General features: G+C 40.4%; 1 protein-coding gene and 1 long non-coding RNA gene across 2 annotated transcripts; both read right to left on the reverse strand.

The window, feature by feature from the left end:
• Nucleotides 1–39,911: 39,911 nt before the first annotated feature.
• Nucleotides 39,912–41,385, reverse strand: LOC116880868. The gene is made up of 3 exons (XR_004385292.1): nucleotides 41,326–41,385; nucleotides 40,318–40,606; nucleotides 39,912–40,219 (listed from the first exon to the last, which is right to left on the reverse strand). It is a non-coding gene; the product is annotated as an uncharacterized LOC116880868 (long non-coding RNA).
• Nucleotides 41,386–61,967: 20,582 nt separating this feature from the next.
• Nucleotides 61,968–120,204, reverse strand: SP3 (Sp3 transcription factor). Its single transcript, XM_032880481.1, has 7 exons — nucleotides 120,090–120,204; nucleotides 119,306–119,457; nucleotides 118,647–118,769; nucleotides 110,199–111,558; nucleotides 72,789–72,981; nucleotides 67,136–67,332; nucleotides 61,968–63,728 (listed from the first exon to the last, which is right to left on the reverse strand). Exons 1-7 carry the CDS (start codon nucleotides 120,094–120,096, stop codon nucleotides 63,412–63,414), a joined length of 2,349 nt encoding a protein of 782 aa, XP_032736372.1. The 5' UTR covers nucleotides 120,097–120,204; the 3' UTR covers nucleotides 61,968–63,411.
• Between the last annotated feature and the right edge of the window lie 23,975 nt (nucleotides 120,205–144,179).

Raw genomic sequence — 144,179 nt, forward strand, 5'->3', positions numbered from 1 at the left:
TAAGTCTAAGGCACTGAAGGAGGCTGGACAGAACAGTCACCATAGGCAAAACCCAGGGGCATCGTCACAATACCTCCTAGAAGGGGTTGGAGAAGGGAGGGCTGGGAAAAGCCCAGGCCAGGGTCAAACTCAGAACAGTGTTCAACTGCTATTTCTTGTGTCTGCATTCCTACCCCAATATTTGTTACTTGTGTCATCTCCATGGAGATACTAACTGTAAAAAAGCTCTTTAAAGTGAAAAATGTTGTGCACTTATTTCAGTGAGAGCAAAGAAGTAGGGTTGATGGAAAAGAAGCAGCCGGCTTGGAAGACGGCTCCAAGATAGAATTTGGAAATGAGATACAAGTGGGCCAAATCCCAAGGGTTTAGAAGATGAAGAAAAGAAATATGTGGAAGTCTGTTAAAGGCTGCAAGATGGACCTCAGGGTAGCTAGAAGGAGGGCTGTGTTCTCAGACTCTTTACGTAACCCAGCAGTGACCCCCACAAGGCCTGGAAGGGCCCATAGCTAAAGCTTAGCCCCACAAAAGGGACAGCAGCCAAGAGCTACCCGCCAACCACAAGCAGGCTGGAGCCCAGGGCAGGGTCTGAAACCACTCTTTGATTTTCCCACCAAGTCACTGTGTAGTGTCTACACTGTCACACTCTTATGCATCTCCATCCTTTCTGTCTCTATCCTTCTGAGGGAGGCATGAAGGAAAGGGGAAACATCTCTGGATCTCTTCAAGACTAAGAGAGGTTGGAAAGCTGCCCACAAAGGGAGTCCCCAGAAGACGGGTCACCCAGACCACCCTGCAGACAAGGCAAGAACCACCATTCCCCCTCCACCCCTCACCAGGGCCCAAGCCCAGACCAGTTAGTTCTCCTTCAGCATCCAGTGGGCATGAACTTGGTCAGTATGCAACTCCATCCTTCATCCGGAGAGACTCAGAGCCCAAGTCTTCATGCAAACCCATCAGCCATCTCTCCATGGACAACCTCCTTCAATGCACCCAAGGATACCTGTAGGTTAAAGAAGAGGTGGAGTGACAAGATATCCCCACTGGGGATAGATGGAACAAACCAGCGGAAGACCTTTGAGGTGAGAGTGAGAGGCCCCCCAGCGATGCTGTCCTTGCTCAGTACAAGCAGGCCTAAGACGGTCCGGATCTTCCGAGTGGAACAAGACAGACTTCCTCTCGGCTCACATCAATCTCTTCTCACAGCTTGGCTGCTGTGAGATTATGAAAAGACTCTGCTCCCACCAGATGAGAAGGATCCCAAACAATAGAGAGAGAAAAAGAAAAGAAAAATGTGACATGCTACATCTAGACCACGTGTGGAAGTCAGCCTCTATGCCTTCCGTTTACCTAGCAAAGGTCAAGAGCAACGTTTTAGAAAGGATGATAACAATACCGAAGTTATATATTTCAATTTCTGGAATGAGATATAAAGAAAAAGACCAAATGAAACAAAACATAAGGTATGTTTTGTCTTGTTTAATGTCTAAAATGATCATTTCTGTGTAAAATGGTCACTTAAAACTGTTTTATAGGTGGCCTTCTTTCAGTGCCCCAAGCATGCAGATCTCATTCCTGCCTCTGAGCCCTCACACATGCTGTTCCCTCTACAAGAACTCCATGCTTTGCGTGACTTCTCTCCTTCATCCTTCAGGCCTCAGCCCAAATATACTCTCTTCAGTAAGGTCTTGGGGAACAGTCCCATTGAAATTAGGACCTCTCCCCTCATTGCCCATCCTAGCTCGCTGTTTCCTTCAAGGGCTTATCAGACTTGTAAACCTCTTTCAGTGTACTTTGATTTCTCCTACTGGAACGTACAGATTGCAGGCCCGGCAGTGACCACAATGCAGGGCACCTCAGAGCACTCAGCGAAAATGCACCTAAATGAATGGAAGGAAGAACAAAAGGTGGGATTTGGGTTGGCAAAAATGTACAAGGACATTCTAGAAAGGGTGGGCCTACAGGCGTGTGCGTGTGTGGGTGAGGGCTGGGGGGAGGTCAGGAGTCTGGTCTCACCTCTGAGTCTCTCCTTAACACCCCCTCTCCCAGCCCAGCCCTGTCTCCGCCAATTCAGCATCAAACTCCTTCACTGCCCTCCTCCACACACGGCCCACACCCTCACCTGCGAGAGTCTCAAGCATGAAGAAGGTACAAGGCTTAGTTTCCTGGATGCACTGGCTTCCCAGGGGATAGCCCCCTCCACCAAACCTTTCCAGAGACCCCAAGGTCACCCAGACCGCCATCAGTATGAGTGAGAGTTATGAGCGAATCACAGACGGCAACACTCTCTGTCCACATGAGACATTTTTAACTCTTGCTCAAAATATCTTGCTAATAGAGTTGAACCTGTTTTTTTACACAGACTTTATCTTTTAGAACAGTGTCCGATTAACAGAAAATTGACACGAGTCCATATACCCCCTAGGTAGGAAAAATAGATGGTTCTCCCCAATTAATAGTACACATTGATACATGCCTTTGTTATGATGAATGAATCAGGGTGGACACGTGATTTTTAATGAAGTCCACATTTTCCTGGATTTCCTTAGTTTTAACCTAATGTCCTTTTTCTGTCCTGGGATGCCATCGAGGCCACCACATGACATTTCATCATTCTATCTCCTTAGGCTCCTCTTGGTTCAGACAGATTTTCAGACTTTCTTTGTTCTTGATGACTTGCATGGTTTTGAGTGGTTTGAGCAGTCTTTTTGTAGAAGGCCCTTCACCTGGGGTTATGGGTTTTGGGGTGAAGACCATAGAGATGAAGCGCCATTTCCATCACATGAGATCGACAGTGCACGCTACCAACGGACGGGACTTACCACTGTTGATGTTGGCCTTGATTATCCGGCTGGAGGCAGCACCTGTCAGAGTCTCCGCTATAAAGTTACTCTTTGCCTCCATCCACATTGTACTCTTGGGAAGCAAGTCACTGCCCACACTGAAGAGATGGGGAGTTAGGCACACCATCTTGAGAGGGAGGTGTCCACATAAGTTATTTGGAATTCTTCTGCATAGGACATCTGCGTCTTCTCCTTCATTTCTTTCCTCAATCATTTAAATCAGTATGGACTCTTGGATATTTATTCTTAAATCTGGGTTATAATCCAATACGACTTCATTTTGTCACTCAAATTGTTCCAACCGTGACCTTTAGGAGTTCTTTCAGTTGGCTCCACTTTCCCTTTGACATACCTCCAATCAAGGGGAGTTTGGTTTTATTTGTATGTTTGTTTGTTTGTTTGAAGCCCTTTCCTACTTTTCAGAACTACAGGGTGAAACCTTTATATTCAACCATGCCTACAGTGGACCCCGGTTTAAGGCAGCCCTAGAAGAAGGTAATTAAAAGGTTTTATCCATGGAAGAGGATATTTCTACACTGCATGGTTCCCTAGTGCTCACTTTCATGGATCTTTTGTTTTGCCTCTCAACCAGAGGTCATTCAGCAAGTGCCAAGGGGCACAGAAAGCCACAGGACAGGGGAAGCGCTCAACCACAGTAGGAGGGCACCAATAGCAGAGCCCAAAAGACTGGACTAGCTGTGGCCTCCACACTAGCTGAGTTACCATAGAGCAAGTCCCTCCTCATCTCTGAGCCCTAGTTTCCTCGTATGTTCCTTGCAGGACGTCGTGAAGATGAAAGCTAATGCATGTGAACACCTAGCACAATGCTAGGCCCAAAACTGTTGCTTAAAGAATGGTGAGACTCAGAGAAGAAAGAATGAGCGAGCTGGTCCTTTCTGTAGGGATCTCAGGGTCGCAAGGAAGAACATCCCGCCAGCTCCGGCCTCTCCAGCCAGCCGGGGCTCCGTCAGTTCAAAACCAAACAAATGACTCATGAATTCTAATCCATTCTTCCAGTCTCAGCTTCCCTCCTTCATGCTGGGAAGCCAAATTACAGTATTTTATTATTTTGCCTCTTTACTGTGTATTTTATTTATCTCTGTTGTGCTGCCTAGTTTTTGGCGTTTTTTTCAAAAGCTCCACTTCTTCCTACCTGCTATTTGTGTTCTTGGTAAAACCACCAATCGCTATAATGTGCCTCTCCCAACGGTCAGGAAGGTTTCCGTGCCGTGTTCTTGCCACACTGCCAGCTTCATTAATCTGGAACTGAATCTGGGAATTTCATGTACCATTTTGATTTATATGTTCTCTCGGTATGTTTGTCATTTTCCCAAATTAGACATTCTGCTGCTGGGTAAGTGGCTGCTCATGGTGGGCCCCACCAACCAACCATCCACAGAGTGATAGTACTGGTGTTGCTGTAGTAGTGGGGTGTCCCAGACTTCTAAACTGATCTGAAATCCAGAAAGTCAACAGCACTACCGTCAGGTGTCCTCTGAGTACAGAGCTCGCAGTCACAGTGTGAGCTGCTGTCTGGCTTTCCTTCACTGAGCACCAAGAGGCCAGGGCCACCTCTGTCTTGTTTACCGCTGTGTCCCCACACTTCAGTACGATGCCTGACACATAGCGGGTGTTCAGTGAATGTTTCCTCAATGAATGAATGAATGGGTTTTCCTGAAAAGTGCCCCCTCTGGCTTTTCTTTCATTTCCAGGTAGATGCGGAAGTGGTCTTCTCCATGGTCCAAAGGTTCGCTCCATCTGATGTGGCCTGCCATGTTGATTGTCTCCTAAATTGGAATCTGAGTTAGAAATTGGGAGGCCCCTGGAAGGGAAAGGAGAGAACCAAGATGAATTAGAATAAGAATGTTGCTTTCTGGGATGCCTGGGTGGCTCAGTGATTTCAGTGTCTACCTTCAGCTCATTCCATGATCCCAGGGTCCTGGGCTTGAGCCCCGCATCTCCCTCCGCCGCTACCCCTGCTTAGGCACACTCTTGCTTTCTCTGACAAATAAATAAATAAAATCCCTTTTAAAAAAATGTTGCTTCAAACTAAAAGTTTGTATCGTTTCAAAATTCATGTTGAAACCTGATCCCCAGTGTGAGGATATTTGGAGGTGGAAACTTTGAGCGGTAATTAAGTCATAAGCCTGGGGCTCCCGTGAATGGGAAGAGAGGCCTTAGAAAGACACCTGAGATCTCTCTGGCCCCTTCCATCCTGGGGGGACACAGCGAGGAGACAGCAGGCTAATCAAGGAAGCATATTCTCACTGGGCACCGAATCTGCTGGCAAATGCACCTGGGACTGCCCAGCTTCCACAACTCGAGAACTATGTTTCAGTGGATTATAAACCACCCATCTCCGGTATTTTGTTACAGCAGCCCAAGCGGACTAAGACAAATGCCATCTCACGTCCTTCTCCCTGGAGCCTGCCCAGCCAGCCGCACCACCCTTCCCTTCCCCGCCGGGGCGCGCAGAGTACCCAGGCGGCTCCCGCCGACAGGGCCTTCCCAAGCCCTCTGCCTCACATAGGGACCTATGAGGCTCACTCACACGGCAGATGCCATCTGGCCATCTTCTCTCTTCCGCTGATCCCCTCTCATGACTTCACTTTTCACAAGTTCCTATCTTACCTTCCCAACTACACTATACATCCCTTGAGAGCACAGACTGCCTCATTTTTTTTTTTTAATAATGAAAAATCTAGTGTAAGGCCACAGAAGCTCTTCCCAGAGGAAGATCAATATATTTCATCAGAGTCCTCAAGGGGTCATGCTGCCAAAAAGCTACAGATCACTCCTCTGTGTCCAAGACCTTGATGTCCCAGACCAGAGAGCTCTGACCCCGAAAGGTCAGCGAACACACCCGAGGACGTGGAACGCGGGCTGGTAAAGGGGCCTGCACCCCGACCCAATTCTCCTGGGTTCTAGCGGCCACTTCTCCAGCATTTACCGTCCTCCCTTTTTTGTTATAAAGAAATTTCCTTTGTGACACCCTTTGCTCTAACAGGATTTGACCTGCGCTATTGCAGATGCTTTGCTCTGTTACATTTTAAGCACCTTCCTTTTGCCTGCTTTCCTTTACCCTAACGATGCCCGCAGAGATGTAATTTCCTCACTTCTCTGTTTCTATTATCACCTTAGCTGGCCTTTGCCCACTCTCCTTTCTGCTACCCGCGACATGTCTCCGGGTGCCCTTTTGTCCTCCCATCCTGATTTTATGGGAAGTATTTATTTCCATGTTTTCTGTATTTGCCTGGATGTATTCTTACGGAGCTGACAGTAAGACTCTTCTGTCACAGCAGGAAACGATTGCTCATGGCAATTACGCCCGCTGTCTTCCTTTTCATTTTCCTCCAGCTCTTGATGAAATTGCGTTTCCAGAAACCCTATGAATTCTTTCTCAGACTCTTACATAAGTCAGCATATTCAACCATTTCTTTTCATCCGTATTTTTGTTTGTTCGGCAGGTGGGGTATTTGGGCTCATTTTCTCCCCAAATAATTTGGTGGCTTTTTACCTTTGGCTTCTCTCACACCGGAGCCCATCTCCGGCATCCGAATGGGCAGTCCAGATTCGGGCTCGTTTGGACGACGTTTGTATCATGAACTGTAGAATGAGCCTGTGACCCTGCCCGTTCCTGTGCTGACTGAGTCTGTTGGACTGATTCCTGTTGGGGATGGAGGGGAAGTTTGTTGGTTTGTTGGTTGGTTTGTTTACTCTTTTGTGGGAAAGGGATATTCATTGGGGTTCCAGTCTCAGGGCTGTAGTTTAGAATGTGTTCTTTTGTTCCAAGTTTATATCCTTTGTATCTTTAGAGTTTGCCACTTAGGTAACACTCAGTGTGTGTGTGTGTGTGTGTGTGTGTGTGTGTGTCTCTTCTGGGAATGATTCTAGCGAGTATTTTCACTGGAGTTGAGATAAGGGTTCCAACATCTTCTCCGTAAATAGATTGACTCTTGGAAATAATTTCTCACTTCCACTGCCCCCGCCAACCCTGCCCAGCCCCAGTCCCTTGCTCTGCCCCACTTTCAAGGTGAGGGTCCTAGTTCTGGGAAGAACACCAGCAAAATTAAGGCAAGAATCCCTTACAGGCTCTTATACACCACTCGGGTTCAGAAAAAGCCAGTAGCATCATGGAAAGTGGCTGGGGATGAGGCAGGAGATAATGCAATAGAAGAGAATCCCAAAACAACTCAGATACCTGGGGGTCTTTTCTTTTGGCCCTTTATTTATTCCTTGAGGCCCAAGTAAGACTGACTGATTGTATCTATTGAAACAAGGGAAGAAAAGATTCATCCCAAACCCCACCAAACTAGCAAGGCAGTGGAGGAGGGCTAACACTGAACCTGGGCTGCGTTCCCTGGATGGGTCAGGAGATAGAACAGGACAGATTCTTAGAGCAGTTGTGTGAAGATCCCCTGGGAAGGATTTGGGGGAAGCAGAGGCAGAGAGGAAGGGCGTAACATCCTCAGGGCTTTTCTTATGGCAAATTCCTGCATCTGTCTCATTCCCCTCTGTGCATGGGACCCTGGTGAACTTCGAACCCTGCCGGGGATGCCATCAAAGTTTGATCGATTTGTAAACTGTATTTTTGCTGTAATGAGAATACATACTGGCAAAGTCCGCCAGATAGAATCTTGAGCTGAATGGGTCACAGTGTGCAGCCTGGGGTCTGGTACAAGTTCCTGCCAATGGAAAGCAACAGAGCATAATGTCAAGCCAGACTGGAAAAGGGACCCCACATTCAGTGCTGCTCACCAGACCTTTCCCGTTACGAATGTATAGGAGTGTAGCCCAGCCAGTTAGCAAGTTCAGCACTTGGTGCTGAAAGAGTCAGCAAATAAATAATGTGAAGACTATTGAAAACTTTTCTCAATGTTCTCCTTTTTTTCCTTTGAAGAGTTGTTGACCTTGCGATGTGCTGCCAAAACCTCCAAGTGTTCAGAAGGTTGCCACGGATTCAGAAAGAATCGGCGGAAAGGATGAGATGATTTTAGAAACGTATAAATTAAAGAAATAAAAATAAGTCATATGCACTCTCTTGCTCCCTCTGAAGATATCCAAAATTTCACCACTAGAAATTTGAGAGACAGTATAAAGGAGCAAACTTTGGCATCAGAAAAGGAAGGCTTTGAAACCAAGTCTGCCTTTCACATGGCCCATAGCCCTGGGCAAGTCATTGAACTTCTCTGGTTCTCAGCTACTTTTTCCATACAGTGAAAAGGTTGAACCTCATCCTTAGTCAGTGTCAATTCAAGAAAAACAAACATGTCAATAAGCCAAATGTGTCCCTTTGTTCACTCAAAAATCTTTTCTATTCTTTTATTCAATTTTATTCAAAATAAAAATTATTGATCCCCAGGGCAAAAAAAGTTTTATCAATTACTCTATGAATAAAAGAATATGAATGATAWTATAGTCATGCCTTATTGAAAAGGTGGATATCTGGACATTTTTAAAGAAGAGACAATAAAGACACATTTGCTAATCTTTTAATCCTTGCATCTAAATTGCATCCCAACATTCGCACAATACATTCACAGGCATTATCTCATCTCTCCCTCTAAGACACTATGAGAGGAAAGCATAATTATAACCCCCATTTTACACATGGTAAAACTGAGGCTAGAAATAACTTCCCGAGGACAGTATTGGGAGCAGAGTTGAAGCTAGAGTTAGTTCATTATATAAAATGCAGGACAGATGTGATTTTTTTTATACTATATAACAAAATGTGTCAACATTTAGAAGATCTACATAGCTCAGTGAACCATTATGTTCCGAATGAACACTGAATAACATAAAATCATGCATGGGTAAGTGATCCACTCAAATACAAAACAGATCAATGGGTTATAACATAACAGATTATGAGAAGTTCATTGATCTGTTTTCAAATTTCATATTATAATTAACCATCTAGGAACCACACTTGTTGAGTTTGAGCGTAGTATCAACGATGAATTTCCATAACTCTCTGAAAAAGCTGTTATAGGGCTGATTCCTTTTCCAACTACCTATCTGTGTGAAGCTGGACTATCATTTTTCTTTTTGGTATACTTGAACTTTAACCAAAACAACACATCTCAACAGAGTAGATGCAGAATCAGATATGAAAATCCAGTTGTCTTCTAATAAATCAGACATTAAGGAAGTTTACCAAAATATAAAGCAATGCCACTCTTCTATTTTTTTGTTTCAGCAAATAAGACTTTAAAAGATTTTTAGAGTGTTATTCATATTAACATGTAATGAGCCTATAACTATTATTTTTCCACAAATTATTAAATAAACATTTCAATCTTTTAACAGTTTTAATTTCTAACATGGTGAATTTATTTATTTATTTTTTATTTTTTATTTTTTTTAACATGGTGAATTTAAATAGATAGAACCCATACAAGCAAAATCTCTCTGGGGTTCTCAATATTTTTTAGGAAAATAAAAGGCTCCTGAGACCAAAAACTATTAAGGAGACCACTCTATGATGATAAAAGATTCACTTCACCAGGAAGATACAACAATCTTAAACTTGCATGCACTTAAAAAAAATAGCCTCAAGTTATATAAAGCATAGAAATTGGCAAATCCACTATCATAAAGGAAGATCTAATCCCATCTCTCTCAATTATTGTTGGGTCAAGTAGGGAAAAATGAGTTCAGAGTTTATATCAGTTGGGTCCCAGTGGCAAGATGATGCCACACCAACAGGAAGTGAAGAGACTTTAGTGAAATATTCACAAGGTACCGGTCAGGTTAAGTTACCCAACCGAATATGGATGAAGCAGCAGGTGCAGGGCTAGTGACGCGACAATGGGAGCTAAATGGCCCAGAAGAGGACTTGGTCACCGACACCAGTGAGAGCTATATTTAAAGGCGAAGGCTGACAAGTTCTGCCACCTCTGACAGAGGGGCGCCATCTTTGCCAAGATGGCCCCACAGGAGGGAGCTTCGAGAGCTAATGCTCTGATCGCTCTCTCCACCTCTTTCCACCCACCTCCTCAAAACTCCACCAGTGGAGCCCAGAGACACAGGGCTAGGAAGTTCTTGACAGAGTTCACACAGGTCAGTCTCCTGCAGCACATAGCAGGGTGAAGAAACCAAGAACGTAAACCTGAAGGGGCCAAAGGAGAAGATTCAACACAGACATTGCTGATCTGAACATCATTTACAGGCAAATAGGCCAAGGGAGGTAGAACCCTGGCTGTGACCACTGGAGAACATGCATTCTTCCGAAGCACACCACGTGGCGCACTGACAGAAATGGGCCACAGTTCCAGGCCAACAAGCAGGTCTCAGGAAATTTCAAAAAATCCATGTCAACTGGAACCTTGTCCTGTAACCATAAAACAATTCACTTGTGAGGGATGAGAAGTCGTTAACAAAAAGATGAAGGGGGAAACCACATATTTGGACATTGTAAGAAGAAACTTCTAATCAGGCAAGAAAAAAATCATGGGCATTAAATATACTCAGAAATTCATGATAGTCAAAATACTACACATGAAACCTTACAGATGCAGCAAAGATAGTTCATAGAGAGAACTGTAAATCCTTAAATGCATAAGTTAGACAATTTAAAGACCAAGAATTAACGAGCTAAGCAACCGAGGACATTTTTTAAAAAAAGATAAAAATATAAATGCAGTTATGAGTGAAATAGAAAACAAAAAAATACAGAGATGCACAAAGCCCAGTGTTGATTCTAGGATAAGATTAAAAAAAAAAAAAGCCTCTGTGAAAGAAAGGTTTGTAAAAATAGGGGAAACTGAGAAGACACAAAATCGCATCTCAGCTTCCTCCTTCCCGGCCTCGGGCCCACCCCGCTAACCTACAGCCCTTCTGTCTGGTACTCTTCCAGTGCTGGAAGGATGTATTTGAAATCCGAGCCTCTAGGAGCGGAGAACACAGGTGGGTGGGCAGCCTTGGAGAGCCCGTGGAGGTCACACCCATTCTGCAGACTGGCGCGGGCTAGGCAGCTGCAGCCCTGGGTCCTGGGGCTCCTGGTCCCAAGAGGCCCCCTCGCCCGCTACAGGCGGATAAAAAGAGCAAAGGGGCTGCTGGCCCCTGAAGCGGGGAAAGAGGGGAAGTGAAGCTCCTGGGAGGAAAAGAAAGAAAGAGGAAGGCAGGCAGGCAGGCAGGCCTGTGCAGACCTGGGAGGTCCAGCAAGCAAAAGACAAGCCAGCTCTGCACTTGCTACTCGTGGGGTGCAGGCATGTGAACCCCACCATGCAGCGGGACGTGGGGTGCTGGAGGGCTCTCACTGGCTACCAGAAATCTTTTGTCATGCCGGTCCGGGGACTTGCCTCTCAATGTTTTTTTGTTTGTTTGTTTTCCCACTTGTCTTCTGCCATCTTCTCGTGCCTTTTCTGCAGACTCCTCGCAGACCTCGGTCGTCTGTATAACAGAGGCCTCTGTATGTGAGCCATCTGGACACGTGAAGGCTGGAAATAAAACACTCCCCCAAATAGTCCAAACCCCAAAGTTTTATAGGCGCAGAAGGCCGTGAACGGTAAAAAGAGTTGTGAGTCAGGTACACAGTCATCTATCTCCAGCTTCCATGATCAGTGAGGAGAAGCGGCATTTCTAAACCGTAGGTGTGAAATGCAGGGGGGCTAGGACAGGTGCAGTTACCGGGGGTAAATCACTGCCAGCCATTCCATCCACGGTAAATGAGGAGCAACACTCTGCCTTTGCAATCTACTTGTTGTTATTGGGTCTCAAACCACAGCCAAATAAACTGGCAAAATGGTAATACGGCAGTTCATGTTCTCACATCACAAGCCAGCGCCAGTCCTTTTGACTCTTCAAATGATCAGTCATTAATCTGCAAAAATACTCCATGTGGTCCCAACGAAGGCCCCGAAGTCCAATTTCTGGGAAATCTAATTCAGAGTCCAATTAAAAATATCAATATTCTTCATCCAGAGAGACATCTCCCAAATAACTCTTTCATTTCCAATTTTAATTAAAAGAACAGCCTAAGACATTGCATGTTCCGTCGCTTTACACACCCATTAAAACACAGAAATAGACTGCAAGCGATTGACGACTATCCTTGTGTCGAGGACTTTAAAACGCTTATCCTGATTACTTGTAATCACCTGAAGGAAGTGAAATCTGCATCCTTATTTATCTAAACTCTAAGGGAAGAGACCTTGTTGGTTACCCAGTCATTTCTTCAACATAACAGAACTCGGACTTGAAAAAGAATTTTCTTCTGTTTCAATACCTGGGTATGATGAGTTGCCCGTGGGCCATGATAGTCTTTTCTGTATTTGTTAACCTCTAATCTGGATTATTTCTGTATATGCACAAATTCACATTTTATGTCTTTTAATTCTATGACATAGAAATCAGAAACGATCTTGATAATCTGTCAAAGTGTCTGGTGAACAACTACTCCAGGATTTGCATTATTACAGGCAGTTTGTATTCCTACTATAAAACCTAAAACGCAGATAAAGTGTAAACCTCTAGCTAAAGCATATTACACAAGATTGTAATTCTTGGGGCGCTTGGGTGGCTCAGTCATTAAGCGTCTGTCTTCAGTTCAGGTCATGATCTCAGAGTCCTGGGATCAAGCCCCACATCCGGCTCCCTGCTCAGCGGGAAGCCTGCTTCTCCCTCTCCCACTCCCCCAGCTTGTGTTCCCTCTCTTGCTGTCCCTCTCTCTGTCAAATAAATAAATCTTAAAAAAAAAAAAAAAAAGACTGTAATTCTTCTGAATTCTTCTCAAGAATTTCCATGCGCAGGGCGCCTGGGTGGCTCAGTCAGTTAAATGTCTGCCTTCAGCTCAGGTCATGATCCTGGGGTCCTGGGATAGAGACCCAAATCAGCTCTGCTCAGTGGGGAGCCTGCTTCTCCCTCTCCTTCTGCTGCTCCCCCTGTCTGTACTCTCCTGCTGTGTCAAATAAATGAATAAAATCTTTAATAAAAAGTTACCATACACAAAATATGAATGTTTTCTTGTTGCAGCCTATTTTTCCTCCTTTCCTCCTCCTGAGCTTTGTTTTCATCAAAAATTGTCATGTAATCCATGATATGTCTTACTGCAAATAGTTTAGAAATACACGTGCAGGCCTGCTCTTAGGGTACCAGGGACTCATCTTATTTAAATGAAAACATGGCGCTCCTACAAGAGCAATACTGAATTTTCACCCAAAATTGCACCAGCCTAGCATATAAATGATGTGTAAATGAAGTACTCTCTGAATGGGCATTAAATGAGCATTAAAAGGGAAGACCATAACAGTCCATCATTTCAATGGTCCCAGCCCAAAGGTGGTCGAGTGGCTTTGACACAACAGTGTGACAGCTTCATAGGCATTGTTTCAGGCTGCTGAATCCAAACTTGGTGGAAAAGAGGGATTAAAATAGGTCCAACGAGTCACTGATGGCCGGACCCTGGCCCTCTGCCCCAGCCAACACAGTCCATCAGTTTTCCAGATTGGGCTCTCCAACTTGGTCCACAGGAAGGAGGATTTTATGTGGTTTTGCTTTAAGTAAATAACGAGCAGTTGATGTGGAAATAAACCAGTCAGTTAACTTTTTGTTTGAATCCAAACTGGGCAGTGTTTGTGAGGTGCTCTCCAAAAGATTAAGAAGTGTTGCCTGGAACAGCTCAGGGGGAGTAGTCCCTCGGGAGGGGAGTTGCTGCCCCAAGCTTTGCCACAGAGGCTGAAGGTGTGCAGGGTGAATGCCTAGTGATCATCTTTTGCTGTGAGTGTTCAGAATGAAAACGTGCTGCCTTTTGATGACCAAGGATTAATATCTATACTGTATATTTTTCCCCATTAAAAGATGGGGAAATCCCCATACAACAGTCCAACTCTGGTAATAACTCATCATTCCTATAGGAAAATGATGCTTTCATGGGATCACCACACATCCCAGTACCTACTGCCAAGCCTTGAACATGGTAGGTACTCAACATTCCGTTACTCAAGTCAACCTTGGGTTATTTCTTAATTATCAAGGATGAATATTTAGTCTTTACCCAAAATTTTAACCCAATCCCATAGGCCTGCTTTTGTATCCTGTCTAGGTAGCAGTGGGAGTGAAATCTATGTCGTAGAACACAATATCATCACTCAGTTTGTGAGAAAATTACCCACAGCTGGCCTCATGGATACCATTCTCACTCCTATCAACAACCCACTGAATAGTCTATTTCTCACTCATATTGTTGAAGGAATATGTTTTAGGTCTAATAAGGAAATTAAATATCTAAGTGTTGCATCAAAGAATATAGTTCCAGAAAATAAATAAATATACATATGCATACACATACACAACATTCACATACATATATATGTATCTTTTTTCTACACACAGCATAGTCATCTGACCTCATATATTATTTTCCAAATAATCTTTTCTTTTCAAGAGCAAGTTGTAATTTTTGTCATTTTTATGACATTCCTTTTTAATGTGTGGCTACAATAATATAATTTAACCTTTTCTTAATATTTAGGGTTGACTTTAGAAATGCAAGTTAATGTACTCTCCTGTAACACAGCGAGGCTCTCGGGGCCTATTAGTGTACTCAGAACACCCTTTTTTTGTTACACTGAAAGGCTTTGATGTGGGGGGAGGAGTGTCTGTTTGGGGTTACTTCTTTGCCTGCTGCAGGGTCTCTGTCTCCCCAACCCAGAGAATGAGAGTTTCATCACTTCTCCCTGATGTCAGGTGTCTGCCTCTAACCCCCAACCCCAGGTGTCTTTCCTCCTCACCCTCAACCCTTCCACTTTCTGCTCCTGAAATGCTTGCTAGAGTGGTTCATTCACTCATTTTTCCATTCTACAAGTATTTAATGAGGCTCTACTCTGTGCCGCGAACTGTCCTAGACTCAGCATAGAGCCTGATTCTTGTAACACCCACAGCCGGAGAGTGTGCAAAGACATCAGTTAAAGGATCACAGAAATAAATGCAACATCTTCTCTTAAGAATGAGGGGGTTATGGTATAAGACACCGTGGAAATATCCAGGAGCCCAGAGAAACCTCCCTTGAGTAATTGATGCTTGAGCTGCCTTAAAGGGTTAACCCATGAGAAAGGGCAAGGGAAGAATTCCCAGCAGAGGACAACGCAAGCAAAAGCCCTGTGGTCGAAAAGGATGAAGGGAAACCATGACACGGGACCCCCATGGCAGAGACCCAGACCTTTTGGTATCCATTCTCAGAGCAATGGAGGTGTAAGTGGATGGGGGACTGGTGACATTCAATTCTGCATCTTGAAAACACTACCTGCGCTGCCGAGGGGAAGGCGATTTGGATGTGGGCAAGTGTGTGACTTACAGCCAATAGGAGAGTGCGGCACCATCCCGCGATGGTGGCTTGGACTGACGTAGGGGTTCTCAGTGTGGGCTCTGCAGACATCTGTGAACTTGTGAACAAGCTCTTCTTTATTTCCACCAACTCCGGAATGAAACTTAGTATTTCCTTACGTGATGAGCATCGACCACACAGCACAGCAGTATCAACAGCACCTGGGACCGCAACCAAGAGGAATCTCAGGCGTTTGCTGGTCTCATCACAGTTGCCGCGGACATATCAAGATATCCGTTAAGCTCGTCACTCCTGGAAAATACTGCAGGTGTTAGGCCGGCCATGGTACTGTGTTACACAAGGTATTAATAAAGGAACACATATGCTACTATAACTCAATTTTTTAAATATTCTGATAACTGTATTTTCAGCAAAATCTGTTTCCTTTGCAATCATATGTATTTTATTTAATGAATTTAAGGCTTTTAAAAATATTTATTTATTTTTTTTTGGCTGAATGAGAGAGACAGCGAGAAAGGGAACAGAAGCAGGGTGGGTAGGAGAGGAAGAAAGACTCCCCGCCGAGCAGAGAGACCGATGTGGGGCTCGATCCCAGGACCCTGAGATCATGGCCTGAGCCCAAGACAGACACTTAATGACTGAGCCACCCAGGCACCCTGAATTTAAGTCTTATTCTAAAAAAGAGCTCGTAGGTTTTGTCAGACTGCTAAAAGTTTCTACTGCACAAAATAAGTGGAGGACTCCCATGGATGAGGTGGGATAGAGAGTTTACGAGCTATTTAGGAGGTCAGTGTGGAATGACCTGGAACAGATGAGCTGGGATGATGGAAGGTGCCTGATTGTTCCTAGGGGTCTGGTTCATGCAAAAGGGTGGACAGGGAAGCTCTAGTGTTTTACTCAAGACAGAAAATACTAGACGATCACAAGAACATCTATGGATAAATGGCGAGGGATTTTGTTAATGGACTTGGGGGCATGGCATTTGGCCACTTTTTTCTCACTTTTTGGGTCTCCGGAAAGTTGCAGCTAACTGAGAAATATTGGTAAATTAAGTGTCACCATAAACAGACATACACAAAAAATGGGGTGCCTGGGTGGCTCAGTGGGTTAAAGTCACTGCCTTCGGCTCAGGTTATGATCCCAGGGTCTTGGGATCAATCCCCGCATCGGGCTCTCTGCTCAGTGGAGAGCCTGTTTCCCTTCCTCTCTCTCTGCCTGCCTCTCTGCCTACTTGTGATCTCTGTCTGTCAAATAAATAAATAAATAAAAATCTCTTAAAAAAAAAAAAAACAGACACACACAAAAATATAAATAGGAATACTTACCAAGAAAATTACAGCTTCCGGGGCACCTGGGTGGCTCAGTAGGTTGGTGGCTGCCTTCAGCTCAGGTCATGACTCCAGGTCCTGGGATTGAGTCCTACATCCAGCTTCCTGCTCCACAAGAGAATCTGTTTCTCCTTCTCCCTCTGCCCCTCTCCCCTCTTGTGCTATCTCTCTCTCTCAAATAAATCAATAAAATCTTTTTTAAAATTACAATTTTCTATTCACAAAACAATTTCCAGCTACAAAGTATTTTTAATAGTCACAGACAAAACAGTTATTAAAAAATCTGCCATTTCCTCTATATTTTAAGACTGTTTTTCAGAGGATCGAGTTTCTATTCCTGGAGAACAGCTTTCATTAAAACCTGTAGTTAGACAATGGATGTCATCACCCAGCGTCTTCTTTCTCTGGGTCCATATCTCTATTCTATTAAGACCAAAAATTCTATTGCAGCTCCTTCAAAAAACAGAAACAGCATCAAACCAAATACCCTCATTATTTCTATTGCTACACAAGAGCAACATATTGACTTTGCCAAAACAATTAAACAAACTTAAATCATGAGTCACTAGCCAGACAGTTCCCTGATGACTTCATCCAAGCCTCCTGCCAGCTATCCCATCGGACATCTGTTGAATTCTGGGCAAGGGGAGGGCATTCAGAATGAAGTTTTAAATAGGAAAGTCAGGGGATCTAAGCATGGTTTGCCCTCGGCTCTGCAGAACTTGATAGAAATGTCCTCATTTTCTACTGTTTTCCCTTCCACCTGTGGAAAGAACATGTCAGACAAGAATCAATTCCAAATTCAGTAGACAGTGTTGGAGAACCGTGTTTTCCTTGTGCCTGTCCTTCTCAGGTGAGCATGCACATTGTGCCAGCATTAGACTCCTGCAATGATGTTTTTCTTTTCCTTTTCTTTTACCCATGCACCAGGCTACAGCCCTTTCCTGCAGAAAAAAATCTCAAAGGAAATCAAAACCTTCCCTATCAAGCAAACTACAATTTACACTATGCTGCGTGAAATCCATCTGTTGTCCTGCCTTCAAATTGCCAGAACTTAATACAAAAGGTAAATATTTTATCTGATTAAGGCACCTGTTCACTGTTCTATTATTACATCTGATCAGGGTCTCAAGACCAAACAAAAAAAAATGTTTTCAAAGGCATTACCTGCTATTTTAGGCTGCTTCCTGAGAGAGCCAGTTCTCCATAGGAGCAAGCATTTTGACAAAAACTGGTTAGCTTTCAAAGAAAATTCCAAATTAAAGTCTGCTTGGAAGACCGGGCTTCCCGGCAGTAGGATGTGCTTAGCCAGGTGGCTAGCCACCTTTCTCAAACTTTCTTTTTCTAATATCCTATTTGCACTAAATCATATAAGTAAACGTTGCAGTAAGGGAGAAGTTAGAAATAAATAATGTGGCGTGCTTGTAAATATCTGTCTCACACAGAGAATGTGATATACATTCTAGGGCAGAGAAGGCATATTTGCTTAGCTTGTTTATCTAAGAAAGCAAAACAAAATTTGCATGTGTTAGAACTCTTTGAACAGTTCACTGCAAAGCCTCAAAACACAAACCAGCAAAAAAAGAAAAGGTGTATCTCACTGATACCAGAACCCCAAAAGAGGAGTGTCTCTCAAACAATTGGACCAGGCCCCCCAACGCTATCAAAGATCTCTTTCTCCTCCCCCTCTCTGCTTCTCTTCACTGGCTGACTTCATTCTCACAAGTCACCCTTACCTACCTGGCTAGATCCAGAGCGACCTACCCTTCGTATATTTGCAAATTCCCAGCATCAAGGCAAGAGAGTAAAGAATCTCTTCTTCCCTCTGACCGGCTTCTGTTTTCATAAATGCCACTGAATGACACTTGCCCCCTCCTCAGACCAGCCATTGTTCCCAGGGGATACAGTCTTGTGATTGGCCCAGCTCCCGCCAGCTTCCTGTCTGGTGACAAGCGCAATGCCAGGGTTGGGAGGCCAAATTTTTAAAAAGCAACTCCCTTTTAAATCACGTATTAGGCCAGGAACTTCCTGAAATACAGTCTCAGAAGGCAAGGAAAGTGCTGTGTAAACAGAGTAACAGTCCATTTATGCAGCCCTCATGACCCTCCGTCTCTACCAGGGAAGGTTTCACCCTGGTATGACCCCCAAGATGCCAGGGATCAACAGAAGTTATTGTATATCAAAGGCCTTATTTCTGCAAAATGAAATTATAGTTGTGTGAATCGTCAGTAACGATGCACTGTGGAAAAGAATAATTCTCTGCTGGTCAGAGAGTACAAATTTTCTTTATGCCATTCCAGTTTTGAGTAAGTACTGGAAAGCTTATCTACAGCCTAGTGACTAGTTTATAATACTGTACTGTGTGCTTGAAATGTACTAAGAGGGTAGATCTTAAATGTTCTCACCGCACACACAAGGGAACTATGTGAGGTGATGGATATGTTAATTAGCTTTATTATGATGCTCATTTTACAACATATGCCTATATCAAAACACCATGTTGTATACCCTAAATATATTCCGTTTTTATTTATCAATCTTACTTCAAGAAATCTAGAAAAAAAATAAATTAATAGAGCTCATTCTTAGGTTTTTACACACACACAGGAATAATTTTATAGTGACATTAGGTGAATATTTTTTTTAATTTCTAGCATTCTCTGATATTCAAGTAGGTCTTTTGAAAGGTAAAACAAAACATGTAAGGGTTCTTTTTCTCATCATTTATAATAGGCTACATTAATAAATTTAGAGTGCCATTAACAATCTTTCCACATAAAAATAAATGTTTCCAAATTGTTCTAATTCAGCTAATGTCAGCAGTGCCCAGGACACTAAATGAGAGTACCATAAACATGTGTTCTTGCTATAAGAGGCTATTTCCTTCGTCACCCAGACATAACAGGACAGTAGTGGGAGCCAGTGTGAGGGCGATTTTTCCGCTCAGTATTGGGCACCACGACCAACCAACATACAGGACTGTGACCCAGAGGAGCGGGAGACCAGACTTTATCCAGACCAGCGACTCCACCCCTCTGGGCCGTCCTCTCCCAGGCCATCAGATGGATAGGATGGGGGGAGAAACACTTTAAGAGGCTAAAAGCTCTAAGATATTATAATTCTAACAAAAGAAGTTAGCATAAATGGGATGTGAAAGAGCCATTTGTTGAATCACTTGGAGTAAAGCCAGTGGTCAGCCTCTCCTTTCTGAAATGCTTCCCCACCCCTTGCCACCCTCTGGGCTGGGCATCCAAGGAGTACATTGTGGTCCTTGTCCTCAAGGAGGACGCAGACTTGGGATGTAGAGGGGAGCCTGATGTGGAAACAGATCATGAGAACGCAGTGTCGCAAGGGCTCAGGGAGGGGAGCGGCGAGGAGCAGGGGAAGAAGTGACTAACCACCCTGGGAGATGCTTCACAGAGGAGGTGCTGTTCTCGATGAGCTTGGAAAGGTGAGTTCAACAGATCATCTGTGCAGATGTCCATGTCTGAGGGAAGAAAAATCTGGGCAGGGGAGAGAGCAAGTGCCAGAGGAGCCCAGAATGTTCTGAGAGAGGAAGTCTGGGGAGTGGACAGGTATGGGGACTTCCCTTGGAGGAGAGAGCCTCTGAAGGGCTTCACACAAGAGTTAGGCACGCTCAGACCTGCCTTACAGAAGCTTCCTGGGAACAGTGTGGAGTGTGGGTTAAGGAAAAGGAGCCTGAGGACACTGAGCCATTGGGAAGATCCTAACATTAATAGTCGAGCCAGCTGAGAGGGTCTGGGCTAAGGCGAGGACAGGGGAGAGACAGGGCAGGTGCTACTGACAGAACAAGGTTTTCCCAGGGCCCATGAACTACATCGCTTTTACCATGTTGGGGACCCTCTTCGTTTTAGGATCTAGGGACCCCTGAATTGAACTAACAAAGGACAGATTAACAGGAGAAAAGGTACACAACTTCTGTTAATATTTACCTGCATAGGAGAAAAGAACTGAACCTCAAAAGAGCAGTTAGACCCAGAGGCTCATGTACCATTTTAATGAAGGCAAAGGGCTTGGAGCTTCCCAGGGTTTAAACCATGGGGAAGTAACCAGAAAAGATATAGGGAGACTCATGGAAGACAAGATTTTCCTAAGGTCTGTCTGTGAGAGCCCAACCCAATGTCAGCTCCCCACCCTGCTCTTCCCTTCTCATTTCCTCACCTCCAAAATGAGGATAAAACTTGGCAGATTTGCAGCTCATAAATAAAATGACACAGTCCCTCTAAGCCACTCCAGACAATATTAAGTGTTCAGCACACATAAAGCCCCATCAGTTTTGTCATCACACACTGATCTCTAGCTCTCCCTGAGGGCACAGGGCAGGGCTGACTGGTCTACTCAGCCTTGCCGTGAGGTCAAGGCAGGCTGGGGCTCAGTGGATAAGGGAACCCAGAGGGATCAAAGGTAGAACAAGCCAGACAATGAGGGAATAAGTAACCTCTGGGTACCAAGGGTCAAAGTTACAAAAGCCAAAATCTGTCATCTAGGTTGAGGCACTAGTGGGGAGGCAGAATTGAGAATCAAACTCAAGGAAGGCAAGAAGATATGGAGACTGAGTAGGAAGCAAGATTTCAAGAAAGGAGAGAAGGTCCAAAACTACTGCTTCTGTGAGCAGGGCTGAGGAGCCCAAAGGTGTGGGGAAACCCAACCAAGTCAACTTGGTTTAAAAGACAGGATGGATGGGAGTAGACACCCTTGACCCCCTCCCACTAGTGACCTTGAGGACACCTCCCAACAAAAGACTGAAGAACCTTCTCGGGAAGAATTCTCTCCACTCTGAAGAAAAAGAAGTTTGAGCCTTCTCCCCAAGCCTTCCAGGTAAAGGGACAATATTCAGTCCTCGTTGTTCTTTCCATCCAACCCTAAAGCTATGAGGGAAGAGATCATTGAGCAAAATGAGAACTGGGAACTTTTAGCTGGTTCCTTATTCTAAATGTTTTTCCAGTATTAATCCTTTCACTCCACAACTCCATGAGGTAAACCCTGTTGTCACCCCCATTTTACAGATGAGCAAGATGAGGCTTACCGTTGGTGAGTAACCTGGGTGAGGTCATCTAGCCTGAAAGATCCTGGCTACGTGATGTAGGAGCGCCCCCAGCCCCGAACCACCCGCTCTACGCAGCCGCTGGAGCAAGACACCTGGTGAGGCAGAGGTGCGGGCGGAGGGGGTTGGTAAAAATAGAGGAAGCGAAGCCTAGGTCTCTTCCTCTGAGACTGGAGGGAATGTGAGCAAGTTTAAAGAACTTGCGGGGAGGGGAGAGCAGGGGCACTCAAGAAATTAACAGTCCATATTTTCTCTGAAAAGCCACCCTGGTTTGTGTGAAAATATCAGCAGCTAGGTGATGGTGAGGAAGCATGAGGCCTCCCGGAAGGAGCCCAGGGCCCCAAAACCCTGGGAGAAGGGGTAGCAGTGGGCACTGCCTTAATAAAGACTGGGCCGTCCCAGAACGGGGGCTGCTTATAAAGTCAGGAAGCCCCAGAGCCCTTTCTTTAACAAGACCCAGCCCCCGTGCTCGGGTCTCTTTCGATGCTGATTTGGGGCCCCAATGCAGTATCATGGGGCCCCGTTGAAATGTTTGCCTGTGGAGAAGACGTGTACTAGAACCTGCTATTTATCACGTGGCCCCGGTTCAGCAGCAGCAGCATCTGGGAGCGGACTGGTGCCCAGATGAACTGAGTCCGAATCTGCAGCTGAAGAGAACTCCCAGGGGATTCGTGTGCACCCTGGAGTGTGAGCGGCACTGCTCCAGAAGGCAAACCAGTCAGCCCCAGAGCTGCAGTTAGAGCTCAAAGTCAAGGGTCTACTGTCTCATTACCATGATTCTCATCAAGACAGAGATCTCTCGAGAAAGAGAGGTGTTGGGGCCTGGGTCAGCAATTCTGGGCATGGTCTGGGTATCAAAGTACAGAGAGAGATGTAATGGGACACTTCCCCTGTGTTCCCTGAAAGGAGCAAAAGGCAGAGCCGAACGCATCGCCTTTGGGCAGGAGAGTGCTATGGTCACATATTCTGTGGCCTGGGGGCCATGTTCGCCATCCACCCCCACCCACCACCACCACCACCACCACCCAGTCATTACTGAGCAGCTCCTGTGTCCAGGTACTTCCTCGCTGCTGGGAAAGCCGCAGCAAACAAAACAGGCAAAAATCACTGCTTCCAAGAAGCTGTCATTCTAATGAGGAAAGAGAATAAATGAATGAAACGAAAATACACTAGATGCTAGATGGTATGAGAACTATGGAGGAAGGTAAAGCAGAAAGAGATATAGGTGATATCAGTGGTAGTTTAGGCTGTTAGATCGGGGGGCCAGGAAGGCCTTCCTGAGAACGTGACATTAAATCAAGACCCAAAGAAAGTGAGTGTGCAAGCTAGACAGTTATCTAGGGGGAGAGCGTTGCAGACAGAATAAACAGCCAGTGCAAGGGCCCTTGGGCAGGAGTGTGCTTGGCTGGCTTGAGAGACAAGGAGCCACCTACCACCCAAGAGGGGTAAACAAGAGGAGTAGGACAGTTGGTCAGAGCCTCAGCACAGCAGCGGATCCTGCAAAGACTAACAGAACACGGAATTTTTGCTTTTACCATGAGCAAAGGTGTGGGTGTGGTCTGCCTTGTGTTGTCACAGGCTCGCTCTGGCTGCCATGCCAAGTGTAGGCAGGAGGAGGGAGAGTAGATAGGAGGTGTCCACGAGAGTCCAGCCGAGAGATGATGGGAACATCTGGGGGTCAACGGTGGCAATGATGAGGAGAGGCTGGATTCTGGATACCCAGTGAAGATAAAGCCAAGAGGATTTCCTGTGGGAGGACTCCAAGGGGTTTGGCCTGAGTAACTGGAAAGCTGGAGCTGCCATCATCTGCGATGGGGAAGACCGCAGGCCGAGCTGGCCAAACAAAAGAATCCGGAGCAACAGCGCAGGGTGCAAAGTGCTCAAGGAAAAACATGTGTCATGTTTTCATTTCATGTGTTCTGGGATGAGTGGTTTTTAGTTTTAGCTGGAAAAAGCAGTTAGGTGTTCCCTCCACCCCCACTTAAAAGGATAAACGAAAATATCAGATTACCCAGCCCTTGCCAGATGTCAACAGTGAGCTGGCCCCAAATGCCTCTGGGCGCGAACACTGCCCTGAGCACAAACAGTGACGATCCCACTCAACGCGGTAGAAACCGAGGGCTGGGCTTAACCCCGAGCTCTGGTTAGCGCTACCAGTCACGCTTCCCGGCACTCCCCCGGCTCCCATCTTGATTCTCTCAGAAGCAAACTTCAGTTCATGCCACTTGGTGCTTGGCTTCTTCAGTCACCCCTGAGAAGCGCCTTTCTCTGCCTCCAGGGGCACTGATGGGGCCGGGAGAGAAGACCTGTCATGGGCACAATGTGGCCAGGCTTGACCGGCAGTTGGAGACCTCTCTTTTTCTTCTGGCTTCATTGAGAGCCAACTGACCTACAACATTGTATAAGCTTCAGGTGTACACTGGGATAATTTGATAGACATATCCACTGTGAGATGTTTACCACAATAAGCTTAGTCAAGGCGTCCTTCACCTCACGTGGTTACCATTTTGTTGTGGTTGTTTTTACTGTAAGAAAGCTCTACTCTCATAGCAACTTTCAAGTAGACAATATGGTATTGTCACCATGTTCTACATTATATGTCCCTGGAACTTAGTCATCTTGTAACTGAAAGTTTGTTCCCTTTGATGAACATCTTCCCATTCCCCCTGGGCCCTGGCCACCACCATTCCACCCTTCCTGTAGTTCGATGTTTTTAGATTACACGTGTACATGAGGTCAAATGGCATTTGTCTTTCTTTTCTCTGTCCGATTTACATCACTTAGCCTCAAGATCCACCAACGTGGTCACAAATGGCAGAATTTCCTTCTTTTCTATGGCTGAATAATATTCCTTGGTATACATACGCCACACTTTCTTTATCGATTGGCCATCAGTGGACGTTTGGGTTGTTTCATGTCTTTGCTACTGTGAGTAACACTCAACGAGCAGGGGGTACAGAGATCACCTCAGGATAGCCATTTCATTTCCTTTAGATATACACCAGAAGTGGATTTGCTGGATCACAGGTGAAAACATACTGTTTTCCACAGCAACTGAACCAGTTTGCCTTCCCACCCACAGTGCAAAAGTGTTCCCAGTCCTCCACATCCTCGCCAGCATTTGTCAGCTCCTGGTTTTTTTGTTTTGTTTTGTTTTGTTTTGTTGTGTTGTGGTAATGGCCTTTCTAGCAGGTGTGAGGTGACGTCTCATTATGATTTCAACTTGCATCGCCCCAAGAATGAGTGATGTTGAGCACCTCTTCATGGGTCTGTTGGCCACCTGGATGTCTTCTTTTGGAGAAATGTCTATTCAAGTCCTTTGCTCATTTTTAATTAACTGAGTTCTGTTTTGTTTTGGTTTTTGGTTTTTGGGGGGGTGTTTCTTGCTATTGCACTATGTAAGTTCTTTATATATTTTGGTTATTGATTCCTTATCAGATACAAAATTTGCAAGTATTTGATCCCATTCCATTGGTTGCCTTTTCATCATTTTGATTATTTCTTTTGCTGCACAGAAGCTTTTCAGTTTGATGGAGTCCCACTTGTTGATATTTGCTTTAGTACTTGTGCTTCTGGTTTTTGCTTTCGTGCTCCAAAAATAATCATTGCCAAGACTGATGTCAACAATCTTTTTCCTTATGTTCCTTCTAGGAGTTTTACAGCTTCCTTTCTTTTGGCTAAGTCTATGATTTGTTCTGAGTTAATTTTTGTGAGTGGCACCAAGAAGGGTCCAAATTTCATTCTTTTGCATGTAGATATCCAGTTTTTCCACTGCTAGGAAAACCAAGAGACTCTCTCTTCCCCATTGAGGATTCTTGGCAGTTGGAGATCTCTTTTTTAAACCTTTATGAAAATCAGCAAGGAACATGCCAAGACCACCTGACATGTCCAATCTGGTTGTCCTCTTGGAAAAAAAAAATTCAGTGACTTTATACACAGCCTTCTGAAGAACATTTGGCTGTCATGCCATTTCAGCACTGGGTATCCTTAAAAATCATCAACCAAATGACTTTAGAGAAGATAAAGAAGAGTCAAAAGATCAGCTGGAGTTACACTGCTCGTTAGGGGCAGAGCTGAAACAAAGACTCCCCCGCTTCTGGCACCCAGGGCCTTGTGGTACAGCTGATGGCATGGCGGGGAGCAAGCTCCAGGTAGGCCTAGGGATGGCAGGGGTCCACTAGATCTTGCAGAAAAAGAACTTTTGTACTTGTTTCTTATACATAGAATTGAAATTATATTTGACAGGCACTATGTATCTTTCTCTGGGAACATCCCAAATTCCTGATTATTATTTCGGCCTGTGAGATTTTAGCAAAGCTTCGCCCTCTGGAGCACAATCTAAAGTAGCCATACCATGCAGCATCTTCTCCAGCTGCGCTGCTCAACATTCTGTGGGCTTTGTCAGTGCCACGAAGTGAGAAGGGTCGAGAAGTTTCCCATTATATTTTATATCTTGTTTTTATAGCAACCTTAAAATATATCCGTGTTGGTGACCTCTACTTTCCAGCCCACCAGCTCTTTGACGATCTTTCAGTTTTCTTAGAAAGAAGAGAGTTTGACTGAGGGTCATCTTAGAGCCAGCCTGCACGCCGATGGCCAAGGAGAGATGCTCAGTGAGGCACGCTGCAGGAAGAAAGAGAACATCCCCTCATGGGCATCAGCCTCACAGTGATGTGGGAACAGGAACACTCAGGCTTCGTAAGGAAAGCAGCGACTTGACACCCTTTCGACCATAATGGAGTCCCTCATGGAGAATGTTTAAAGTTGCTCTGAAACACTTGTATTGTTTCTCTAAGTCTTTCCTTGCTTCATGTCCACTTTTTAAAGGCTCCTATATCTTATTTTTTTTTAAATCTTAAGAATAAGGTGTCTGTAAGGCTGGCATGAAGGATGTATTCAATAAATATGTGAGGAAAGAATTAATGTAGCTAAAGTTTATGAAGTTGTTTGGGGCTCCCTTAGTTAAGCGTCTGCCTTCAGCTCAGGGCCTGATTCCAGAGTCCTGTGTCGGGCTCCTTGCTCAGGGATCCCACTTCTTCCTCTGTCTCTGCCTCTCCCCCTGCTTGTGCTCTTTCTCTCTGCCAAATAAATAAATAAATCTTAAAAAAAAAAAAAAAGGTGGGCACCTGATTGCCTCAGATGGTTAAGCGTCTGCCTTCGGCTCAGGTCATGATCCCAGGGTCCTAGGATGGAGCCCCGCATCGGGCTCTCTGCTCAGCTGGGAGCCTGCTTCCCCCTTCTCTCTGCCTGCCTCTCTGCCTACTTGTGATCTCTGTCTGTCAAATAAATAAATAAAATCTTAAAAAAAAAAAAGTAGACTCACTGACACTAAATTCACCAGGTACCCGCAATGCATTACCATCAAAATAGTATGATGAGATATAGAGAATATTTGCTTAATAATCCACCAACCAAAACAACCAAATGGTAGAATGTCTCAATCACTGCTTTCTTTTTTTTATCCAAGGATAATGCAAAGTACATTGAAATTACTAGAGCATTTGGAAAATCGGCAAAGACTAGCTAGGAACATGCAACGGTAAATTAGATGAACTTCACCCTTCGTACTACTATGCTCTCTCTCGGGATCTCGATTGTACACTGAGTACCTGATTTCTTTGAAGAGTTATTTAGTTCTAGATTTAATCTCTGCTCTTATATTCAAGTGTCTCCTCTACTTCTTATTTTGATGGGGAGCAAAAACGTGAGTGCCAGAGAGTGCCCAGTCATGTGAATACACACTCATTATTAACCCAAAATAACTTAAATAGTGTGTTCTTCATAAAAATAGGCCCCTGTTACTCTCCATACTCCAAACAAGCATTCACACACACAAACACAAAAAACAAACTTGAACGCCTTACAAATTACCTATGTGAGTTTCCAGGAGTATCCATTGAAACAATACCATAGGAATTATTCTAGCCTGGATTCCTGCCCTTTTAACTCACAAACACACAACCAATGTATGCCACCTGCCAAACAGCCAGTTTGATGCCTGTCAGTGACCCTCTCAAATATTCTATCTTTATAAATGCACATTCCTACCACTTACCCATCCCTGCCATCTCTTCCATATCATCGGAGATGATGCTAAACTGTCACGCCTCCAGCACTGCCCAGCGACCAAAGCTGGGCATGACTTGTGAAGCCTCAGTGCTCTTTGACTGCAGTGCCCAGAACAGCTCTCAAGTCTCAGCCCCCTTGATGCTGGGCATGGCCACGTGATGGTCCTGATGAAGGGGCTATGAGAAGAAGGGAGTGTCATTTCTGGGATCTTCCAGGGCAAGGAGAAAGCAGCATATTCCAGATGGTAGCATCTACATGGGGGGTGGGGGGGTTCCATTATCATGGTTTTGTGTGCCTGGAGCAGACCCCCCCCTACCAACTTGAGGGAGACATGTAACAAGAGCCAGAAATGAAGGTTGTTGTGTTAAACCACTGACTTTGGCATTGCTTGTTTCGACAGCATCCTGATGGATCTAATGACTTGAGCTGGCATGGCTTCTGAGCCGTCTGCACCAGCTATAAACATTCGGCGCATTCTCCAGCAAGCCCTACTTTCTGACCCTGGGGAAAGACACGTAGATTTAGCAGCACAAACCCAGGACTCCTCCAGGAGGCGACTTCAACCTCCTGCAACACCCCTTCTTCTGGCCCAGCTCCGCACACCCCCCACCATGGTCTTCCCACTCACATTCCTGGGCATTCCAGGAAGATAACTAATGGTGACCCCCTATGGTAGCCAAGAGCCTCCTCCCAGGAAGCTCACATCCACTCACCAGCCAGCTCCCTCAGGCTACTCTCCTGGTTTAGCTGCCCTCCTGGCTCCTTTCCAGTCCACTCAGTGAATTCAATGCGCAGCTCATTTTTTTCTCAAAAGCAGACCAAGAACCGCCTCAGGACTTGGAGATGCTACTTTGCTGTCTCCTCATAAGAGAACACCCGATTTCTGCATGCTCTCTCTCCTCCACCATAGAAGGAAGCAGCCACTTTTGACTGAGAGCCTGAAGCTGAAATCCGAATGCAGCCCCGCGGTCACGGGGATGAGCGCATGCGCTGCACCATCCATCCCAACTCAGGCCGTTCCCATGCGATGTTCTGGCTTCAACTCTGCGCCGCTCCCCTTCTCATTTCCAGGGTTTCCCTGCCTGTCAGTTAAGCCTGCCCCCTCCTGTTATTTTTAGATGTGATTTTACTCCTTACAAAGGGCTAGGGGTGGGGAGGAGAGCAATTTTTTTTTCTTTTTAATTAAAAGCAGATGAGAAAGACAACTCAGTCATGGAAAATAATAGGAGTCACACTGTCTCTCTGGCTCCCATTCGTGCATTTCTGCCATCAGCCTCGACACAGCAGAGCTGCGGCAATGCTCATCGAGTCTCCCCTGCCTCTTCTGGCAGATATACGCATTATCTAAGCAGATGTCCACTGGGATTCCATTCAAGAGCTACTTGGGCTTTTCTGCCTTTCCACCGCTGCTCATAGAACAATTGCATTTTGAAGCTGGAAGCCAGCTTCTATGACTACCTCCGTGTTCCCCGAGAGGAGCCCAGGGCCAAGAGAGGTTAAGGGGGAGTTGACGGAGGCCAGCCTCGCCAGGTCTCTCCATCCCCAGCTTCTGAACCCTGAGCCGGCCTGCTCAATCCATGTTTCTCAGCCTCCCTCATTGTCCAAACGTGGACTGAGAGCTCCTGCAAGTGGGACCACCTTACGTACTCTGTTCCTGCTTCTCAGGGAGCTGCACAGACAGACAGATGCACGTTCAGGGAGAGGCACTGGGTTTTCCCATGTCCTCCCAGGCGCTCTCGTTGTTTAGCTCCTTTCCAATGACTGTTTTTTTCCTGTTTCTCAACCAAAGGTAACCTTGTGCGTATTCTATGAACTTGGACATTTGTTTGCTTATCTGTTTGTTAACTCAAAGACAGTTTAATTCCAGATTTTCTTGTAAGGTATCATTTAGATTCAGTCTCAAAGTCACATTATTCAATGTGTTTACAGGTAAAATGTTCTATTACCATATATAATAGTTCAGAAGTCCTGGTCTCTGGGTTCAGGTAACTTACATAGGAACAGAAACTTGTTCAGATCATAGCAGAGAATTTAGTTTTGCCTTATCAAACTCTTAAATTTCTTCCTTGTTTCCCAGAGAAGAAGGCCATGGAGTGGGAGTGACCAGTTGAAATCACTTACAGGTTATCCACCAGACAAAACCTTGGAAGACCTGATAAGGACAATTTCTGACCATGTCATATAGCAGACAAGAGGCCTGCGTCCTGGAATCTCTGTCTAGCTCACTAGGAAAATTACATTGTAAATGACAGAAACCCAAGCTAACTTAAGCAAAAAGGCCAACTTATTTGAAGGCTCACATCCCCATCTGGGGAAGAGCGGGAATGCCACTGGACCTCAGAGACAGCTGGGACCAGGGACTCGCAAGCCCCCAGCAAGCTCTCTTCCCTCTCCATCTCCCTCTGAGGCAGCATGATTTCTCCCATGCTGGTGTTGTCCCTGTTGGGAAACCCTGAACTCTTCCTCAACTTCAGCATAACCATCAGGGAGAGATTAGCTCCCTCTCCCCAGTTCCAGTTGCAAAAAGCCCAAGGAATGATTCGGTTGCTCTGACAAGAGCAAGGGCCTTACCCCCATCCCTGGATATTGGGGGTTTTTCTCAGAAAAGAGGACATCAATAGAGGGCTCTTGGGTCACCCAAATTCACATTTACCACGATGCGGGGCAATGGCAAGTTTCTTAACTTCTCTGAGCCTTGGTTTCTTTGTCATAGAATGAAAAGTTCAGGGACGGGGTAAAAATAACACCTTGTTCAAAGAGCTGTTGATTTTACATAGATAAGTGATGTTAATGGCTGATGCAACGCCTAGTCCATACGAAGCATCAATAAATGTTCATTTTTCTTTCAAGGTGAGTCTTAAAGTCAAGGAAGAAGTGAGCACATTAAAATGGAGTGGAAATTTTTTTGGAGCACAGGGAACCAGATGAGAAATGCTATACAATTCAAAGTAAAAGGCATTATAGGATTTGTTAAAAGGAGGGTAATTGAGCCTTAAATCATTCCCACCCATAAATCACCCACAAGATCCATGTTCTGGAAAAGGGGAGGCAGTATTAGCTTTTGGGAGCCTGGAATGTCAAGTTGACCAATTAATCTATAGCTTGTGAGACAGTCTTTGCTATCGAGGGGAAGATTATTTCAGTCAAATAACATTTTAGGGCCAACATAAAAAGAATTGTAAAAGATTTGGATTTTGATGAACTCCGAGGAGTAAAAGCTGCATTTGCTCCTATTCCCTTTATAACTTTTTGGAGTCGGGCCAATGAACATACCCAGCTGTGCAGTAGGATAACTTGAATTTACTATTCGTTCTACAAAAATGTTCCCTATGTTGTCTTCCCTCATACGCTTCATCCTTAAGTTTTATGAGGAAAAATAGACTTCAAATTCCACATTTCTTCGGTAAGACTTCCACACCAATGCAACGCTGAAATCAATAGATTGTAAAATTTCCAGTTTTCCTGAGGCTTTCCCAAAAGACTTTCATACATCTAAGATTTGGCGTTTCCAGCATTTGAATCAATTTGACTCACACCAACATCTGTTCTTGATAAAATAAGATGAAGCTTAATGTTTTCATGGGAGAACAGAATCAAACTCTACCCCCTCTCCTTGTCCTCATCTCTTTCTTCCATAGCCCCACGTCATCTGCACCCCCAGCTTGTAAATGACCGTGATGTCTTGATGACTGCCTGGAGTTCACCTGCCCCCAGTTTCTATTTCCCCAGACACACATGGGTGATTGAAGGCAGTGGCCATACCCCCCATCACCTGTGGTTTGTGGAGTCTTGTACCGCTGAATTTTCACACCAGCCAGGTTCATCCCACCCCCTGGAGCTCTGACTCAGCCCAGATCCCGGCTCTAAGACCCACTCCCTCCATGAAGGCTTCTCCGCTCTTTCAGCACATGTGCGTGCTCTCCTCTAAGCTCTGACTTAGAGTCTCAGTACTTGGCTCAGCACTTTAAGCAAAGGTAGCCTCGTGCTGCAATTTAATGTGTACACGCCTAGGTCTGGGACTTTGCTCTGTACTTTTTCCCTGGGACCAAGCACAGTGCTGACACATAGAAGAGGCTCTGTAGATTTGTGTCTGAATTAATAAATGAGTGAATGGGTTGATGGAATGCTTTTCTACATGGCTTGGCATCTTTAGTCTTCAGGAATCAAGGTCTATGTCAGACTTAAGTCTAAAGACAACAGGTTTGGGCTCAACCCCGTCAGGTGTTCTTATCCTAAGTTATATCTGGGAGACCCTAGGATCAGCATTCAGAGACAGAATGCAACAGGGTGCTGTTAGGGATGGCATGGAGCTGTGGGCAAGCACAGAGGTGGGCACTTATCCTAAGTCCTGGGTCAGGAACTGAGTAAACTGCACTCCATCCCAGCCAATCACTGAAAAGCTGGTTCTGTGATATTGGGCAAGTCATTAAATCCTCCTGAGCCCAAGAACGTTCATAGACATCTACCAGTGCGTACACAGAGTGCCCCTTCGTTAGCGGAACACATTATTGCAGGGTTCAAGAAACATGCATTTGAAGGAGAGCGGGCCCAGCAAAGGGCTTTCTTTATTTGTCTACTACTTCAGAAGATGTGTTCAGGACCATGGGTGTTTAGGAGACTATCCTTTATGGGATAAAATGACTAGAGGCTGCTTCCCAGAAGTCACTGGATGATTGGAAGCACACTCTCATCGTCTCAAATGTTGCTGAAGACACAGCAAGAAGTAGATAGGTCAGAACAGAAAGGATAAAGGCCCCTTGACCCTTTCTGAACATAGTTGAGCACTACTAGCATTTTAATGAACATTGACCCCCTAGCCACTTGGTAAATAGCAGGCCTGGGTCCCTGGGCACTGAATGATGGTGACAATGACGGGAAGGAAAGGAAGAAGGGGAGGAGGAGGAGGAGGAGAGCTAACCTCTTTGAGAGGTCCCCATAGGCCAAGCTCAGGGCCCCAGTCATTCCTTTCCCTAACCTCGCACAGTGTCTCTCTGTTGCTGTGGGCCACCTGAGGTCAAGGACAGGCTACGAATTTGCCCATGGTCACATCGCTGTGTGTTAGAGGCATTCGCCAGTTAAAACGCACAGGCTAAGAGGAATCAGAGGTGTCAGGGGACAGAAAAGAGACTCTGAGAGGGCAGATGGAAGATGCCCGAGGCTTGCCAGGGCCACACCTCCAGCATGTAAGACTCTTCAAACGTCAAGTTCACCATTTGGTCTAATCCAGGTGTGACATTCTGCGTCCCTGGGAAGCATGGGGAGTGAGGAGTGTGTTCCCGTGGGGCCCAGAGCAGCCATGGAAGGGTGAGAGTGCCACACAGGAGCGTGGGGCAGGGGCAGTCTACCAACGGGCACAGAAGGATGTCTACATTCAAACAACCAGTGCGCACATCAGTGTGTACCAGCAAAGGATGAGTCCTAGTTTAACCCCATGCCGATACAGAGCATAAGGTTTTTTTCAGTGTAGGAGATTAAAAAAGATTTTAAAGCCCTTTGGCATCCTTTTTAACCCATCTTTAATGAGGTCCCAGATGTCTCAACTGGGCCACCAGTACAAGCGATCTAACTGCATCTGGGAGGACATGGAGGCTTCCCCTCCACCGAGGGGAAGGCCATCCTGGGAGCTCCCTTGGGAAGCTGAGGCAAGTAATTGTTGCGCTTGAGCACAGTGGGTAGAGTGGTAGGGAGAGAGGAGGAGAGATTCCTAAAACGTTGCCTGAATGTATCTCAACTTTCACATTTGTGCTGGGAAAAACACACCCAAAACATAACCAAGGGGAGTAGCTCATTCTTTCAGTGTTCCAAGTTTTCCTTCGGCCAGGGGAGAGCCTCACAGTTTGGGCAACTTCGGAGAAAATGTCTTCCTCCAGGGAGCGAGGGAGAGGGGAGGGAGGTGAGGAGGGAGAAGGGGGAAGAGAGGAGAGAGGAGGGAGGAGGAGGGAGGAGGAAGTCCACAGGAAGCTCTGAGGATTGCAACGGAGCTGGGAGTCTCAGGAGAATACGGTGAAAACAAATCACAATTTTGCTGCTTCGGAGACAACCGAATTATGGGATATAAATTTGTCAAGGAGAACACGGACTGATATGTACATGTCATTTATGCCGTACCCTGGCACAGATGTGAAGAAATTGGAGCCCAACAAGAGGGGGCTCCATCACCCGTACAGACGCCAAGCAAAAGTGTAAGGGACCCCGGTTTGAATTTTAAGCCACAACATCAAACCCTTAGTCAGTAGTGACAGGGTAACAGTGAGAACTGGGCTATTTGGATGCAAAATTCACCTAAAAGTTAAATATTTGCACTGCAAAGATCCCACCTGTGGGCTCAGCATTCACAGTGGTGACACTCAAGGAGTGCCTACCGTGGGCAGGCACCTGTCCTCCTGCTGGTGGCTGTGCCCCATACAGCAACCCCAAGTGCAGGGGGCCACAAAGGGGGAGCAGAGGGGGAGCTAAGTTACACCAGTATGTGCAGGAGTCCAGGCTTGACTCCAGGCAGCCTGACTCCAGGACCCATCATTTCTTTGTATTTATGTCCACTTTGCTCATCATAGTGAGCACTAATGTTTACTGGGCCCTTGGTATGTCCAAGGCACTGTCCTAAGTGGTTTACATGTATTCACTCAATTATTGTGATGAGATGGTCTTCTCATCCTTTGTTTGCTGGTTGGTTTGTTTTTGAAATGAAAAACCTGAGGCACATAGAACTGATCTAAATTGCCCCAGATCTCAGAGTATGGGGTAAAGCCAGGAGTTCAGAATTCTGTAGCCTGGTCCTGGAACTCCTGCTTCTGGCCTGCTGATAACTGTTTAAGAAAACACCCAGGTCAGAGTGGAGGGAAAGCATTCACTGAGATCTTAAAAGCGTTAAAGAGGGGGCGCCTGGGTGGCTCAGTGGGTTAAAGCCTCTGCCTTCGGCTCAGGTCATGATCCCAGAGTCCTGGGATCGAGCCCCGCATCGGGCTCTCTGCTCGGCGGGGAGCCTGCTTCCTCCTCTCTCTCTCTCTGCCTGCCTCTCTGTCTACTTGTGATCTCTGTCAAATAAATGAATAAAAATTAAAAAAAAAAAAAAAGCGTTAAAGAGTCCTGCTGCCTGAAATCTGATCAAGGTCATGGGTGGGGAAATTTTCCATCTGGCTGCCCACACAGGGGACTCAAGAATCATGGGAACAGATGAAAAACATACCCGTGGGTGTTAATGCCGTGCGAGCTAGGGCCCAGTTTAACAAACATGGCTTTGCCCTTGGTACCACCCTCTTGGCACAGGTAGGCTGGTTCTCCAGCAAGTCAGGCACCCCGTGAACTCTGTTTTCTCAAAAAGATAGCCCGATCTACCTAATTTCCCAAGTGTGCTTATCCTCCCCAACTAGTCCCACGCGTAACTGGCACTCCAGCCTTCATCAGTGAACCCAAGGTCAGCCTGACTGCCAGCCTGCTCCAACCCAAACTCCCGCGGGATGGAGTCACATTTGTGGAAAGATAGACTTACCCTAGGTTCCATTCTTGCATTTAGACGGACCACTAGAAAGCCAAATACCCGTGCTATGTCATTCTCCTCCCTCGCAGAATTCCTTCCATTAAGTTGCATTTAGATATTTTGCTGCCGACATTTAGCAAAAATCTTTTGTGAAACAGTTAAATGAAACTCTTACAGCCTCTGCTGTAGGAAAAAAAATCGGATGATATTGTCCACTGGATCACCTAGCCCCCATAGGAAAAACCCCATAAAAAACTTCCTTTTTTTTTTTAAGCTCAAATAAATTTTACTTATCTTGAGGAAATAGTATGTTTTGTCATTTCTGAGCATAAAATTTTTGTCCTATCTTTCCGTTTTCCTATCTCCCTCTCACTTTTTTAAGATTTTATTTATTTATTTGACAGAGAGAGAGATCACAAGTAGGCAGAGAGGCAGGCAGAGAGAGAGAGAGGGAAACAGACTCCCTGCTGAGCAGAGAGCCCGATGTGGGCCTCGATCCCAGGACCCTGAGATCATGACCTGAGCCGAAGGCAGAGGCTTTAACCAACTGAGCCACCCAGGCACCCTCCCTCTCACTTTTTAAAGCTTCTAGGAAGCTCAGAGTCAAACTTGAAATTGAAGGTATGGGCCTTTTTATTCTACACAAGGGGCTGCAAAACTTTTGTCATCTCACAATCACCTTATGGAAAATTTTAAGGACAATCCCTTGGTAGATGTATATTTATTTCCTTATTTATAAATTATATGCATGTATCTGATTATATAGTATTACCTGATTTTTTTTAAAAATGTTTTATATGACCTGATATTTTAAAGCACAATACACACAGGGGCCAAAGTACATTGTTAATGCCTAAGGATATAAATCCATATTTCAAAGTGTCTTCTAATGATTTTGAAATTGCCTTATCCTCTTCTGGAAGAGGAGGCTAACTTGAGCCCTGACGAGACTGGACTGTCATTATATTGACAGTTAACGAGGTCGACAAAGAGCTTGGCCAGCCACTAGGAGAAGCATCAGCTGGGCTATTTTCTTCTTGGCTTGAAGGTGATACTAGCAGGACAGGCCAACCCAGCAGTTTCTTTGCAGGAATATTTTTAAGTTACTCTCCTCTTTCAGTGACTTAACTTAAACACGGGTAATTTAAACCAGAATCCATATGCACGGCACGATGCCACAGTCTTTCAGAAGCAACCCGGCCAGTGAGGGGGCTCTGCGGCCTCTGGGGGTGGGACGTGTGCCCATAACGTGCCTCAGGACACTTTCCAGAAGCGCCATGGGTCGGCCGAGGGACCCACATGATGTGCGCATGTTAGCTATTACTAAACCTTAAAGCTTCTCATTTTAAGATGAAAAATGTCTCTAACCGAACATTCTAATGTGTGTTCTTTCAGTTGCACAATTGATCTGATGCACCCTGATAGACCCCTCTGGAATCGGGTCTATCTCTCCCCTCCATCCCATTTTCTCTTATCCTGGTCCTGACCTCCTACTCATGTGTTTTCCTCTCAATCACTCTATTTTTATTTCTACTAACCATTATTTCTGGTCCCTTAAATTCTTTATGGAACTAGAGTGTGCCTTCCTACATGTCATGAACAAGATGGCTACAAGGAATGGTGCGAGAACATTTCTCAATGTCCATTCTGTTACTTTAGCTAATCATGCATTGGGGAATCTACAGATTTGGAAATAACCTTTGGATTCTTCCATATACCTATGTCTCCAGACATTTCAAGGTCATGGTCTGCTGGCATTCACTATTAATTAAAATGGAAATACTTAGATTTTGACAAGACATTAAGTATTTACCAATCAGAATTAGTTTTGGTGACAGAAATCCTCAGAAAACAGTGACTTTATATTTTAAAAAAAAGATTTTATTTATTTATTTGAGAGAGAGAGAGAATGCTTCCACAAGCAGGAGGAGGGATAGAGGAAGAAAGAGAAGCAGACTCCTCTCTGAGTAGGGAGCCTGATTCGGGGCTCGATCCTAGTACCCTGGGATCATGACCTAAGCCAAAGGCAGCCAACTGAGCCACCCAGGAGCCCCCAAAAACAGTAACTTTAAACACTAGGTTTTTGTGTGCCTGGGTGGTTCAGTTGGTTGAATGATTGCCTTCTGCTCAGGTCATGATCCCAGAGTCCTGGGATTGAGCCCTGCATTCGGGGAGGGGGTCCCAGCTCTGCTGGGAGTCCACTCTCTCTTTGATCGCTCCCTCTCATGCACTCTCTCACACTCTCTCTCTCTCAAATAAATAAATAAAATCTTAAAAAAAAAAAAAAAGACTAATCTTTTAAAACAAACAAACACCACGTTTGATTCTTTCCTCTAAAAGAAGTCTAGAGGGAGGTTCTAGAGTCTGGAAGTCCAGAGGCAGCTCCACGAAATTCTCTGGGACTCGGCCACCTTCAGTCACTCCCAGGAGAGGTCTTCGTCTCTGTGATCTGCAGCACCATGTCCATTCTCCAGGCTGATGGTACAGGACACTGTGGAGGGGTGGCCTCCCTTAGGCACACACAGCAAAGGTCTCCATGTCATTCCCCCCCCCACCACCTTTCCTGGGGGCATTAAATGTCTGGGAATATGGAGCTTGGGAGTACAACAAGCAGCCTTTGCCACAATCCGCTTTAAAATTTGCAAATTTCATTAGCAAAGCAGGATTCAGAATTAGCACTGCATTCAGGAGAATTGTCATTCTAGACCATCAACTTGTAACTAATTCTGGTCTTTTTTTTTTTTTCCCCATTCAAAGACCCATTATCAATTACCACTCAGAGGTAAGAATCATCCCAGGAATACATTGTCCTTTGTAGAAGCCCTGGAAAATATCTCTGTGAATGTGTAGTTAATACAGTCCTCCCAAAAGGCAAACATTTTCTGCCTAATAGAAACCACAATAGGGGTCGTCCTAAGACACGGTTGTACATCGGGTTTTACAAACCTGATCCTCCTTCAAACGCATTAGGAGAGTTAAGTACTTAATGAAACTTGCAGTGAATTTGGATGGGAGAGATTTCCACCTTATGTGAATAATCTGCCTCCAGATTTGAAAGACTCACTTATCAGACTTTCCTGAGTTTAACGCAAGCTCGCTGGTGATGGTGGCAGATTACGACAGGCCTCTGAAACAAACCCCAAATGCTAACATCCTCATGGGCCTCAGCTCCTTCCGGAAGTTTCAGCCACCTCCCTGTGACTCAGAGAGAGATGCTGGGAGAGGTGGTCCCCACGATTTTGCTGCTTTCCCATGGAATTGACTTCAACAGCCAGAGCTGGGGGCAGACGCTGAGCACCGGTCTTCTGTTGCTGACCACAAGGCAGGGACAGAATTCATTGTGCAACAGCGCACATTTCTCATCTTTCAGATGCCAAATGCTCAAAGTATAAAAATACCTCCACGGGTCACTCACCAGAATAACACAGGCAGTGTTCCATTCATGAGCTCACACTGCGTCAGTGACATCACCCTCTAACCAGGAGGGCTCGGGCGCTTTGTAACGAATCCACCAGAAACCCGAAAACAGGTAGGTTCTCCTTCCCTGGGCCTCACCGCCCCCACCGAACCAGGGGTGCTTGTTTGCTCGAGTTGACAGAAAAAGTCCAGGAATCTGCATAGCTCCGTCGAGCCGGAGTAAAACATGGTGGGGACGGCGGCTGAATTTAACTGTAGCTTATGAGTAATGAAATTGCCACAGCAAAAGGTGTGGTTTCCAGAAAGCTGGACACCCCATGAGAGCCTTCACTCACACACCAACATTACCTCCAAGTGCGTGGGGTGGGGGAGGGGAAGAAACCTCTTCCTCTGTTTTATGTTTTTGCTCCTCTCTGAATTTTAAGTGAAAAGGGAGAAACATAAAATCAGGAGCCTGCCTATCCCCTGAGACATTTAAATTGAAGCCGCGCCAAGCCCTACCCAGGCAACAATTTCACCCTGGCAGGAAAGTGGACTAAGTGACTTAATGGGTATTTTCCATCTCTAATTTCCATGATTAAAAGAAAGAGGTTGAGAGGGGTACATGTGGAGCCTATTGCGAGTTTGCCAATGAATCCTAATTTAGATCAAAGAGAGTCTATGTGACATTGAACCATAAACACCCTAGTGTGCGTTACTTCAAGGAAGTTGTTAGTGTGTCCCTGGTGGCTATTATGTGATATAGTTGCACTCTAGAACATGCACCCTTTAATTACTAATAGGGAAGAAAATCCCATATGAGCAGGAGGAATGTAAATGAGACCTCTGCTCTTTTGAACATTTTATGCATTTGCCAAATTAAAATTTGCTGTGGACTTGGGTTTTCCTGGATCACTGTTGGTAGTGATCATTTGGCTCATGGGATTAATCCGAATTTCCAAAAAACAATTTCTGATCAGTCCGCAGATTTCAGATCTTCCTGCATGCTTTGCACTGAGACGGGGATCATCAGAACCAGACTGGGAACAATTTCTTTGAGGTTTTCAAAGGTAGGGAAGAAATCCTCTTTTGTTCTCATCTTTCCCCAAGCCGAGCGTTGCTTAGTGCAGGTGGAGGGGTATATGAGAGAGAGGCTTGGGGAGGCCAGAGTCTCAGGATCATCCCACATTGGTGCACTGCCCCTAACATGGGCCTGTAGGTCTTGCGTAGAGAGGATCGTGCTTTAGGGACATGGGTCTGATCACTGCGCATGACCACCTTTGTCGACGCAGGGTTTGCTCACACCAAGATTTCAAGATCAGTACAACCACAAACGTGAACTTGAATAGCACGATTTTAATGGTATTGCCTTCTCTCAGCTTCTTCTCCCCTTAGCCTCTGTGTGCAAAAGAAGGATTGATAACAACTTTGCACTTAAATTAAAAGGGAAATGTAGGACCACTCCTTGTACAAAAGCAAAGACATTCATTAGGCAGAATGATGACCCAAGATACGAACCATTCGGGAGATTTGCTATGCCCAACACTGTATCTTGTTCAGAAAAGCAAACTCCTTCTTTGCCATCTGTCTCATGCTACAAAGAGATAATAATAATAAAATCATTGCTTAATGAGTAAACTAAGTAGAGGATAATTCTCTGGTAGATCATACCGGTGTTCTTCTCCAAAGGATGCCATATTCTCAATGAGGCAGAGAACACAGGGGAGAGTGCGTGATCGCGCACAAACGGGATGCCTAAAATCAAAAACCAATGCAGCATATGTCAGTATTTAATGCCCCATCAAAGAAACATTCAACTTTTCAGCTGTAACCCAAATACAAATTTTCCTTACCCTGTCAATTAGCAGATTACAAAACTTCTGTAGCAGGAAGACCATTCTGCCAGCAAAGCCACAGTGTTTGGAATGGGTCCAGGTCAGACAGATGGCGTGGAAAAGGGGTGCGATGAGACGTCCCCGATCGGCACAGTCGACTGCTCTTCCAGGCGGCAAACGTAACCTTTGTAGGGCGGAGCCATAAGGTGAAGTGTGTCTCCCGCACAGCCGGAGAAGCATACTAGCGGCAGGAATCACCCAAGTAGTCAGTGACAAGCACAACAACCAGCTGGGGCAGAGGAAGCATCTAGAGAAGAAAAATACACAAACTATTAAATAAATGGAAACCTTGTTCTTTGGCACCTAGAAAGTGCCCTCCCCTTCCCCCCCCCCCCATCGTAAGCCAATGGGCAGAAAAAGCAGAGCTCTGTCTTCTCCAAGATGTGATTGTTAAATTAGGGTGATGAAGAGTTCTTGCTGTCTTTGGAATGCTAAATATACTACAAACAATCAAATGATGTAACCAGGAGGGAAAGACAAAGGATATTTGCTATAACGTTACTCAATGCCATCTGTACCCTGCACAGCCGATTTGCAGAATTGGCTCCCTTAAAACAGCACCTATCCAGCTGTGCAGAAAGGCTTAGTTCAGAAGTCGATGACTAATAAAGTGATTATGCATAGTAGTAACAGTAAGAGCCCACTGAATTTCAGAAGTGGGTGCTACAATGCAAACACTCATTGATGATTCTTTTTAGAAATTTAAGAATTTAAATTCCCTTCCATTAAGATCAAAGTAGCAAAGCTACTTCGTTAATTTAAATTATTTTTAGGTCAGTAAAAGCGTCTCTGTCACCGTCTCTTTAATGGCAACCGGCCGTTATAAGCACCATCAGTGCCCCTAAGCGAGGAAACAACCCTGCAAAGTGGAAGGATTCTCAGCGAGTCAGTGGTAAGAAGTTAGCGACCCAAAAAAGGAACCTGGTTATCCCCTGGCAGGAGCTGAAAGTTCTGCTATTCCAATACCTGGGGTCTGGCTTGGAAGCCGGGGTCTCTGCTCTTCTATGGTGCTCCCACGGAGGGACTTACTTGTTGCAAGTTCCAGTCAAACTTTGGTCTGCAAATAGAGACGCACCAGGTGATGAAGTGCAGATCAATCGGCCCAATGCAAAAGAGCCGTTGGATGGATGTTCCTAATTTCGATTTCAGCTAGTTCCAGGGCTTTGCTAGAAAACGCTTCCCCATGAAGCGATTTGCGCCCAAACACAAGCTGGAGTTTTACTTTTAGGCAGTCCTTCCTGACGGTGTTTCTGCGTGACCAGGAACCTGCCAAGAGACAGAAGCCACCCATGGAAGGTGGTTGTGGCACTTTTGATGCACACAGTGTCCTGCCTCCACCACATCCTGATTCTTTTCCTTCTGCTATTTTTGCCCACTCGCTTATAGAGGCTCAGGTCTCTAGGTGGCAATAGCGTAGATAGGAAAACACGGAGGTCATTATCCTGAGGATGCTCGGCTAAATTCTTATCAGCTGCATTAGCAAGAGCAGACTCTGTCTTCATACAGAGGCCGGGTTTTCTTGGGCGTGAACTTGTTGGAACAAAATGGGAGAAAACTCACATGTCATGCCCTGTCTACAGTCGCCCCTGATTAGAGGGAATATACTGGCAACACAGTGGATGCCATAGAGATTTCAGAACCAAAGCAAGGTAGGCCTGCCAAGCTTGGCATAAAATTTTATGACTAGCACCACTGTTTTACTTCAGAACAACTGTAAGAAAGATGATCCAGGGGTGCCTGGGTGGCTCAGAGGGTTGAGCCTCTGCCTTCAGCTCAGGTCATGATCCCAGTGTCCTGGGATCGAGCCCCACATGGGCTCTCTGCTCAGCAGGGAGCCTGCTTCCCCCCTCTCTCTCTGCCTGCCTCTCTGCCTACTTGTGATCTCTCTCTCTCTCTCTGTCATATAAATAAATAAAATCTTTAAAAAAAAATGAAAGATGATCCAATGATTCAAACAAACAAACAAAAAAAAGCAACTTGGACATCAGTTTAAAGTTTTCTTTTTTCCTTTTTTTTTTTTTTTTGAAGATTTTATTCATTTATTTGACAGAGACATAGCAAGAGCAGGAACACAAGCAGGGGGAGTAAGAGAGGGAGAAGCAGGCTCCCCACCAAGCAGGGAGCCCTATGTGGGTCTCAATCCCAGCACCCTGGGATCATGACCTGAGCCGAAGGCAGACACTTAATGACTGAGCCTACCAGGCACCCCGTTTGAAGTTTTCAACCCAGGTCCCTGCCCTATATCCACCCCCTGTGAAGAGAAGGGGGGAGAAAACACAAAAGCCCCATAGAAGTAACAATTGCCTATTTTAATGTTGGCAGCATACAAATGACAATTACGCTGTTAATTGATAGTTATTTCAATGAGTTGTCATCCATGTAGATTGTTCAGATTAGCAATGTTGTTTTTGCACTGTGACTAAGCCACGGGGTAGCTGCATAAAAACTTGTATTCTAGGGTAGGGACAGTCTAACAACTCAGAAGAGAAAAAGGGCCAAGCTCCTTTAAAGAGACAGTTGACTTTTAGAGAGAGGCTGGGAGATAGGCTTGTTAAAATGTGATTTTTAACAGCATGTTCCATTAATGAAGTGCAATGTTTCATTAAAGAAGTTTCTATGCAAATGAAGTATAAATAAGACAAAAGGCAGTAAAAGAGGGAGAACCTGGCTACCAAGCTCACCGAGGAAAATGTCAGCGCAGCCTAGAACGAGGCTAACAGCCCCACATTTGTCCCTGGAACGCTGGCTCTCTCTCTCTCAAACTCAGGACAACCGCTGGTTTCTTTTCAGAGCTGGATACCAGAGCAAGTAACACCCGAAGAGGCCCGGCCTGAAGGAAAGACTTAGAACAAATTCACAGCCCAAGATTAAAGGGCAGTCATTAACCCTGTACCTTTAAAACAAAACAAAAGGAAACAAAACAAACAAAAGAACTCTCCATCTTACTTATAAGTTTCCTGTGGCTTTCCGATTTTGCAAAAACAGATTGAATTTTGAAGTTTTTCTACTGTCTAGAAGCTTTAAGTTATAGCTGTTGAAAAGGAACATAAAAGAGTGATCTCGAAATCTGCAGGCAGCAGGTCCAGAGGGCTCGACTGGCCCCTCCTATCTCATGGGGCGTCCTTGTGGCAGCCTCTCAGGTCCTGGGTAGAGCAGCCTGTTGGAAGCAAGCAGAATCTCGAGGCCATGTCATGGAATTTCTGCATGAAATTGGACAAAAAGCATCACGTTAATCAAGTTTCTCTCGCTTCTTCTTAAATTAGGTCAAACCAACAAGCCTGGTGATAATTCTTACTAAACTAGAGCAATATTCCTGTTCATATCAACTGTACATAATTAAAAACAAAAACAAAAAGCCCTCAGCTTTTGACAGGCATTTGCATGTCTGCAGGGTGCCTACACTCCACCCCCCACCCCTGATACCCTGCAGCATTGACATCACTGCACTACTGTCCCACTTGAGGAAGCAGCAGACATTGGTGGTTTTAATCAATGTGGATAACAGATAACTTCTGATAACGGGACTCTAATTTTCTGGGAACCACCCCTCACCCACACTCACACTCACGGTTTAGATGGACAGTCACCCCCGCCCACGCTCAGGAGTGGCCACGTAGCTCAGGCCAGACTCGTCAGGTCATTCCATTCCTTGTAAATGGGTCAAGGCTGAGCATAGAACCGGCCTAGTAAGAACCCGTCCTAGAACTTCTGGAAACTCCTAGGAAAGAGAAAGAAGCAGTTCGGTGACAACTTCCTATTTTTATGCCAGGCTTGAGGAAATAGGCAAATATATTGTAGATAAATGAGAGCCAGTTTTCTCGCTGTCAGAGAAAAATGTTAAAAGTATCAGGAGAGAAGGGAGTCTAAATGAACCCCAAGATTTTGGGTTGAAATTGGAGGTACTGGTAGAAATTCGTGGTTTTTAAATATGTACCCAAAGGGGTGGATGGATTTCTGATATAGTAGGAGATAAATATATGAGTGTGTATGCATGCATTGGCCTATTTCCTAGCTTGGTCTTCTGAGACAACATCCCCGGGGTGATACGTACACCTAAGCACCCAGATCTTGGGTTGCAAATACCATTCTCCAATAAAAGGAACCAGGGCTTCCGGGAGACATGATCGATTCCAGGACTACGATAGAGAAAACAAAATATGAGTCTGTAACATCTCAAGGTGCCAGAAAGTAGGGAAGTGCTCCAAAATAATGAGGGAGGCCTATCAAAGGACTTGAAAAGGCTTCCAATATCCAAAGAGGAACAATTTGAATGACAAAATAAATAATGAGAGTATTGGATTGTAATGAGTATCCGTGAGTCCAAAATGATACCAATACATAATTGAATAAGTCGATGGAGAAGGACAGCTCTTTTTACAGAAAAATTTCAATGAATAAATATAGATGGAATGAAGCAACTAGGAAATTACTATTAGAATAATATAATCATACTCATTGCAGGCAAGATCAACTGATGATTTCTAAAATTAGTGGGCAAAGGTTTGAGGAAAAATAAGGTATTCATATAGCCTCAAAGTATCTCCCCCAAGATTTTTATTAAATACGAAGGGAGATATTGTGAATTTTTCACTGAAGAAACGTAAATGACACCATGTTAGATTAACATCGCCAGGATTATGACACCATGACCTCGTGTACCCACAATGCAACGGACTGAGAAGAGCCTATCATTTCTGAAATATTCTTAACACAAATGCATCATCTCATTCTAATCAGAGGAAAACATCACACAGACTCAAGCGGAGTGATGTTTTACAAAATAACCAGTCAGTACTCTTTAAAAGTATCAAGGTCATGAGACACAAAAATGGTTGAGGAGATGTCCCAGAATGGAGGAGCCTAAGGAGATGGGACATGGAAATAAGATGTGAGATCCCCAGTTGGATGCTGAAGCAGATTTTCCAGGAAAAACTAGCAAAACTCAAAGTCTTTATGCCGGATCAGTGTTCAGTTCTTAGTTTCGATCCCTGTACTTCTGTCACATAAGAAGTTAGCATTAGTGGAAGCTGGATAAAGGGTATTTGAGAACTTTCTGAATGGTTTTTGAAACTCCTCCACAAGTTTAAGATCATTTCAAAAGAGTTTTTGTGCTATTTTGTACAGCATGGGGACTATAGTTAACGACACTGTATTGCCTACTTGAATGTTGCTAAGAGAGTAGATCTTGAAAGATCTCATCACGAGAAAAAACATTTGTAACTATAAATAGTGACAAAAGTTAACTACACTTAAGGTGATGGTCATTGTGCAAATATACAAATATCAAATCATTACATTGTACACCTGACATGAATATGTTATATGCCAATTATATATCAGTTAAATTTTTCAAAAATTAAAATAAATTTTTAAAAGTTTTAAAATTTTTTTTTAATTAACAAGTTTTTGTTGTTGTTGTTGTTTAAATACAATGAGTCAAGAGTCGTTGAAGATTACAGGGCAATGGGGCAGGAGGCAAGAGCAGCCAGGTCCTGGAGATAGGAGCTCCTGGACAAAACTATGACTGAAGCTAATTTACTCTGGGACTTTTTTGGTTGTTCCTGGACAAAGATGCAAATAAATTGACTCTACCAAACAATACATTTAAATAAGTGCAGCAAATGTCCAGGCCATTGAGAAGAAAGAAGAAAAACCCAGAGCAAGGAAAGAAGATAACAGTTGCATTCTACCAAATGTTAAAATAGTATCATTAGTATTAAAAAAAAAAAAATGTTTGCAAGTATGCTTCTCCAGTTTGCCCCCACAGTTGCCCTGAACACCACGTCAGGATATCAGCTGAATTCATGTTTTATCTAGCGATACTACCTAGTAGTGTGCCTGAGGAAGTCAAGAAAACTCAACTCTAAAGCATCTTCCCATCAGCCATGCCTTAGTTCATGAAATTCACAGCATCCATCTCCTTTGGGGTTAAGGCCCTGAAGATCTCTTCTAAAATGTAAATCCTGTGGCACATCTATAAAGACTCATCCAGGTTCTATCTGGAAGAATAATACATTATCAATGATTAACAATTTAGCCACAATTTATGAACCAGATTAAGTTCCGCCCCCTCAGCCGATCTCAGAGGAATGAGGCAGAGGATCTGTAATTTGTAATGAAGGAACCAAGCCGGGGGAAGAATCGGAAGTATAAGAGGGGACACTTGGATCACGTGCTGAGACATTGGGGGTCCAGCCTGAAGGTCCCAGGTGGAGAGAAGTGAGAGGAGCACAGAGAAAAGGAATGGGAAAGAAGAATGGCGCAGTGCCAAGAACAAATGTGCCCGGGGTTCCTGTCTGCAGCCACATTCACAGTACGAACAGAAGCATTGTTTAAGGGGTACATTAGATCATGGCCGCCATGTACAGTTGTGCTGGTTGCTCCCAGACAGGGGCACAAGTAGGGACTAAAATCCAGCCCAAGTGGCTCTTCCCAAGCCATGAGTCCAGGAGGGGGCTGCATCTGTCAAGGGGGACGCCTTGCTACAATTGATCCAAATATTTTGCAGTGGCAGTCTTGCATCAAAATAATTTTCAAGACTTTTTTCTGGAGGGACAAGAGTGTGTTGAGACTCTCTAGTGGCACCATCTCCTTCCACTTTGGGGAGCGGGACAAGAGACCCTCTTGGCTTCCACATCAACCAGGCTTCCAGGCCACTGTCACCCAGTTACCCTCTTAATGCTCAGGCTTGTTTGGGAGCTGACAGAGGACAGAACAGGAGCTCTAGTTCTGGAAAGAAAGCAGCAGTTATCAAATTATTTTCAGTGACACAACTACCAGAGCAAAGACTGTGCTGGAAACATTTTATATGCAATTTATCCTTCCGGGCGGTCACCGGAGAGGGACAATGGAGGAAAGCTTCCCTTCTACTAGTATCCTCAACACAAGTCAAGAATGAAACATCTTTATCCCCTTTGTTTTTTTCCCTGCCACATTATTGACTGCAAAAAAAGCAAAACAAAAACCAAAACAAAAAACAACAACAACAAAGAAAAAAACACTCGCCCAAGTTAGGGGAACCACATTGTCCTGGGAATTCTTTCTCCCTCTTGCTTTCAGGACAGTGTTAATCTGCAGGGCTGCTTCTAATATACTTTGACAGGGAGAAAGTGGCAAATTAGCCCATTATCCCTTTAGAGCAGAGCAGAGAGGCTCAGAGAAAACCCCACTTGGGCTTAGACTATCTTTCTTTCTTTCTTTCTTTCTCTTTCTTTCTTTCTTTAAGACTTTTATTTATATGAGAGAGCGAGATGGGGGTGGAGGAGGAAAGACGGGTGGAAAGAGAGAGAGAGATTCTCTCCAAGTAGACTCCGCACGGAGCACAGAGCCAGACGTAGTACCCAATCTCACGACCCTGAGATCATGACCCGAGTTGGAACCAAGAGTCAGATGCTTCAGCGACTGAGACCCCCAGATATCCCCGACCTTAGAGTACCTTAGCTCATGAGGACTATCCGCAAATGCTCATTTTCGTTTTGCCCAAACTCTCTCAGCCGCTTTTTCTCAGGCCGGTAGTTGCAACCAAGGCTCATCCGCTCTCCCGCCAGGACTGGGCCACTTCTGTGGAGCACCACTCCCCTTTGGAGACCCCCAATGAGAGCCCACTTCTTCGGTTTTTCCTTTCCATATTCCTCATTGGTGACATTATGCAGATGCTGAAGGGAGAGGAGGCAGCCCCCTAAGAACTTTCCATCGGAGGCACCGTCTGCCTGGGAGCTCTTCCTCCCAGGAGTCCGCCGCTGCCCCGAATGTTTGCATCGGGCTAAGTTCTCCCTACATGCAAGCCTGACAGCACCTTAAAATCCCTTTGCTCAATCACAGATCAATTTTTTGTTGACTACCTTTTATACTTAATCAGGTCTTCTGCTAAGCCCTGAGGAAACAGTGATGACCAAGACAGACCCAGGCAGAGTCCTGTCCTCTTCGACCTTCTTACCCCTCCAGCCCCTTTCCACCTCCAGCTTTTGTCACTCCGCTGGGAAGCCTTCCATAAGCCCCAATCCCAGTCTCAATGACCCTCTCCTAGTCTTCCATAACATTCTGTCACACCCCTACAGCACTTAACACTCAAAGGGAACTCCCAGTTCCCAGGATTTCAAATAGGGCCAAAGGTCAGTTTACATCTCAACATCTCCTTTCATTTTCATTTCAGTTGTAAAGGACCACATAAAATAACTCCTAAAATGTCATCCCTAAGTGCTCCTCAAAGGAGGGAAAAATTGATATTCATGGCACAAAATCTGGAAAAAATAAAGTCTATATTGCTCCTAATGGCAAATGTGGTTGTGGATCATGAATCTGGTCTAAATCACTAAAATCCATAAAAATAGTTACAACTTGTTCATAAAACACCTCTTGCGAGACTTTCCAGAAGAAACTTTAGAAGGTAATAAAACATCAGGCAATGGGGAATGCTGATTAACCCTGGCAAAGGCCTGAGAGGCTCTGCTTTGTTATCTTCATTAGGTGCTCCATGAACACCTGCTCCCGCGGACAAGTGCCTTTGTCATCCAAGTTTCCAAGAATCGCCAGGCAAAGGGCCAGAGCTCTTCCTGCCAGGAGACTTCTGGCCTAGATTTTATTTTTTAGTTGAACAGGGTACTTTCTCAGGTCTTCCTCCCCATTCCTGGGACATCAGAATGATTTTGGTAAATAGATCCTATAATTGAGAATTAAAACTGTTAAGATCCTAGGTTCAAAATTTGAAATTGAAACAAGACCTATAATTCATAGCAAAAGATGGAGAACCAAAGGAAAACTAAAGAAGAGGAGGAAAAAATCTCAAACAGGCTAAGAAAACCTTTTATGCCTAGCTTCTCTCATAAAATAGGGAGTCTTGGGGAAATTCACAGAATTTTGGATTCAGGAAGTCTTTTTACTCTTTCTCCTCTTTGCATTTTTTTCCCTTAAATCCATGATAGTCTTGGCCCATTTCTTCAGGTTTTCCAGACCCATTAGCCATTCTGTATCGTGGTGTTTATTATAATCTTGAGCTCTTGACAAAAGTAGAGGCAATTTTCCATCACAGTGAAACATTTGCTGAGTACTGACAAATACAATTTGCACATCTCCAAATGGAGCTAATTTTGACATGATAAAATAAAATAAGATTACTGAGTATCTAGGTTTCATAATGACCCATTTGACTTCACAAAATAATTCAAAGGGAAGTAGAGAGAATCCACCAATTACTAACTGTCAAAAACATATTAAGAAGCATCATGGCAAGTGTAAAGTTATAAGGCTAATCTATGGAAACTTCTGTTCTCTCCCCAACCAATCTTCTGTTCAATATTGACTCTCTTGACAGGATCCTTTAATGCCTAAGAACTGCTTTAATAATCTTGAAACAGGCAAAAATAATTAGCATATATTTGTAACAAAAGGTGTATAGACATTGATACTGTGATTATATATCATAACAGAGGATATAATTCAATGTCCTAAAAGACAGCTTGCCTGAAAACATGTAGGAGATGATTTGGGGATGTGTGCAGGCACGGAGCGATTTGGTAGTTGGAAAATAATTTAGGCAGCAAGCAATGTGGTCTGCTTACCCAAACCACAGAGCAGATGTAATTAAAAGGGGGAATGGAAAATATTGTGGGTTTGCCTAAGAAAATTGGGTAGGGACTTTTTCTGACTATAATCTTCTCTTGCTACAAATGTCAGCATAAGGAAGTATTGATGAAGCAATGGCAGATCTGTCCCGGCTCTTCCTCTTAACCACCTGGTATGCAGACAAACAGCGAGAAAGACAAAGAGAGTCTAGGTGGGAAGGCTGATAGATTTAGATACTTCATCTGCTTTGATTAAAACCCTGTACTAGTCCCCTTTAGTCTTTAGCTGAATTAGCATGCAAGAGAAAAGAAGCAAAGAGGAGGAAAATAAAGAAACTTGAGGTTAATATAAAAAGAGTAAACCAGGGGCGCCTGGGTGGCTCAGTGGTTAAAGCCTCTGCCTTAGGCTCAGGTCATGGTCCCGGGGTCCTGGGATCGAGCCTCACGTCGTGCTCTCTGCTCAGCAGGGAGCCTACCTCCTCCACTCTCTCTCTGCCTGCCTCTCTGCCTGCTTGTGATCTCTGTCAAATAAATAAAAAAAAGAGAGAGAGAGAGAAAACCACGCTCAAACAAAACATGTCTGTCCTCCCCTGCTACCACCACCAGGTTCCTGCAAAAGTAGCCTGGGGATCTATGATAGAGTGCGAGGGAGCTCACCGCGCTCCCTATTAGACTTTATTTATTTACACTTTATTCTTCTTGGAATTTCTTTCTTCAGAAAGTTCACATTTTACTAGAGACTTTCCAATAGCCCAATGTCTTTTTTTTTTTTTAAGATTTTTATTGATTTATTTGACAGAGAGAGACAGCAAGAGAGGGAACACAAGCAAGGGGAGAGGGTGGGGAGATGCAGGGAGCCCAATGCAGGGCTCGATCCCAGGACCCTGGAATCATGACCTGAGTCGAAGACAGACTCTTAACCAACTGAGCCACCCAGGCGCGCCCAGTAGCCCAGTGTCCTGAAAAGAATAATTAGGTCAGAATAAATTTGTTGTATGTTACTATCTATAGTGACACCACCAGAGCCATAGCCAAGACTGGAGGCATCAGTTAGTTTTCTTCTGTTCAAGTCAGGCTCCCCAAGGGGAAGCTGGTAGCTGGGGTGAGAGCGTGAGAAGCAAGAGGACCCTGGTGCTAGGAGCCAGGGAGATGGGACAGGCTCCAGCTGAGGGAGGCAGAGAGGGAGTTGATTACACAGATGTGCAGAGCAGCTCTTCACTCTGAGTGCAGAATGACAATCACCATCAATTTCTTTCTCCCTGGGATGGAAATTGAGAATAATCCACTCACCATCTTACTCAGTGGGCCCCGTCTCCTTTGCAAGGCACACTAGTTCTTCCCAGTGGACATTTTGTACCCTCCCATGGTGCAGCAAAGACGCAAGAGAAGCATCTCCGATGGAAGGAACAGAAGGCAAGGTCCACTTAGTCTTATCAGGCACAAGACCCCCAGCGCAGCGCCTAGGCTCACAATGCATTTAGGGGTCCATGCAAATGTTTTTAATTCATTTTCAAATCAGGTGAATAAGGAACCCAGCGATTATGCTCTTGAGTGTCTACCCCCAAAACTGAAATAGGCATTCGAATCAGTACTTACACATGACCCTTCAGAGCCGAACTATTCACAAGAGCAAAACGGTGAAACCACCCAGTGCTCACCAGTGGACGAATGGATAAACAAGAAGCGTTACATCCATACAATGTAATATTATTCGGTCGTGAGAAGGAATGAAGTCCTGATAATATTCCCCGGTGAACCTCCAAGACGTTGTTTTAAGGGAAAGAAGCCAGACCCAAGAGGCCACCTACTGCTTGATTCCTCTTACCCGAAGTATCCAGAAGAGAGAGATCCATGGGGACAGAAAGCAGATGGGTGGTTCTCGAAGGACTGGGTGAAGGGGGTTATGGAGAGTACGTGCTCACTAGGTACAGGGTTACTTTTTTAGACAGTGTTTTGGAACCAGATAGAGGTGGTGACTGCACAACTTTGGGACCATATTAAATGTCACTGAATTGCACATTTTTAAATGGTGAATTTATGTGAATTTTATCTTGAGAGAAAAAAAAGAAACAAATCCAACCTGGATTATATTTATCTGTGTACCAGTATTATTATGAGATATAATTCTTCAGAAAATTTATGAAGGGGTCCCTGAGGCAAAAGCCCCTAGAGCGGCCCAGAGGTGTCATGCAGCCTTGACGGACTCCGCAAAGCCAGAGCTGGGCCAGAAGGAGCCTGAGATATCTGGGGAAGGTAGAGAAGGCACAGTGGCCGAAGGTGGCAGATGAGGGACAGACGGGCTGAGGAGGCCAGTGAAGTCGGCAGCAGCCATGGCAAAGACTCAGGATGCCAACTGAAGTGCCAGTATAGAGAGTCTTAAGGAGATGGCATTTTTTGAAAAGTCACTCTGGGCTGACTGTTTTGGAGAGTGGACTAGTGAGGGGTCAAGAAGAGTGGCTATGGGGAACCCAAATCAGAGGGTTTGCTCTAATGTAGAATAAAGCAGAAAATGATTGCTGCTGGCTGGGATGTGGGCAGAGGCCGTGTGGAGGGATGCGTGGTTCCGAAACACGCAGGAGGTCTACAGGCTGGGTATGGGGTGAGAAGGATGGGGCGGTCAAGGCTAGCTTTCCCTTTTCTGGAATGAGCATCTGGGCACATAGGAGGACGCTCTTCATTAAGACAGACACTGACGGTCCATGATTAGGGACAGACATTCAGAAAAGGAGCTTTGAACATAAACATTTTGAGGTACCTGTGAAACTTCCAACAGAGGCGGCAAATGGGGAGTTCAATATCTTGGCTGCAATTGAAGTGAGGAGCAGAGCAGGGATAGAAAACTTGGTTGCTGTCCATGCCTGGAGCAGAAGGAGATCACCAGCGTGAACAAGATCATTCAGTAAGAGTGCAAAATGGGGAGAGAATTCAGCTCGATCGGGCCTTGAGAAAACCCAATATTTGAGTGTCAGGTAGAAGAAGAAAAGCTAGCAAAGGGGAAGAGAAGTAGAAAGAGGTAGAAGGAAACTCAGGAGGGCCATGGATTTCAAGGAAAAAGATGCTCAACACTCTGGAGGTCAAGTGGGATGTGAATGTTTCAGTGTTGCATGGTTATGACGTGGAGGTCAATATCAACCTTTTCCAAAGCTTGTCAGAGGAGTGATGGGGCAGAAAGCAGATGAGAGTAAACGGAGAAGAGGAGGTGGAGAAAATGTGGACAGCTCTTTCAAGAAGCTGACAGTGAAGGTGTGCAGCCGGTGATCGGTGATCATGAGATAAGCCACGCCCGACATCACTCACCCTCGCTGCCCATCTGGCAAAAACAAGGAAATTAGCAACATGGTGCCGCTAATGTTTAGGGATCAGGGACTAGCAGGCTGAGGTCCTTCTGCAGCGGGAGGTCTGACTGTCCAGCAGCTTGACAAGAGCTACAGCACAACCCTGCTAATTTTATGACTGTTTGCAAAGGGACAATGTTCTCCACCCTTGCAGAGCAAAACCGAGGAGAAACTTAAGTTTGCAGCTTTCTTCCCAGCAGCTTTCAAGTTGTGGGGGAAAGCCTCAAGGACACAGAAGGTCTGATCACAATGGATCAGAATCCAGAATGCCATCTTCGAATAAGATTAAGACTCTAGAGAAACAGCAAGCCAATGGCTTCTGTGAGCAATGGCAGAGGACACCCAGCGTCAACACTGAAGGCTGAGCCCCACCCCATAATTTTCCTGCACACTCCTCTTCACTATTCACCTCCTTCCTCCAAGCCTCTCCTCCCTGTGTCCTCAGTTCAAATTCTGCGACTCAAGAAATACCAACAACTGTCCCTTTATCCTTTGCCAAACGAAGAAGGAATAGTCCAGCAGAAAGGAGCCCAGATAATACGAGCCCCCTGGTTCTGGGTGGTGTTTATACCTACTGCTCCTTCCAGTGTATATCATTGGCCATACAATGATTTTAGGGGCAGAATATTAGTTTTTCCTTTCTCCAGAACTGTGACTAGAAAGTTGTTTGCATGTGTATGTTGCTGCCTCGTGGTTTCTAGTTTTTCTGTTTCAGGGTTGACTCATTGTCTCCAGGATTAGGGTCGACTTGAGGAGACTTGAGCCAGAAAGACGGACCCTCAAAAACAAACTTCTGTTTTTTTTCCTCCATCCCGAATTTGGCATATCAAGCAAGTCTTGAGCTTAACGCTAGAGCCTGAGCACGTAAGCCCCTATATTCTTTCTTTGAATGTCATAAAAGGTTTATTAGGTGCCCTCGTGCACATAACTCTGTGCCAAGCAGGCAGAGGGCCTACACTCAGGCTCTTACATACTTGGGGTACGATGTTCCAGATGTCACATCTGTGGACACTTAGCAGGGTTATGCTGGAGCTCTTGGAGGATAAAGTTTAAGGAGAAAAATAAAAGTCTTCCCCTAACTTTGAAATAAAGGGAATATGTTGTTATAATGGGAAAAGTACAGAAAATAAGATTAATGACAGAATTTTTTTAAAAGTCAGAAAGGCCATTGCAGTCAGAATGTCATCAACCTCTCTATTATCCTTTAGGACAGAAACTCTGAATCAATTCATCTTTTTATCCCAAGTGCCAAGCACATAGCACAAGGATCAAACAAGATGACACGTGGAAAAGAAAAGTAAATGATAGTCTGAAACAGGGCAGAGATGTCTAGTTAACACTAAGCTGCCAATGCAATGCAATATTTTTAAAAAGTGGAGGTGTCAGAATTGGAAATGAAGAAACAAAACTTTTCTTATTTGAGGTCAATATGACTATCACCATAAAAAAATCTTACAGAATCCATAGGCCAACTATTAGAACTAGCCAGAGAATTATGTAGGATTGTTCAAATCAGTTTACAAAATTCAATAGCATGCATATGGACCAGTATTAACCAATTCACATATTGAACTTAAAAAGAAAAAACCTGTCCCCACAGCAACAACTAAAAACAAAACAACAACAACAAACAAAAACGAAGCTGCTGAGAAAAAAAAAAATGTAGAAAGATGTTTAAGACCTTTCAAAGAGAAAAATTCATAAAAAGAGCATGAAAGTGAAGATACAGACTCTCCGTGGAGAGGAACATAACATTCTTCCTCCAAATTAATATGTACATTAAACATGATTCCAATGAAAATCCTAACGTGATTTTTCAACAGGACTTGACAATTTAATCCTAAACTCACACGAAAAGCCAGGGCTCATGAATAGTCAAGACTATCTGAAGGGACAGCTTAGGGGTGAGCAGAGACTTGCCCTACCAGATATGGAGATGTGAAAGGCACGGTATGGATAGTACGATCCCAGCACAGGGAAGAAAGGACTGAAGGAGTAGAACAACACACAAATGGAAACCTGATAAATGACAGAAGTAGCATTACAATTAGTGGGGGAAAGGTTGGACTATTCACTAATGTGCCAAGACATTCGTAGGAAAATATTAGACGTCACACCATAATGAGAAATACCTTTAAATTGGATTAATAAGCTAAACTGAAAAACAAAATCCTAAATTTTTTAGTAAATAAAACTCTTACAAAGCAACAACTTACACACAAAACACCATAAAGCTAAAAGACAATCCCCATATTGGGAAAAGATCTTATTAGCCCCTGTATCTCTAAAATAATACATACCAGGAATTCACTAAAAATGTTTAAAAATCAATGCAAAAATGTAAATAACCAGAAAGGCAAAAGGTTAAAGGACTCAAATAGGTAATTCCCTTCAGAGGGAACATGGATTGTAAACTTAGTGAAAATAGGCTCAACCTCATCAGAATACAGGGAAATGAGAATCAAAATCATGAGTTACTTCACACCAATCATGTGGAATATATGGCAATACTGGGGGTCTGCAAGAAAGGGTTTCCCCAATTTGAAGTTGGCTTATGCAGCTGACAGGCCAATCAACTAAGGGCACTCTATCAGGAGTGGGGGTAGGGATGCAGGGGAAGAACTGGAGAGAACAGGGCAGTCAGGAGGCTCCAGGGCAGTAACAGTTTATACTCCCAGCCCCAGATGACGGGAACACCACGGAAGACAGCTGGGCTAGAGCTTTCTTCACAATATTCGATCCAAGAGGGTGGTCTACTGTGTAAAGACCTCTGCAGTAAGAGGCTGTGGGGAGTAGCATACAGGACAGGAGCTGAATGAGAGTTTAAAAGGTGGAACCCATAAGAAAACCTCACATTGTTTCTGCTACACTTGACAAATGTCTGCTTATGCCTACTGGTATCAATTTCTTTATATATATCTGGCTTCAGTTTTCCTGTTCCTTTTTAACTTCTTACACTTAATTTTCTCCCAAAAATCATGTTGCCAAAGTTCAAAATAAAATTGTGTGGTTCTTCATCGGACAAATACCTGCCTAGGCCAGTGGTTAGAGAGGGTACGGGAAAACGTGAACTCCTACACACTGCTGGTGGGGCTCAATTTGGTAGGTACACTGTACGGATCATTTGGCAATACTGATCACTTGAAGAATATTCTATTGACCAGTGATTGAAGTTCATGATACATACCTCAAACACTCACACAAGTGCATAAGGAAACATATCGAGTATTTCATTGCAGCATTGTTTATAGGGAAAAATCTTAAATAACTGAAACGTGCATCAACACAAAAAAGGAGAAACTGTGATACACTTATTCAATGAACTATAACATTTTCAATGAATAGAGAAACAGGTGTTCACATGGGTACATCTCAACATGAGTGAAAAAACAGGTCTCATAATAATCTACAGTATAATACCATTTATATAAAGCTTCAAAAACATGAAGATAATCTTAGATATGCATATATACAAGCATATAAAACCATTCATGGTATCATTCTGATAAACAGAAAAACTGAGAGCAGCGATTACCTTTGTGGGTAAAGGGAAAGACATGGAATGAGATAAGGCTCTTTAGATTTCACTGTAGCTATAACTTTTTTAAAAGAAACAAGCAAAAGTGTGTAAAATACTAAGACTATAAAAGCAGGATGGTGGCTACACGGGTATTCATTTATATTGTTTTCCATATTTCTGTATGTTTGAAATGCTTCATAATAAAAAGGCACAATACGAATAATGACAGACAACTCACAGGCAACAAACTAGATCAAAGTGGATAAACACATTAATACGAGACGCCGATAATTATTTCCAAGTGTAGGAAGAGTAGATTCCTCCAGGGCTTACATTTACTTAATACTTAGCTATGTATCAGGCACTGTGAAAAGTGGTTTACATGAGCTCATTTGTTTCATCTCCTCCATCACCCTTATGAAGATAATGTTACGATCATTTTACGGATTGGAAAGCCGAGGCTGCGAGTGGAATGCTAGAGTCCGAGATCACACAGCTAGTAAGCAGCAGAGCCAGGACATAAACCCGGGAATGTCTAAGTCCAAAATTTGTGCAGTGTTACAATGTGAAAAGTTTCACTTTTATTAAATGATTCAAGACGAGAAAGCCACAGGAATTTACCAAGAGTAAAAATGGGACAGATGCAACTAACTGAAGATTTTTAAGGGATCAAGGTGTAAGGAAGACTCGGTAGGTGGGGACACACAATTAAAAGTGAGGCCCAGACTGAATCTGAACCTGCATAATGCAAATATACAGGGAAGAACATACAGTGTGGGACATTAACAACAAAGCTGGCATTGGCAAGAAAACCAGTATCCCTTAGCCCCCAATACACAGCCCTTTCATAGGAAGAGTTCTCAGACTGCAGGTGGACTTTCAGGCCTTTTCATCAGTCCCCTTGGGTCCATTTTACTGGCCCTTCAAGGCTCACCCTTTCTGACTCACTCAGGCTCTGAACTAAGTTCTCCCTCATCGACACCTGACTCATCTGGCACTATGGTGATTTTTTGTGGTATTTTTACAGGACCAAGTCATCAACTATTTCAGACCACTGTATTTTATGCAAGAAGTAATTGTATCGCAGATGTTTTAGTTGGCATTTTGTAGCAAGTAACTGTTTCCCAAACTTAAGGACTAAAGGTGGAAGTGGGGGAGTCTCCCTGTAAGGTTTTAAGGGTAACTTATGGAACCCAGGAGCAGGCCATGCAGACGGACACAAAACATTGGAATAAAAACGTAAGTGATCCGCAATCAAGGAAGCTATTCTCATCATCTTTTCCTTCTAGTTGTATGGTCTCTCATCTTTGCTTTATCCATGTTCCAAATGCAGCTTCCCAGGACATGTTTTCCAATTTCAAATTCTCAGAAAAAAATCACTTATTTGGTTCACATTTGACCAGATGTCCAACCCTTGTCCAATCCTCTGAATAGCTCCTTCCTGAAGGTGGCGGAAGTAATCCTCAGAAAATGGCACAAAAGTTGGGCAGATATCCCAAAGGTTATCTGCTGTAACATTTCCTTTATTTCTGTTGTCTACTGGAGGCTTACACTTTTCTTGGAGAAATAAGTGGCATTTCTTAAGGTTGGAACCACTGAATGATAAATTCTATCAAAATGAACCGAAGATTCTTTGGCAAAGAAATGTTAAAATAGGGATAGAATTCTACATCAGGGTGTAGTTTAAGAGGACACTTTTCTGTGCTTCATTCTTTGCTTATTTCCACCCTTTCTGTTGCCGCATCACATCACGCATTGTCCACCAACAATTTAGATTCTGTAGTTTTCTTTTCACATTTTTTTTCACTTAAACCCCCCCCTTCTGAAGGAGGAAATCAATGCATAAGCTATAGTCAAACAATGGAAACCCCCAAACACTGGCCCCCTTACTACAAAAAAAAGTCTTTAGTAACAGATGTGGAGGAGGAAAAAAAAAATGAGTTGCTGCTATAAGCCAGAGACACTATGTTAAATGCTTACATTTTAATCCTTACAACAATCCTATGAGGGATACCACTGTTAGTTATCCCCTTTTTATGGAGGATGAAAAGAAGGTAAGAAACCCATCTGTTTTCACATGCAGCTTAGTATGGATTTAGAAGAGAAGCAAGGGATTTAAAAGCTGGGGAGTGGGGAAAGGCTGAAGGAAACAGACCTCCCACTCAGCATTTTTAACACCAAAAAACTGCCTTTGAATATAGTGGTAAAATGGTAAGAATATATGACAGCATATATAGCTGTTCAAAAATTCCAACTCCAGCTTCGAGGTCACTTAAACTTTTACTCTTATTTTAATATTTATATAAAAATGTACTTTTATAATGAGAAACTTGAACAGTTTTCTTTCCTGACTCAGCATCTGCCCCCTTCTGGTCTTTACCACCAAATGTTAACAGAATATGCTATACTTCTTATCCCCAAAGCGTCTTCTCCTGTGCCCTCAACCAGTCTTTTACCCAAATACTCTCATCAACTGCTTACAAAGATCAGCGGGCAACTCCATATTGCCAAAACCAATAGCCTTTTCTTGCTTTTCATCTGACTTAACCTCTCCATTGCACCTAATGTTCATCACCGCCGTGACACCTTCTATGGTTTTTCACAGACTCCTTGAGGACTCCTCTTTCTCCCCCAGTTCCTTAAGGACAACCGTTTTCCAAGGTTCAGACTTTAGATCAAACATCCCCATGCAGTGTTTGAACAACCTGGATTTGAATGAGAGCTAATGTGCATTTTTCTAAGACCTAGGATTCTGAAGAGTTTTAGGAATCACTGGTAAAGATTAAATTCTGAACTCCTTTGCAATTTGACCACCCTCCTCCAATTCTCACAAATTCCACCATCCATAACAAACCACACTCTACCTTTGCAGATGCCATTTCTCTGCCCGACTTTCCCAGATTTCTCCATGCAGAATTTCCCTCCTCTATATTTCTAGAGCACTTTGCATCTGCTGCTAGTATGTATTTACCACAATGTATTTGATTATGTACAAATCTGTCCAAACAAAGGACCAAATCAGTATCTTTGTGTCTCCAACACTAGGGGAGGTGATTTCACTAAAATACCAAATCTTGTTCCCAAGATATCAACCAACTTGTTTTGTGCTCATTATCAGACAACAAAAAGACTTACTACTCATTTATGACAAAAAGTTTTAAACATACTATTTAGTGAAACAAATAGTTCTTTTACACTGAAAACAATTCTTAACAACTTAAAAACCACATTGTCTGATAGGGTAGCACAACCAACACATCAACTTACATATTTTAAAACCTAATGTTATTAGTAATAATAATCACAAATTTTGAAAAAAATATTGAATACAAGATTTTTAATAAAACAAAAACTTTGGGATCATGAGAGTAGTATTAGGATTTGAACTATTAAAATACCAAGATGCTTGCTCTTTTTAAGTGATTCTAATTCAGGAGTGTTTATCAGAGCCACTTAACGAGTGATTACAAAACACATATATATTCTCCATCCCCAGAAATGTAGAGTTTAGTAGGTCAAGAACGCAGGGAGACCTGTGGATGGTTTTTCAATGCTCCCAGCATTTTCTCATGAACAATATTGGCTAAGCATTATTTTCTATGAATTATGTTTGACATGCCTTCAGTTTATGCATACACATATTTTTACTATTTAAGCATTTTCACTACTTTGAAATATCTTAAGCATTTTTTCCACTGTTTTGCCCAGTCACTTACAGGGTACCTGACTTTTTGCAATAGGTGTGTGTATTCCTTTAAAGTTTTATGTGCTTTTTGGTTAACTGAATTACTTCTCAAGATACAGAAATCTTAAGTGATATTTTCTTTAAGGTATTCAGAGTATAGACATCTAGTTTACTAGATGAGTATGTTCTGATAAACAGGAATTTTATGTGAGTACACTGCATATGCACTCTAGCCTTCATGAAAGCAAAGCAACTGATGAAGCACCTATTAAAGTGTATCCTTGCATTAATATACTCAATACTAGGATTCTGTAACTAGAAAAAATCAATGTATCAATATATTCACATCTTTATTTACAAAAATAGAAATATTTGAAATCACCTAGGCTGAGGCTGAATACTGATTTTTTGCTTAGGCAAAGATTCAAAGCTCACTGACATATTCCTAGTGGGCACTCTAAAATCCAAAAACTTACTTAAATAATTTTAAGAACTACTTACTTTCTTCATTGTATTCATGCTCTAAGAACTGATAAAATATGCATGGAAGCTCATGGATCAAAAACACTCTATAAATATACTGTAAAATTTCAGTATTATTTTAAAACACCTCTTCTATCACACTCTAAAAAGATTTTTAATCTCCTGACTTAATGGATATTTTGCTCAAGTGAGCAACCCTTTCACATAATCTTCTTCACACATCCTCAATAATGAAAAAGTTCTAAATATTATCTGGAGTTTAAAGATTCAAATTCTAATCCTTGTAACTTCAAAATAATTGTACATTCCATTAATTTCTATAATTCAAGTAAAACTTCCTATTGCACATCACAAGCTAAAGTCTCATATTTAGGAAAACTTCGCCTGTGTTTTTATGTGTATCTACAGTTGTCCCATGCATTCAAAGATATTACTGACAGCGTCAGATTGGGCCTGGAAAACATACAATGGAAATCTTAATCTCTACCCTTACTGTACACATGTGCAAAGTAACTGGACTTTTAATTTTAAAATATCTAAGATATAGTTATTGTTAACGTCTCCCTTCCTCTTACTCTGCTTTATCATTAGACATACACAAACCCAAAACATAACCTTCAAATAGCTCTTGCCATGGTTTACCAAAACATGTTACCATTTTCAAGAATCGTCATGTAAATTCAAGTTTTTAATAAATCAAAATATTCTGCACGGCTTTAAAAGGGGAAACAAAAATCAAGGTTTGCAAAATGACACTATTACAATTAACATGAATCAATGTGAACTTAAGAGTTAAAAGATGCTTTTTGAAAGTTTTATTTAATAATTAAATCATTCTCAGGTGAAAAATTAGTGATTTGCTAGTGTCTCTACTCTTACCTTTCCAAGTAAATATGCCTGCTCACAATAATTTTAGTGTTTGAAATCAAGAATCTGTGAACAAAAGGCTAAGATGAAGAAAATAAACAGATTTTTCTTACCCCATACCACTGCAAATATTTTAAATGCATAGGAATACAACAAACTCAAAAGAAAAAAAATAGTGTTTTATTAACTACCACACTGTTATAATACACTTTAAACGTACAATAAGGTAGCCTTTAAATTTGAGGTGGTCTTAAGAATAACAAATGAACAGAATTCCAAATTTTTGAAATAGGTGAACTGCTGCAGTTATAGGTATACATTTAGGAAAATTGTATAGCTCTTACAAGACCAGCAATGAAACTTTATTTTGTACATTTTTTTAATAATTGAAAATATAAACAATAATTAAAAAATAAAAAGAAAATACAGCATAATAAAAAACATACATTTCTCAATTAAATGTACTGGATACATATAAATTTAAAGGGAAGAAGCAAAAAAGGAAAATGGTTGATATTTAAGTGCAGACTGACTACCTAGACAAAAAAAAAAAAAAAAGAGAGAGAGAGAGAGACTTAAAAAAATATCATAAACCTCTAGTTTTCTATGACTAATATCCATATGGTTGGAGTATCGTCACTATGGAAGTGATTTTGTTATGTTTGCATATGTTATACTTTACTGGTAATTTACATGATGGCTTTTAAGGCCCTGGCAGACATATGGTTTTTGGAAACAAGATTGGATAAAAAAATCACTGCTAAGACGCAATACACCTTATTTTTTTGGTCCTCCAATATTCAAGAAAAGGGATAATTCACTGTAACATTTTCTTACCACCCAAATGCCTCAACCTATACATTTTAAACTTTTTTTTTTTTAAACATTGGTTATATTGCCCAACTTCGTTATTGAAAGAATATTAACAAGACATTATTTTGGCAAATTAAATCTTAAACATGGCTTTTCAACAGGATTTAAAAGGTGACTATCCCTAGAGTTCCATGTTAAAATGTAGTTTTCAAAATCTTACAAGAGTAATGCTTAAAATATTGTACATAGTTAACCTAATTAAAATAATTAGCTTCAAAATGACAAATTGATAAGCTAAGTAAAGCCTACACTATGTAACATTTGCTTGGAAACTTGATTTGTCAGTTATGCATAATAAAAATTCCAGTCATCAAGAAAATTACAAAAATTTTTTTTATCATAACATGATTTCTTTCACCCACCAACTTTTTTTATCTTACAATAGATAAATACCAACATGTTCTCATTTTTACACTAAACCACACAGGATTGATGCATTTGGTTAGACTACCATTCGCATTGTTAAATTCAATTTTCTCTTTATATAACTTGGTAAAATTTCATTTCTTCTAGATTCCAAAAGTACCTACAAAACCCATGCAATTTTACCATTTTTAATATACTATGGAATATCATACAAAGTAAGGCATTTCAGTGTCATGTATAACCAAGTTACTGTCAATCCAAAAATTTTTGCACATCAATAAAAAGATATCTAAGAACTTAGGAACAATATTCTTCTCACTACTGTATAAAAATAACCACAATGAATAAGTATTTGTGTAATATTTACTCCATTGTCTCATTTCCAGAAACTGTGACAAGCTGTAAAGGTATTTCAGTGTTGGTAAGGATATCTTGATTGCTGGTGGTGGAAGTATTAACAGTTCCTATCCCTGAAACAGAACCTTGTTGAATATTTGCAAGGATAAGTGTTGTTCCTCCTGCAGTAATCAAAGTATCATCTCGTGCAGCTTCCACAGATGCCAGCACTGTACTGCTAGAGTGAATACCTTTTTTATTCTGATGTGTTTTAATATGTTTGGCAAGGTGGTCACTTCTCATAAAGCGTTTTGAACATTCTGGACAAACAAATTTCTTCTCACCTGTTAAAAAAAAATTGTTACTCAATTTTTTAAATTCAACAGTAATAGACTGATCATCTGCTGAAAAAGCAAGCCAACCTAACTTGACAGCTAGGGACAGGAAGAAGAGTAATTAAAACTGCATTAGTTTCGTTAGCTGCTTTTTCAACATTTCTCTCCTAGATTATTTTTCCTCAAAATAAATCTGTCATCTTTTCAATGAAAAGCGATCTTCAAACATTATAAACTGATACTCAGATTAGACTTTAATATTTCAAATATGCCAATAGTTTGTTTTGAAACATCTGTTACAAGATACCATACAGCTAAAAAATGACCATCCGTAACATACTTCTTTAAAGAGTAGACTATTTTTTTGTTTTTGTTTTTAAGATTTTATTTATTTATCAGAGAGAGAGAATGCAAGCAGGGGGCAGGGCAGGCAGAGAAGGCAGACGGAGAAGTAGGCTTCCTACTGAGCAAGGATGGCTAGTTGCAGGAATCGATCCCCAGAACCTGGGATCATGACCTGAGGTGAAGGCAGCCACTCAGGCATTCCAAGAGTATACTGTTTTAAGCTGTATTTAAGATATTAACATGTCAAATCCATGATACTAAACCTTCAATTCTTAAATGTGAATTCAAGTAACTACGCAGAGTACTTATAGATTAAAGCAAAAACACAAGCTTGAGGTCCATTAAGAATGAGTAATCCCAGGAATAATGGAGATGGCTAGATGACTTGACTTTAGCTGGAATAGTCAAGAGCAAGCCTAACATATCATGACAGTAAAGTTAATTTAGGACCCTGATGCCTAAATTTTCTTCCCAGCATGAATAAAATAGGTTTTTTAAATACAAAAGACAGCCTGAAAGTCTAATTAAAAAGTCAAAGACCTACTGCGTAAGAGAATTACTGAAAGACAGAAACCAAAAGGCCAATCTAAAGGGAATCCAGAGAGAAATCATTCAATAAACAAGTCTTACAATTTTCTTAATTAATTTATTTCAAAATTCTTACCTATCTCATTCTAGCACCTCCACCCTAAGGAGGTCCTCACCAGACTTCATGTCTGATCTATGCTCTGATGACACCTTAAGTCATTCCCTCTCCAATCCAATAAATCAATGCCAGACAAATCTTCTTTAAATGCCAACTTGTATTACGGTGTAAAATTCCACCATTATACTAAGTGGTATGGCAATAACTTGCAGATAACTAAATAGTTTTAATTCTCTATTGCCTAACTTAAAAGGCCCTCTATATGGCTCAATCCACTTATTAACAGAAATGTGCTATACAGAATCTCATTTTCACTTATGGCAAATGGTCTTTTACCTCTTCTATTCACATACTATTCTATTCTTCTGCAAAAGTATTTCCCAAAGTTTCTCTTGGAATCAATCCTGAAAGATGCTCCATGGAAAATGGCACAACAATCAGAGGAGGCTGGGAAATGCTAGGCACACTACATCTCTCCCCACTTAGAGATCCAGTCTTGTTAATGTTCAATTAAAGGTCCTAAGAGGTGCTACCTCGAAGGTACGCGTAGTGACCCTGTTTAATCAAGTGTTTCCCACATTTATTTGATCAGACTTTTTTTCCTTTTACATTATTCCTTTCTATAACCTGCTGATCAAATTCCACACAGGAAAATTCTGTTATCAGGCCATCTGAAAGTCTACTATCCCAGCCCACTGCCCAACAATGCCTTACTATCCCAAGCAATAATGATCTCTGCCTCTGAGCATACTTTATCTACTTTCTTACATTATTTGTTGCAGTTTCAAACAGTTTAATAAACTCATCTACCTACCTAACAAGTGAGACAGAAAATAAAACAAGTAGAACATGTAATATATATACTAATACATACTTGACAGGCTGTTTTATATATTTAAAGACAACGTAGGAGGTGTGAAAGCTGAGTCAGAGACAGCATATTTGCCTAATCTAACAAAGAATCTAGATTTGAATCCAAATCTAGGTGACTTCAAAACCATATATATATATATGTTTATAAAAAATAAAATTATAAAAAAAAAAAAAACCAATACTGTCTTCCTTTTTACCACGGTTCTTCCTTCTGAGCTCTCTAGTGACTGTAAGTATGTATTTTTCAATCCTTCAGTGCTGAGCATAGACTGATAAATACCTTTACCATTACAAGGTAGAAGGAGAAAACTATCTCTAAGATATATTAACTTGGGGTTTAGTCTGGGTCATCCCTAGGCTCATTTCATATAATCACACATACCTTATAAAACAAATCAAAGAGAGTCTTTCCATCAATAACACCTTGGTTATTCCTCAATGCAATATTTTTTGCTTACTTCACAGATATTAAAATGAGAAAAGGTGAAATGACTGAGCTTGTCAGAAAAAAAAAAAAGGATTTATTCTTTATTGTAGTGCTGAAGAAGAATTTAAGAAAGGCTGAGTAAAAGCAGAGGGGCGCCTGAGTGGTGCAGCCAGTTAAGTGGACATCTCTTGGTTTCCGGTCAGGTCATGACTTCAGGGTCATGAGATCCACCCTACAGCTGACTCTGCATTGAGCCCAAGTCTGGCTCTGTGCTCAGCGAGGAGTCTGCTTAAGACCCTCTCTCTGTCTCCCTCTGTCCCTTCCTACTCTCTAAAAGAAATAAATAAATCTTTAAATTGTTAACATAATAAACAAGAATAACATAAATGTGGCTTAAGACATTCAACGATGTTAAAGCAAAACAAAAAAAGTGAACTAAGAAAGGGAGAAAAAGCTAGCCAGAGTCCACATAAAATAAAATGTTATTTTACAAGGTAAGCCATGTTGGCTTATTTGGAATTACTGTTTCTTTTTCTTTTCTTTTCTTTTTTAGAAGATTTTATTTATTTGACACAGAGAGAGAGAGAGAGAGAGAGAGCAAGTGCGCGCGCAAGCAAGGGGAGTGGCAGGCAGAAGAAGGGGGAAAAGGAGGCTCCACACTGAGCAGGGAGCCCGATGTGGGGTTTGGTGCCAGAACCCTGGCATCATGACCTGAGCCAAACAAAGGCAGACGCTTAACGAATTAGCCACACAGGAGCCGGGAATTATTGTTTTTAAATTGGTGTTGCTGAAGATAAAAACTGAATGTAACTGATCGTATTTTAAACAGTCCAGATCATGGGGTACCTCGGTGGCTCAGTGGGTTAAAGCCTCTGCCTTCAGCTCAGGTCATGATCCTACGGTCCTGGGATCAAGCCCTGCATCGGGCTCTCTGCTCAGCAGGGAGCCTGATTCCCCCTCTGCCTGCCTGTGATCTCAGTCTGTCAAATAAATATATAAAATCTTTATTTAAAAAAAAAAAAAAATCCAGGTCAGTAAAGTAGGCTCTTTAAAAAAAACCTTCAAGGTAGTATGTAGCCATAAGCATGTAGCCATTTTTGTCTGTTAAAAGTAAATGTTAGTAACCTGTGTGTGTTCTTCTGTGCCTCTGTAATTCATCACTTCGAGTAAATCTTTTACCACAGAACATCCAGTTACAAACAAAAGGGCGCTCCCCAGAATGCCAACGCAGATGAGCTCTCAGATGTGAGGTCTTCCCATAGACTTTACCACATCCTGGTATATGACAAATGTGTTGCTTCTTTTTCCCAAGATTGGTACCTCTAAAAAACACACAAAGAATAATATATCTTTATATGAAAATATTCAAATAAACATTACCATACCAAACAAACATTACCATATCATATACTCCTGTGTTGAATTTCAAATAGAAGACATCACCATGAGGTCAATCAGAAACCAGGACTATTTAAAATCAATTTAATAAAAACTTATATGTCTCAAACATGTAAGTATTACATATTAATTTTACTTCAGAATTAATGTGATTGCTGTCCAAATGTAAATATGCTCAAGAATTACATAATTTAAAAGGACATTTCATAAAGAATTTATAAATAAAGCTATTATTCTGTCAGAACCATTCACAAACTTGATGCATAGGCCCAATCCACATTAAATTAATGTGGATTAAAGAAACTAAATGGTCTAGTGCTCGCTTCGGCAGCACATATACTAAGAAACTAAATGGTCTATTCAAAGTCATGATGCCAGCTAATTCAAAATTAAATTAAAAAAATTTAAAATTAAATTAAAACCAAGAAATGACTGCATAACTAATCACAGGTACAATTAAAAAAACAATAGGCACCTAAACAGACTTTAACATGACTTAAGCATATTTATTCATGTATTTGTATAGCCACACCCTGAGTATACACTGACTTGGGGAAAAATCAAAGGAAAAAATCTAGACAAAGCTATTGTCTCAACTCCCTTAGCACTGTATGAAATAAATATAAATCAAAATTATCTTTACAATTAAAATTCCCTCCATATTAACCATGCAAAGATACCCCCTATTACACATCAGTGATATAATAAAAATATAGTTCTCCACAGTGCAAAATTTGACATTTGTTACATTTTAGTATTTGATACCAAGAACAAGGTTCGGGGGATATGTGCTTATTAGATGAATGAACACAAGTATTTTGGTCTAAGCAAGAAGAAAACTTTTTTGATTCCAGAACTGATATTCAAGTAAGTATTAAACAGTACAGAAAATGTCATTACTCAAGCTCTAAAACAAAACAAAACAAATTAGGCTATTTACTGAATAAAAATAAATGAGTTTATAAAACATGGCATTTTAGACTCACTGACTGTCAAAATCATATACACTTTGCAATATTTCTCTGAGATTAAAAAAAGGTACATTTAAGACCCCCGACTTCCCCTCCTCCCCCAATCTCACAGTCTAGGTATAGCCTATAAACTTTCCATAAGCCTGCAAATCCTCCTTTATATATTATACCTATCGTTTTTCAAATTTTACTGGAAAAATCATATTTCCCCACATTTATATTTTAATGTACTCACACTCAGTAGCATGTGAAATTGCCATAGGACAAACAGTGCTAAACGGTGCAGTGCTGGCTGTTAGATGCCATAGGTGTTCTGAACAGGGAGACATCAATGTGGGCTCCAGTAGTTAGAGAAGGCTTCGTGGAAGAGGTGGGTAGGATTTAGATAGAAAGGAGGGAAGGCATTCCAGGCAGAGGAATAGCATAAGTAAAGACAAGGAGGAGTCATGCTGTTGTCTTAAGGGCAAGGATGTCATAATCTAACACAATTCTAGTTTCTGCTCCAGTCCACCCCCAATTTCTACAACTCTCTTCCAAGAGCTGAGTTGAGTGAAACAGGTTTTTCTGGCTCACCTGCCAAAGTATTAACCAAAGCCAGTATTTCCATTTAATTTAGCTTTTAAAATTTATTTTATTCTCAAACAGCCCTAAGAAAAAGAGCAATGTTTGTGATTATTGGTGTACAAAACAATTTTACATATTGTGTTCACCATAGCAATTTCACAGAGAACCCAATTCACTTCACTCTTGTACCCATGGCTTCTTGCCTCAATGCTAAGCATACCACTTGAGTGAACTGATGTGCTTTTATAAACTCAAAAGTGCTATTTTACTAACTTAGCAAAATTTAGCTTAAGAGCACTAACAAAGCACAAGATTGTAACAAATTACAGTAATGAATCTGGGTTCTCGAAGAACCAAAACTCCCAGGAAAAGTTATTTTCAACTGAATCATAAGAAAACAGAAATACTATTTGAAAATGGGATCGGCATCTAAGGAAAAAAAAAATGGGGACAGGGACGCACACAAATATATGTAATGTAAAGGAAAAGCCCAATACCCAGGTCCAAGTTTCTATTTAAAAAGGAAATTTTATTCAAGAAAATCTAGATATGCTAGATATGGATTTATGCCATATGATACAAAGGAAGAGAACTGATTTTCTCAACAAATAAAAAGGTAATAAAAGATTTGGCTGTAAGTTTTCTTCTTGATTTGCATAATCAGACCACTAAAACCTACCATACAATCTAGAAAAAACAATTTTAAGTTTCTATTCCTGATTGCCTAAACTTGTTCTCAGTAATTTAACAATGCCAAGACAGAGTGACACAGAATAAATAAAGCTAATTCTCAGTATGGGAATTAAGAAAAGGTAAGTACATCAAGTACTTTCTTTTGCTTGGGATGGGAGAAATGAGACACCAACTGAAATGCTGACAAAGAAGAAAATTTTTAAAATATGGATTGATGTTTAATCCACACAAAACCCACATAACAATAATGCCTTTAAACTTTACTTTATTAAAATTGTCTCTCCCACTAGAGTAAAAGGTTTCTGAAGGCTGGTCCTGCTTAATAAATATTGGTTAAATGACCAGACAAATATAATTTTTAAATGTTTTATATTTTATAACATAAATATAAAATACATTAATTATATTTTACACCTTGCTCAAAAAGGTAAACAAAATTTTGTCCTCTGGAGATGCCACTTTATACATACATACAGATACATATATACACATATATATATTTAGACATACACATATATAGGTGTATATACATATAAAGAATATGGCTGAGGGAAAAAGGCCAATATTCTAAAATTTTTAAAGTTCTGCCTATTTCCCCCTTGCAGAACACTCTGGAATGTGCTAGATTTACTATATGCTATGCACCTATTAACTTGAAGCAGCAACTGCCAATGATACAATTGTACCTGTCATGTATGCTAGCTGAAGTTTGTTCAAATGAGCTCTAAGAAACAATATAGTTTTTTCTTAAGAACTTCAACTCTGATTGCTTAGAATAAGTAAGTTTTTTAAAAAAACAAACTCACAAAAGTTCTAGGGGAGAAAAAAGTTAAGTCTCCTCATAAGGTATTTCATAAAAACTGACCAACTAAAAATTTTGTGCATAAAACAAAGTTTGCAAAATTTAAGTGATGGAACTCTTCTTTTACTTGTGTTAACAATGCATTATGCAAACCACTGACAAAGTTGAAAGACAGTGTAAAACTAGGAAAAAAATATCTGCATATATGACAGTTAAACACACAAGTTGGTTAACAGACTAACAAAAGACAAATAATTCACAGAAGAAATTTTAAAATGTTAAAATAACATACCAAAAAATGAATCTCACAATGCAACAAAAAATATACTAAATGAAACAATAATGAGGAATTATTTTTCATCTGTCAGACTTTAAAAGGTATTAAAAAATGTGAAATCCATTATTGGCAAGGGTGTGGGAAAGCAGATACTTTCATACACCACTGGCAAGAGTGTAAGTTGATACAGATAGAAAGCAGACAATTCCCTCCGATCCAACAATTTCATTTCTGCCAACTTACACTGATGTAGTAATCAGGCAAATGTGCAAAAATGTATGTGTCAGGACTGGCATGACAATAACAAACTCTCAAAAAAGATGTTTCTTATGCATCCATACAGTAACAGAACAGCCATTAAAAAATTGATGTAGACGCTATACAGTCATGGAAATATGGTCACAAAGATTTTCAAAATAAGAGCAGACATGTAAAACAGAAAGAATAAGATGATTCTACTTTAAAAGATACGTAAAGTGTGGAAAGATATATTTAAAAAAATTATTATAATGGTTTTCTTGATGTGGGATAGAAGTCTGGTATTCTTTTAATATAAAATTCAGTGTATCTCAAGTTTTATGAGCATGTTTTAGTTTAATAAAAACCAATCTAAAGGATTTTCATTTTTAATAAAATGAATAAAGTAAAACACTGGCCACACTTTGACCCTCAATTAGACTTTCATAACTATTTATCTTGAAAATTATTCTAAATATGAGAGTAAATTTCAGAAAAGTTATCATCTAGCCAAAATTCATTTACTTATTTAAACTGACCAAAACATTTCAAAGAATAAATAATATTTCAAACAGTTAAAATAATTACCAGTACATACAAATACCTAAGGATCAGATGCAGAGAAGCAAATCCACTTGTGAGGCAGTAAGTATAGTGGTTAAGGTTCTGGAGTAAGACACTGGGTCCAAAGCCCACTTGCATGTTGCTCTTAAAAGTCATTTAATCTCTCTGTGCCTCAATTATGAGACTGTCTAAAACTCCCAATGTTAGCAGTTATTAGTCATTATTACCATCACTGCAAATGAACTGGCCAATGTGCAAATCAACAAATAGCAACAACTCAAAGACAAATAGAAAGGCTATTTCTAATAGATCAAGTTCATTAACTGAATTAATAGTATAGTCTATTTAAACAGTGCTTCTGAGAGAGAGATATTAAGGTTTTTCACTATGACTAGGGATTTGATCTCCATGTCTTTACAACATTCTGTAAGTTTCTGCTCTATGTATTTCAAAGTTATGGTGAAAACTTTGTTATTATTAAGAAGCCTACCCTTATTTATTCATTTGACTGTTTTCATCTTAATCTTCATTGCCTAATAATAACAGTGCTATCCAAGTTTTCTTGTTAACATTTGCCTAATATATCTTTTTCCATCCCTTTATCTTCAACATTCCTGTGCCAATTTATTTGAGATGTTCCTTATAATCAACATTAAAGCTGATTTTGTTTTTTTATATATGATCTGAGTTTCAAGTTCTTAATTATTAAGCTTAATCCATCTACATTTAATATAATCAGTGATCTGTTTTTAGTTTTTCCCATGTTATTCTGTCTTAACGTTCATTTTTTTTAAAGCACTGAATTGAAATACTACAGTGCCACTTTTTAAAAAAATTCCATCATTAGGCTTATTATTCATTTCTGTTGAAAATAGAAAATGTTTAGAAAACATTTATGCTTATCAACTATTTCTGAACTTCTTATTTTTATATAACTGCTATTCTCAAGCTAAAAATCAACTTTTCTGTATTTAGGCAAATCTCATTGCTGTTTTGCAAACAGGCTAATTTCTGATATGGGCCTATTAAATGGCATCTGCTACTTTCTTTTAAGGCAAATTAAACAACTTAAGTTTTCAAAAGGAATTTAGATCTGATAATTCTATCATATACTTGTCCTAACTCTGCCACACTCATACAGACATCCACACAAAATGATCATGTAATGAATAATTTCCCATAATTAAGTGATACAGCATGCAGTATTTCAAAAATTAGGGTGATGTTATTAGCAGACTTGAAAAAAAAAAGGAATGTTTCATGGGTGCATACCTCCCACCACCTTCTTTACAGTTGGGACAGGTGCAAGCTACCCTCCGAAGTCTTTTTCCTTCTTGATGCTGTTGGTCCCCTTCTTCATCTACCACCTGTACTCTTAAGTGTGTTAGATCATTGGTATTCAATGTAGAATCGCCACTGAGCTGCCACTCTTCAGGATCAGGTTCTTCTTCCTTGATCCTAATATCTAAAGAAAAAAGCAAATACAGATGAGAAGCAGCCCACTGGCCCAAAAACCATGAGATCTGAGCTTCTCAAAGATAAAGTGAATACTATGTAAAAAGTCAGAACTCCTGTTGTGGAATATAACCATTGGTCCTTATTGTGACTTATTCTTTTAAAACTATTTATATTGTATTCTAAATATCAAATAATTCAGCCAAAAAAGGGAATAAAGCCAGCATGTGAGCTTGCTTCTTAAAAGATTAAGAAAAACGAGTAACTTTTTTTTGAGGAAGCTGAACCAATTCTGAAACTTCAATAATAAATTAATCAACTAGTCAATAAATCCAACAGTCAATTCAGATTAGAACAGATTCTAATGCCTTAAACCTCTTTTTCATAACCTGTATTAATTATCCCTATCTATATAGGTACTATGTGAATGCAAAAGCAGGGGTCATTCATTTGAGTCGGTTTAAATTAAGTCAATCATTACTAAAATATCTAAAATGGCCATAATATCACTGTGAAGAGGGGACAGAAATATGAGAGATGGTTTCTATTTTCAAGTTTTATTACAAACCAGACTGGAAAACAAAATGAGGATGCAATGGTAAGGAAGAGCGGACATGGCATCAAGTTACGTCATTTTCTCAGCAGACCCAATCATCTTTATTTATATTGATAATGATAGATAACATTAGAGCTTTTTCATCTCAGAAAACTTTTTTAAAGAAATAATACAGGATCTAGAACAAATACTGAATATAACCATCTTTGGTAAAAAATTATAGATTATCTTGATTTATGTAAACTAAAAATCTTAACAAAAACTTATTACTTTAGATCTGTATCAGTCACTAATAATTGGGGCAAAAATAGCCTTAAAAAAACAAATGTGCCCAGAAATTTCTGAATTTAAACTAATGAAAACTGAATATATACTCAACAATCAAGAAAATGCCTCAAACAGTTTAATACTAGTATATCAAAATAACAGGGAGAAAAGTATGAAGAAAGGGGAGTCTGGCCTGGACAACAGGGTAGATAGTGGTACCATTCACTAAGACAGGAATACTGGAGAAGGTCCAAGTAGAGGTAAAGGAAAATTAATGAGTTCAAGGTTCAAGTCCATGGACTCTGAACTGTTTATGAGACATACAAGTAAAGAAGTTGGACCTACAACTCTGGAGCTCAAAAAAAGAGGCAAGTGCTAGAGATATAGAAATTATCAGTATAGGGGCACTGGGTGGCTCAGTCCTCATAGTTCTGGCTCAGGTCATGATCTTAGGATCAAGAGACAGTCCTGCATCAGGTTCCCCGCTCAGTGGGGAGTCTGCTGGAGATTCTCTTTCCCCTCTTCTCTCTGCCCTTCCCCCACTTGTACACACTTGCTCTAAAATAAACAAAAATCTTAAAAAAAAAATTTCTCAGTATAGATACTGTGATGGAGTCCATCCATAGAAGTAGGTGAGATCTGGTTGGAAGTTGGAAGAGCTGGTTGAAGCCAGATTGAGAACATTCTTAAATACCAAGGTAATGAGTTTGGTCTTTATTCTGTAGAAAATAGAGAATTAGTATAAGTATGGTTATTAGAGAAGTGATGCCATTAGATTTTTATTTAGGAAGAAAATTCTAGAAATTGTGGAGAAGATGAATTGACAAAAGAGGGAGACCAGAGGCTGGGATTATAGTAGGTGAGATCACTCCACTACTATTAATAGGATGAGAAAAGAAAGTAAAGTAGCTTATGAGGAAGACAAACATTTAAGGAACAGGTAGAAGAGGAAGAACCTGCAAAAAGGAAATTAGTATCCAGGAAAATGTGCTACATCAAAGAAAGGAAAGAATGTATTTCAAGGAAGAAAGTAGTCAACATAAAATACTGCAGATAAATGAAGAAACTAAACTAAGAACATGGGCAAGAAGTGAGAAAGTGTTTAATAATAAGTATAGATAAGTTTTTCAAGAAGTCTGATTTGAGAGACAAAAACATGGCAGTTGCTTAATGGGACCAAAAAGGAGAGTTAAGGGGAGGAGTGTTTTGTTTTTTAAAGACAGGAAAAACCTGACCATGTTTAAATGCTTATGAGAAAGATCCATTACAGACAGACAGGTTGAACATACAGGACTGAAGTCCCTAAAATGTGAGGAGGGGATGATGAGCCACAGCGCTTACAGGTTTAACTGATGGAGCACAGCCACAATTTCTTCTATTACATGAGGTAAGATACAAGCACATTCATTCGTCCAGTAAATAATTAGCTACTATGTGCCATGAACTGTGTTAGACTCCAGACCCAGACAGATTTCAACAGCTGGAAATTAGGGGAAAACTGGTTTCTCTTTCCTCAGTGAAAGGATGAAGAATTTGACTATGTATAAAATTCCTCCAAATACACAAAATAAATGAGTACCGGCATCTGTTCCTTTAAAATCAGGTATCCATTTGCATCACTATGACAAAATAGTTGAGTATTTGCATAAATACTGCATAGTACACTAGCTTTATGAGTTAAATAAAAAGACATAGTATACGGATATCACATATCCAAAGTTGCGTAAGTATGAAGTCCATAAAAATGAGGAATTTTACCAGATTTCTTTTTTTTTTTTTTAAGATTTATTTGACAAAGAGAGGTCATAAGTAGGAAGACAGGCAGGCAGAGAGAAAGAGGGAAGCAGGCAGGGCTTGATCCCAGGACCCTGGGATCATGACCTGAGCCAAAGGCAGAGGCTTTAACCCACTGAGCCACCCAGGTGCCCCTCAGATGTTTTTAAAGCTGCTTGCCTTACATTATTGTGACAAGACAGCAGATAAAGGAGGATAAAATATTAATATCAAGAAGGGATAAAGGAGTTTAGAGAGAAGAAAAGATTTACAGACCTAAAGAAAACAAAAAAAGCAACTGATAAGAGAGGGCAAGAATGAAATACAACTTGACTGAGGGGACGAGGGTATTATAGCACATTCCTGCTCCTTTTGCTAATTCTCTTACTAGAATCTACAAAATATATTTAAACAATGTGTCATGGACATGAATATTCACAGTTTAGTTTTCTTTCTACTGACTCCAAATACAACCTAGGCACATAAAACTTAACCTATAAATTGAACACATCTGGTGCACCCGACAAACTTTCTCCTTGCATCTCCTTAGTTTTACAGCATTACAAGCCACCTAATTGCTCAGTGAACTCTAGATGACTCCTGTCAGTCCATTCCCAGCCTCTGGTCTCCCTCTTTTGTCAATTCATCTTCTCCACAATTTCTAGAATTTTCTTCCTAAATAAAAATCTAATGGCATCACTTCTCTAATAACCATACTTATGCTAATTCTCTATTTTCTACAGTATAAAGACCAAACTCATTAACTTGGTATTTAAGAATGTTCTCAATCTGGCTTCAACCAGCTCTTCCAACTTCAGTATTAAAAACAATAAAATTCTCATCATTTTCAAAATATATGCCCTTTCTCAATGTCACTCTCTTAAGTGTGTGTCTTGCCTAGACTGTTTTCTAGTTCTTTCCTTTTTTTTTTTTCCCTAACTAACCTCCATTTATTCTTCAAGGCTAGTTCAAATACCATCTCCCTTATATATGTAGAGTTATATTTATTGGCTCATATATACATCCCTTTAGATAATGAATGCTTCACTCCAAGGGGCTGAGAAAATACAATCTAACTAAATGAATAAACCTTCCCTAAGGAGGAACTTCCAATATAGGTAATAATCTACCTGGAAAGACTTTGCCCTCTACTTTTCTATGTTCCTTCTATCTGCAAATAATACATAAAGAGAAGATTTTTATAAGATTAAGAGTCATTTCATGGGGACAAGACCACAAAGTGCTCACTAAAAATAATAGATTAATTGCCCAAGAACCGTTACACCAATTTTTAATCACTTCACTTGCTCATACACAATCTGGGGTATTTTAGAATCTTAATGATAATATTAATTAATCAAATAAATCCAAAATAATTCCCCTTTGCCAACTGCATACACCAGGTGAATTACAGACACCTTAAAAATAAGTCTCCAGTACTAGGTGGTCAAGGTTACATCTTCCTCAATATCTTAGTGTAAAATGTTAGGAATATATTTTTTACTGTGCTCTATTAATGTCCTACATGTGGTACCTACTCTTCTTAGAAATCAACAATTTATAAAGACTCAGAAGAAGGAGAAATAATAATCCATTAAAATGGCCCACACAAATATGAAACGGTTCCTATTATTATCAGGTATCAGGAAAATAAAAAATATCACAATGAGATATCCTACATACCACCAAGACACCTAAAATTCAAAACAGACCAGGCCAAGTGCTGGAAAAGCAGTGGAACTGAAACTCTCCCACACTACTGGTGGGTGTGTAAATCAGGGAAAATTGGATTTCCCAATCCCAAAAGATTGGGAAATCTTTTGACCATATTTTCTAAATCTATCTATACTCTGATTCTCAAGCAATTTTACTCCAACAAAAACGTACACATGACACCAAAAGTAAAATTCACCCTAAACTGAAACAATTCCAATATCCCCTAGTATCAGAATGGAAAATAAATAATACATTCATTCATACAACAAAATATGTTAAAACAATGAAAATTAACAATCTATATGCAACAGAAATGAATGTCACAAATAAAATTTTAAACAAAAGGCTCACAGGCTCACATGCACATGCTTTCTCTCTCTCTCAAAATTCCATTTATATAAAGCTCAAAACAACAGGTAAAACTATTGTATGGTGACTGCCTACCTTTCAAAAAGGGTAATGACTGGGTACAGGGAGACTGCTGGGTTGTTGGTAGTATCGTATTCTCTTGATTTGGGTGGTAATTGTTCCTAAGTGTTCATTTCATGGAAATTCATCAACTTATACACATATGATTTTACATACTCAATATACGCATATTCAATTACACATCAATAAGTATTATTCTAAATATTTTTTTTAAAGATTTATTTATTTGACAGAAAGAGATCACAAGTAGACAGAGAGGCAGGCAGAGAGAGAGAGAGGAGGAAGCAGGCTCCGAGCTGAGCAGAGAGGAGGAAGCAGGCTCCCTGCTGAGCAGAGAGCCCAATGCGGCGCTGGATCCCAGGACCCTGGGATCATGACCTGAGCTGAAGGCAGAGGCTTTAACCCACTGAGCCACCCAGGAGCCCCCATTCTAAATAATTTTTTAACGTGATCTATAGGAGATTACTTGGGAATTCTGGATCAGTCAACTTCTTTTGTTGTGGCTTCATCTTTAGCTCCTATATAATCAATTTTAACACCTTCCCCCAACATAGGAATTTAAAACAAAACAAAACCCTTAAGATGAGTGTGCTCCATACTGAGTACTTACCCTAAAGACACAAATACAGTGATCCAAAGGGGCACATGCACCCAAATGTTTATAGCAGCAATGTCCACAATAGCCAAATTATGGAAAGAGCCTAGATGTCCATCAACAGATGAATGGATAAAGATGATGGAGTGAGTGTGCGTGCACGCGTACACACACACACACACACACACACACACACAAAATGGAGTACTATGCAGCCATCAAAAAAGGAATCTTGCCATTTGCAACGATGTGGATGGAACTAGAGGGTACTATGCTAAGCAAAATAAGTCAATCAGAGAAGCACAATTATCATATGATCTCACTGATATGAGGAACTTGAGAAACAAGAGAGGATCACAGTGGAAGGAAGGGGAAAAAATGAAACAAGAAGAAACTAGAGAGGGAGAAAAACCATAAGAGACGCTTTAATTTCAGGAAACAAACCGAGGCTTGCTGGAGGGGAGGGGGATGGGAGGGATGGAATGGCTGGGTGATGGACATTTGGAAAGGTTATGTGCAATGGTGAGAAAAAAAAATTTTTTTAATTTAAAAAAAAAAAAAAAGAGTGTGCTCCAAAAAGTCCATAAATTGAAATTTAGAATATAATGTTATTCACTCAGTAAGTATGTGAATGATGACAATGTACCAGTTACTACTGTAGGTTCTAAGGATAAAACAGTTACCAAGAATGTTCATACCTTTATCAAGTTTCCTTTTTAAGCTGGAAGAAGACAGAACAAATACACAGTATTTTAGGTGATAGTGTTACGGAAAAAATGGTAGAGAGAGGCAGGAAGTAAAAGTAGTGAGGTACTAGCTGTTTTAGAGTAGTCAGAGAAAACTGCCTAAAGGCAAAGGATCAAGGTGGAGGAAAGTATTCTGGGTAGAAGGAAAAGTAAGTTGGATGTATGCTTGGTATATTCAGGGAAAAGCAAAGAGGCTTGTGTGCCTAGAATGAAATGACTATGGATAAAGTACAATTTAAGTGGTAAGATCACAAAGGTAAAAATACAGGGGAGATAAGATTATATATGATGTTACATATTGTATATTACCTCACAGGCCATTATAAGGACTTTACATTTCATTTAGAGTGAGGGAAGCCACCAAGGGATTAAGAGTTGAAAGGTAATATATTTTAAATTATATTTTTATTAAAATAAATTCAAGATCACTCTAGCTACTGCACTGAAGAGACTTTTGGGAGGCAAAGGCAGAAGTAGAGAGACTAATTAAATTAGGAAGCTACTATATAATTACCAAAGCAAAAAATGATAGTGGCTTAAAACTAAGGCATTAATGAGAAGTAGTAAGGACTGGTCAGAGAAAGTATGTATTTTGTAGGCAGAGTCAAAGACATTGCTAACAGGTTTAGTAACAGGGTTTTTTGTGAGGTGTGACAACAAGAAAGGAATTAAAGACGATTCTAAGGGTTTTTTCCTGTGTCATTCAATGAAATTTTCTAGAAGTAGAAAAGATTGTGGGAGAGGAGTGCCAATCAGGGTCCCATTTTTGAATACAAAAGTTATGAGATGCCGAAGAAATAACCAAATGATGATGCTACTCAGGCAGTTGATGGGTCTGAAGTTCAGGTAAAAGTATGGCCCACAATTATAAATTTGGACATCATCAGCATATATACTTGGTTATTGAGAGTGACCTGGAATAAAGTACAGATAGGAGGAAACTCTAGGGTACTTCAAAGTTAAGAAGTAGAAGAGATTAAGAAGAACCAGCCAGTGACACAGGAGGAAACTAGTGTTCAAAAGCAAGGGATGCAATCATTTCAATAAATAACATAATCAGAGGTGTCAATGCTTGAAAAAGTCAAGTAAAATGAAGACTAAGAAATGACTTTGGGTATAAAAATGTAGTAATCACAAGTGACCTTGACAAAAGCTGTTGCAGCAAAGAAGTTAGGACACAGCCCTGCCTAGAGTAGATCCAAAAGAATGGAAGATGAGGGGCGCCTGGGTCGCTCAGTTGGTTGAGTGAGCCTTCAGCTCAGGTCATGATCCTGGAGTTCTAGGATCAAGCCCCGCATTGGGCCTCCCTGCTCAGCAGGGGGTCTGCTTCTCCCTCTGCCCTTGCCCCTCTCATGCTCTCCCTCATTCTCTCTCTCAAATAAATAAAATCTTAAAAAAAAAAAGGAAGGTGAATTGGAAACACGTATATACAACACTTCCCAAGAGTTATTTTGGGAAAGCAAGCATTATAAAAATGTCACTGAAATTCCTAAGCTAGCCAACAAAGGCAGATTTAACATGTCTAGTGGCAATACATGTATAAGTACACTAGCAATACAAAAAATGAGTATGCTTATTTAAATATGACTTTGGGTACATAAGGAAAGCCAAGTTTAAATGCAAAAAAATTTAAGCAATGCATATAGAATAGATTTGCATACACATTTAAGAACTTTTATAAACAGTATTTTTTAATTATATTTACTCTCTACCTCAAAATGTTTAAATTTCCTTTTCATCTGGCCTGGTATATGACAGTACTATCTCATGATTATGGTTGTTTTCAAGGCCTACCCTAATAAAACAACGGGATACAGAAAGGAAAAAAAAAATTACCTATGTATCTGGGCAAGACTTGAAGGAAAAGAGAGAAAACAGGGGACTTTAAACGATGAAATACACACGACACAGATACACACATACGTGATATGGTTACACAGACTAATTTTCTTGCATACCCTATTGACAAACACAAAAGTGAAAGAATGATACAGATGAAAATGTTATTAATACACTTTAAGTACATAAATACCAAAATGGGAGAAAGAATGTGATAGAAGCAAAATCCCCTGGGGTACAGAAGTATAACAAGGGTTTAGATGAAACTAACTTCCCATAGCCACCACTAAATAACACTGTTAACTTTAAAGAGTCTGGCTGCTTTTGTGTGTTAGGAAGATAAAGCCGGCCAGTGGTCTCCAAATCTTTCTGACTGTACAGCACTAGTAGTAAAGCTGTGAACATGTATCCCACTAATATTAATTAAGCATGTACACTCTAACTGATTATAAAATATTGTGAAACACACAAATACAATAGAAGATAAACAATTTTAATTGATTATAAATTACAATAGATCAATATTAGGTAATATGCCACAACAAAGTATTTAGGGCAAGATTCAATGTTATCAAAACCAGACAGAAAGTGATTACTCTGCCACTTTCTTGTTGTTTGGTGATACTTCCATTTTTTTTTCTAGTCAATCCATGGCTTCTTTACATGGATATTAAAGTCCACTATGAAGGTTACTCAGTTAAAATCAGAATATTAAATCCATCTAACTCAAGCATATATAAACAGCAATATGCAGCAGCATGCTAAAAGCATGTAAAAAATGAGGGAATGAGCAGGCTTAGCATATATAACACAAACACAGCTGACGTGGAATTAATGAAGGCACCAACAGTAATCTGTATAATCAATACTAGTTAAGCATTAACAACTCAGGGCATGCCTAGATTTCTATTAAAAATATTACCAGAAAACGCTAAATGCTTCCTCCTGAGACTAAGTGGCTAATTTTTTATCAATAGAGCTAACAGAATATTTAAGATACATTCTTAACTGGCTTATCAAGTCTGGAATATGCATATTTAATTTAAATAACTAACACTAGATAAATATGAATTACAGTACTGTTGATAAAATGAGATATTCTCCTTTATCAATAGCATATCATTAGGATTTTGTTGGTCTTATCAAAGGCTTTCATATTCTCTGCCTTCAATTTTTTAAGCCCTGATGAAATTACTTCATTTGATTCTGAAGTTTATTTTACATTTTCCCTTTAATCAGTTTCACCTGCCATTAAAAAAAAATCACCCTAACAGAATTATAGGATAATCCTACAAGATCTCATATATTACTTTTAATTAGATTTTCACATTCATAACTATTCAAATTCCTAAGGACATGTCAGAGCTACCAAGCCTTTTTTTCCTATTTTTCTTTCAAGGAGATAGTTTTCAATTATAGACATGCATTCTTATAAATACAACTTCGTTAGCATAATCAAAAGAAGTTAACACTTTAGGGGATAGTTATAAAACCAAATTTTATTCCTTTACCTATTTTAAACAAAATATATGTACAGAAAGCAATCTCTTTCCCACAAACCGTATCTCCCCAGATTTGGATTGTTATTCTTCTATGACTGCTCCCTTCCCCCTATTTAAAATTAATCTTTAATTTCATCTCAACTGATCTTTTTTAAAGTCTCCCTTCTACTTTTTTATAGCAGTTTTCCAAATTATCTTCAAAGCTTTTCTACCCAACTGGAGATTATACAACAGGATTATTCACCCTAGTAAAATCTAAACAATACAACCTTTTACAGAATATACACACATGGATGTAAACACAACTAGAAATAACTGATTTTCTAATATGCCTTATAGAAGACCTCATCTTACAGCCATACCACAAATATGTAAGAAAAAGGTCACATGACTTAAAATGAATACACTGTAATAAAATATTAACTTTAAGTCTCTGTTAAGGGAGTAGTGTTCTATCAGATGATGATGATAATAACCAGCACTTAAGATTTACTTGTCAGAACTATGGAAAGAACTTAGATGTCCATCAACACATGAATGGATAGGGGCGCCTGGGTGGCTCAGTGGGTTAAAGCCTCTGCCTTCGGCTCAGGTCATGATCCCAGGGTCCTGGGATCGAACCCCACATCAGGCTCTCTGCTCAGCAGGAAGCCTGCTTCTCTCTCTTCTACTTCCCCTGCTTGTGTTCCCTTTCTTGCTGTGTCTCTCTCTGTCAAATAAATACATAAAAATCTTGGGGCGCCTGGGTGACTCAGTTAAGCCTCTGCCTTCGGCTCAGGTCATGATCTCAGGGTCCTGAGATCGAGCCCCGCGTCGGGCTCTCTGCTCAGTGGGAAGCCTGCTTCCCTTCCTCTCTCTCTCTCTCTGCCTGCTTCTCTGCCTATCTGTGATCTCTGTCAAATAAATAAAATCTTAAAAAAAAAAAAAACAGATGAATGGATAAAGAAGATGTGGTATATATATATATATATATATATATAATGGAATACTATGCAGCCATCAGATGAAATCTTGCCATTTGCAATGACCTAGATGGAACTAGAGGATACTATGCTGAGCAAAATAAGTCAATAAAAGAAAGACAATTATCATATGATCTCCCTGATATGAGGAATTTGAGAGGCAAAGTCGGGGGCTTAGGGGGTAGGGAAGGAAAAAATGAAACAAGATGGGATCAGGAGGGAGACAAACCATAAGAGAGTCTTAATCTCACAAAACAAACCGAGGGTTGCCAGGGGGAAAGGGGTATAGAGAGGGTGGCTGGGTTATGCACGTTGGGGAGGGTATGTGCTATGGTGAGTGCTGTGAAGTGTGTAAGCCCGACGATTCAGAGTCCTGTACCCCTAGGGCAAATAATACATTATATGTTAATAAAAAAATTTTTTTATAATTTACTTGTAAGCACTTAATATACATTCCCTTACCTTCTACATAAGAAAACAAGGTTAATAGTTTGAAGAAGTTAGAAGGCACATAATTAAAAGATGGATAGAGCCAGGACGTAAGACAGAGAATTATGCGAAACATACAGCAAATACTGCTAAAAATCAGTTCTCTACCAGGGTTAGTTCCCAGGAACAGCAGCTTAAGTTAGCCTCCCAACATATGAATATGTAACCACAGTTTGATTAAATCAAATTAATGGGACTTAAAATCTGGGTAGGATAAAGAAAATGTTGTGTATATATAACATTGTGGAATATTGTACAGCCTTAAAAAAGAAGGAAATCCCGTTACATGCTACAACATAGATGAAATTTGAGAACATTATATGCTAAGTTAAATATGTCATTCACAAAAGAACAAGTGTTGTATGATTCTTCTAATATGAAGTATCCAAAGTAGTCAAAATTACAGAAACAAAGTAGAAAGGTGGTTGCTAAGAGCTAGGAAGTGGAAAGGGGAAATGGATACAGAATTTCAGTTTTGTAAGATGAAAAGTTCTAGACATTTGTTGCATAACAGTGTGAGTATACTTAAACACTAGAGAACTGTACCCTTAAATATGTCAAGATGGTAAATTTAATGTTATGTGCTTTTTTTACCATAATAAAAAAAAATCTGGAAAAATCTCCCTGTTGCTTCCCACCATAGAGGAGTTCATTTTAAGAATCTTACAGATAAAATCTTCAATGTCACAGATAAGAAGTTGAGAATGACCATAAAGGAACACATCGTATATTACTGCAGACAGTATTCCTTCCTAAAGCTCATCCCTTCCCCGGTAAGTTTTAGAGACTAGTTTTCCTCTGTCCTTCAGGTTAAGAAAAGACTAAAGTTACTCCAAAGTTTAAAAAATTAAGTTGTTCTCCACCACTTCCCCAGGTTAAAATACCAAAAAGGATAATAGTTCCCAATAATCTTTGACTAATAAGAAACAACAAAAAAGTGATTTGTTACAAGGAGTTGTCACAACTCTCACTATTCCCAAATCTCAAGAGTACCAAAACATTTATCCTAAAAGTAGATTCGGTTTTTGGATACAACTAAAGATGAACTGAAATCACATATATTAATTAAACTGGGAGATATAACACTGCTCTCCATTCAAAACAAACTGACCATAACAAACTAGATCCTACAGAAGTTTACCTCCTTACCACCTAATCTAAATATTCTATCCCTGATGTAAGGGAACACCTTCCTAGTCTAAGTAGTTAAGGACAAAATTACACTTTAAAAAATATCTTTTTCTGGGCACCTGGGTGGCTCAGTAGGTTAAGCATCCAACTTGTGATTTCAGCTCAAGTCATTATCTTGTCGGGGATGGGAGGGGTAAGATTAAGCCCCATGGGGCTCCATGCCCAATGCCCAGTGGGAAGCCTGCTTGAGATTCCTCCCTTTGCCCCTCCTCCACTCGTGCTCTCACTCTTAAATAAATCAATCTTTTTTTTTTTTATCTTTTTCTTCAGTCTAGTAAAAGGGGGGGGGATATATAAAAACAGCGAACAGTAAGTTATGTTATGTATTTTTTAACCTCACCTGACAAATCCTATTCTCAGTTTTCATGCCATCTACCCAATAAACGTATCTTCTTCCATGTTCATAAACACACACACACACACACACATATTTTTGTTTTGTTTTGTTTTTTGTTTTTACATTACTCATCAAGAATGCAAAAAAAACAGGGGCACCTGGGTGGCTCAGATGGTTAAGTGTCTGCCTTCGGCTCAGGTCATGATTCCAGGATCCTGGGATTGAGTCCCACATCGGGCTCTCTGCTGAGCAGAGAGCCTGCTTCTCCCTCTCCCTCTCCCTACTGCTCCCTCTGCTTGTGCACACATGCTCTCTCTGTCAAATAAATAAATAAAATCTTAAAAAGAATGTAAAAAAAAGCTCTGTATTGGTTTTATTGCTAACCCAATCTCATTTCACGTTGCAAGAAAACTCTTCCAAATTACATGGTTTGCAATTACCTCTTAAAATATTCCTTTTCTAAAAAAACAATCATTACGGGGGCATCGGTCAGTTTGGCATTGGACTCTTGATTTCGGCTCAGGTCATGACATTGAGCCCTGAGCCTGCTTAAGATTCTCTCTCTCCTTCTCCCTTTGCCCCCACCTCTCCTCTCAAAAGAAAAAAAAAAGCCATCACAGAACAGATTTCAGTTATGCTTTTTAAATACTACATATTAATACCATAACTTCTTTAAATACAACAGCAATGGCATATAGCATAATATAAATTCATTTTCTCAAATTTAAATACCCTGGAGGCTCTCTTCATTAAGTTTTAATTATAAAAACTTTTATTAAAATTAAACATTGGAAAAGAGTATTATTATTACTTCAATGTTTAATTATTTGCACACCATTTTAAAAATAACATCAAAAACTTATAAAATTCAAAACCTTCAGGGCCTGAGCTGTTTAGAATGGTAGTTTATGAGGTAACTACAGGATACCTACCATACTTTGAATGGAAATCTCTCCAGAATTAATTACACGCTTACCTACTTTCTTTAGCAGGCACCTGAAAATGTAATTTAATCTTTGTTTAATGACTCCAATTCATTATTAAAAATAATTTATGGTATCAGACAACTTCTGGAACACTGCACTAAAGTAAGTCCAGAATTCCAATTTTGGGGTTTTTTTGTATCTATTCAGGTTTTTTGCCTCCTTCCCAACTCTAGCTGTATCAACTCTCTCCGTCTTCCAAGCCACATACCGACCATCCTTTCTAATGTCTATGTTCTAAGCCAGTTTGAAACCTGGAAATCAGCCAGGATTGTTAAAAATTGTGTATGAATACTGGAAAAATTAAGCCTAAAGAATCTGAGGCTTCTCCTAAGAAACCCAAACTCCTCAAAATACACCACAGTGCCGATACCTACTCCAGCACAGGGGCTTTCAAACTATCCTTAAAGCACACTATAAACTTTAAGTTCATTGGCACTGAAGATATATAAATCAGAGCAGCCCCATAAAGTCAATTTTATATACTGGGGTTCTACTGAGACTTCATTTAAGGATGTCTACTCACCACTGGTCTAAACCTAATGTGGCTATCACTATATGGGCAGAAAAACGAATGGTTTAGGGTTTTCTCCCCCCCTTGTCCCACTCATTAAAAAAAAAAGAGGAAGAAAGAGAAAGAAAACAAAAGAAAAAGAAAAAAACTCCATTTAAACAAAAGATTCCCTTTCCTCAACTGTTTCAGAAATCCCTGTTTTGGGGCACCAGGGTGGCTCAGTTGGCTAAGCATCCAACCTTGGTTTCAGCTTAGGTCATGATCTCATGGATCATGGGATCAAGCTCCATGCTTAGTGGGGAATCTGCTTGGGGATTCTCTCCCTCTGCACCCACCCATTCGTGCACTCTCGCTAAAAATAAATAAATCCTTAGGAAAAAAAAAAAGAAAGAAAGAAAGAAAGAAAGAAAGAAAGAAAGAAAGGAAGGAAGGAAGGAAGGAAGGAAGGAAGGAAGGAAGGAAGGAAGGAAGGAAGGAAGGAAGGAAGAAATAAATAAATAAATGCCTATTTTCCCCCAAGGATTATTTACAATACTTTCTTTGTATTTTCAACTATCTTAATTTAAGTTGCTATCATCAGAAATAGGAAATCATACCACATATGCATAACTTTGAACAGTTATTTTTAGTTGTATATTACAAGTTTCATTGTTTTCTATGTTTTCCTTTGTCTTCTACCTACATAATCTCTTTGCCATATCACCTATGTAAGAGGGCACTTAGTCAACTGCGTGGGCTTGGCTATTATAATAAATAAAAACCAAAAAGCTACATCTCAGCAGTTTTAGACTTTGTACACTTTCCTTTGTGTAATTCCTTCAAATTCCAATGTCTTCAATTCAAACATTTAATGAGCACCTACTGTGACTAAAATTATAACCTAACACATCAAGCATGACTAGTAAGGCTGTGCTATAGTAACAAAGAATCCCAAAATCTCAATGGCTTAACACAACAAAATTACTTATTTCTCACTAAGTTTACATGTCCAGTTTAGGTTGGCAGAGGGGGATCTGCTCATCAGTCCTTTAGGAACCTAAACTCTAGCCAATACATGCTTCCAAGACTTCCTTGACATCGAAGTATAAAAGGGAATGTAGTAAATCACATCCTGCTTTTAAACTTCCATTCACATTTTACTGGCCATAATAGACCACATGGCCATGGCTGACTACAAAATGACAGGCAAAGGCAAGAGAAAAGAATTGGACTATTCATGAAGAATCCGGACTCCCAAGATCCCTTGCTGGTCAATCAATTTATTCTCCTTCCTGCAAATGGAATACACCTGTACCTTCCCTGCAGAAGATAACCCAAACCTCCCATGTAGTAAGCATCAAGCTCAAAGATCAGGATCTGTAGATGATAGGGAAATAACCTCTCTATCACATCCAGATGTCTGCCCACACACAAAATACACTATTATTTATATATATATATGTATATATACACGTATATATGTATATATACACATATATATACATATATACGTGTATATATATATATATGTGTATATATACATATATATGTGTATATATATATATGTATATATACACATATATATGTATATATATATATGAGGTAACAGTAACCATAAAAAATGAGGTAAGAACGAGGTGAGTATAAATACTAAAAAACACTCCTGTTCAAAAGAGGAACAGAAGACACAACAGTCAGTGGTTCATGGTAATTCATAAACCCTGCCGAACAGAGGACCAGGTACACTCTGATTGCTCACTGGGAGGAGTTTCTCAAACAGTGTTCTCTGTGCTTAAGCTCTGCCCTCCAGGAGGTTTTCCCTTGTCTGTTATCCTATCCTCCTCACCACAAGTAAAGCAGAGTGTGCCTCCTCAGCTAAGCAGAATTCTCAGCCTGCTGGCAGAAGGTTAGAGGGCAGGGACCAAGAACATTAAATCTCAATTAGTTACCATTTTTTTTTCTACACCTTCATTCTTGTGGTTTCTTTGGCTACACAACTCCCTGAAAAACTTAAGATAGTTCTTATGTATTTGATTTTAGCCATTTCCAAGTGCCAATATAGAGACTACAGCTTTTTTTCCTAAATACATCTCTCAGACTGACTAGATTTCTTTGCTTTCCTGTCACATGAGACTGTGTCTACGTCTCTCTACTTAAGTGTGAGTACCTTCGGCTTACCTTTACCTGGCTTTAGTAGGGAATCCATACCTTTAGTCTCTTTACCCTGCACAAAGTGAATTCGTAGACCATCACTCTGAGTCACCTTAATCCATTCAGATATTTTAACAATCGAATGATGGTCATAACTTTTTTTGGATCCTTGCCATTAGACAGTTTTAATTATCTTCTCGAAGGCTTCTCAGTTCATCTCTTACTGATTGAAGGTGAAAAGTAATTGCTTCTTCCAGCCCTACAAATCCCCAAATTTCTGGCCTCTATATAGATTCTCATTCCTATTTGCAAACCAGCCAATCATCTTCTACCTCACTTCCTCCATGTGTATCTCGTCAAATGTAGCCAAGAGCAGTTAAAATACAATCATGTCCAACTTTATCCCCTAAAGCTAAAAATGCAAGTTACTGCAGGCAAGTTTTACCAGATGCATCTCTGCATTGCATCTTTCCAATCTCTAATATCAGTTTCCTTGCTGCCTGATCCCCAAACCAAGACAACCATATTTGAGGATTTTCTGTTAGGGCATGCTATTGCATACCCTACTTCTCAATTTTGATTTTAGTCAGGACAGGCTACACAGGTGCTGCCCAACAGAAACATAATACCAATCACAGATATAATTCTAAATTTTCTGAAAGCCACATAAAAAACTTACAACAGTGGAATTAATTTTAATATTTCAATATACCCCCCGAATTACATTTCAACCTGTAAGCAGTATAGAAATTGAGGTATTTTACATTCTTAGTTTTCTTCCATACTAAATCTTCAAATCCACTTTGTATTTTACACTTACATATGAATTCAGTCTAGCCACAATTTAAGTGCTTAACTGCATCAGGGAACTAGAAATATATTAGAAATACAGGGCAAAATTAAGTTGTAGTAGCAAGAAAGCAAGCCCTGAAATTTCAGTGGTTTATCTTTTTATTCACGTCCAATGTAAGTCAGCTGAGGTTATACTGCATGATTTCCTCACTTTGGGTTTAAGTCTAGTAGAGTAGTCACTTTGGTATATTTCATCAGCCAAAGTAAGCCAAATGGCTATACCCAACTTGGGTGTACCCAGAAAGAAAATCAGATATATTAGGTAGGTAGCACTAATGACTACCATATCCATTTTTTTATAGTGTTTATTTTTATTTTTAATTTTATTTATTTCAGATAGAGAGAAACAGAAAGAGAGAACAAGAGAGGGGAAAGGTCAGAAGGAGAAGCAGACTCCCCGCTGAGCAGGGAGCCCAATGCAGGACTCAATCCCGGGACTCCAGGATCATGACCTGAGCCAAAGGCAGTCGTTCAACTAACTGAGCCACCCACTTGGCCCCATATCCATTTTTTTTTTAATCAAATTTTAAACATTTCCAAATTACATCTGTAAGGAATAGAATTTTATTTTATTTTTTTGCCAATATAGATCTACTTCAAAATGCAAAAAAATAAAGTAGTAAACTATTTCTACTACTAGCTACTTAAAACTTGAACCCTAAATAGGATACATATAGTTATGTACCATACATATAGTTATGGAACATAACTTTTTCTTCAACAAGGTTTCTGAACCTGGTAAAAGCAACTGAAAAGATATGACTAGAACTCAAATACTATTCCCTTTACTTCATTTTGGCAAACAAGTACTTCAAATCTTCTTTAACGTCTTGTACCAAGCCTAAGTGATTATGGCTGCTGAAACAAGTACAGGCTGAAAAAAAAATTAAATGGGAGAAGAAATGCTAAATTCCTCAAAAATGGGGTGAAAGAAAAATTAGGAGACAAATAATATTATTTGAAACTTGGGATATTTTTACCATTTTTCAAAAAGATTTCCTTATCATCTTTGTGAGTTAATTTGCTGCCATTAACACTGTAACATAAAAATCAAGTGTCTATTTATTTAACCAAAATATAAGGTATTACTATTTCAAGCCCAACGTTTTATTTTCACAGGTTTAAGGCTAAAACCCTCTTCTTCCAACAGATAAACGCTTACTAAATTCTATTCTAACTTCACATAAGCATCCAAAGAAGGAGTTCTAGCGTATTTGAGGACCCAAGATAATGGCTGGATTAGATGAAATAGTGGGAACTAAAGAGTATCACAGTGAGTTAGTTATATGTGGTAGGCTATAAAAAACCATCACAAGGAGGGGCTTATTTAAGACAGACAGCAAATTTTGCTTAGGAAATAAATGTACTCATATATATGTGGACTGATTTCTTATAGAACTTAGTTCCTCTTTACAAAAATCTTTGAAGTCTGGTGTTCTAACTTATTAAGAGTGTAGAATAAAATAAACTCTCTTAAAGTAAAGCAAAGGGGATAACAGAACTGATAAGCAATCTACATGGATGCTTTTCTGAGGGAAAATAATCAAACAATGCTAAATCCCAAACCAACAAAACATCTGAAATCAAATCTATGGAATCCAAACTAAATTATCTGATGCCAGAAATCAGGAGACAGATAAATGTTTGTCTTTCTGCTAACCAAAGAAATTATCACCCACTAAAATTTTTTTTTTTAATTTATTTGAGAGAGAGATAGAAGCGGCAGAGGGGGGAGGAGAAGCAGGCTCCCCTCCCCACCCCGCCAAGCAGAAAGCACAACGTGGGGCTCAATCCCAGGACCCCAGGATCATGATCTGAGCCAAAGGCAGACTTTTAACCCAATGAGCCACCCAGGCGCCCCTCACCCACTAAAATTTTATAATCCTACAAGAATGTCCTAGAAATGGTAGAAAATACACATGGTTTTCTACATGTTTTATTGATGCTAACAAGCAGCTAATTTATACTCCCCACCCTAAAAATCTCCCAAACACCTTTTTTTTTTTTTAAAAAAAATAACTCTCTTGTTCAGTTTTATCTACTCTCATGACTTCATGTCCATCACCTCTACAGAATTCCAGTCCTTCATCTCTACTAGCAAGAGTCATTTCAACCTAGAATTACAAATTCAATCCATTAAAACTGCTTTCCCACTGTGCCTGGGTGGCTCAGCTGGTTTTAACAGTGTCTCCCTTTTCAGGTCATGATCCTGGAGTGCTGGGTTAGAGACCCCCCCACCACAGAGATCCTTGCTCAGCAGGGAGTCTGCTCCTCCCTCTCCTCTGCCTCTCCCCCTGACTTGTTCTCTGTCTCTCAAATAAAATCTTCAAAAAACAAAAATAAAAAAAAAAAAACAACAAAAACTTTGCTTCCCCCAGATCAGTTTCCCTTCCCAACTCTTGCCAACAACATGACTTTTTTTTTAAAACAAAGGACTAATCCTTTATTTCCAATAGCTAATCACCAAATCTTGTGGCTTTGCACTGGTAACTGAAATAGTGTGACACTTATGAAACAACTAAGTATTTCTCACACCCTGTCCAAGCTGTTACTATGAACAAGGCTCAGTAATCCAAACATCACAGGATTTTTGACACCAAAATTAAGTCCCATGTTACATATTAAATTTCTTTTTTAGAAACTTAGCAATCCAAAAACAAACTACCAAAAAACAACTTAGCCATCCAAAACGTTCCCTAAATAAAAACAGGAGAGAACAAGACCTACATTTCCCAAAGCTTTTTAGTAAAGAATACTCACATATATACAGAATTAGAACAAGGTAATAAACCCCAATGTACCCATCACCCAATTTCAACAATCAACTCTGGGACAATTCGGTTTTTCTCTATCTACACTGCCTCCTTATTATTTTGAAACAAATCCCAGGTATAACATTTCATCCACAAATACTTCAGTAAGTATTGCTCAAAGATAGAGAACTTATATTTTTAAAATCTTTCATTGTGTTATTCTTAAAATACACAAAACCTATAGTGTTTAAAAAAAAAAAAAAAAGGACTTCAGCTTCAGGCAGTCACTTAATTCTTCTAAACTCCCTTATACTCAGTCACCAACTAAGTCTAAAATTCCTTGCTTCTCTTGGCTTCCCCCCCACCGCCACAGGTTTATAGGTTGGTTTCTGAAACGTAATTCTAAATGTCGAGTCTCTGAAAAGCTACAAGTTTAACAAAATTACACAACTCAGAGTATATGACATGAACAAGTATCTTGCATCCCAAATATCTGAACAAAAATTATTTCAGAAGCAAACAGGTAAAATTTACCTTATATATTACCATAGAAATCTGTTTATTCTGTATCTACTACTGATATTTCTTCATTTATTCATCCTCAATAAAAGCAGATAGAAATGAGTAGGAATTCGAAATTTAAAAAAAAAATAAAGATGCATTCTACACTGGGGGAAAAAATGATTAAGAAACGACTGCTGGATTCCAAAAGAAGATAAACATGTTATAGATGCTAGTAAACAACCAATAATTTAAAGGAGGCAGGAGTCACAAAAGGCTCTGGGACAAGGTAGCACCTAAGCAAAGTTTTCAAAGATGTCAACCAGGTTTACTCCTCTCTGCTCCTAAAGTAGTGTAGTTTAGTATTAGTATACCATTACCATGTAGTATTACAGTCTTCTACACATCTGCTAACCCAATGGTTCTCAAAGGGAAAAGGGAGGAGTTTTGCCCTCCTGGGGACCTTTGACAATGTCGGAAGCCATTTTTTTATTGTCATGACTATAAGGAAAGGAGTGCTAACTGACATCTAGTAAATAGATGTGAGGGATGCTACTTAACATCCTAAAATGCACAAGAGAGGGGCGCCTGGGTGGCTCAGCTGGTTAAGCGTCTGCCTTCAGCTCAGGTCATCATCCCAGGGTCTGGGGATGAGTCCCACATGGGGATTCTTGTTCAGTGAGGAGCCTGCTTCTCCACTCGCCCTGCTTGTGCTCTCTCTGACAAGTAAATAAATAATATCTTTTAAACATATAAAAAAATTTTTTAAATTAAAAATTAAATGCCCAGGAGACCCCTACAACAATCAATCATCAGGCCCAAAATATCAGTGATATGGATACTGAGAAACTGGTCTAACCTATTAGATTATGAAACTTTAGTGCATCTTTGTATCCCCAACATCTGGCCCAGCACGAACTCTCTTAAGTATCTGTGAACTCAACTGACTTCAATTTAAAGGCAATGGAATACAATTTTACATTATCAATTATACCACAATACTGCTGAAATAAAAAAATAAAGGTAATAGAGAAGTCAGTGAAGACTTTAAGAAAATCAACAGCGTGACCTGTGTTTAGGGATGAGAACTATGTAAATAAAGAATATATTGGAACTATTTTCAGTATCTTCCAAAACTTAAAATCCATATACTATAATCTCTACTCCAGAATTTTGCTTCTAGATATTTATCTTTCAGATATACATACTTTCTCTAAGAGAAAAAAGAATACATATATATATGGATATTCACAAAATATTACTTAAAGTATGACTGAAAATAAATACCCATCAATAAGGATCTTACTAAATGAACAAGGATATTTGTTCAACAGAATACTGTTGTTGCTATTGCTAAGAATGTGAGAGCTTTATATTTGTGGTATGAAGAGATCCAACATAAAAATTTCAAATGCAGAAGAATGGGGATAGCATGGTATAATTCCAAGAATGGTAGAGAATATATATATGTTAATGTTTGTACATGTATCATTCCACTACAGATATTCCATACACTGCGGGGAAGAAAAGGTATCATCAATACTTCAATAATAAACTTAAAACAAAACAAAACAAAACCTGGTAATGATGGCTACCTCTAAGGTAGGAACTAGGGGGTTAAAATAAGGAGAGAAGGAAAAGAACTTTTCAATAATTATCCTTTTACACTTTCTGAATTTGTGCCTTATGCCGGTACTGCTTATTCAAGAAACACATTTTTTTAAAAGGACTTTAAATGCACTGGGGAAAGACTGAGGTATGGAAAAAGATTAAATGTTATAAACCATAGCCTAGAACAGTAAAAGCCAGATTAACAATATGAGAATGGCGAAGAATAGATCACAAAATATGGCAGAGATAAAACGAAAAGGACTTAGAACTTTCTATAGGAAAACAGAGAAGAGTTAACCCTGCACCAGCATCCAAGCTGCTAAAAGTACTGGAGAAAAAAAATACAATTGTGCTAATTACTCAAGTGGGCACCCAGTAAATTTCATCAGTAATTTTACTTTCTAATTCTCTCAGATAACCATTTCGTATCTTCTTACTTCTTAAATTTCTATCACCTGACCTCCTCACCCATCTAAGCTTGTTTCTCACTACAAAAGGAAATTAGAAGCAATATAACAAAAATTAATTTATCTTCCTACCAACACATCTTCGTCTCCAAAGCTCTATCTTACACCCTTTGTGTTAAAACATGATTATCCCTACTTTCATCAGTGGCCAGCCCCTATACTTGGGTCCTATATTTCATCTTACTTGCCCTCTTAAAATTTTTCCTTTATTATACCTTCTTTCCGCATCATCAATTTTTCACTCTTTATTAAGACATTCTCAAGAATGTCTCAACCTCAAGTCCACCTCCAGCTACCATCTCCTATTTCAAAATTCCTCTTAGCAGAAAAAAACCTTAAAATATTAGTCTGTAATTACTACTGGTACTTCCTCTTCCCTTAATCTCCTTTTTAGTCACTCCATTCAGGCCTTTCTCACCAGCACTCCATTGAAACCACCTGTCACCAACAATCAGAATCCCATTTCTCTGCACTTTATATACCCTCTACAATATCTGAAAAGTTAAGAACTCTCTCCTCCATTCTTAAGCAGTTTATTCTCTTGGCTTCCTGGGTATCACTCTCTCCTGGAAGTTAATTCTATTTCCTTTGCTGGCACCTCCTCTAATTCTCACCCCCTAAATGCTAAAATATATGGGATTCGGCTCCAAGGATTTCCCTCAATTTTGGCTGTTTTAAATTTCAGTTACTGAATTTTTATTTGGTTCTTTTACAAACCTGCCATGTCATTATTGTTATAGTCTCTAACTGTTAAAAAGTGCTGAAGATTGTCTATAGACCTAGACCACAATAAACAGTTTGTTTTGGTCTATGGAGTTTCAAAAAATCTTATTTCTGTTGTCTGCCAGTTCTCACTCATGCTGTTGGATCTTCTCCTCATATGCCCTGTTACCTTGGATTCTGTGCTCAACATTACATTAGAAAAATCTAGGAAAATACTTGGACGTTAAGAATGACACTATTTTCCAATCCCTTCCCTAGCTATATTCTTTCTCTACTACATTATTAATTTCCAAGCCAGCTCACCTCAAAATCACTTGGGGACTTTTAAAATAGATCTTTCCTCAACCTCATGCATGGCAATTAAATTAGAACTGGGAGGAAGGTGAACACAAGTTGTTGGCATTTTTTTAAAGCTCCCTGTCAGAGCTTATCATGCAGCCACCAAATAAGATTTCATCCTGTCACATCTATACATTAACGACTCCCAAAATTTCATCTCTAGCCTAATAGAGTATCCAACTGTTTACCTAGGCCATCCATTTGAATATCTAATAAGCATTTCATATTTAACAAAGCCAAAACAGAAGTCCTAATTCTCCCTTTACCCTACCCTCTCCCAGACTTTCCTTATTACAAGCCTAGCCAAATTCAGTATCCTCTTTTGCCTAATTATTACACAAACCTTGTGCTGACTTCTGCCATTCCAACTCCCACCCACCCCACCTGCCACAAAGATCTGCCAGAGTGATCTTTTAAAACATAAATAAAATGGCATCATTTCTATACTCAACATCCTCCAGTGTTTTCCCATTAAAGAGATAAATAGGGGTGTCTGGCTGGCTCAGTTTGTAGAGCATAGGACTCTTGATCTTGGAAGTAGTGAGTTTGAGACCCATCCTGAGATTACTTAAAAATAAAATCTTTAAGGGGCACCTCGGTGGCATAGTCGGTTGAGCATCTGACTCTTGCTTCTGGCTCAGGTCATGATCTCAGGGTCATGAGATCAAGCCCCACATCTGTGGGCTCCATGTTTACCGTGGAGTCAGCTTGGGACTCTCGTTCCCTCCAACCCTCCCCACAGAGCTCTCTCTCTCTGGAATAAATAATCTTAACTAAATAAAGAATATCTTAAAATAAATAAAAATCCAAATACCTTACCATGGCCTCTATCATCCGGCCCCTGCCCACTTCCAATCTCATCTTCCAATACCTCTCATTCACTAAGCTCCAACTACCTTAATTCATTCCCTCTTCCAGGAATACTCTTTCCACTAGATCTCAGTAACAGACTCCTTTTTTAATGTTCAGATCTGTACTTCAATTCCATTTCCTTATAAGGAGGTATTTCTTAAGGATCCTACCTAAGATATCCACCATCCTCCATAGTTCTTCCATGTTCCCTACAACTCCATAACGCTACTTCATTTTCTTCACAACACTAATTATCTAAAATTACTGTTTGCTATTTGTCTTCATCCACTAAAACACAAAATTCATGAGTGTGAAGACTTGTCTCTTTACTACTGCAAGAACCTAAAAAACATTACTTGGAATACTTCAGCACACCCTCAAGCATCTGTTGACTGAATGAATGATGACAGACTGCTCTACTGCTCTTATCTAGGTTGCTGGGAGGATGACATTACTATTTATCAGAGGAGAATTTTTGAGATTTATGAAAAGCACCACAAGTCAAATACCCTCATAAAATAAAGCTGAATACAAAAACTATTCCAAGAACCACTAAAATGACCAAGTATTTTAGAGGCTGGCTTTAATAAAGTTATTCTCTTAGACTAAAATATGACACTATAGATCAAGGTATCGATGAAAGCATACTAACAAAATCACACATTAGGTGATTTCCATTCTGTTATATCCAGAATTCTAACTTGCATTATTATTGCTGGCTATGTTATGGAATAATTTCAGTTACTAAGACTGGCTATACTATTTAAAAAATAAATATTTAAAAACAGACATGAGCAGCCATTTGTTAAAGATGCATCTCATGAGGAGCATCTGCGTGGCTCAGTCCATTAGGCTTCTGACTTTTGATTTTAGCTCAGGTCATAATCTCAGGGTTATGAGATCAAGCCCCACATCCAGCCCCCCCCAAGTATGAAACCTATCCCTCTCTGTGTGCATGTGCATGTGTGCTCTCAAACAAAACAAAACAAAATATATCTAATGAGTTCAATTAGTTGACCTCTATAATACATGATTTAAACTGTATAATTACATCAGAACAATACTGCTATTATATTTACCAATGTTAAAGATATAGGAGATTGCTTTAAGTATCATCCTCAAAGAATTACTCATGGATGTGTGAGTGCTGTATTTCCATAGAATACTAAGAAAATAAAAAGTGTTACCAAAAACATACATTAAAGGTGATTTTATTTGAAAGGTATATAATATATTCTAGGTATTTTACTAGACATAAAAATTATAAATCTGAATTCCCGATGTCTTGCAGAAACTCTTGAATTCTATCAGATGACCATATATCAATACAAACAACCTCAAAAACTAAATTTTTTGCTCAAAAAAAATCTAGTAAGGGGGGCCTGGGTGGCTCAGTTAGTTAACCATCTGGCTCTTGGTTTCAGTTCGGGTCACGATCTCAGGGTCATGAGATCAAGCCCTGTGTTGGGTTCCCCGATCAACGGGGAATCTGCTTAAGATTCTCTCTCTCCCGCTCCCCATCTCCCTCCCCTGCTTGAGCTTGTTTGCTCTCAAACAAATAAATCTTAAAAAAAAAAAAAAAAATTTTAATAAGAACTTAACATGCACCCAAAACTCAGCATGCCCAAACTTAAAGGCAAACAAATGGAGAAAATATTGTGGTAACAAAAGATTAATGTCCTTAACATATAAAAATGTCTTAAAAAAAAAAAAAGTTACAAATTAGTGGGGGCAAAACATAAAAACCCATGAAATCACATGACAAAACAGAAACAGCCAATAAACAGGCAAAAATGTTCAAGTTCACCAATAATAAATGAACGCATTAGATTCCATTTATACTCTCCAAAACTTTGCCCATTTGATAAAATGATATACCAGTATGAATAAAGTATGGAAAACCTGATACTCCTACAACTCTGGTGGAAGAGCATCTATGCAAAATACAGAAAAGCCTTAAACAGTTAACATTCTTTCACCTAATAACAATTCCACTTCTAGTACTTCTGCATAAGAAGTAATAAGAAATGTGAGCAAAGATTTCTATGTAACAGAAAAAATGAGAACCTAAACACCTGACAACAGAGTTAAATCATGAAACATCCATACAAAAATACTTAGTAATGAAACCAAATAATCATGTAGAAAATTACTATGGGAAAATACACACAATACATTGTTTGGAAAAAAGCTACATAGTTTTTATGTATATAACCTCAATTTTATCAAGACATTTAATAGTATATAATATACAGAGAAAAAAGACTGGAAGATTATATAGCACAATATTAGCAAGTAATTTACCAACTTAACTGGCTGTGGTATTACTAGTACCTTTTTCCTGTTTCCTTTTCAGAACTGTCCTGAATTTCTGTATTTATGATTTTTTTTCCTTGCCACATTTCTTCTCCTTTTCTATTTTCTATTGCATTGATAATTTTCTACCTCCTGCCCCAATTTACAAGTTAAAAATTGCATTTTTATTCTCTTGATACTTACATCAAAATTTAAATTTCTGCCCCAAAAAACCAAAAACCAAAAACAAAAAACAAAATACAAAACCCAAACTGTTTCTCTATAAAGACTACTCTAAAAATGACAAGGACTTTAACCCACACCTGGATTCCTCTGTTTTCATCTTTAGCATTCCATTTCTTCTTCAACAATATAAACATTAACTACCAAGAATAACTGCTATATATTAAAACACAATTGATGAGTTCATAATGATATTCCAAAAAAATAAGGAGACTCTCTGATAGAAGCCAGGATAACAACTCATTCCAAAAACATAAATAAAAGGAATGAATTTAATAGTTTATCCTGCCTTTCTTGTACAAACTGTACTTTTGGGTAACCAAATAGCTAATGAGGTAAAGTTTTTGCTGGAAGATTCAAAGCTGTAACACAAAAGGATTCAGAATTTAGAAAAACCACCATTTTACAAACCTAAATGAAATAATGAATCCAAATGACAATGAAAAGCTGGTAAAACATTAGTTGAAAAGCAGAGAGCTAGAGGCACAGCAACCAATAAAATACACAGTCCCTGTTTAAATCCTAATTTGAACAAACTAATTCTAAAAAGGCCTTTAAAGTTTTTTAAAATTTGTAACTGAAGTATAATTGACAGTGTTATATTAGTTTTAGGTATACAACATATTTATCTGACAATTCTATACATTACTCAATGCTCACCACAATTAGTACCATCTGACATCATACGTTATTACAGTATTACTATTTTATACTCCCTGTGCTGTACTTTCATCTCTAGGACTTATTTTGCAACTGGAAGTCTGTACCTCTTAATCCCCTTCAACTATTAAGACTTTTTTTAATCAATTGGGGAAAACTAAACATTGAGAGGATACTGGGTAGTATTAAAAGATTACTAGAAATACAGGGTATAGTAAATAATGGTACTGTGTTTATATTTTTAAAAATGCTTATTCATCAGAGCAGGTCTCAAACATTTAACTCTTCAAAACTCATGATCACTTTAACTTAAAAATTGCTGAGGATGTCAAGTAACTTTTGTTGCGTGAATTATACCTATTTGCCAGAGGACAGGGTAAGGGAGAGTGGCAAACTATGAAGTGGCTCATGGGAAATGGAAGGAATGATAAAATGATACTGTATCCTGAGTATGGTGGTGATTATATAACTGCACGTGGTTGTCAAAATGTAGAGAATTATGCATTAAAAACGATGAATTTTACTGCATGTAAATTGTCTTTATAAAAAATGGGAAAACTTGTTTAATTATTTGAACACTTCAAAAGGCTTTTGTTTACCTAAGTAGATATTTATATACATATTACCATATTAGGAATCAAAACGGAAAATTTTAAAGATGTATTTACTAAATTTAAAATAACAAATTCAAGGGGCGCCTGGGTAGCTCAGTGGGTTAAGCCTCTACCTTCCGCTCAGGTCAGGATCAAGCCCCGCATTGGGCTCTCTGCTCAGCAGGGAGCCTGCTTCCTCCTCTCTCTCTCTCTGCCTGCCTCTTCTGCCTACTTGTGATCTTTCCCTCTCTGTCAAATAAATAAATAAAATCTTAAAAAAAAATTATTTTTAAATAACAAATTCAAATAGTATCATAAGTAACTTTTTTTTTTTAAGATTTTATTTATTTATTTGTCAGAGACAGAGGGAGAGAGAGCGAGCAAGCACGGGCAGACAGAGAGGCAGGCAGAGGCAGAGGGAGAAGCAGGCTCCCTGCCGAGCAAGGAGCCCGATGTGGGACTCGATATCCCAGGATGCTGGGATCATGACCTGAGCCGAAGGCAGCCGCTTAACCAACTGAGCCACCCAGGCGTCCCCATAAGTAACATTTTAATGGAAAACAGATTTTCAAAAAGTAAAAACAATAGGAAGGTTTTGCAAATCTCTTTTAATATCTAGCTTATTAGTAAACAACTAGATCCTCCTATCAGCTGCTTTGTTCAATCTGTTGTGTTATCACACCTTGTGTAGCCTCAGGAAAACACAACAGTAAAAAAGGCAAATAATACCTTCGTAGTATTATGAAAACAGCTCTGACCTCACAAAAAAAGGGCCCCAGGGGCTCCCAAACCACACACTGAACATTCCATCAGTATTTCTGGGTAAAATTATACAATTCTGAAATTCTACTTTAAAATGCTCCAGCAAGAGGGACCCCTGTGTGGCTCAGTCACACAATCTCAGGGTCATGGGATTGAACCCCATGGAGGGCAGTGCTTGGCAAGGAGTCTGCTCGAGATTCTCTCCTTTCCTTCTCCTTCTCCCTTTCCCTCTACCCGCCTCCTCTCTCCCCACATGCACACACACCCTCTAACAAATACAATCATCAAAAACAAATAAATAAAATACTCCACCAAGAATAAAATTTTAAATGGCAGAAACAGAGGAAACAAGAATGACAGAATACTAATAAATGTTGAAGCTGGGAGGTAGTTACATTAAGGTTCATTATACATTTTTCTACTTTTATGTATTTTTTAAATTTCCTACAACTTTTAAAGTTACAAGTATTTTATTGTCAGTGAAACGGGTAATTCTGAGTGCCTGGGTGGCTCGGTCAGTTAAGTGTCTTGCCTTTGGCTCAGCTCGTGATCTCAGGGTCCTTCCCCATTCAGCTCCCTGCTGAGCAGGGAGTCTGTATCTCCCTCTCCCTCTGCCCTCCCCGCCCTGCTCATGCTCTATCTAATAAATAAAATCTTTTTAAAAAAATTTAAAAATAAACTTATTTTTTAGCCACTTCTGTGATCACTATTATTTCCTCATTTCCCATTCATTTCCTCTGGAAACATTTTTCCACTTAATCCTTCAGTAGTTAGTTTAGTAAGGGTCTTTGAAATAGTAAACTCTCAGGCCTTGAATTAAAATGTCTTCACTACATCCTAACCCTTGAGTAGAAGTTTAATTGCATAATGAATTCTTGGCTGCTGGTTATTTTCTGCTGGTACTGTGAAGATATTACTAAACCATCTTTTGGGATCTGTGTGTGTGGCTGATGACAGATTTGTAGGTCTGTAATCTCTTTGTAAATAATCTGTCTTTTCTTTCTGCTAAATTTAAGATTACCTTTCTCCATCATTTTAGGGGTGAATTTATTTCCGCTCATCTTACTTAATACTTCGAAGTAAGATTTTCATCTGCAAACTATTATTTCTTCAACACAAAATTCTCATCCATTATCTCAACAAATCCTACTTGTCGTGCCATTCACTCTAGTCTCTTCTAAAATTTCTACGTTGGTGGCTCTCAATCTATCTTTCAAGTCTCTTAACTACTCATTCATTATCTCTCTGCTGTATTTTGGGCAAATTCCTTAGTATATTACTATTGACTCACTCTTTTTCTAGGTCTAGCCTAAAAGTTGTCCTGTTTCCTCCCTTCCTCTCACCCCTCCACAAATTTCTCTATTTCCTCTAAAATAATGCCGACAAGACACAAAATTACCAGTAAAAAAAGAAAAATCACTGTCAATTAAACACTGACATGCTATGGATTGTAACATGTACTCCCGATTTCAGAAATATCAATATGTTCACCAATGTGTTTTCGAAACAAATGTCTCTCATTTCTAGGATTTCTGATTGTTTCTTTTACATATCTACCCTTGCTTTACAACTTCTTTTCTAAAAATGCTACAGCTTTATCTGATTGACAATCAACATAATGATTAAACCCTTCAATACGTTGTTCTTTAATACAACATGAATTCATTTCCAAATTGTTGATTTTATTGGCTATCTTTCATAGATTTTATGTTTATTATGTATTTTGGAATTTTGGTTTTCAGACTTATCTTGAGTAAAATTTTCCTCTGAATTACAGCTCCATGTCTGGAATTTTTACAAGTGCTTCTTCTATCAAGTCTAGCCCCAGTGCAGACCCAGGTTTTATACTGGCTTTAGAGAAAATACTGAAGATATCACAAATCCAGACACTGAGCTAACAATTCAATGCTTCAGACCGGTTCACATGCCGATCACAGGTTGTGTTCCTGTCCTACTTCCTTGCGTCCTCTCTCATCTGTAAGTGTAAACCTCATTTAAGCCATACCTTTGAGTAACATAAAGCAGCACCATTTTTTTTTTTTTTAAAGCTCCCCTTTAACACAAGGGAGCACTACTCCAGCTTGGTTTTAAACAGTAAACCTGACTGATCCTTGGCTCTTCCTCATGTTGGGTTACTTTTACCTATATTAACAGATTATTAAATAGGTTATAATTCCTGACCTAAATACTTAGCAGGTATGTTCATCCTATTTAAAAAATAAAAAGTAAAAAGTAACAGGATAAAAGAACTGTAGAGGAAATATAATTAATTACAATATTAAAAACATATGACACCAAGTTTGATTCCTGAGAGATTATAGAGATTTCCACTTTCTACATTAAAATTTTCATGTTTTTATTTTCTATAACAAACATCTTTTACTTTATAACCAGATAAAGCGAACTTTAATAAAGTACAGAAAATACACAATTATAACACTAAAATTGAAGGAACAAAAAAATACTGTTGAGAAAATCAGAATATGAATGATTTTCTCAAGCTGTGAAATAAAAATTTTAGAAATTTTTTTAGAAAAAAAATTTTTTTAATTTAGTGAAAGAACATGGCATGCATATACAGTATACAGATTCCCAAACAAAGAACTAAGCATTAGAACAAAGCAGGATATACTATACAATACCTAACTAAAAGGTTCTCAGGTTGTATTTAATAATAAAACATTGAGGTCTACATAAAACAATAGCTAGACTGGTCCCCTATTTGTGTAAGAAGGCTAAAAGATCTACCAATCACTTTAAATCATCATGGATGGCATTCATTTTTTCCCATTCTTTCTTTAGCTCTAAAAATACTGCATTTTCACCATACACTCTGCTTTTTAACCATTAGGTTTGGCCTTTTAGCAGTATTTGTACATTACTATCATCGGCCAGTTCTGACATGTGATTCCTTAGACAAAACCAAAAACCAATACGTTTATTTTCTTAGAATTGCCAATAAAGATGTTTCAGAAGACATTCTCTCCACTTACCATGAAAAAAATACATAAGGCTAGTTAGTACCTTTCTCCAGAAAATGAAAAAAACAAAAAACAAAAAACAAAAACCCGATATAAATTAAACTGCAGAACATCAAGTCAGTGTAGTATAGAAAAACAACAACCACAAAAACCAAAAAAAAACAAACAACAACAACCAAAAAAGACCCAACCAACCAAAACCCCAAAGACTGTTGTGAAAAGCTCTGGGCCAGTCTCCTTCCCTACCCAAATGTTAGAATGGTAAGAGGATTACTGCAAGAAAGAATTACATCAGATGATATATCTAAAAACATCTATATAGTAGCTGACACATCTCTCTCTCCCTTTTGCTCCTGAATACTTAAATTAACTATAAAAGTTTTAAAAATCCAACTTTTTTTTAAAAGATTTTATTTGACAGACACAGCAAAAGGGAACACCAGCAGGGGGAGTGAGAGAGGGAGAAGCAAGCTTCCCATTGAGCAGGGAGCCTGATGCTGGGCTGGATGCCAGGACCCTAGGATCATGACCTGAACTGAAGGCAGATGCTTAATGACTGAGCCACCCAGGTACCCCCAAACTCCAACTTCTTGTAATGCTTCCATTCGCTGTTAATTTTAAAAAGCACAGCTACCAATTAGTCCACAACCAAACATCAGGGGTTTTTTTTGGTTTTTTTTGAAGATTTTATTTATGTATTTGACAGAAGAGAGATCACAAGTAGACAGAGAGGCAGGCAGAGAGAGAGAGAGAGAGAGAGAGGGAAGCAGGCTCCCTGCTGAGCAGAGAGCCTGATGCGGGACTCGATCCCAGGACCCCGAGATCATGACCTGAGCCGAAGGCAGCGGCTTTAACCCACTGAGCCACCCAGGCGCCCCAAACATCAGGTTTTTTGCTCTAAAAAAGTAATGATTTCCATAAATCTTTCTTCCTACCTCAAACACCTGACTGAATTTTAAATATTCCTAGTCTTAAAGGACAAACTTGTACTCATATAAAACAAAAAGTTGTAAAGGACTAAAATTTGAAAGACTGAATAAGTCTTGGTTTGAACTTTGGGGAAATTTTCTGACTAGAAAAAGCTTTGGAAAGATAGACAAATCCATACTTTGTCTCTTCCCACCACAGAGCAATGGTAGACAAAGTAAAACTTCAAAAACAGAAATTCTCTAAATCTACATGCATCTTCTCAGTGAAAGAAAAAAAAAAACAAACAAACAAATATTAGCAGTGAGTGGGACATGCTTGGGGCATGATGAGCTGCTCTACCTCCCAAGGAAAATGGGGATCTGGTTTCTAAGGGGTCAGAGGCCCTAAACATACCCAACACGAGGAGGGATCCAGAGTCAGACTCACTGCTTTAAACAAGCTGAAGCAGAGGTCATTTTTGTTGAAGGGGAGCTTAAGAAAAACAAAAAGTCAAAGAAATTCCAGAGTCCCAGTAAAAAATCTGTGTCTTCTCATTTATTATGAAAAGTACTACATTATTTCCATGTTTATCAAATACAAAATTCAAACCAATGATGTAAAAGTGTTAAGCCTTTTCTCTGGGCATACTATGCTCTAACACAGACAAAAAATTTTTATTCTTGTTTTCAGGTGAGATACATCTTGAAGTAATTTATCTTGCTTCTTGCCAATTTAAAAAGTGCACAAAGGGCAGTTTTCCTATTAACAAATCTTCCCAAAATTAAAATTTCCTGGGTTTCATTATTAAACATGCTGTTGTGTACTTTGCAGCATTTGTTCTCATTCTCTTTAACTTTTGTTTTTCTCTATTTTTTTCCCTAGTCCTTTAAAACTGGGACAAAATTCACATTTAATGGTCTCCCAGAGCACATCCTTATTTTACCCTTCCTTATCACCATTCAATACTAAATTACCACTTTAAAAAGTCCATCCTAAGGGCACCTGGGTGGTTCAGTTGGTTAAGCATCTGACTCTTGATTTCAACTCAGGCCATGATCTCAGGGTCATGAAATCAAGCCCCGCCTTGGCTCTACACTGGATGTGGCACCTACTTAAGATTCTCTCTCGCCCCCTCTGCCCCAAGCCCGCTCGCTCTCTCTCTCTCTCTCTCTCTAAAACACAAAACAAAACTATGTTAAATCTGTAAAGTAAAATTCAAAAAAAATTTAAAGTCCATTTTGTATCTAATTCATACAATGTTGCTATTTTGATAGTATTTTAGAAATAAACCACTGTAGTGAAGATTTGGTGCTCTGTAACAATCTAATTCATAAATCCACAAAAATCACAAATAAATCTCCTAGGATTTTTTTTAAACATGTATAGATCTCCATAACATTAATTTTGTCCAAGCTTAAAAAGCTACCAGCTATATCTTCAGAAATATGTCATTCTATCAGTATTCTCCAACTTTTTGGTTTCAGAACTCTTTCTAAAGTCTTAAATATTACTGAGGTCTCCAGAGGCTTTTGTTCATATAGATTATATATTTAGTATCTACCATATTAAAAATTATGAGAAACTATAATTTTCTGTTTTAAGAAGAATAAATCCATTGCATGTTCACCTAAATTAACGTTTTATGAAAAACTATTTTCCAAAAATATAAAACAAAAGCTTAATGAGAAGAAAGACCATGTTTTGCATTTTTGCAGAACTCTCATAAAATGTCTAGATTAAAAGAACCCAACTAGAATCTCATATTTTGCCTCTGCATTCTGTTTGCAGCATGGGGTTTGGGGTGAAGAAGAGAAAGAGTATCTAGTCTTACAAATATACATGGTTGGAAAAGAGGTAATTTTATTGCCTTTCAGCATTCTTTGATACTATATACCAAACTTGACAAGTGGCAGTTTCTTTATAGGTCAGTTGCAACGTAAAACCTGAAACCATATTGATAAACTTTCCACAGGCTTGCTATTGATCTATCTTAAACTCTGAATGGATCTTTTTACCCCTGCATGATTTTGTAATATGAATTGATATTTGACAACTACTGGTTCACTGAGTTATCATATAGATCTTCCAAATGTTGGTACATTTCTTTATAATACAGTACACCCCCAAAAAATCCCATTTATTAATATCACTATCCATCTCATCAGAAAAGTATTTTATTAGTAAAAGCTGTCAAATTCATAGTAGCAGTTTTGAGTTTTCCAAAATTCTAATTTTTACTGGAAAACCCAAATCTTATCATTGGTAGCAAATAAAAAAAGGCTTTTTCCTTTAAGTAACCAGCTCACTTAATTTTTTTTTGAGAAAATATTTGCTCTTAAATACACAAATCTCTCAATAACCAGTTTGTCAGTTGTTCTTTCAAGTTAAAAACAGCCTTTCATGAAAACAGCATATAATTCACCTTGTAACTCCTACAACTGTACAATCAAAAAAATTTTTTCTTAAGACAATCATCTTACTTTGGCACACAGCAGAAATGCTTTGTTAAAGCATACTTCCCATTTTATCACAAAGAATATTGCAAAGACAAGTAGCAAGAACAGCATATCAAAAATACAGTGAGATACCACTTCATACCCATTAGGATGGCTATAATCAAAAAGAAAGACAATTGTAAATGTTGGTAGGAATGTAGAGAAATTGGAACACTCAATGGTATAGTCCCTTTTGAAAAAGTCTGGCAGTCCCTCAAAATGTCAACAGTTACCATACAACCCAGCAATTCCACTCCTTAGTATATACTCAAAAGAAACAAAATCATGCCCACACAAAAACTGTCCACAAATGTTCACAGCATTCTTCTTAACAGCCAAAAAGTGGAAACACTATTCCTCAACTGGATATATATACTGCATTTTATTCATTTACCTCACTGTGGAGTATTACTCAGCCACAAAAAAAGGAATGAAATACTGACACGGGCTACCATACAGATAAACCTTGAAAATATTATACTAAAATGAAGGAAGTCAGACACAAAAAGCCACAAAATATATTATTCCACTGATATGAAATAATAGGCAAGTTCAGAATAGGCAAATCTAAAGAGACAGAAAACAGGTTAGTGGTTACCAGGGATTAAGGGGAAGGAGGTAATGAGGAGTGACTGCTGATGGGCTTGAGTTTTTTTGTGAGAAAACTCTAAAATTTGATAGTGGTGATGGTTGTACAAGTCTATAACTACATAAAAAAACCCACTGCAAAAAAACAACAACAAAAAAAACCCACTGAATTATGTACTTCAAAGCGTGAATTTTATGGTATGTGAATATATTTCAGTAAAGCTAACTTTTAGAAAAGGAAATGCAGCACTCAAGGGTCAAGATTTAGTAAAAATAGCTATTTTGACTAGTTCATCAAAGTCATTCTTAAGTGAAAACGATATTTTTCTTTTTTAACTGCAAATACATGATCATGAAGACTACAACTAGCAAAATAGTTTGGTGCCACTAATCTCATTTTTGCTAAGGAGCAAGCCATTTTGTGTAAACATCAACACAATGAAAAAGGCAAATAACTTTAGTATTAAGAAAAGTAATCTGACATCAAGGATCTCTGAGAGGGTCTCAGGGATCCACGAGGAGTCCACAGACCATGCTTTGAAAATGGGTGCTCTAAACCATTGCTTCAGAAGGCTCAAATTCAATTAAAGGCTTGCCAAGTACAGATCTGAGACTTTAGAACAATGCCAATTTTCTAAGGATAGATAACAAATTTCTCCAAAGAAAAAACGTAATCTCTACTGTGGTAGGAATTACTTCAATAAATCAAATTCGAGGGTCCTAATATAAGAGCTTGGAATCTTGGACTCAATGGAAGATTATAATAACACAGTCACCACAAGAACCCAAATACAAAGAAGGATAAAACTAAGAATTTAGTGCACAACAAAACATTCATAACATGTTATCTAAATGAACATTAAGGTAATGATGATACCATCTCTTTTAAACTATATTATTTAATTTCTGCCAACATTCAAAGAGTAGACTTCTGAAATTTCTACCCATACTATCAATAACAATATATCTAGCACGGTTGAATTTAATATTCGCTATACACTTACAAAAATAAACTCTCACAGAATCAAAGAATTTTAGGTCTGGAAAGTACCCTAGGATACAGTTACCTAGTCCAATATTCCCATTTTATATAATGAGAAAACCAAGTTTGCAAGAAAAAAGGAATCTGGCCACAATCACACAGCTAGCTAGTGGGTGAGACAACGTAAATAGTCTTGGCTCCCAGTGCCATGTTTTCACCATGCCAATCTGACTCCCCAACCAAATATAATGCAAAAGTACTTAATTTACATCACAAGAAGCAAAACCAAGAAACTTAACCTGCCAAATAAAAATTTTGTAATGCTTGACAATACCAGTCAGATATGAAAACATATAAAATTAAGGAAAAACTACAAACGTAATTTATGGCAAAATGGAGAAATGAATCCTTGACTTTAAAACTTTCAAGAACAATCTGGAAGACATCTTAATGTGTACTTTTCATACAAACATGGGGAAATGTATCATCACCTGTAAAGATAGCCAGATGTATTGAAAATACCTTAAACCAAAAATTATCCCTACATGTCAACAAATCACTTATCTATGGCATGACATGACTTAAGACTCACCTGCAGGACTGTCAGCGTTCTCTCCTGGGTGGAGCTGTATACCAGTAGAATCTATAGAGTTTACTGTAACTGTCTGTAGATTTGGCAACTGACCAGTGCTTAGACTAACTGGAGTTGAAGTCAAGGCTCCACCTGCTGCAACTTGACCAAGCGTGAGTGTCTGAACAGGCGTCAAAGTTATTTGTTGGGCAGCAGTATTCTGTATTTGCAAATTCTGCAAGTTCTGGACCCCTTGTACTTGAAATGTTTGCCAAGTTATCTGTCCAGAAGGGGTCACTGTCTGTGCCTGAATTAAAAAGGTTCCAGGATTCAGCTGCAACTGAAGATTTTGCAAAGCCTGTTGTGATATATTCTGACCACTGGCTTGCACACCATGGATTGTCTGTGGTGTAATACCTTGCACAATTTGGGCTTGACTGGTTGGCTGCTGAGACTCTGGAAGTTGTAGATGTTGTACAACAGGCTGTGCTGTAGAAACCTGAATATTCTGAGCCTGTGTCTCTTCAGAAACAGGCGACTGGATATAATTTCCCTGAAGATCTGAAGAATGGACTTGCCCACTAGAAGTAGTCAAGCTATTTGTGTTTTGTTGTAATATACCTGTACTATCTATAGTAACAGGCAACTGTGATGAAGATGATGTTGGCACAAATAAATCTGTATCAGTATTAGTTTCATTAATATCAGGAGAAACCCGCTCACCAGTCCTTTCTGAATTGTCTGAACTATCCATAGCTTGTCCTGTGTTTATCAAATGTCCATCGGCATTAATGCCTGCAGTCATTGTCTGAGAACTGCCAGAGAGTCCCAAAGAATCTAGATCGACACTATTGATTGGTACAAAGGTAATATTTCCTGGCAGACCAAGAGGCACATTAGCAACTACTTGGGTTTGGCCAGGAAAAGATGAACCACCAATTGCAACTCCCTGAACCTGGACTTGACCAGTCTGTGGTATGAGATTCTGGATATTAGCAGGAGGTGTTCCAGAGGCAAGCAAGGTCTGATTAGAGCCAGGAATGATCTGAATTTGGCCACTTTCTTGATTTATACCCCCATTATCTGAAGAGCCTGTGAAGCCAATTTGAACCTGCTGACCATCTGTTGACTGAATCTGTGGTATTACTTGATATTGAACATTGGACACTGTACCATTTGATGAATCTGATCCTGGTGCAACTGAAAATATTTGTTGATTCTGCAAATTCTGAAGGGGAAGGACATACTGCCCACTCGAAGTAGCAGCACCTGGAATCTGTACTAGATTACCAGCTTCATCTTTTATAGTTGTAGGTGTGGCTGACAAAACCTCCCATCGGTTTGGTGCTCCTCCTAACTGCGCAGAAGCCAAATCACCTGTCTGGATAAAGAAAACAAAAAATGTTACATGATATATTATTTGTGGCATATTTAAACCAGTCCTCAAAAAAAAAATCTAAAAACTGACAAAAATTCTACTACCTGAAGTTAAAAGTTCTCTTAATTACATAGCAGACTTCAAATACTGAAGCAGTACTACCTGAACTACAATAATCATTATTTCCAATTTTGTTAGTTAAGGCAAAGATAACCCATGCTATTTGAGCAGGAAAAAAATTTCAGAGTAATCTCTGTTTTACCAACTGGTCTTCTAATTCCTCATCTATGATCTCTAATCCATACGGTTAAATCAACAGAAGTGTAAGTGGCTAGAAAAGATATGGACAGCTCAAATCAAGTATTATCTCAAACACTGAAGAGTTAAAAATATATATATATAACCTACTAAAATACGTATCACTAATTAGGTACACTATATTTGTATAAAAAAAGAAACATAACTAGTACAGTGTTATCAAGTCACCTGAGTTAGAAAAGTCAGTATTTGTATTATTGCTGTAAACCTTAAGTCAAATCTACTCTTTTATGGCATGCATTAATGTCCTCCAGAGTAAACTCCTGGCTAAGGCTATTCCATTAGCAAGCCATCAAATTCTTTACTTTTCCCATGAACTACAAAAAAAAAAAAAAAAAAAAAAAAGCGAGCGAGAGAGAGACCTTAAAAAATTTTAATGAGGAAAGATTATTGAGCTATGACCACATGGCAAAGTCACTCCATCTGAAAGGTTTTTCTAGACTCTAAAAGCTGGAGGATATAGACGATGGTTTTACCTACTACTCTATTTAAATTTGCAGTACAATGATAGACATATACATTATGCATTCTGTGATGTGATAGAATTCTAAGTTATCATGCCCATATTTTATGGATTAGGCAACACTGGAAAAATACCAACAAACGAAAGTAGAAAGCAATAAAATCTAATACAACAATGTCAGAGAGTGAAATTTTTTAAGGGAATAAAGTAATGTCTCACACCAGAGCCATTCTTTCAATGCTAAGTACCATGATAGTGATTTATATCATTTACTCCTTGCAACAATCCCATAAGGTAGGTGTTATTACTATCTTCATTTCACAAATGAAATAACTGAGAAATAAAATCACACAGGTCTCAAACGGCCAAGACAGGATTTAAAACTAGGCCAAGTCTAACTCCAGAAGCCGGGCCTTTAATTCTATACTAAGCTTGTCTCCCACTAAGACCAAGGGTAAAGATATGGGGAATGAGATCCTGTATGAATTACTCACCCTCAAAGTAAAGCCATTCCTATGCCACTTCCTTCTAGATCTACAGGCAACTTCCTGTGACTCTGCGTATCACTACACAATGAAAACTTAAGCATATCCAGTCCAGCATTCTCAACCTAGGACCCACACCTAGGCTTCAAAGGACCTCTGAATCCTCTAAATAAACCTATCAACTTTCTGAGAAAGTGGAATTGGGGGACAGAGGGATAATCTAGGATTTCATCACATTCTCAAAGTAGGTGTATGACCACACAAAATGGTTAAGACATACACTGTTCTCTAAGTAGGAACCATTCCACAAAATTCAATAAAAACCTTCTGGTTCTACAATACTTGAAGAGTTTCTTAAAGAAAACCATGCAGGTGCATGGTTGAAAAGCATGTATTTCAATGGATGAACCACAGTTTTATGATTCAAGAGATTTGCGCATATTTGCCAAGTAGAAATGAACATATGAGCAAGCTCACGAAATAAACAATTTCTATTTCAAATGGTTCCCAATTCATCCAAGCAGATAACACACATACACGCTGTGACTATGTGAATAGTGGTGTGCACTAGCCATATGATCAAAATGCTTTTTAGGAACATAGAGATGGAGAAAAAAAAAAAAGGTTTCACACAAGAGATAAAATAATCTTAGAATAAAATTTATGACTTCACCGCAGACAGCTAGGAAAGAGAGAGAGGCATTAATGAAGGTATAAAAACAATAGCCACAGACAAAAGGAAACTAAAGAATGTGTAGATGGGAGTTTGAGAAGATCCAGAAAAGACTCATATTCACAGAATAAAGTAAGGGGGAACAAGACTAGATATTTTATCAATGCCTGTAGTTAATGGCTTTGAAGACTGTGCTAAGGAGTTTGGACTTCATCCTACAGATAGTAAATGAAAGCTGTAAAAGGTTTTTAAGCAAGTGAGTGGTGCAATCAGGTCTGTGTTTTATAAACTAAGGCCCTGTGAAGGAGACTGAAAGAAACGCGGAAGAGACTAAAGACAGATAAACTGTGGAACTCTGTACAAATGTGTAGGCTTGAACTAAAATAGTCATCTTTTAAATAATTTAAACTTATCAAACTTAAATTACTAAAGAAAAGACCAGTCATTAAAGTTCCATGTCATTCTTCAACTTCTATTTGGTTCAGGAATTACAAGCCTAAGTCATCTTTCCCAGTATCAGAACAGTAATTCATATTTCACTTCAGTCTCTTGGCATTTTAAATAAAGATATTTATATCTATACTTTATACTGAAATCTACACTAAAGTATAATGTCTAAAAATCCAATCTTAATTTTCCTAAGGTTGCTGTTTACCTCTGGAGAACTGACTGTTGAACTTTTTTTTTTGACCAGCACTAAAATTTACAATTACTCAACTTATACCAAAGGATACAGTATCTCAGGTATAAATCATTTTACAATACTGGCATTTTGTCCTTTTTCATCCTTAAAAAAAAGGCCAAATTTGTGGCATCTAAAGTAATACTTTCTTGCAAAATCGTAGTAAGGGCAGATATTGAACCATCAGTGAACAGCTTTTTAGTCAAGAAATTCTGTGAAAATAAATATAGCTACTCAAATGACAAATCTAAGTACTACCCAAGAACCCCTCTCCAGAAGTTAAATAAACTGTGGTACCACTTTTCCCAACAATGCAGGCCATTAATTGAAGGGAAATCCTCAAACCTAAGACAGCATGATGTATTTGAACTTCTTTGAATAAACCTAAGGTGAAATGCATATACAAGAAATATTTATGAAGCACAAACCCAGGGGAGGAAAAACAGCAACAAACAATTTAAAGCAAAAAAGGCAACAAAAAGGATCTTTAAATGAAATAAATTTACTGTTTTAAAAAATTCACTAAGTATTAAATTTTTTAATGGAATTGGAGAGAAAACACCAAGTCAGAAAACTATTAGACCTTCATGATTTTTACCATTAAGTTTGGGGAAGGGGCATGCATTACACTAGAAAGGAGAAAGACTCAGAACTGACTTCTAGTCCTAGCTAGAACTGTGGAATTGTGTATGATCTAGAGCAGGACTCATTTTTATGTTAAAAATGGGAAAAGTATTACCTAGTGGCGTCGTAAGAACCAAAAGAAAGCGTTATGCTTTACAAACTATAAAGCACTATACAATCCTAAGATAATATTATGATTAGTAAGATTATGAGAACAGAGAATGATCTGAATGCCTAGTACAACTTCTGGCATAAAGACCAGTAAATATTTATTGAATGAATACTTAAAAGTATTTACTTTAAAATCATTGCAAAGAAAATGACAGAACTGATCAATCCCCTTTCATTTGTAAGAGAAATTTTATCAGCAGCACACAACTAAAGGAGATGACTCAGAAAATCATCTGAGACCAAAGAACAGTTATAAAAATGTTTGATGTTAGGCTATGGAAACACTATAGAAATAAAAGAGAGACATAAAAACATATAACCCAGGCAAGAACTAGTATTTGGTTCAGGTTCAAGATAACCCTCAAGAAAATCAACCAGTGTTTCTTTCAGGAATTCTAATATTCTTACCAGACAACTAACAAAACACCATTTGACAAGGAAGTTGGCATTATTGTAAAAAGTTGAAACTGAAGGTACTCTTAAGTCTCCCTCTGTACATAAACACATGATAACAGGGTAAAAAGGACCAAAACCAAGAGTAGCCCTGGGATGTTGCTATAGCAATTCATTACAAGGGCATTCTCCCGTGCAACCAGGCATAAAAATGGAGGGGGGGAGGGGCAGTTGAATGGGAAAAAAAAAAAAAGAGGCTATCTTCTCAGATAATACCTGTGGAAAGGAAAAAAGAAAAATTCATACCACTTATTGCATAGCATTCAGAAAGCATTATTAACTTATCAGTTCCCACAAGTGGCTTTTTGAAAGCCAGAAAAAGGCAAGGGCAGAGTGTTACTGGAAACAAAAACAAGTATGAAGCTAAGGTGGAAACAAACTAAGAACCAATCTCAGGCAATTATTCAAGTTTCTTAAAGTCTTCAAGAAACAATGAAGAACTCAAAACCAATTTCAAATAAAAATTATCCAATTAATGGATTACAATTTAAGGTACAAATGAAATAAGCAAATTAATAACTCAGAAATTCACATCAATATAGATTAGACAAACTAATATTGCATGAAACTCTACATCTTATATTTCCTGATTACTAAAATTAACTATACAACTTTTAATAATAAAGTACAAAAAAGAGCCTTGCCATCAAACCAACTTTGGGAGTCCATGCTGTGGGACATTATAGGTGAGAATGGTTTATGATTAGACCTATTTAGCACAGTACTGGAGCTAACCATTCTTGGCCAGGATCCAGAAAGAACCCGTATCATATTATAGCTAATTCTAAATTCAAGACACTTAAATCTCCAGTGCAGCTGACTGGCTTTTCAATGCCCTTGTAATCTTAAAATACCAAACTAAGCTAGCACAAAGTTGAATTTATATGCATATTTCTATTTGATTTTAAACACAACGACACTATATGCAGCGTGGTACCCTGGATTAGATCCTGGAACAGAAAATGGGCATTAGTGGGGGAAAAAAGTGAAACAAGAATGAAGTCTGTAGCATAGTTAATAATACTGTATTGCTGTTAGTTTCCTAGTTTAGACAAATGCACTATAGTTACACTGACATTAGGGGAAGCTGGGTGAAGGGCAGAAGGTAACTCAGTTTTCTCTCTTCAACTTTTTTATAAATAAAAATTGCAAAATAAAATAAAATAAATCACAACTACAAAAAAGCTTTCTCTCCAGACCTCTCATGATTCCCAGTAATTTTGAGTGATTACAATAAGATTACCTAAGCACATTTTTAAATAGAAAAAAATACCCATAAAAATCACTTAGATTCTCTTTCATTTTTTAAGATGTACATGTCTGAAATTCACTTTTAAACTGGAAAACTAATTTTCCCAGTGGCTAAGGCAAACATATTCGAGCCAGTCTTACTAATTCTACTCAGTGAAAAATTTTACGCATGCATACCAAACGTACAAAGAAAAAAGTGCTCCTACTGATTCTAGTTCATGTTCGTCTGGCGGGAAATGTGATATCAGTAGAGCTTTGGTAGCTGAGAGGAGTTGAAGATGGAAACAACCTCCCTACAAGTATACAACCACAGTAGCATAAGACCAGAGACAGTATTTCTATTGCCAGGACTGAGATTCACATATACAAGTACATATACATATTTTTCACCCATAACTTCCTCCTTCACTTCTCCCCGCCCCCATCAGTGAGCTTTATAAACTTGGTAAGTTGCAGTCACAAGAAGTTTTTCATCCTAACTGAAAATATTGTAAAAGACAAGTAGAAGCAATCTGCTTTGCACTTCTACTTGAGCAGTGTTTTTAAGATAAACAATTTGTTTTGGCACTGTGGGGCTAGAGGGATAATTCATAAAAAAGGCTTGCCAATTCATAAGTTTTGTTTAGAAGTAACAATGCCTCTCACAAACATGATTTTACACTTTTACATTTTAATCAGCTTACAAAAGCACAATACTTTTAAAGAATACTTTTAAGACATTAAAGCTATTCATATCCCTCTACAGTATAATTTGAAGCACTAAAATTACAAATATTTAACAGTACAGCTTAACATCAGCTTCACTTTTAGTGCCTAGACATACCTATAATTTCCTGCAAATTATAACAAATATCATACATTTTTGTCCATAGTGACCAACCAAAATACCACTACAAATCAATTCCTATAATCCACCTCAAAAGAAACCAAAAATGACTGGGAAAGCTTTTTAGTATTTTAATAAGTGAACACATCTACATGTTTAACACAACACCGATGATTCACACAGATACAAATCACAATTAACAGTCTTAAAATTTTTGTCTATCAATTTGTGTTACGCCCTCATACAACACACTGACCAGCTCCTCCCCCCCTCGCCCCCAAACTAAAAACCCTACAAACAGAATCCCACCAAACCTTATCAGACCAGTAATCGCAATAAGATGAAAATACAGCTTTGCCAACCAAACTGAACTGTAAGTACGGTATACGTTAGCATGCATGTAAATACAATTCCTTACACGTACTTTTGTTTCTAACACTGGCATTTAATACTCAATTTCAAAAGCCAATGCATCATTTAAGTAACTTCGCCAATTTCAACGATCGCTAATCAAATGTTTCACTTATTCCACTTATGAAGAACTCCTGCAAATTTAAGTCGTCTGCAAAAACTAAAATACAACAATTTAGAATGGCCTCTAAAAAAGCACTCACAAAGTGTTCACTCCTGCATGCAAAAGGGTAATTCAAAGAGTAAACCTTCATTCCTTTTTTGGTTTCTTTTAGCAATTTACGCTTTAAATCAGTAAGACCTAGTAAGTTCCAGCAGAAAAAGCTCCAGGTTCAAAGATACTAGAAACTAAAGACACTGCCTCTGTAGTTGATACTATCTATGGCCGATAGGCTGTGCTTGAAAATTTTGTAGTGTTCAGCGAAGGAGTTTTCAGCACTGATATGAATTGCTCAAACATCCATTTTGGAGTCCTCTACCCCCGCCCTCTCTGACTTCATTTTGTAGTGCATTTGGATCGAGGCGCCGCAGTGACAATTTAGAGAAAGCCTGGGCTGGTCTCTGATCCACACAGGCATGCGAAGGAGCCCAAAAGGGCGCCCCGGCAGCGCGATCCGTGCAAATCGCGGAAGGCGCGGGCGCGGGGGAGGCCTTTCGGGCTGGCGGGCGCGCCGCAGGCCGGGGATGGCGGGCGCAGGGCCTTGGCGGGGGCGGGCCGAGCGCGCGAGACTTACCGCTCCGGCGGCGGCGGGGGCCCCGGCTGCGGCAGCCGCCTCCTCCTCGTCGTCGCCCGGCGATGGCGGCCCTATCTTGCTGCAGGTAGCGGCCAGCAGGGCGAGCGGTGACGGCTGAGTGTCCTACCCCCGATGGGCGGGTTCAGAGAGGGAGACAGGGGGAGGGGTGGCGGTTAGGGCCGGGCCGCCGCTCGCACAGGAAGTGCGCCTCGGTCCCCGCAGGCTGAGCCCAAGCGAGCGCCAGCCCGCGCTCTCCTCCTCCTCCTCCACCTCCTTCTCGACTCCGGCTCGCGTCCTCCCGCTCGCACGCACACCAACTCCACCGTCCGCGGGAAGGCGGGCGGCGGGCTGAGCGCCGGGCCTCCACCTTCCGCCCGGAACCCACCCCCGGGAGGGCGCACACGCTGGCTCGCGCGCGCGCGCGCGCACACACACACACACACACACACACACACTCTCTCTCTCACACACACACACACACACACTCACAAAAAGGCGGCGGGAGGGGCAGCGCGGGCGGGGTCGGAGCGTTGGCGCCTCGGGCGGGCAGCTCCCGGGGCGGGGGGAGGGGAGGAGAGAGGCGCGGAGGGAGGGGAGAGGCGAGGGGAGGAGAAAGCGGCGCTAGGGGGGAGCCGGGCCGGGGCTCAGCCGCTCCTCACCTGGGCCGCCGCCGCCGCCACCGCGCCGTTTCCGTGCTGCTGCTGCTGCTGCTGCAGATATTCGCCGTGGCCGCCGCCGCTGCCGCCACCGCCGCCGCCACTGTCCACGTCCAAGGCAGCCATTTCCTCTTGTTTCACGGGCTTTTCGGGAGCTGCAGGCACAGCGCGGGGGGGTGGGGGTGGGGAGGAAGGCGGGTGGAGGAGAGGGAGGGGGCCCGCGGGCCGAGGCGAAATTACTCCGAAAGCCCGGACCGAGTCCCCTTCCCCTCCCCCACCCGCCCCCCGGCGGCGACGGCGGCGGATCCCTCCTCCCCTCCTGCTGCTGCCCCCGCCCGCCGCTGCCTGTAACCCTCCTCCTCCTCCTCTTTCCCTCCTCCTCCTCCTCCCCGCGCTGCCCCTGCCCCCTCTCCTCTCCTCTCCTCCCCTTTCCCTTCGCGCCGCTCGCTCTCACTCGCGCTCGCTCCTCTCGCACCGTCAGTCACTCACACACGCCCGCCCGCCGCCCGCGCCCGCACACGGGGGGATGCGCTCCCGGCGGACCGGGCCGCCCGCCCCAGGGCCCGGCAGGGACACGGCGTTGCTGGGGCTTAAGGGGTGGATGGTGGCTGGCCGGGAGGGGAGGGAGGCGGAGGGGAGTGCGGCTTTCTGCCTCTCACAGACACTCGGTCGCACACACGGGGCCGGGAGCCGGCAGCGTTGGCGGCGGCCCCGGGCTGGCTGTGGTCGGCGGCGGCGGCAGCGGCGGCGGCAGCAGCAAGGGTTGCTCTCTCTCGGCTTTACGTACCGGTCATAGTGTGTTTAGGGCACCTCAGGCGGGGCTCCCCGCCGCCTTACACATGGTGAGGAGCGAAGGCGGCGGCGGCGGGAGAGGATGCGGGAAGCGGCGGCGGACACGGCCGGAGCGGTCCGGGGATTTTTTTTTCCTATTTTGATTGACTGTGCGGGAAACACAAAAGGTGGAGCCTCCAGCCCAAAAGGGGGGAAGAGGGTGACAGCCCGCCCGGAAGTCCCGCCTCTCTTCTCCGCGCTCATTCGCCACCACGCTCTCGGTCGCCAGTGCTCATTGGCTCGGATACCCGTCCGTCGCTCGGCCAGCCGGCGCGCTTCCTGTTTGCCCCCGGGTGGAAGGGGAGAGACAATAAGCGGCCGTGGCGGCGTAGGTTCCCGAGAGCGGCTACGGCTCAACTGTTACCCCGCTGTGCCCGCCTCGTTCGCCGGCTGCTGCTGTCAGGCCCGAGACGCAGGCCTCTTCCACCTCGCAGGTGCTTGGAGCAGGCCCAGCCAAGCTGTAGGGAACTGGGCTGGGGAGGAAATCCATCCCCGGCGGCTCTCGTTCCACTCGACGCTTCCTCCATCCCGGTGGCAACCTCCGCCGGATCTCCCCAGGGCCTCGCGCTCTCGGAGCCGCCGCTTCCCTGAGCTAACAGGAGGCCGCTGCCGCTCAGCCCCGGGGCTGCTGCTACGGCCGCTGCAGCTACTGAGCAAACCAGACCCGCCCCACTAGCCCGGGGGGAGGGAGCTGGTATTGGGGGAGACACCCCCTCCGAGGCTGGAGGAGGATTTTCTCTCACACATCACAGCTCTTAGATTCACAGGCAGAGCCATCTCGTTCCCATCCCCCTTAGCTCTAGGTTTCCAACCCGTCTCCCACTTGTACGTACCCTGGAGGCAGGCATTTAAAACAAAAATCTCAGTTCACCTCACTTACTGGAGGAGAGCTTTCATTCTGGCCAGTGGCACCAAAGCAGGCACTTACATTTCATTTAATACGTGGCAAGTATATATAATCAAAGAGGTAGAATCCTTTTTTTTTAAATCCATTCACAATCATTTTGCTGCTCAAACATATATTATTCCCTGCTTCTTGATCGCCTTGGTAACAAGTCGACATCTGAGAAAGCCCATCAACAATTGCCAACGCTTTTTAAATTAGTGATTCTCAGGGAAGTTATTTTTTTCTTGGAACATTTTAGTTATTCTTTAAAATCTCGTTTCACATATTGGATTACTTTAACACTCCTTTGCCCTTTTCATCCTTGATACCTTGCTGTTGTCCGGGAGGAATGCTCAGGCTTTATGTGTGTGTGTGTTTTGCTAACTGAGACATTTCTGCCTATTACCTTTAGATCTAATTGCCAAATCCTTTTCAATTGCCAAGAGAGGTTAAATTCAAGAAGCAAAAATACTGTCCACAATAACCCTGTTTATTAGAAAGCTGACTCAAGAATTTGCGTTTCAATTACTGTGATTATTGTATTTTGTATGATAAAGTTGTGCTGGGGAATTGCGTTGTAAAGTCCAAGCAACTGAACTAGATTTTGTGTGTGCTAACTAAAAAGAATTCTTAGCCCATTTGTGAAACACTAAGTAAATTTGCATCTCAGTTCTTGTGATCCGTGTACATAGGATCAAAAATGTTGTGTGGTTACTTGGCATTTAATTGTACAAAAGACAGAACTTCCCCCAGGAAATAAAAACCGTAAACATGCAAAAAAAAAACAAGGCTTGAAATTCTGGATCCCAAGAATGGGGTTGATCTTGCCTAATAGTAAGAACTTTGATCTCATATTTAAATAGAATAAAAGGTAAGTAGCATAAATGCTGTATAATTTTACACTTAAATTTTAAAGGAAAATTAAAGCATCATAGAAAAAGCTGATTTGGAGAGTTGAGGAATGGGAGCCTTGAAGAGGACAGAAGTGAAAATGAGTGGAAGAGAAAGGGAAGTCACAGTGTTATCACTTTTCTGGCATGGATATGTTGGATGGAGGATCGCTCTGTCCCTACAAGAGAGTTTTCAGGCATTTTCATCAGCTGTTTTTCCAGGAATGGCGATGTGTTTTATGGGCCTTAAGATACTATCTCCATGCCTCTCTAACAAAGTCTTAGTCCAGCCACCCATAGAGAGCAAAGTATTTGGCCACAGGAATTTATTTCCTCATTGATACCACTTCACAAATGGAATGAAGAAATCCTTTTCAAACTTTTTTGGTCCCATAAACCATTCTGACAAGATGCAAAAACACTTCATCTAATTTTTCTGAAAAAATCTACCAGGAAGCCTGGGTGTCTCAGTGGGTTAAGCCTCTGCCTTCGGCTCAGGTCATGATCTCAGCGTCCTGGGATCCAGCCCCCCATCGGGCTCTCTGCTCAGTGGGGAGCCTGCTTCCCCCTCTCTCTCTGCTGCCTCTCTGCATACTTGTGATCTCTCTCTCTCTGTCAAATAAATAAAATCTTAAAAAAAAAAAAAAAGAAAAGAATCTACCACAGCTAACTATTCTGCTTCTAACGCAATGCTGTTAAGAGATACATATACCAAAAGTACTACTACTACAGAATCAGATTCAGAAGACCCTCTCAGACCACACTAGAGAGTGTTAATGCTGAAAATGAAGATAGTCTCTGGACAGAACACCTTTTTTAGTTAGTCCAGTACTGTAGTCAAATCTTGAAGTACAGCTTGTGTTAATGAAAAGATAGCCGTTTTCTCAGTCCAAGGCAGACTCAGTGGCAACTACTGCCACATTACATAAGAATCCAGAACTGCAGCTGCCTCTCAGGAAGGGAAGCACCAAGCTTGTATCATGTATACTTTCTCCTTTCCCAAGAGGATTTCACGAAGGAGGCTCTTTTCTAGCCACTGTTTATATCACAATAGGAGATCTGGGTGTTACTGTATTTTCCCTTATCCTCAGTTTTCCTAACTTTTTTTTTTTTAAATCTTCAATGTGTTTTTGTAAAGTTTTCTTAAATCCTTTGGAAACATGAATGTCAAAGGGCCTAACAGAGTTCTACACCCAATGACATGAATTTTGACCCTTCTTCAATTCCCTTTTTCTCTTCAAAGAGTAGATGCTACTAAATGCTTGATTCACATCTGCAAGAGCCTAGCCATTCTGTATTAAAAATAGCGACAGCCCTGGTTAACTGCGCCATGCCCTTTCTGCCTTTCTTACCCCTTCTGAGTATCTGTTAAGTGGACCATATGAAATTGCCAGTACTCTGCCATTTTCACCTAAAAAGGTGGTGATTTTTTTATAGTTAGACCTAAATCAATGTCTTTTTGACATAACCTTAGTTGCTATGATTGTGACCCTCCTCTTACCGAGCCCCCGGATCTCTTTAACCTGTTCACACTGGATTTCAAAATCTTCAAGTTTGTTCTATTTACATAATCACTATCATATTTCAGAAACATCGTGGTTGACATTGACATATGGCATATTTAACCCCATTCATACTTCATCTTCCCTACTTTTTAAAAAAAAATACACCTCAAAAACCAATTTATTTTTTCTTAATGTACAAAAAGAACATTTGGGGGCTTATACTGTGTACCATCTACTTCACATTTTTAATCCTCGCAGCCTTAGGAGATAAATATAGGTTTATCACTTTATAGATGAGGAAACGGGTTCAGCAAGATTATGGGACTTGTTCAGGGTCATTTTTCAAGTAAGTGGCAAAGTCAGGATTCAAACTCATATGTTGGCAGTTTCACCATCAACATACCAAGTTTACTTAAATGACCAGTTTAAGAGATGCACATAGCTATTACAGAAAAAAAGAAAAAAGAGAGGATAAAAACAATAGGGGCGCCCAGCTGGCGGTAGAACATTCTGACCCCTGACTTCGGAGTGGTGAGTTTGAGCCCCACATTGGGTGTAGTGATTTAAACACACACACACTGTGAAGTGTGTAAACCTGGCGATTCACAGACCTGTACCCCTGGGGAAAAAAATATATGTTTATAAAAAATAAATTAAATAAATAAATAAATAAACACACACACACACACACACACACACACACACACACACAATAAAGTAGATAAAATAGGTCCATATGTATAAGGAAGATCATTTTTTAAAGAAAGTCTTAGGATGTGAGCTCCTTGTGTTAGGGATCATAGTTTGAATGCTCTCACCAATATGTAACACATTGTTGATGGTTAATATTAAGCAGATTGTCAAGACTATTATCTTGTGGGAAAATGAAGAATAAAAAACTACAATTAACCAATAAATACCATGTGATAAAACTTCTTCAAACTTAATAATAGTTCACCTCTCTTGAGATCACTTTTCCCAAATGAGTTAGACCCTCATTTTCATTCAGACTCCACACCAATGATATGATCATGATACAAAAGGACTCATCTTTTCATAATTCAAGGAATCCCATTCTTTTGATCTAGGTTATTGACATCCCTGGGTATTCTACATTTTCTAATTACCCATGACACTTATGAAACTATCTTCATGTCAGTCCAGGAAGCTTAGTATGCACTGACAGATTTCTGAGTACAATTTTCTGAAAAAAGATGGTTTATGTATTTCTACCTTGTTAATCTACAAAGAATATTGAATGCTAGAAAGTGTTTTCTTAACTACCTTTCTTAGAATAATGTAGAATGCTAGAAATTGTCTTGGTTGTAAATTAGCAAACTTAAGAGATAGCTTTACTTGACAAATGATACTAATTACCTGATTCCATTAAGGTGTGGTGTCATTAAATGATGAGCAACAACCTTCAGCATGAAGTATATTCATACATTATTTCATGATTCACTATCTTATAATGGAATTTTTTTCTACCCTTTAATCCTGTAATCCAGACATACATCAACTACATACAGTTTACCCTTGAACAACACGTTTGAACTATGTGGATCCACTTTACACAGATTATTTTTTTCAGTAAATACAGAACAGTACTGTAAATGTGTTTTCCTTATGATTTTCTCAATATCATTCCTTTTCTCTGGCGGACTCTGTTGTAAGGATACTGTATATAATACCTATATAAGACATTAATTAATCGACAGTTGATGTTATCAGGAAGGCTCAGTCAACATGAGGCTATTAGTAGTTAGGTTGTACAGGACTCAAAGTTGTATGAAGATTTTCAACTGTGCGAGGGGTCAGCACTCCTAAACTCCATGTTATTCGAGGGTGAACTGTAGTCCCAAAAAAGCCAACTATACCCAAGGCCTAGTTAGAGAAAGTAAGAGAAAGGGGAAAAAATAAAGAATCAGGTGGCAGGGAAAAAGTTGGATAGAACTGTATAAAATATTGAAAATAGTTTTTACCTGCCTTGAAGGAATAGAATTTTTCCAATTACCACTAAAGTAGTTGAAATGCTGCACCGTGTATGTCATCGTTCCATCTCATCTCAAGAAGTGGAGTAAAAAATAAATGCAATTATACCCACACATACATATATTTGTATTATACATATGTAATAATATAGTATAGTCCATAATGATTAATAAATTACGGTGTAGTCATTAAGCCACATTTAAAATAAATGAAAAAAGATTCATCACAGATAAATCTCAATAATATTGAGTGAAAAAAGCTAGTTACAGCAGGATAAACAGTATAATACCATTTACATAAAGTTTAAAAACCCACCAACTTATATTCTAGATGGAGAGTACAACTATGACATATTGCATGGCAATGACAAATGCTAAATTTTAAATGGCGATAACCCTTGGCATGGAGAGGAGAATGAGATTTGAATGGGTTTCTCAGGGGGCTTTGTTTGAATTTGCAAGTTTACTTGAGTTATGTTGAATATGTTGCTATTGTGATGCTGTCCTCTATTATTACTGTTTGCCTGAAATACTTCATAATCATTATCTTAACAAGGAGAATAAATTAATAAATCAGTCTATGGCAGAGGTAGTAAAATAAGCATGACCAGACAACTGATTGACTGAAGGAGTGGAGAGGAAGGACAGAATGATTCACATATGACTAAGTTTTCCTGCTTTAGTAACTGGAAAGACGAGCTGGAATAAGGAATATAAAAAATGGGAATGTGTATGGGATGGACAACCATGAGTTTAGTTTTAGATGTGTTGGGTACAAGGACCTAAGAGGATATCCATGAGATATCCAAGAGACTCTTGTTAATCTGAACCCAGAACTAAAAAGAGAAGCAAGTGCAAGCTATGGATTTGGAAGGCTATGAAATAATAGAAAATATATACATTGACCTCTGCCCCTTGCTCCTGGCACAGAGCTCCTAAAACTCTCATGATTTTCTATGGGGTAAGAGCACTAGGTACATCACATTCAAATACTTGGTCTTTGACCCTGAATCTTGACACAGTGCTCCTAAATCCCTTGGAATGTCCTAAATGATAGGAGCATCTTTTGTTCTAATGAAGTGACTTGGGGTGGGCTCCTGGATGGGGGCTGGCTCCTAGAAAGACCAAGCCATAATTAGAAGCTTGGAACTTTCAGCCCCACACCCATGCTCCAGAAAGGTACTAGAAAATGAGTTCATAATTAGACATGCCTATGTGATGAAGGCTCCATAAAAATCCTTTAAGTACAGAGTTTGAAAGCTTCCAGGTTGCTGAAGTCATGAAGGTGCTAGAAAGGTGGCATACCCAGAGTGGGTACAGAAGATAAACACCCCCATTCTTAGTTTAGCTGATTATCTATACTCTTTGTGGTAAACTGGTAAAGGTAAGCAAGTTTTTCCCTGCGTTCTGTGAGACAGACCAGCAAATTATGTAACCCTAGGAGGGAGTTGTGGGAACCCCGATTTATAGCCTGTTAGTCAGAAATACTTGCAGTTGGTGTCTAAAATGGGAACAGTCTTACGACGTTGAGCCCTTAACCTATGAGAGCTGATGCTAATTCCAGGTAGATGGTACCAGAACTCAATTGAATTTGTAGGACACTCAGCTGGTGTTGGTTGGTGTGGGAACAAACACACATATTTGGTGACTGGAAGGGAAATGTTCTGAGTATTGTAAATGGAAGAATAAAGAGAGAAACAGAGAATTTTTTTCTTAAATGGAGCCCTTAGCATCTTCATAGGCCTTCCTAACTTCAAACAGCAGTAGTCTCCCCATCTGTAAAAAGCCTCCTTGTGACTCTGAAGTTCTAATTATTGTCTTCTTTCTTTCTAGCCTTTCCTTGTCCATGATATCAACAACCTGCTCCTTACCCACTGCCTTCCTAATTTAATGCTATACTCAATTTCTGTGCCTACCATGCTACTCAAAATTACTGTCTGAAAGGTTGTAATGACCTCCTTATTGCAAAACCACTGATTCCCCCACCACCAATTTTCATTCTTTTTCAGCATTTGACAGTGTAAACATTTAGTCCTTAAAACTCTCTCTTCCATTGAAAAAGATCATCTGCTCTCTGGTTCTCTCTCAAATGAGTATTTCTCTATATCTTCTCAGTGCTGTCCAATAATGTTATCTGTGATGATGGAAGCATCCTGTTTATCCTGTCCATTACAGTAGCTACTAACCACATATGGCTACATGGAATATAGCTAATGTGACTACACAACGGATTTTTTCATTGTACTTCACATTCATTCATTTAAATTTAAATGGTCGTGTGTGGCTAGTGACTACCATATTGGACAGTTTCTTTTCCTCCTTCCAGTGCCTAAATACAAACATTACTTCAGACTCAGTTTTTGATTCCTTGAACTTACCTTTCATCCCCTGGAAGGAGCACCATTCCTGGAACATCAACCCTGTCTCTAAATTCAATCCCAAATCTTATCTTTGTCTCCGGTTACCTGAATGCCTCAAGCACTAAAAAGGTTCTTAATGTCTCAAAATTTACCTCAAACTCCAAATGTTCAAAGCTGAACCCATAACTCTCTCTACAAAATCAGTACCCGATCCCTTACGAATTCCTATCTGTGACAGCAATGTCTTCAACATCCTCTCAGACAACCATACATGAAATTACCTTTGACACATCTCCTTGTTCTCCCACTGGCAGCCGGCTACCAGGCGCTAACAAGCTTTCCTGCAGAATCTCTCTCAGCTATCTATCTATTCATTGAACCCTCAAAATTAATTGAACCCTACCCTTCCAGATATTGCATGGGCCCTACCCTCAAGAAGTAGATAATACAATTAAGAGACAAGATACAAACATACATAATTTCAGATAATACAGAACAGAAATTAAAAAAAAATAAAAAGAACAGAGATAACAAAGATGCATTGCCAAAGGAGAGCCCTCTGAATTCAGGAATCACGGAGGGGCGGTCAGCTCCTTCTGAAAGAGATCCAAGCATACCTGGGTCTGGCTGGACTTCTGAAGCACTGGGCAGTACTCCAGACTTTCCTGCTCCTTTCTGTTCTGTATCTGCCACCAAATTCATCTTCCTCTACCTTGCTTTAACCTGTTAGTGATTCCCAAGATGTAATGTACACAGAGTCTCTCTCAAAAACCCTTCACTGCTGGGAGGCTTGAGTGGCTCAGTCGTTAAGCGTCTGCCTTCTGTTCTAGTTGTGATCCCGGAGTCCTGGGATCGAGTCCCACATGGGCTCCCTACTCCAAGGGGAACAGGCTTCTCCCTCTGCCTGCTGCTCTCCATGCTTGTGCTCTCTCTCCCTCTCCCTCTGTCTCTGACAAATAAATAAATAAATAAATCTTAAAAAAAAAAAAGTACTTACATTTTAAAAAAACAAAAAACAAAAATCCCTCCACTGTCCTATATTTAATCACCCTTAGTACCAAAACTGTCCTTCCCCCTCCTCTGTTCTCATGCAAAATCCAACAGGCCTTGAAGTTTCCATTCAAGTCTTAACCACTTCCCAAAAGCCAATGCTTTTTTACCTACTGCCTTCCTAATTTAATGCTAAATTCCCTCCCTTTCAACTTTCCATTACACTTAGAGGATGTACCCTTCACTCAAGACCATGTTACCAGCTCTGTTTAAATCATATGCATTCTGTGCACAAGCACGATGTCTCACCTTCCCCAGCTCCTCCGCAGTGATTATTCAAAGAAGGAGAGAGGTATAAACAGTTTTTCATTTGTCCCATTGGGACCTTTTTTTAAAGCTACGACATTAACTTATTTGAATTTCAAATATTAAAGAAAAACGTTCAATTGTTTGCTTTATCAAAAGAGATATCTTGTTAATAAAAGAGATCAAGAAACACATCTACAGTGGTGAGCAAATAGAAGATAACCAACAAAATCTGTTGAATTCATTGATTTCAATAAACCACAGATTTGTATTCTATTAGGATTAAGGTTTCAGACTTCTTATTTTAATGGAGAGACTGCTAATAACCTGCTGATTGTAAAGGAGCCACAAAGCTAATATTTGCCAGTTGAACAAATAATCAAAAAACCTATAAGGAAATCTTCAAATATTTTTGTTATCTACCATTTTATATATATATACATATATATGAATATCTATATAAGATTTCCTCATATATATATATATATATAGTGCAACATAAATGTAAATTATAAATCATAATAAATAATAAATTAGGTGACCCTGTCAACTAATTTGTTTCTGGTACTGATAGACCAGCCATAATTTAAGGGTCCTATCACATTGTCGGCAAGTGTCATTATTTTTGCTCTAATTATATATATTCCAGTGAGTTATTTTCTTAGTCTAGCATATTTAAAATATACCTAATATCTTTATTTAAAGTACTAACATTTACATGAATATTGAAATTCTGTAGTCAATATTGCTATCTCACTCATAGCATTTGAATGATTTTCATTTAGTTCTAGCATGCTTATTTACACGTCTCAAGAGTTTTTACTCTATTTTAAACATTCTGATTTCACATTACTGTGAGATGATCTTTCTACTTCATATTTCCTCCACACTGAATTGAATAAGCCACTTATCTGCTTATGTTCCTAGTCTAGTCAACTTATTTCGTTCCTTCTTTGTATTGACTATCCCTCCCTCTGGTTTTGTGCAACAAGCTTACTGCATGTTTCCTCTTCTAAGTCACTGACATATAAAATGAATAAAATTGGTCCTAATATCGATCCCTGGAGCTTTGTAATCCATCTGCTCCAAACTCTTCCTTCCACACGTTGATATCAAAGTCAATGCTTAATCTACTTAAGTAGTTCATCCCTACACCATACTTCTCTAACTTCTAGATTAGTTGTTTGTGCAGTACTCTTTTCATGGTGCTTTATCCCAAGTAATTGGTTCATGGCTTCCCTCAGCTGGTGTTTGTCATTAGACCCAGAAGTTATTTCACATCACTGAGGCAGGTAAGATGTGAATCCATGCTGACTCTTTAAATTAAATCATAATTTTCTGATACTTCCAGCCATTGATTTTCTACAAAGTTTACTGAGGTCTTATCCTCCATGTAAATTATACTTACTAATTCTGAATTTTAGGGGCACCTGGCTGGCTCAGTCGGTAGAGCAGGTGACTCTTGATCTCGGGGTTGTGGGTTTAAGCCCCACGTTGGGTGTAGAGATTACTTAAAAGATAAATAAAACAGTTATTAAAATTCAAAAATTCTGAATTTTATATTCAGGAGAAAAGGGATGTTTAGGGAATGATCAATAATTTGATGAGGGTTTTATTTATTATAGCTGATACAGACATAGTCTGTAAGTATTTCAAATCACCTTTGTTGGTAAATTCAAGAAACTATTAAGAATCAAGAAGAAAATACTTGAGTTATAATAGTCAAAATCTAGTAGTCAAAAATTCATAGAATTCTGCCCAAAATGAGTGAGTTTTAGTGAATATAAATTATAGCTTAATTTTTTAATGGAAAAAAAGGAAACAGAAAATCTTCACTTTAAAAAATCTAGTAGAATACTGAAAATAAAAGTCTATAAGAAGAGCATAACGACCCATTCCTGCACCTCATCATGGAGATATTTTATTTTATTTTATTTTATTTTATGTATCTGAGACAAAGCTCGTACGAGACAGAAAGTGTGAGTGGGGAGGAGCAGAGGGAGAGGGAGAAGCACCTGGATCCCAGGATTTCGGAATCTGAGGATTCTGGAATCTTAACCTGAGCTGAAAGCAGACTCTTATCCAACTGAGCCACCTAGGCACCGCCATCATGGAAACTTTTTTGAGGAGGAGATGAGAACATATGAATAAAGGCCAAGCAATGAATATTTTGAAAGCGAATAAAGTCTATGGATGAAGCAGTGGGATGGAAAGAAGTACAAACTATTTAAAGCTTATTTAATGTATACTAAAAGTAAATGCATAAAAATGCAAATGAATAGACCCACAGAATCTCCCCACAAACACATATCTCCGAACACAGCAAGATAGTAAAAGAAGAGCAGTCTATCTTCGGATATATCTGCTTTGTCCACTTGAAAGCAGGGAAAAGCAGAAAACTTAGCACAGAGTAGGACTTCAATACATGCATTGAATAGATGGCTATCTAACTTCTTTAGCCTATTAGCCCATTATTAGTCAGTTGTTCCTAGTTTGTTTCTGTTTTGGTTTTAATTTCTTTTGTTCTTTTTAAGCAAACTTTTTATTTATTGAATCCTTTCAGCCTTATAAAAAAAGTTACAAAGAAAATAGAGAGTTCCCATCTACCTCTAACCCAGTTACTCCTAATGAGGGTTGCGATTGAGCAATCATTCCAGTTTTCTTGGGACTGCCCTGATGCCAGCACTGAAAGTCTGATATCCCAGGAAATCGCTCTCCCAGGCAAACCAGGATTGTTCATTACCCTACTATGTCAACATCTTATTTAACCATGGTATATCCATCAACACTAAGAAAACAACACTGGGGAGTTACCACTAACCGAACTCCAAACTTTATTTGGATTTCACCAGTTTTTCCACTAATGTCCTTCTTTCCTGTTCCAGAATCTGATTCAGGATACCACGCTGTGTTCAGCTGTCGTGTCTTGGTGTCCTCTGGCCTGTGACAGTTTCTCTCTCTTTCCTCATTTCTCATGACCTCAAGTCTTTTGACGAGTAATGGTAAAGTATTTTGTAGCATGTCAATTTGGATTTGTGTGATTTTTTTTTCATGTTTAGACTGTCGGGAGCTTTGGGGCCCTAATTTATTTTTAAATTCTGCAAATGTCAGTGCTCTTTTTCTTGGTTACATCAGCCACGGTGGACTTTAAATTCCTCAGAACATCATTTTAATTTTTAAAAGAAGATGAAATCACTTGTCCCAGAGTTGGAGTGAATTTTTTTATTCCAGATACAGTTCTCACATTATTATTCCCCAAGGACAAAGTCAAATTGCTTTAAATTCAAAAAATTCTTATTTAAACTTTGAAAATGACAGAGTAGTTGAGCTCATCACCTAAGTTACCTGCGAAGTCATGAAGCTCCTCCACTGATACTGTCCTCAGAGGGTAACAAACCACCATTTGACTAAACAAAGCTTGGAAGGTTTATTTGTCCTAGTTATAAAAAGAAAATGTATCTTTGTAGAGAATTTAGAAAAGAGAAAAAATGGAAAGGAAGAAAATCAAATCTCCCATCATCCCACCGCCCTAGGAAAACCATTGATTACGACTATTCACTTTTTTGTACATGTTGTTAGTCTTTTTTCTATCCCCTGCATCTTCTTTTATAAAAACTGGATTATACCGTTACATGCTCGTTTTAATTAACTTAAAATTTGAGATATCATGAATACTCTTTTATACAATGAAACACCCATGACATCATTTTTAATACCTGCAAAATATAGTATTGGTATATTACTTAACGTCCTTGTGGCGAAATATTTATACAGAGCCATAATCATTTCCTAAGATCAAATTTATTTATGTAGAATCGCTGCACCAAAGGATATACACTATTTGAAGGCTTCTTCTTTTTTTTTTTTTTTAAGATTTTATTTATTTATTTGACAGAGAGAGAAAGATCACAAGTAGGCAGAGAGGCAGGCAGAGGAAGAGGGAGAAGCAGGCTTCCTGCTGAGCCCAACTCAGGGCATGGCCCCAGGACCCTGAGATCATGATCTGAGCCAAAGTCAGATGCTTAACCGACTGAGCCACCCAGGCTCCCCAGTTTAAAGGCTTCTTATATGCACTGCCAAACTGCCCTCCAGAATGATTTTACCAATTTATGCACACACTAGCAACTCATCAAATTAAGTACACATTTCTCTGCATGCTTACTCAGTATTTTTTTTTTAAGTAAACACTAGCCCCCAAGTGGGACTCAAACTCATGACCCCAAGATTAAGAGTTGCATACCCTATTGACTGAACCAGCTGGGTGCCCCTTGCCAACTCAATCTTTTAAAAGATTTTGTTTATTTATTTGAGAGAGAGAAAGGGAGGGCGAGGGAGAAGCAAATTCCCTGCTGAGCAGGGAGCCCAACAAGGGGCTTGATCCTAGGACCCTGAGATCATTACCCCAGCTGAAGGCAGATGCTTAATCGACTGAGCCCCCAGGTGCCCCTCGCCAACTCAGCTTTTATTTATATTTTTCATCTTTGCCAATTTGATAACAAAAAATAGGGCATTTTTTAAAGTTACATTTTTTTGATTACTAGTGAGGATGACCATCTTTTAATATTATTACTTAAGTGTAGTTGAACATGCAACATTACATTAGTTTCAGGTGTACACCATAGTGATTCAACATCTTTATTAGAAGTTCTGCTACGCTCACCACAAGAGTAGCCACCATCTGTCAACTTCTAAGGCCATTACAATACCGTTGACTATATTCCTTATTCTGTGTCTCTCATCCCCAAGACTTATTCATCCCGTAATTGGTAGCTGTACCTCCCACTTCCCATGGCCCACTTTGCCCAACTGTCCTCCCTTCCCTCTGGCAACCACCAGTTTGTTCTCTGTGTTTCCAGCTCTGTTTCTGCTAGGGTGAACATTTTTATGTGCTTAGTGCCATTTGTATACTTCTTATACTGTGCACTACTTGTTTGTATCCTTTTTTTTTTAAGATTTTATATTATTTATTTGTCAAAGAGATAGAGATTGAGAGAGAGAGCGAGAGCACACAAGCAGGGGGAGCAGCAGGCAGAAGGAGAAGCAGGCTCCCCGCTGAGCAAGAACCAGAGGAGGGACTCAATCCCAGGACCCGGGATTATGACCCGAGCTGAAGGCAGCCACCTAACCGACTAAGCCACCCAGGAGTCCCTGTTTGTATTCTTTAAAATCCAACTTCCTCTCAAGCATTCATCATTATCTTGATTTAAAAGTGTGCATTAGGGGGCCTGGGTGGCTCAGAGGGTTAAGCCTCTGCCTTAGGCTCAGGTCATGGTCCCAGGGTCCTGGGATTGAGACCCGCATCGGACTCTCTGCTTGGAAGGGAGCCTGCTTCCCTCCCTCTGCCTGCCTCTCTGCCTACTTGTGATCTCTCTTTCTCTCTGTCAAATAAATAAATAAAAATCTTTAAAAAAAATAAATTAAATTAAAGCGTGCATTAATCAAACTTCTCTCCTATGACCTTCAAATATTTATTTTCCCTTGTTTTTCACTTGCCTTTAATGATGCTTTGATTTTCAGAGGTAGGACGTGTTCTCATGTGTTTTCTGCCTACGGTAGGTGTTCTGGGGTTTTTTGTTCATTTGGGTTTGTTTTTACGTTTTATGCTTTTATGCACTCAGTCCTGCATCCTGGTTGTTCCTGTTCGGGGCAGCTCATGTGAGTCTAGGAATACTGCCCCATGGCACTTCCAGCACAGAGGCAATAACCTGAGTCCTCACAGGACCAAGTTTTAGGAGAGAAAAAAGAAATAAAACAAATTCAAAAGCCCACAGCCCTGAATGCTGCCAAAATTGGGCTGCCACTGGCTTCCAAGGAAATAAATTCCAAAGATAGTAAAAACTCAGTTTAAAAAAAAAAAAAAACAGTCTTTTAAGACAATTCAGCTCCCAAACCTCAAAACTTGTCTGTTTTAATAGCTTTAGGGCTGTACACCATGGGGATCCCCAGCACACCATGTCCTTCAAGTCCTAAGCTCTTCCCTGCGGCTCCCTACTCCCTCTGAACAGGGATGAGAGCCTGGCGTAGGCAGGCCAGGAGTTCTCTTCCTAGTTCCCCTTCTCCTTGCCTCCATTTTAGGACATCTAAAGTCATGGCAATTTTAAGGCAAATGCCAGGTCCGAAAGTTATTAAAAAGAACCAGAAAGATTTAAAAGTCTTCTCTCTTTTTTTTTTAATGAAAACTTGTAAGATGGCTCAAGTTTTACATTAAATTTAAGCCAAGGAAAGACACATAAATAAAAAAGAAAAACTTAAGGCAGGATTCACAGACAGTAAACATTGTCACTTTTACGTGCGAATCCAAGGGCCTGGGGAAGGCCTCCTCCTCACACATTCCCCAGAATGTCTCCCTGCCACAAACTCACCATAAACGGTACCTTTCTGAAGTGCCTGATTCAATACCCAGAGAGAGCGGGTATGTGTGAATAACGTGAGAAATGTGGTCCTTTTTGGGAAGTGCTGGGGTCTATGAAGAAGGTGTTTGCCCCCAGGCTTCAGAGATGCAGACTGTCCTCCAGAAATAGAGGGGTGCTTATGGTTCTGCCTGATTTGCCCATTCCAGTTGAGAAGGGGCCCTTGACAGAGATGAGAGTCCTTACGGCCTTGATGAAGGTGGAAGCAAGAACTGGGAGGACAGTGCTGTAAGCATGTGCTTACTCTGCCCATCAGGTCATCCGTCGTGAGGGAGATAACAAAGATGTTAAATAGTATAAAAAACAGGAAATGGGATGTGGTGTTCACCCCCAATGTACACACTACTCCCAGAAGCTTGTCTAATTCTGAAGCCGTTCAGTCAGAACAACTCAATATTCAACCAGCAAACCCAGCTCACATTCCTGATTGTAAAAGGCTCCAGCCCAGCTCCTGCTCAGTGAAGCTGTATTATAGAAATATTTTCTTGGGGCACCTGGGTGGCTCAGCCGGTTAAGCATCTGCCTTCGGCCCAGGTCACGATCCCAGGGTCCTAGAATTGAGCCCTGAATCGGGCTCCCTGCTCAGCGGGGAGTCTACCTCTCCTGCTCTCTGTCCCTCACCTCCCTGCCTCCATCCATGCTCTCTCTCTCTCCCCTTCTCTCTCTCAAATAAATAAATAAAATCTTAAAAAAAAAAAAAGGAATTACTTTCTTTAAGACTTGTAAACTGCCTGCTTTCTAGAGTTTCCTTGTCAGTGACCTTATTTTGCTATCCAGATTCAATATTAATTCAGCATGGAAGGAGAGTGGAGGGATGTCCCAGCCTGAGCCCAAGCTGGGCTCTGAGCCAGGATTCAGATTCGTCTGGGCATGTCTGACGGGCTTGCCAGGAGTCTCTCAGCATGAGCGTTGGAGGAAGCTCATAGAAAACAACATCCTAAGGCAGTGGGTATGGGGATATACATCACAGGTATCAGAGTCACCAGGGAAACTAAAAAATATGTATACCCCGCACAAATGCATCACTCATTCTGGTTGTGTGTATATGTGTGGGTGTGTGGGGGTGTCTGTCTATCCACGTACACGTTTGGGTTCACACTAGCAAGGAGCACTGCTTTGGCCCCAAACCTGGCCCTGAGATAAACGCAGATCAGCTTGCACCTGGGGCACCGAGGACTCCAGAGAACACAGGGCAGCTTTTGTACCTGCGAGTTCCCAGAGCTCTGAACACCCATTGCTTCCAGCACTTCAGTGACCACCTGCATCTGACATTCTTAAACTGGAGACCATGGCTTCCTAGGAATCCTAGAATAGGCTAGAGGGGGTCCCACAAACTTCCGAAAATGGCGTGCGATTTCCTGCGCATACGTGTTTTTCTGGTAAATGTTCTGTAAGTTTGTCAGATTTTGGAAAGAGGGTAGGATCCTCAAAAGGCTAAGAATTGTCAACTGCCAAGAAAACCCTGAGCAAGCAGATTTTATAAGATTTTGAGAATGCCTAATAATGACAGGCGTGGGCAAGGCCAGGAAAACAAAATTTTTTCAGTGACTGTGACTTATTTTTACCTTGAGGCATCCGTGACCTGGCGAAAGTCTGGTTACATGGAAACATGAAATCCCACCTTGCTTTGAGCCCACCTCAAAGGCCCCCACCTCCTCCCCAGCCAAAAGTCACTGCTCCCTTGTCTCCCACTTGTGTACCTCTTGTGACCCTTAACACTTTTTACCTTGTGTTTTAGCTCTGTGCCCATGTAGCACGTTTCTTCTACAAACCATAACCTTTGAGAGTAAGAATCACATCTTACCCATTTTCTCTCTTATGGTGTCCAACATACAGCATGTTGACTTACTTACCACTGGATGAAGGAATGAACAAATTTGCAGATCCATCCTCTCTGCCAGAACTTTTTATCCACTTTACTAAAAGCAACTAGTCTTATTTCCTTGTAAATTCTGCATTTAAAATATACTCCTTATACTTTATATTGCCAGCCAATTGGTTTACTTCTTTATGCATCATGCATGAATTCCATGCCTTATCTGTTGGGTTGGCTGTAAACTTCTTGGAGGGCAAGGGCCACCCAAACTGCGGAAAACCACGGGCCTCTGGAGAGGAATGCCCAGGTCTAATTTGTGTGTTCAGTGTCCCGAACAGCTCACTCACCAGGACATCTTTCTGGAGAAGACACAGGCCTGGACAGAACAGGGTTTGGTAGAAAAGCAAAAAAGCAAATGCTGGTAGGCACTAAGCAAAAGCGCAAAATCATCAGGCTGTGGAACTGAATTCTAAAGAGGAGAGAAGGGTGCCTGGGTGGCTCAGTTGTTAAATGCCTTCGGCTCAGGTCATGATTCTAGAGTCCCAGGACCCAGCCCCACATCAGGCTCCCTGCTCAGCGGGAAGCCTGCTTCTCTCTCTCCCACTCCCTTTCCTTGTGTTCCTTCTCTCGCTGTGTCTTTCTCTGTCAAATAAATAAATAAAATCTTTAAAATAAAAAATAACTACAGAGGAGATAAACCAGGGAGAGAGCAGCCTGGACCTGCGAGAAGGAGAGCCCGGACAAGATGCCTGCCCCAGTGCAGAGGGGGTGTGGCTGGACCGCAGTTCCAAGCTGCCCGCATTGGCTCCCCCACATTCTGGAAGGGCTGCCAGGTTTTTTCTAGCCACGCTACCCTATTTGATTTGTTTCCTATTTGTGTCAGGCTTTTCTTGTGTTTCAAGAACCCTGGCTGCCATCACATGTAAAATGATGTCAGTGAATCATTTCATGTGCTAAGTCTGTTTTCAGAGTAGAACACCAGCAGAGTATTTTCAAAAGGATCTGAACACATCCCTGATTATCAGGGAGAGGGATACACAGAAACACGGCAGCATTCTCTTTTTCTCCTTTTCTTCTCAGTTGAATGTTCACTTACTTCCATAGCACCCCCCCCACACATTAATACAGCCTTAATTCTCTATACAATCAACGTCTCTAGAAGACTCCATGATTCTTGCTGACCATTTTAGCGTAATGACTGAACTGCTACAGTAAGATTATTCTGGGGATGCCTACTTATGGTGGGCAGAGTCATAAATGTTGACCATTCCAATGGCAAGAGTCAAAAAAGTACAAGTAGTAGTAAAAAAAGACCAGGCCAATGAGTGGCTCCGTGGACAACAGTTGAGCTAGTGATTCTAAATGAACCTCTACTGCTCAGATGATAGCCCTAGGTCACAAGAGTAATTTTAGGGTGAATATAGTTAGATAAATCACATAATTTCCCATTGCAGATTTAGTTTATCTCAAGTTTAAAGTATTCATCATTCAACAGCACGCCCCAAGTGCCTATGCATGGGATCCACCATTAACCAGAACAAAGATCCTGGCATCAGCCATCAGTCCTTGTGGTAATTTTGCATCTTCTCTAGATCTTAACTCTTGGAGGTCATTATCTTGCTTGTTTCTATTATTTGCACCTCTGAGCCCCAAATGAGTTTGTTTTCAGCTAAGTCTTTGGAGGAGCAGGGTCTTTGCATGTCATTAAGTTAGAATTTTTTTAAAAATCTGTGTTCCATAAACTAATCCATGTATATGTTTTTTATAATCACTTCCTCAGTTTACTAGGATGAGCCAGTTCTGAAAGGGTCCAGTGTTGTCACAGCTGGGCTAGACTACACTACCAGGAAAGAGAATTTTTTCTAGATCTCATTCAGCATCAGAATTGGGAACAACAGCTGTCTGAGCCAACAAGGCTCAGGAATATGGGACAGAGAGAGTCCAAACCCTGGGGAGTATGAGCCTGCTTAGCATTTGTGATTTTCTCTTAAGGAGCCCCAGCAAAATGTCAAACTTAGTAAAAAACCATACGATCCAAGACATATGTTCGTAATTATTTAGCTTCTAAGTCCTTACCAGCTAATTAATTAGCGCTTATGTAAAGCATGGATTTGGAATCAGAAAACTTACATTCTTCACATACCAAGTTTTTTTCCTTAAGATTGATTTATATATTTGAGAGAGAGAACATGCTTGAGTGGGGAGGGGAAGGAAGAGGAGGGAGAGAGAATCCTGTGATTCTCTCCTTGCTGTGCATAGAGCCCAAGGATACCCTGAGCTCCATCCCAGGGCCTGAGATTATGACTTGCGCCCAGATCAAGAGTTGGATGCTTAACCGACTGAGCCACCCAGGCGCCCGCTTCATGTACCAGTTTACGACTTGGGGAAAGATCCTTAACTTTTCTAAGCCTTGGCTACCCCATCCGTAAAGTAGAGATAATAAAACCTGCCTCATCTTCGTCTCCACATTGTGAAAGTTAAGTGAGCAAGCATGTGAATGCTTTTTATAAACTGGAAAGAAGTGTAAAATTTTAATTATCATTACCAATTAACAATTCAACTTGAAGACTTTCTTAATTAAGCTCAATCTTAAATTTAGTAACAAGATGAACTTAAAGCTCTGCTTGGGGTGGCTTACATGTTTATTTTAAAATTCAAAGAAATGAAACAAATTCCTAGAGGTATAATCCTATGAATAAAAATATTTTTACTTCCTTTTTTACTTCTTGCTTTCTTTTTTTAAATAAAAAATACCATTTCTTTCCCTTATTGAGGAAAAATTAGAGAAAAAAAAGCCACTGGGGCCAATTTCTTAATACACCCTTTATGGAGCAGATATTATTTGCTGAACTGCTAAGTGCTAAAGCAAAATAAGAATCAGTATTAGCTGGGGTGCCTGGGTGGCTCAGTCATTAAGTGTCTGCATTTGGCTCAGGTCATGATCCTGGGGTCCTGGGATTGAGCCCCGCATCAGGCTCCCTGCTGGGTGGGTTGCCTGCTTCTCCTTTTCCCACTTCCCCTGCTTGTGTTCCCTCTCTCCTGTGTCTCTCTCTGTCAAATAAATGAAATCTTAAAAAAAAAAAAAAAAAAAAGAATCAGTATTAGCTGCCCATCCTTCCAAAGGGCTCCCATGTTTGACTGTTAAGAAAATCTTGTTCTCTCAGATCCTCTACTTTGATTTTCCACCATGGAAATGTTGGTTACTTGGTCCCAAAGTGCATAAAACCCTTTTTGCTGGGATAAGCAAAGCTTTGGCACTTTTGGTATCCTTGAACCCCAGACGAGTCTACAGATTTGGCTGCCCAGATAGGCTGACTGATGGTCAGATATTTATGAGTAAGCACATAACTGAGGGATACCCTTACAATGCAATAATTCTTAAGTCCACATCTGCCAACCTCCAGGGCATAATTAACATTATTTTATTTTATTTTTAAAATTGAGCCCTGTACAACACAGCCCTCAGGTGCTTCTAGAGAAAATAAGCACATTATAACAAATATAATATTATAGAATAATAGCTTCAGCGAATTAAAAATAAGAACCCTTAAAATAGTCCTATTGCCAGGCCACAGGGAAGGACCAAGTCCTTTAACCACTAAGACCATTAGATGCTTTAAGACTTTTCCTTCCTTCAAGCAAGAGAAACTTTAGTTGGTGGAGGAAAGAAGGACTAGAAGAGGAAAGCCGCGAGCTTCATTCAGAGCGCACAGTTTCCTAGCGGGACCACGAAAAGTCCCTGAGTTACGGTAAAGGGCTGACGATGCCCTGATGCCCATAGAGTCAGGTTTGGTTTCTTGAGACGCATGGTCCAACTTTAAATAACTAACTGAAGACTTCAGTGCTTTGCTTTCCTGCTAGACTTAGATCTGATGTCATTTTCTTCATTTTCCCAAATAGGAAAAGTTCTATATTATTTTAAAACTTAAATAGACCCTATCTATTCCATACATACAAATCATAACACTGACTATAAATATATAAATGTACACACGCATACACACAGGTACACACATACACTCCCACGTCTACAACTGAACTTACAGCCCTTCCGTGGATGACCACACAGGATAACAGGACTCATCGACTAGCCAAGATACAAAGCCAGTCCACTAGGGTTTTTTAAATGAAGAGTGTACTCTAATTTTTCCTTAAGCCTCCACAAAGTTTTGCATTGCTATCAAAATATTTTTGGAAATTCTGTAATGTTTCTCCTTTTCCCTTGGCTTCTTATTTCTGGCAAGGACTAAACCCCAAAATATCTTTCCTCTGGGACACTGAAATAACTGTCCCAAAGCAGCTACCAGAGCCATAGCTATTCAGAGATTTGGGACAGATTTCCAAGGAAGGCCTCTTGCAACTTGAATTGCTTGAGTCAAAAGCTCCACCTTCTGAGATTCTCAAAGAACAGGTGTGCAAGGCAGGGTGGCGGGGGGGGGGGGGGGGGGGAGGGGGGGGGGGTGGGTGCTGTCTCCTGGATTCTCTCCTTTTCGTTCATGACTCCGTCTGCAGTTTCACTTCCCTTTCTTCCCTCCTCTTGTCTGCCGCCCACCCTCCTCTGGGTTTTATTTTAGATGTAAAGAAAAAAATCAACTCATCTCTCCTTCTCCCTGCCCCCTGCCTGCCCCCGCCCCATGCCCCGTGCTCTGAGGTTGTATCTCTCCTCTGCTGATTTTCCAAAAGCTCCCTTACTATAATGGTGCCATTACTGGGTTCTTTTTACCCAGAGCTGCCTCCCTTAAGTTTAGAACTCTGTAGAGGGCGTATTTGGTAGACTGAGAGAAGAAGAAGGAGGTCTCCACCACCAAGCCCAGCTGCCTGACTGGCCCAGACTTGGGGGTTTCCTGCAGACAAATAAGGTTTGGACTCGTTATGTAGCACACAGGGACCTTTACATCAGTGGTTCTCAACCCTAGTCGCATCTCAGAAGCGCCTGGGAATTGTTCCCAAAAATACCTTTGTCAAAAAAAGAAAAATAAAAACCTTTGTCCAGGCCCCGTTGAACTGAATCTCTGGCCTGGGCCTGTGCGTTGCAATTTTTTAACAGCTCCCAGATGATTCTATTGTGCAGCAGGATTAAAAAACACTGATTTAGAGTCCGCTTGTGGAAGTTATCCAAGCCTGAGCTTTCTCCCTTCCTTCCAAATACACCCCAGGAGATTCCTCTGCCTGCTCTCACACCAGAGATTTCTGGGAGCCAGGAAATCGAGTATGGCAGCCTCGGGAATGCAGTTTAGTTTTAGAAAATAAGAGGGCTGAAGAGAGAGGGTGGTGCCAGGACTGGAGGAGGCTGGTCCTGGAGGTCCCCCGTCCCTGCCCACCCTCCTCCCCCCACCCCCCAGGCTGCAGCGGCGCACAGCTGGTGTATATGAGGCCACCTCCTCTCCCTGGGGCCTGAAACTCCTAGAACTTGGCAGATGAGACACTTCAAGCATCGTGATGCTCAGTTTCTTGCTTGCCTGCGTGGGAGAGAGGAAAAGCGAAGTCGTGGAGGACAACTGGAGACTCAGAAACTATGATACAGAGACTTGGGAGAGGAGCACATCCCAGTCAGCAAAAGCACAACTTAAAAATGAAGTCATAGCTATCTTGAACGGGTTAGGATGCAGGGACAAGAATGATTTCACATGCAGATTGCAGCCGGAGAGACAGATGCTCAGCTGCTGCGGTGACACAGTCCACTCCTGGTCACACAAAAGCTGGGAAGAAAGTGGTTCCTGAAGCCCAAACCACCAGGTCCCTTCAGACTCTCCAGCTGCTCCCCAGGCTGTTAGGAAAGGATAAGGAGTCCCTCCCTTGAAGCCCAGAGTTCTCACAAACTCCAGGGGGTTTCAACCTCCCCCACCCTCCCCAACCCCCCCACCCCTGTTGCTGAGGCAACTGGCAGGCACCATCCAGCTCTTCTAGGCCAGTGACTCTGCTGGGCCAGGGGCCTGCCCCATGCTTAGCTTTTGCTCAGAGCTCCTTGGCTCTCCGCCTGCCTTCTTCTGGCACACTGATGGCTGATGTTGCACTCTTGGCTTAGTCTAAACAGAGAAGGTTCTCCCTGCCTCCACCCATCTTTCCTCCAATCTCTCTCTCTCTCTCCCCAGACGTCTCTGAGTTTACATGGGAAAGCATACTCTCATAGCCTATTAAAGAGACCTTCTAAGTCATGCCTTCCCCACAGCCTCTGGCATCCAGCATATCCCCTGTATCCAGGCAGTGTGTCAAGTGGGCTGAATGGGAGGGGGTGACTCTTTTGCATGCTCCGGATTGAGCTCCTAAATGTTTCTGGGTTTCCCCTGCCATGGTTCCGATTTCTGAACATCTAGAACTCAGGTCCTCTCCCTGAGAAACAACCATGAAAAGCACAGGCAGAAGGATTAATGCAGATGTGCGATGTGGATGAGTTCCAGATACCAGGGAGCGAGGGCTTTCTGTTTTCTGCTCCCTCCCCTGTTCACGCAACCTTGGTACTTCCAACATAAAAAAGTTCCATTACTTAGAATTTACAGTATGTTTCTTCCCTCCTCCTCCCCCTGAAAGCAAATTCAAGCAAAGGTCAGAAGTAACTGAATGATCTCTCTTTCAGATTATGAACTGCCAGAGTCCTGGCCCCTGCTGAAAGGCACCCCACCACCAAACCAACAAATGTCTACCTGGGCTGGTCTCCAGTGCTCCTTCCCAGAAGGACTCTAGTCACCCAGCCTGATGCCTCTGGGGCTAGGGCTGGGCCCTTCATAAAGCTTCATCATAAATTAGCAAACATGTGTGGCTCCCAACTTTAAGATAAAGGTTTTTTTGGTTTTATTTATTAATGAAATGAAACCATGTAACCTACTGCATTTTTATTTTAAGCCAATAGTTAGATCTGGACATTGAATGTGATATATCTTTAAAACTTGCCAGA

The sequence above is a fragment of the Lontra canadensis genome, unplaced genomic scaffold (genome assembly GCF_010015895.1).
Source record: "Lontra canadensis isolate GAN:19392208 unplaced genomic scaffold, GSC_riverotter_1.0 scaffold69, whole genome shotgun sequence".
Lineage (NCBI taxonomy): Eukaryota > Metazoa > Chordata > Mammalia > Carnivora > Mustelidae > Lontra > Lontra canadensis.

What these genes read in the sequence shown, in the direction of transcription:
- SP3 (XM_032880481.1), bottom strand. An exon ending in CCCCCGCCGCCGCCGGAGCG is followed by an intron (nt 111,559 to 118,646) that starts GTAAGTCTCGCG and finishes TTCTTTATCCAG; the next exon opens with ACAGGTGATTTGGCTTCTGC. An exon ending in GAACGCTGACAGTCCTGCAG is followed by an intron (nt 72,982 to 110,198) that starts GTGAGTCTTAAG and finishes TTTTTTCTTTAG; the next exon opens with ATATTAGGATCAAGGAAGAA.